Source organism: Balaenoptera musculus, chromosome 8, assembly GCF_009873245.2.
Source record: "Balaenoptera musculus isolate JJ_BM4_2016_0621 chromosome 8, mBalMus1.pri.v3, whole genome shotgun sequence".
Taxonomy (NCBI): Eukaryota; Metazoa; Chordata; class Mammalia; order Artiodactyla; family Balaenopteridae; genus Balaenoptera; species Balaenoptera musculus.
Genome location: NC_045792.1, coordinates 66,935,680 through 67,079,858, shown reverse-complemented (window position 1 = coordinate 67,079,858; position 144,179 = coordinate 66,935,680). Strand labels below are relative to the sequence as shown.

Below are 144,179 nucleotides of genomic sequence, written 5' to 3'. Positions count from 1 at the left end.
GGATGGAATAGAGTGGGACAAGTCTAGAGGCAGGGAAAGTAAGCAGGGGACTCTTCTAAGAGTCAAGGCAAAAGATAATAAGCACTTGAATTAAGGAAGTGGCCACGTCAAGGGCAACCTTGCCTTTCCCCCTGCCCTTCTTCCCCCTGATACAGATGATGCACACCTACCTCCCAACTCTAGCAGTCACCCCAGAATCAGACAGCTGCCTGCCTGCTCTAGGCTTGCTGCCAGTGGTCTGGCCCTGGCTCAGAGGATGGATGCCAGCACATGGAGGGGTCATGTGATGGGACAAAGAAGAACAGGCTTGGGAGTCAGAGGAGGAATTCAGATCCCATTGCCACTCTGTTACAGACTGAATTGTGTCTCCCCTCTTGCCAAATTCATATGTTCAAGCCCTAACCCCCAATGTGACTCTGTTTGGAGCTAGGACCCATAGGGAGGTAATTAAGGTTAAATGAAGTCATAACAGTGGGCCCTAATCCGATAAGATTGGTGACCTTATAAGAAGAGGAAGAGACACCAGAGATCTTTTCCTCTCCCCATGTGAGCGCTGGGAGGGCTCAGAAAGAAGGTGGCCATCTACAAGCGAGGAAGAGAGGGCTCACCAGACACCAACACTGCTGGCACCTTACTCTTGGACTTCCAGCCTCCAGAACTGTGAGGAAATAAATTTCTGTTGTTTAAGCCATGGTAGAGTGGTAGAATATGCCACCCCAGAATATATTACTTTGGCATAAGGATTATTTTGAGCTGAAGGCAGTCGAGAATAAGCGGATACGAGAAAAGAGCTCTGTGTTTCCCCTATTTGCCTAAAAATAGGACATAAATTTCCTCCCTATTCTACCAGGAAGGACAAAAGTTAATCATCAGAGACAACTTTAATCCCTTACCAGCCTAGAGATGGCACCAGAGGAATCTACATAAGCAAACTTCACTAACTAACCTTTATGTACCATTAGTTCCCTCTGTATTTGCCTTCCCACAATTTCTTGCTCCTAGAGACTCAAGGTTCTTTTCCTTTGTCTTGTGATCTCTCTAAAAATGTATTGTTCCTTTGCTAAAATGGTATGTAAGCCTAAATTCTAACCACGCTTTGAGTTACTGATCTCTGACTGCTCCCATATGTAAATAGGACAAACTTCTGTTTTTCTCTTGTTAATCTGTCTTTTGTCAGCCCAGTTCAAGGGGTCCCCAGGCACAGAACCTAAGAGGGTTGTAGGAAAAAGACTTTTTCCTCACCTATACCACCCAGTCTCTGATGCACTGCTGTGGCAGCCTGAGGTCATACACACTCTTCGCAGCTAAGTCTCTTAAACAAATCATTTAAGCTGACTGAGCCTCAGCTTCCTTATCTCTAAAATGAAAATGGTAAATTGATAATAATCTTAACTTTATAGGACTCATGAGGGCGAAATGAGTTGTACGATTAGCAAATGAAGTTATTTGAAAGCTCTTTGTAAATTGTGCACTAAAATAAAATAACAAATATTCCTTCCATGAGTGCCCTAGATTGATAAAAGATTAAAATATTTTCAATCATAGCACTAATTTAATTATTGTATTGAACCATAATATTTGTCTCCTGGATATATTTAAATGTGTATCATTAGCCAATAATCAAAAGCTAATTGATCACAGATGTGTAAAGGGCTTTCCATTCAAATTCAAGGATGGTAACCAACGCCAATAAAACCATTTGGGGAATTTCTATGTTTTCATTTAAGAAAGCACAGAATTCCAAATATATGAAGTACTCCAAATACAGCCTATGTAAGAGATTTCTTGAAATGTTTAACACCTGTGGACACATTCTGAAACAGGAGTCTTCAACATTCATTTTGTTTTACTAATATTTTTGTTACATGGAAATCGTCTATTAATAAGCATGGACAGAAAGATAATCACACAGAAAGTATATTTTTAATTTACATACATATTCCTTTTATCTTAGGGTCTTAAGAGTGTTTCTCAACTTTTTTTCATTATTGCCCCTAAGTAGCCTTTTAGACACTTTTCCCCTAATATCCCCAATGAAATTGTAATACCACCAATATTTTGTATATATGTATACTATTTATATGTATGTGCTTTATACATAAAGCATATAACCAAGCACCCATTTTCACTCCCTTGGGGTGATATTGCCCCTGTCAAGAATGCATGGCCTTAAGATGATTCATACAATAAAACATCTAATTGGTCTTCACAATAAAGCTGATGGAAAATGCATTCAATGTGAGACATGAACCCATTTCTCAAAGGGCATACCTGGACATAAGAAGGCAAACATGGCTGGAGGGGCCTGGTTTGAAACCAAGCTGTAGCTACCCCCGGAGCTGCATATGACTAGCCTTAGAGGGAACTGTCTACTGAGAACCTGTTTGCATGAGGAGGCCAGGAGACTTCTGGAAAAGAGCACAAGTTTGGTTTAGAGACAGTGAGCCAGTGGGAGAGGTGAACAGAGGCCTGAGCCCAGCATGGGGTCTGCCTTAGCTTGCCCATCATCCCAATGGGCTCATGCTGAATCCTAAAGCAAAGGAGCTGTAACATAAAAGAAATAAAAACTGAAATATCCTACATGCCCTCCCCCCCACCTCCCCCAGTCCCCATGGCATGCTGGGCAGCAAGGCACCTGCATCAGCAGTGCAGGGACAGCGTACGTACAACTGGTGGGAGGGCTCTCACGGCTACTGCAGGTGACTTGTAACTATTGTCATCATGCCAGTCTCAGCTCCCCTCCGCTCGTGGCCTGGGAGCCCTGGATCACACCCATATTACAATGGATGTTAATATGCCCGCCCAATAGCATTCAACATCTCAGCATATCATTCAAGGCTCTTCATGAGAGAGGTTGAGCCTCTTTTGGGCTCTGGTGTTGAAGTCAGTTAGACTCAGGTTTGATTAGGCAACTTCCCCAAGATCAGTAGCAGAACTGAATTCAAATCCACATCTTCTGACTCGTAGTTCCTTGCTATTCTATGATATCATGTTTTCTGTCTCTGATACTGCAGCAGACTTGAGGGTTGAGGAATAGTAGAGTCAACCTGTTTTAGGAAGACCTTTGAGGGGAGAATGGAGATATTCTGTGCTCATAGGATTGGTGTTAGGGAGTGAAAAGGTGGTAGCAGCGATTGTCCTTCTACATACCTAGAGGGCTGCCATCCTTTCCACAGATGAGGGGCCTGAAGCCTCCTCTGACCTCTACTGATCTGTATTCTCATCCTTCCCAACCCCAGTCCTACACACACATACACACACACACACACACACACACACAAACAATTCAGGTAAAATCCAAGAAAGAAAACACCTTTGAGCAAACATCAGTCATCAACTAGAATAAAGCTGAACTCACTTCCCAGCACAGGCATTAAGGGACCGGCTTCAATGAAAAGATCAGGCTTGTGATGAACCCAATAATGGCAGCTCCAAAAAAAACAGCCATCCTATTTTTCTCATTTTGGGAACGATGGATAATAACTTTTGAACTTCCCAAAGAATAAGAAAAACTGAATTTAAAGTAATCTCAATCTACATATTTTGGTAAAATAACTAAGTTCATTTATATTTGCTTTTTGTTGTGATGATCCTTTAACTCATCTTAGATTTTCGCATGCTTTGTCCTTTCCCATGGGTAGCATCCCCACGACCAGAATCTGCCTCCACTTGGTAGCAGCAATTAATTAAAAATTGACTTAAGCTCAGTGGCCAGTGAACTCAGCCTCAGTCCCACCAAGACCAAGGAAAGAAACACACTTAGGATAAGAAGCTTCTGACTGTAAAAGAGAAAGCATATTTCTTAACAAATGTCACAAAATAATGACCCAAGGGATAGAGCGCTTGTGCAAAGCTTGTGCTTGGGGACTTTGTAAGAAATGCTGACATCTCTGTAATGCCAGCTTAGGAATCAAAGCCCAGCAGTATTTCCTCCTGGAACAATTATGTACTTTCTATGTATGTTTAGGAGACAATTAAGAGAGAGCAGCAGAAGATACTGTCCCCAGGACCCTCAAAGGGTGAGGTGTGTAAACCGACATTTCAAGGTGGGAGAAATGCCCGGGTCAAGAAAAGTCTTATCTGGAGAGTGTGCCAGATGGGACCCCATCCCCGGTAGGTATGGACTGGTTTAGATATCCCTCTCCAAGAGAGTAGAAGTTTCTGTTTGTCCCCCTAGGCACCAGGATTGTTACTCTACATAGAGATTGGGTTGCTCTCCTAAATGACCCTTTTTATCAGTCATTGATTCAACAAGCATTTATTGGATGTCTACTCTCTGCCAGGTACTGAGATAATAATGGTCCAGCTAACATAGTTAGTGAGTCCAAGGCCTTGTGCCAACCACCTTACATGCATTACCCAGTTAATCCTCAGGATAATGCTAATTGGTTGCTGTTTTCCCTATTTTACAGTTGAAGTCCCTGAAGCCTGGTGAGTCTATGTAATTTGCTCAAGGTCACAGTGATAGTGGCAGAGAGGGGATTCGAACCCGGGCACCTGATTGGAGAGCCCATGTCCTTAACCACTTTGCTAGAATGAGAACAACTACTTGGGACTATTAAGGATACAAATTTACTAAGGCATGATTGTTCCCCATTCCCTCTGCTCCTTGCCAGGGAGCTCAGAGTCCCATCAGGAAGAGTCAAGGCAATAATATTTCAATACTGTCAGGTAAGAGCTATTGTAGTATGTATGTAGTATGTATGTTGTTCAAGATACACATGTGACACCAAATGCACAAGTAACAAAAGAAAAAAACTATCAACTGGACTTCATCAAAAATAAACTTTTGTGCTTCAAAAGACATCATCAAGAAAGTGAAAAGACAATCCATAGAATGGGAAAATTTTTTTGCAAATTATATATCTGTGACATATCTAGAATATGTTGATAACTCTTTATATTAAGAGTTCAAATAACACAATGATAAAAGTGATATATCAAATGATAAGAAGACAAATAACCCTATCAAAAAGTGTGCAAAGGAACCAAATAGACATTTCTCCAAAGAAGATGTATAACTGACTGAATAAACACATGAAATGATGCTTACCATCATTAGCCATCAAGGAAATGTAATCAAAACTGCAGTGAGATACACCTTCACACCCACTAGGATGGCTACAATAAAAAAGATAACAAGAGATGGTGAGGATGTAGAGAAATCAGAGCCCTCATATACCGCTACTTGGAACGTAAAATGACGCAGCTGCTTTAGAAAAACTGTTTGACAGTTTCTTCAAAGGTTAAACACAGAGTTACCACCTGACCCAATTTTTGGATACACAAAAACTTGTACAGAGCATCTAAACATTCATATTCATATGTTACCATTTAAGTAGCCAAAAGGTGGAAACAATGCAAATGTCCATCAAATATTGGATAAAACATGTTTATCCATAAAATAGAATACTGTTTGGCAATAAAAATAAATGAAGTACTGATATGTGCTACAATATGGATGAAATTTGATTACACATATTGTATTATCCCATTTATACCCATATCCAGAAGAGGCAAATCCATAAAGACAGAAAGTAGAATAGTGATTGCTAAAGTTAGAGACTGTTGGAGGAAATGGAGAGTGACTGAGAATCAGCACAGCGTTTCCTTTGTGGGCAATAAAAATGTTCTAAAATTAATTGTAGTGATGATTGCACAGCTCTGCGAATATACTAAAAACCATTGAATTACATACTTTAAATGGGTGAGTCGTATGGTATGTGAATTATATCTCAATCAAGCAGTTTTTTTAAAAAGATACACTGGTAACAAACAGAATGAAGCAATCAGCTGGGGTGATTGAAGCAAATGAAGCAAAACGTGCTGGGGTGCCGGGTGCCATGCTGGGTGAGCGGCGATACAGAAGTGAATTGAGGGGGGTGTTTCAAGATGGCAGAGGAGTAAGATGTGGAGATCACCTTTCTCCCCACAAATACATCAAAAATACATCTACACGTGGAACAACTCCTACAGAACACCTACTGAACGCTGGCAGAAGACCTCAGACTTCCCAAAAGGCAAGGAACTTCCCACGTACCTGGGTAGGGCAAAAGAAAAAAGAAAAAACAGAGACAAAAGAATAGGGATGGGACCTGCACCTCTGGGAGGGAGCTGTGAAGGAGGAAAACTTTCTACACACTGGGAAGCCTCTTCACTGGTGGAGACGGGGGCGGGGGGTGGCAGCGGGGAAGCTTCGGAGCCACGGAGGAGAGTGCAGCAACAGGGGCACAGAGGGCAATGCGGAGAGACTCCCGCACAGAGGATCGGTGCCGACCAGCACTCACCACCAGCCCGAGAGACTTGTCTGCTCACCCGCCGGGGCGGGCGGGGGCTGGGAGCTGAGGCTTGGGCTTCGGAGGTCAGATCCCAGGGAGAGGACTGGGGTTGGCTGCGTGAACACAGCCTGAAGGGGGCTAGTGTGCCACAGCTAGCCGGGAGGGAGTCCAGGAAAAAGTCTGGACCTGCCTAAGAGGCAAGAGACCATTGTTTCGGGGTGAGCAAGGAGAGGGGATTCAGAGCACTGCCTAAATGAGCTCCAGAGATGGGCACGATCTGTGGCTATCAGCACGGACCCCAGAGACGGGCATGAAACGCTAAGGCTGCTGCTGCAGCCACCAAGAAGCCTATGTGCAAGCACAGGTCACTATCCACACCGCCCCTCCTGGGAGCTGGTGCAGGCTGCCACTGCCATGATCCAGGGACAACCTCCCCGGGAGAACAAACGGTGCACCCCAGACTGTTGCAATGTGATGGTGGCCTCTGCCGCTGCAGGCTCGCCCCACATTCCATACCCCTCCCTCTCCCAGGCCTGAGTGAACCAGAGCCCCCTAATCAGCTGCTACTTTAAACCTGTCCTGTCTGGGCGGGGAACAGATGCCCTCAGGCGACCTACATGTAGAGGCAGGGCCAAATCCAAAGCTGAACCCCAGGAGCTGTGCGAACAAAGAAGAGAAAGGGAAATCTCTCCCAGCAGCCTCAGGAGCAGTGGATTAAATCTCCACAATCAACTTGATGTACCCTGCATCTCTGGAATACCTGAATAGACAATGAATCATCCCAAAATTGAGGCGGTGGACTTTAGGAGCAACGGTAGGCTTGGTGTTTGCTGTCTGCGACTGACTTGTTTCTGATTTCTATGTTTATCTTAGTATAGTTTTTAGCACTTGATAACATTGGTGGATTTGTTTATTGGTTTGGTTGTGCTCTTCTTTTTTTATTACTTAAAAAAAATTTTTTTTAATAATTATTTTTTAATTTTAATTATTTTATTTTATTACTTATTTATTTTTTCTTTCTTTTTTTCCTCCCTCTTCTTCTGAGTGGTGTGGCTGACAGGGTCTTGGTGCTCGGGCTGGGTGTCAGGCCTGAGCCTCTGAGGTGGGAAAACCAAGTTCAGGACATTGGACCATCAGAGACCTCCCGGCCCCACATAATATCAATTGGTGGGAGCTCTCCCAGAGATCTCCATCTCAATGCTAAGACCCAGCTCCACTCAACGGCCCACAAGCTCCAGGGCTGGCCACCCCATGCCAAACAACTAACAAGACAGGAACACAACCCCACCCATTAGCAGAGAGGCTGCCGAAAATCATACTAAGTTCACAGACACCCCAAAACACACCACCAGACACGATTCTGCTCATCAGAAAGACAAGATCCAGCCCCACCCACCAGTACACAGGCACCAGTCCCCTCCATCAGGAAGCCTACACAAGCCCCTGAATCAACCTTACCCACAGGGGGCAGACATCAAAAACAACAGGAACTATGAACCTGTAGCCCACGAACAGGAGACCCCAAACACAGTAAGTTAAGCAAAATGTGACAACAGAGAGATAAGCAGCAGATAAAGGAGTAAGGTAAAAACCCACCAGACCAAACAAATGAACAGGAATTGGGCGTCTACCTGAAAAAGAATTCAGAGTAATGATAGTAAAGATGATGCAAAGCCTTGGAAATAGAATGGAGAAAATACAACAAACGTTTAACAAGGACCTCAAAGAACTAAAGAGCAAACAAACAATGATGAACGACACAATAAATGAAATTAAAAATTCTCTAGAAGGAATCAATAGCAGAATAACTGAGGCAGAAGAACGGATAAGTGATCTGGAAGATAAAATAGTGGAAATAACTACTGCAGAGCAGAATAAAGAAAAAAGAATGAAAAGAATTGAGGACAGTCTCAGAGACCTCTGGGACAACATTAAACACACCAACATTCAAATTATAGGAGTCCCAGAAGAATTAGAGAAAAAGAGAGAGTCTGAGAAAATATTTGAAGAGATTATAGTTGAAAACTTCCTTAACATGGGAAAGGAAATAGTCAGTCAACTCCAGGAAGCACAGAGAGTCCCAGGCAGGAAAAACCCAAGGAGAAACACGCCGAGACACATAGTAATCAAATTGGCAAAAATTAATGACAAAGAAAAATTATTAAAAGCAACAAGGGAAAAATGACACATAACATGCAAGGGAACCCCCATAAGGTGAACAGCTGACTTCTCAGCAGAAACAGCAAGGCAGAGAGAGTGGCAGGACATATTTAAAGTGATGAAAGGGAAAAACCTACAACCAACATTACTCTACCCAGCAAGGATCTCATTCAGATTTGATGAAGAAATCAAAAGCCTTAAAGACAAGCAAAGGCTAAGAGAATTCAGCACCACCAAACTAGCTCTACAACAAATGCGAAAGGAACTTCTCTAAGTGGGAGACACAAGAGAAGAAAAGGACCTAAAAAACAAGTGCAAAACAATTAAGAAAATGGTAATAGGAACACACATATCGATAATTACCTTAAATGTGAATGGATTAAATGCTCCAACCAAAAGACACAGGCTGGCTGAATGGATACAAAAGCAAGACCTGTATATATGTTGTCTACAAGAGACCCACTTCAGACCTAGGGACACATACAGACTGAAAGTGAGGAGATGGAAAAAGATATTCCAGGCAAATGGAAATCAAAAGAAAGCTGGAGTAGCAATTCTCATATCAGATAAAATAGACTTTAAAATAAAGACTATTACAAGAGACAAAGAAGGACACTACATAATGATCAAGGGATCAATCCAAGAAGAAGATATAACAATTGTAAATATTTATGCACACAACATAGGAGCACCTCAATACATAAGACAAATGCTAACAGCCATAAAAGGGGAAATCAACAGTAACACAATCATAGTAGGGGACTTTAACACCCCACTTTCACCAGTGGACATACCATCCAAAATGAAAATAAATAAGGAAACACAAGCTTTAAATGACACATTAAACAAGAAGGATTTAATTGATATTTATAGGACATTCCATTCAAAAACAACAGAATACACTTTCTTCTCAAGTGCTCATGGAACATTCTCCAGGGTAGATCATATCTTGGGACACAAATCAAGCCTTGGTAAAGTAAAGAAAATTGAAATCGTATCAAGTATCTTTTCGACCACAATGCTATGAGGCTAGATATCAGTTACAGGAAAAAAACTGTACAAAATACAAACACATGGAGGCTAAACAATACACCACTAAATAACCAAGAGATCACTGAAGAAATCAAAGAGGAAATCAAAAAATACCTAGAAACAAATGACAAAACATGATGACCCAAAACCTATGGGATGCAGCAAAAGCAGTTCTAAGAGGGAAGTTTACAGCAATACAATCCTACCTCAAGAAACAAGAAAAATCTCAAATAAACAACCTAACCTTTCACCTAAAGCAATTAGAGAAAGAAGAACAAAAAACCAGCAAAGTTAGCAGAAGGAAAGAAATCATAAAGATCAGATCAGAAATAAATGAAGAACAAATGCAGGAAACAATAGCAAAGATCAATAAAACTAAAAGCTGGTTCTTTGAGAAGATAAACAAAATTGATAAACCACTAGCCAGACTCATCAAGAAAAAAAGGGAGAAGACTCAAATCAACAGAATTAGAAATGATAAAAGGAGAAGTAACAACCGACACTGCAGAAATACAAAGAATCTTGAGGGATTACTACAAGCAACTATATGCCAATAAAATGGACAACCTGGAAGAAATGGACAAATTCTTAAAAAAGCTCAGCCTTCCAAGACTGAACCAGGAAGAAATAGAAAATATAAACAGACCAATCACAAGCACTGAAATTGAAACTGTGATTTAAAAACTTCCAACGAACAAAAGTCCAGGACCAGATGGCTTCACAGGCGAATTCTATCAAACATTTAGAGAAGAGCTAACACCTATTCGTCTCACACTCTTCCAAAATATAGTAGATGGAGGAACACTCCCAAACTCATTCTACAAGGCCACCATACCAAAACCAGACAAAGATGTCCCCAAAAAAGAAAACTACAGACCAATATCACTGATGAACATAGATGCAAAAATCTTCAACAAAATACTAGCAAACAGAATCCAACAGCACATTAAAAGGATCATACACCATGATCAAGTGGGGTTTATCCCAGGAATGCAAGGGTTCTTCAATATATGCAAATCAATCAATGCGATACACCATATTAACAAACTGAAAGATAAAAGCCATATGATAATCTCAATAGATGCAGAAAAAGCTTTTGACAAAATTCAACACCCATTTATGATAAAACCTGTCCAGAAAGTAGGCATAGAGGGAACTTACCTAAACATAATAAAGGCCATATATGACAAACCCACAGCAAACATCATTCTCAATGGTAAAAAACTGAAACCATTAAAACCATTTAAACCATTTCCTCTAAAATCAGGAACAAGACAAGGATGCCCACTCTCACCACTATTATTCAACATAGTTATGGAAGTTATATCCACAGCAATCAGAGAAGAAAAAGAAATAAAAGGAATCCAAATCGGAAAAGAAGAAGTAACGTTATCACTGTTTGCAGATGACATGATAGTATATATAGAGAATCCTAAAGATGCTACCAGAAAACTAATAGAGCTAATCAATGAATTTGGTAAAGTAGCAGGATATAAAATTAATGCACAGAAATTTCTTGCATTCCTATACACTAATGATGAAAAGTCTGAATGAGAAATTAAGGGAACACTCCTATTTACCATTGCAAATAAAAGAATAAAATACCTAGGAATAAACCTACCTAAGGAGACAAAGGACCTGAATGCAGAAAACTACAAGACACTGATGAAAGAAATCAAAGATGACACAAACAGATGGAGAGATATACCATGTTCTTGGATTGGAAGAATCAACATTGTGAAAATGACTATACTACCCAAAGAAATCTACAGATTCAGTGCAATCCCTATCAAACTACCACTGGCATTTTTCACAGAACTAGAACAAAAAATTTCACAATTTGTATGGAAACACGAAAGACCCCAAATAGCCAAAGCAATCTTGAGAAAGAAAAACAGAGCTGGAGGAATCAGCTGCCCTGACTTCAGACTGTACTACAAAGCTACAGTAATCAAGACAGTATGGTACTGGCACAAAAACAGAAATATAGATCAATGGAACAAGATAGAAAGCCCAGAGATAAACCCACACACATATGCTCACCTTATCTTTATAGAGGAGGCAAGAATATACAATGGAGAAAAGACAGCCTCTTCAATAAGTGGTGCTGGGAAAACTGGACAGCTACATGAAAAAGAATGAAATTAGAACACTCCCTGACACCATACACAAAAATAAACTCAAAATGGATTAAAGACCTAAATGTAAGGCCAGACACTATCAAACTCTTAGAGGAAAACATAGGCAGAACACTGTATGACATAAATCACAGCAAGATCCTTTTTGACCCAGCTCCTAGAGAAATGGAAATAAAAACAAAAATAAACAAATGGGACCTAATGAAACTTAAAAGCTTTTGCACAGCAAAGGAAACCTTAAACAAGACGAAAAGACAACCCTCAGAATGGGAAAAAATATTTGCAAATGAAGCAACAGACAAAGGATTAATCTCCAAAATATATAAACAGCTCATGTAGCTCAATATCAAAACAACAAACAACCCAATCAAAAAATGGGCAGAACCCTGGTCTGGGAGGATCCCACATGCCGTGGAGAAATTAGGTCTGTGAGCCACAACTACTGAGCCTGCACGTCTGGAGCCTGTGCTCTGCAACAAGAGAGAGGCCGCGGTAGTGAGAGGCCCGCGCACCGCAATGAGGAGTGGACCCCACTTGCCACAACTAGAGAAAGCCCTCACACAGAAACGAAGACCCAACACAGCCAAAAAAATAATAAATTAAAAAAAAAAATGGGCAGAAGACCTAAATATACATCTCTCCAAAGAAGACATGCAGATGGCCAAGAGTCACATGAAAAGATGCTCAACATCACTAATTATTAGAGAAATGCAAATCAAAACTACAATGAGGTATCACCTCACATCAGTCAGAATGGCCATCATCAAAATATCTACAAACAATAAATGTTGGAAACGGTGTGGAGAAAAGGGAACCCTCTTGCACTCTTGGTGGGAATGTAAATTGATACAACCACTATGGAGAACAGTATGGAGGTTCTTTAAAAAACTAAAAATAGATCTACCATACGACCAGCAATCCCACTACTGGGCATATACCCTGAGAAAACCATAATTCAAAAAGAGTCATGTACCACAATGTTCATTGCAGCTCTATTTACAATAGCCAGGACATGGAAGCAACCTAAGTGTCCATCGACAGATGAATGGATAAAGAAGATGTGGCACATATATACAATGAAATATTACTCAGCCATAAAAGGAAACGAAATTGAGTTATTTGTAGTGAGGTGGATGGACCTAGAGTCTGTCATAAAGAGTGAAGTAAGTCAGAAAGAGAAAAACAAATACTGTATGCTAACACATATATATGGAATCTAAAAAAAAAGGTTCTGAATAACCTAGGGGCAGGACAGGAATAAAGACGCAGATATAGAGAATGGACTTGAGGACATGAGGAGGGGGCAGGGTAAGCTGGGACAAAGTGAGAGAGTGGCACTGACATATATAAACTACCAAATGTAAAATAGACAGCTAGTGGGAAGCAGCTGCATTGCAAGGGGAGATCAGCTGGGTGCTTTGTGACCACCTACAGGGGTGGGATAGGGAGTGTGGGAGGCAGACGCGAGAGGGAGGGGATATGGGGATATATGTATACATATAGCTGATTCACTTTGTTATACAGCAGAAACTAGCACACCATTGTAAAGCAATTATACACCAATAAAGATGTTAAAAAAAAAAAGATATGTTGAAATCCTCACCCCCAAGAATGCAATCATACTTGGAAATAGGGTCAGTGTAGATGTAATTAGTTAAGGTAAGGTCATACTGGAGAAGAGCAGACCCCCCTAATCCAACATGACTGGCATCCTCATAAAAAGAACGCCACGTGAAGATGAAGGCAGACATTGGGGTACTGTGTCTACAAGCCAAGGAACATCAAAGAAGAGGCATGGAACAGGATTCTTTCTCATACCCTCAGAAGGAACCAACCCTGCCAACACTGTGATCTCAGACTTCTAGCCTCCAAAACTGTGAGAGAATAAATTTCTGTTGTCTTAGCCACCCAGTGTGTGGTATTTTGTTATGGCAACCCTAGAAAACTGATACATCATCCAAGCACAGTTTATGGGAGACGATGCCTTGGCCAATGGGCTTTGCACATCCTGGACCACGAGGCGCAAGCATCATTCAGTCCCTATATGTACCTTAGTTTTGTTTCCAGGCTTATCAAGTTATAGATAATTATGATACTCACCCCCTCCCCATCCCAGGGAAAAGATTTTTCAGCACAAGTATGCCAGCCCATTGCCTCTCAGGGCCTGAGCTCTCCTGAACACTGACAAGGGAGAATCTCTGTCTCAGAGCAGAGAGCCAGACCCAACTGGCCTCACCTTAGGCTGGTGGTTTCCCAAGTATGCACAGAGTGTGCGAGGCAAGGGATGAACAAGATCTTCCATTGGGGGTGAAGGAAGGATATATTAGACATTATTTAGAATTTCTTTTAAATTAGAAATAAAGTTTAATGGTATTTAATGCCTGATTCGACAAGAAAACCCGTAAATAACTCATGAATAAATATTCATGTGTTGTGGATGTGTGCTTCAAAACAGTTGCAGTGATAGGGCTTGGTGGTCACTGCCTTACACATGGCCTTAGATAATATCACTGCCGTTTTTCTGATTCATAGATCATAAAAGACCTTAAGTGTCAGGCCAAGGGATGTGGTTTCTATCCTGTGGGCTGTGAAAGCCCTCGGAAGGTTTTAAGTGGGAAATACACAGTAGCAATTCTGGGGGGAGGTTAACGGCATAATAATTAGTGTGGATTCTGGAACCAGCTGAATAATTTACTAGCTGTAATACTTGCTACCAGTTTAACCTTGGGCAAGTTATTTAGCCTCTTTAAGTCTCTGTTTCCTCATCTGTAAAACGAGGATAATAAGAGTAACCACCTCTTTTTTTACATATATAAATTTATTTATTTTATTTATTTATTTTTGGCTGTGTTGGGTCTTTGTTGCTGTGCGTGGGCTTCTCTCCATTGCAGTGCACTGGCTTCTAATTGTGGTGGCTTCTCTTTGCAGAGCACGGGCTCTAGGCGCTCAGGCTTCAGTAGTTGTGGCACACAGGCTCAGTAGCTGTAGCTTGTGGGCTCTAGAGCGCAGGCTCAGTAGTTGTGGTGCACAGGCTTAGTTGCTCTGCGGCATGTGGGATTTTCCCAGACCAGGGATCGAACCTGTGTCCCCTGCATTGGCAGGTGGATTCTTAACCACTGCGCCACCAGGGCAGCCCAAGAGCAACCACCTCTTGATGTTGTAGTAAGGACTGCGAGAAAAAGAACATTCAGAGCACCTCCTGCAGGGCAACTGGCACACGGCAGCCATCAATAGTGGTATGATTCTATTTTAGGATATCACTCTCTTACATCTCAGTGTAAGATTCAGACCTCAAGTCGCTGTGTTCTAGAACTAGCTCTTCGAATAGAGGTGGAAGCTGCCTAAAAAGCAATATTTGACGATCCGTCCTGGTTTACTCAGTCCTGGGCATAATGGCTTTGAAGGCCTCTGATACCATGCAAAGGCATACCTGGAAGGTGTGAGCCATTATATGCATCATTTGTGCACAAGATTTAAATCCAGGTCACCACAGGCCAGTGTACCAAGCTGTCATTATTCTAATGTGGTAGGCTCTAAAACTAGTTTCTCCTGAAGTGCTTTATATTTTTTACTTCCAGATCGTTTTACTTGCCAGTTTAACATCACAGTCTTGCAGCTGTACCTGCCCCTACCACGAATCAGCATTAATTGGATTTGGAAATCCAAAAGAAAAATGACAGGTGGTGTTACGTTCTTAGCCACTCGGACTCTAACTGGTTTTAAAATTGCATTCCTCTCCCCCTTGGAAAATCCAAGTCATTTTCTCAGTTTAAGAAAGAGTATTTGCAGGTGCTGAATTTGTTCTTGTAGCTCCAAATCTGAGGGGTCCTCTGGCAGAATACATTCAAGAGCACCATCTCCTGGCCAAAGTTTAAAATGAAAAGAAAATGAAAGAATAAGCAGGTGCCTAAATGGTCTTGTGCCTTTAATCAGCAGCTTAACTACTTAACCATGAGAATGAGCTTCCCCGGGCTAATGAGAGTCGCCCAATTTGCAGAAACTGGGTGTTTATTTTTGTAGCACAATTTTCCAGCTGCCTGCATCCTGTGTCCTTTACAGTGTGTGGCATCTGCTTATGCTGTGTTGTTGGTGTATACAGTTTTGTTTAAAGGCTCCTCCTGGACGCTGAGAGGCAGAGCACAAGTTAGGTCACCCAGGTTTGAAAATTGGATTCAGGGATCCAGAAAACTTCCTGGGTTCAGACTATCAGGACCCAGGAATCAGATTCAAGTCTCTTTATATTTCTTTTTTTTTTTTTTAATTAATTATTATTTATTTAGTTTATTTATTTTTGGCTGTGTTGGGTCTTCGTTTCTGTGCGAGAGCTTTCTCCAGTTGCGGCAAGCGGGGGCCACTCTTCATCGCGGTGCATGGGCCTCTCACTGTCGCAGCCTCTCTTGTTGCGGAGCACAGGCTCCAGACGCGCAGGCTCAGCAGTTGTGGCTCACGGGCCTAGTTGGTCCACGGCATGTGGGATCTTCCCAGACCAGGGCTCGAACCTGTGTCCCCTGCATCGGCAGGCAGACTCTCAACCACTGCGCCACCAGGGAAGCCCCTCTTTATATTTCAATACTAGACCAAAAAAAAAAAAGTGATAAGACAGGTTGAACTTTGATGATACTGTGTAAAAGCAAGGAAAATCAATGAGAACTGAAGCAATGTGGTCCAGGCTCAGCACATCTACAGCTATCTATCATTTTGCTCTTTTAAAAAGTGCAAGTGTTTCTGCAATAACGAGATATATGTGTTCCTGTGGGAGACGACAAAAAGACACTTTCTGCAAATTGCAAACTAAAAATAATAAGACTTACGGGGGAAAGAGGATTGAGGCAGACAGTTTAAAACTTACACAACTTTGCAACTAGAACACTAACAAAAGCAATACAAAATCTTAATTTTAAAATATCAGCAGAGTTTAAAAAGAATGCTCAGCACTTAATAAATAAAACATTTTGCAGAAAACAAAGGACTTTGCCTTAAAAAGAAAAAAAAGAAAGAGAAGGTAATTTGATAGCAGGCAGTGTGGGAGAAGCGTAGTCTTCTGAGTCTCGGAAATAAGGGAACGATGCGCAGGATGGGGGCGCACTGAGCAGGAAGCACTCCTAGACCAAGGTGATGGCTCAGCTAAGGCGACAGGGAGACATGAGGCAGGGAGGATCATGCACCACCCCGCCTCCCTCCTCAGCTTGCTGCCGTCAGCCGTGGTCCTCAACTTTGCCTTCATCTTCTGACAGGCTAGGAGCATCTCCTATGAACCAGCACAACTTCCACGTTTCACTGACACCATGCCACCATTTATCAACTACATTTGAGCTAATTTATGTTACAATCACTCACAAACGCACAAGTGTTAGAGCTAACAGACTGAACGTGGGATGTTTCCCTGGAACACATCTGACAATAACCCCTGCTGAAAGAACGGATCTGTCAGCCCTCCTTCTTCCTCTGGCCTCTCTCCCTACAAACTCAGTGTTGGATTCACAAATGTCTCACCTCCTGCTAGCGAGGCACCATCAAGGCTCTGGGCTCCCAGGCTTCAATTATGTCTGTGGTGCTAACAGGTAGTTAACAATACAGTATATATTTGACAAGTTTATTTTGGTTACTAGTGAGGGAACCTAAACTCAAACTATCTTAAGAAAAGGATTACATTTTGGTAACCTAATCAAAAGTTCAGTTGTAGATATGGCTTCAGGCTCAGCTGTAGTCAGGGGCTCAAATTTGGTCCCTGTGTCTCTCACCTGCACTCTCCCCATTTTCCACTTTCCTTGGTGATAGTGTCCTTCTTTTCCAGACCCTCTCCCGCTGATGGCACCTGGATCTTCCAGAGTTATAATATTCATAGCTAGCAATGCCAGAGGAAAGAGAGCTTCTCTTTCCCAATAATTTTTGCAAAAATAATAATAGTAACAACAACAACAAACAAACAACAGAAACGGTCTCATTGGTGCGGCTTGATGCACTACTGCCCAACCTTGCCCTAGTCCAGCAGGGATGATCAGAGGATCAGGTTATGGGCTGACCCTTAGATTCAGGGGTTGAGTCGGCCCCAGCCAAACCACCTGTAATTGGAGAGGGAGCAGTCTTCAAATGAGAGACAGGTCCAGTGCATGGAAAGGAGGAACAGATCAACGCAGATACCCATCACCCACAGTGGTCCAAGCCAGGCACCCATCTAGTAGCTTGTGAGGTTTGGGGAATCTGGTTTCTGATGAACATGATATCTTAGACCAACTATTTATCTTGGATTTAAACAAAGGAACAGAAAAAGATGGATCCGGCCTGCTTGAATATTTTGTTTGGCTCAATAGTGCTGTTCTTTTGTTTTTGTAATTGGCTGCCAACATTTAGAACTTGCAAAATTTAGGGCTTCTCTTAAACTGGAGCCACACCATGCCCATTTTCCCACATGGAGACATAGGCTCCATTGAATAGGGGCTGCCTCTTTATTGAGGCAACCTCTCCTGTTCACAGAAGACCCCACTCCTCCTCCGTCCTCCCCCAGTTCACTTATTTTGTTATCCACCTGGCCCCTGTTGGCATTTGAATTTGCAATCTGCCAAGTGAGTTTAGCTCTGGCCACCCAGCCTCTCCAGTGGCAGTTGGCAAGAGTTCTCTAGTCAGGAAGGGCTGGGTCAGGTGCCCTCTGTCTTCCTCTGCTGTCCTGTCCTCATAGTGTTTCAAACGTGCCTGAAACTGAGTCATTGGTCAGGTGCTCTATTACTAGGACTTGCTGCCTTACCATTACACCTTCTAAAGTTAATGAGCAGGCAATTTACTGAGATATTTATTCCAGCTTATTTCCCCAGCTGAAGGCAAGTGAAAAGGTAAATTTTCCCTCCCTTATTCCTGGAAGAACAGACAAGCATTTGTGTCCAAAAGATCTAAGTGACCTTTGCCTTGTGGGAGAATTAACAGGCTTTTATTTTCAAGGACCTAGTCACCTAGAACCTAGAGCTGGATTGTTCCAGAGAAGAAAGTATCCCAAGGGTTGAAGAGAGAGAAAACTCGCAAACAAGAAGAGAATTACACTCTTTAAGACTCAGGCTAGAGGGAAGAAGCTGGGTTCATAAATGACCATGACCTTCACCTCACTTAATATCCCCAGGATGAGCAGGACTCAGTAATATTAGGATTCCTTCTATTGCAAATGACAGAAGACACAGCCAAACAGGCTTAAAGAGGAGAAAAAAGATGAGGTTGGGTAATTTATTTGTTTGTTACTCAAAAGTGCATGGGTAACTAACTTCAGGTGTGGGTTGATCCAGGGATATAAAATATATCACGAGAACTGTTTCTATTCACCTCTCAACATTGCATTTCCCTCTCTCTGTTGACTTCATTGTCAAGATCCATGTAATGTTCCCCCAGCAGCTGTCTCAAACAAACAAACTCTCACTGGCTTCTCAACAGAATATATGTCAATTACTGAGCCAGTTACTAAAGCCATGAGACATAGTACTCTAATTGGCCAGTCACATATTTCTTCCCTGAAACTGTGAGAATTGGGTACTATAACTGGAAGAAGTCAGGTATGGATGCTGAGTAGCAAAAAACTACTAAGGCTCCAAACAGAGATGGTTAAGAACACTGGGCACAAGGAACCAGGGCTTAGGTAGGAATCTTGGCAAAGATCTCTGTGTTTGGGCTTGTTATAACATACACGGAATCCGCTGCTTCTGAATGGATCCAACGAGACATGACCAAGAAGTAGCAAGAGCTGCACCCACCTGCAAAAGCCTTCTTTTGGGAATACCCCGTAAGCCCCCAGGGCTCTTGCATAATTGCTGGATAGGAAAGGTGTGCACATAGGCATGCACGTGTGCACACACATGCACACACACAGAGGCACAGACTTTGCTTTTCTCATTAATTCTGGCAGATAAAGGACTAAGCCAAATCTATTTGATTTGGACTGTGATGTTTCTAACACTTAAATAGCCCTAGTGGATTGTTTTCATCATATAAACATTGTCTCCAATCTACTGTCTTTTTCCTGTGGTCTCTGAGCAATTACAACTGTATTCCACTCCACTCTCCTCTTCTTTCATTGTCTCTAAGTCAACTCTTTCCAGGGTTCTTTCATCACCCAGTGCCACATTTCACTGCCCACACCTGTCTTGTTCTGTTGGCATTAAAGCTGCGTACTCTATGCAGTCCTGGCTTATCTACAAGCTAATCCTAAACTATACATACAGTCGAAGGAGATAGTTACATCCCTTCAAAATGCTTCTTCATTTATGTTAGAAAGAATTGGCCAGAGGACAGACAGCTGTGCATGACAGAACTGTGTATTAAACCACCTGCACCCCTAGCAGGGGCAGCATGGTTTGCAGGCACCAACCTGCATCGAGGAGTAGAAAAGCATGAATGGACTCAGCCTGAGCACAGGTATGTAGAAATACCTGGGGTGAGGGGCTTTGGAACCACCTGGAACTCCTTTGTGAGCAGATGGGACTCACAGCACTCAAGACGTGGGATTCTATGTTAATTCAGTGTATTTCACACTCTCAGGCAGGTGAAGCCAGGGGGGTTTAAAGTTACATAGGTGAGGTTAGCAGTGGCCAGCAAACGTATGGCCTCTGTGGTCCTCCACCCGCCCCTTTCCCCCTTTACAATCAAAGCCCCTCTGGCCCAGATTCTGCTGTCTTTGTGTTTCAGTAAGAACCCTCATCATTCATTTCACCTTATTGGCATTGTAGTCCAGCTCTTCTACGTTATACTATGTATAAAGTGAACATATGGCCTCTGTTGCCTGGCAACGAGAAAAAGCTGATGTATGAGGCTAAGTGAATAAGCAGAGATGATACTCATTCATTCATTCAACAAATATTTAGCCTAAGTTCTACCACCCAGTAAGTTTTGAACTCTTGCAGGTCTGATGCCCAAATCAAGCGTGGGAACGTGAACAGTGAGACTGAGTGAAAACACAGCAGTTCTTTGTGTTTCTGTTAGAGAAACACTGGTGGGAGACAGAGGACAAAGGAAGGAGACACAGGACTGGAGTGACCTCAGCTGGGGGCGGGGTTTCACAGTGTTGGGTGCTGCAGAGAGGTAGTCAGCAGGAGCAGGGGCTGTGTACATCATCAGAGGCATTTTTTATTTTATTTTATTGTTTTTATTGACGTATAGTTGATTTACAATCTTGTGCCAATCTTCTGTATGGCAAAGTGACTCAGTTATACACATATAGACATTCTTTTTTTATATTCTTTTCCATTACAGTTTATCACAGGATATTGACTCTAGTTCCCTGTGCTGTAGAGTAGGACCTTGTTGTTTATCCCTCCTATATGTAATAGTTTACATCTGCTAATGCCACACTCCCAGCCCTTCCCTCTCCCACCCCCCTCCTCCTTGGCAACCACGGGTCTGTTCTCTATGTCTGTGAGTCTGTTGCTGTTTCATGGATAGGTTCGTTTGTGCCATACTTTGGATTCCACATGTAAGTGGTATCACATGGTATTTGTCTTTCTCTTTCTGACTTACTTCACTTAATAATCTCTAGTTGCATCCATGTTGCTGCAGTCATCAAAGGCATTTTAGAAGAGGTTCTGCTTGCCATAGCTTCTGGCAGCATTGCTTCCTACAGTGGAAAGAAGAATGTTGTTGATGGGAATTCCCAAAGTTAGGCTAAAGTGGGGGTGAAGTAACTTTTCTAGGTGAAGAGGTGATCTTTTTTTTTTTTTTTTTTGATTTGTATGTGTGTGTTTTATTATGTATTAGTCTCTTAAATCAAATAGAAGACAAAAAGTGGAGCTACAAACCAAAGTTACAACAGTACTAGCTTTTCTCGTCGCCCGTCTGTCTACTTTTACCAGAGGTCTTTATTTCTTCATAAGGCTTTGAGCTACTGTCCAGGGTCCTTGACTCCAACCTGAAGAACTCCCTGTGGCAGGCGGGTCTGGTGGTTAAGAACTCTCTCAACTCTTGATTAACTGGGAATGTCTTGATTTCTCCCTCATTTTCGAAGGAAAGTTTTGCTAGATATAGGATTCTTGGTTGACGGTTTCTTTCCTTCAACACTTCAAGTACATTGAGTCATGCCATCTGGCCTCCGAGGCTCCTGATGAGAAATCTGCTCAATGACCTTCCTGGAAAACCTTCTCTCAGCTTCATAGACTTTCATAATGTACCATATCATGTCTTATGCAACAGAACATTTTGTATAGTATCGTGAAGTCAGTTAAGTTGTAACGTTATTTTGAGACCAGAATTTAAGGAAAAGGAATTGAACATTTCAAGTGTAGACATTATGAGGTCTCTAAAATTATTACACATTTTCAAACTAGAAATAAAAAGGCCACTGAAGTATCCTGCAGATTTTTATTTATAACAAAGTGAATACCAATATCTAATAACACACGTAAAGAAAAATTTCTTTGGGATCCTTTTTCCTAAGTGTAAAGGGGCCTTGAACTCAAAAAGTGAGAAAACCACTGTGGTGTATCCCCAGCGGTGATGGGTCCATTTCTTGCTCTGACCTCAGAGTGCACCATTGTGATGTACTTCACAAAGCCCTATGAAAGAGAAAGGTGGGCCCAGGTTTTTGGTCCTTCGAGCCCAGGAAGCTGCTTTTGGTGACCTGACGGCCTTGGACCTACAGTTAGCTTGTGTTTTCCTTGTTTCTGCCATTTTGTTGATTTTCGTTTCTCTTTTCTCTACTCTTTTTTATTTGTGTCATTGTTCTTTCTACAGTTAGCATAGTGAGTATTGTTGGTATAGTTAATACTTGATTAGCATAGTTAGTGTAGTTAGTACTAGTTAGCGCTGTTGGTACAGTTAGCGTAGTTAGCGTTGTTAGTAGAGACAGCATACTTAGCCCTGTTAGTACAGTTAGCATTGTTAGTTAGCGTAGTTAGCGTTGCTAGGTAGTGCTGTCAGTCAGTGTAGTTAGCAGATCACCATGATGCAGGGCCTCACAGCCAAATCTGCTGGCAAGGAGGCTCATATTGATGACTTCGAGATCCTCCACACCATTGGTGAAGGCACCTTCGGTAAAGTGAAGTTGGCCCGGCACATTCTGACCGGGACACAGGTGGCTGTGAAGGTCATAAAGAAAAGGCGTCAGAGCTTCTCAAGTGTCCAGGCACTTTTCCGGGAAGTGTGCAGTCTGAAGGCTCTGAATCACCCCAATATTGTAAAACTGCTGGGGGTGATTGACACAGAGGAGACATTTTTCGTGGTGATGGAGTACCTCAGTGGGGGGGACATGTACCGCTATTTGAAGATCCATGGCCGTATGACAGAGGCGGAGGCCCGAGGCCCGTTCCAGCAGCTGGTCTCCGCCCTGCAGCACTGCCACCGGAGGGGCATCGTGCACCGAGACCTGAAGCCACTGAGCCTCCTCTTTGATTCCAACATGAATATCAAACTTACAGACTTTGGCCTCAGCAACAAGTGTGATGACATTATCCAACTGGACACGATCTGCGGCACACACCCTTATGCTGCCCCGGAACTCTTCCTGGGGCAGAGCTACAGCGGCCCTGCGGTGGACGTGTGGAGCTTGGGAGTAGTGCTGTACACCATGGTAACTGGGTCCCAGCCCTTTGTGGGAAAAGACTTCCAGGAGCTGCGGAAGCAAATCCTACAAGGGCAATACCCCATCCCACCTTATCTGTCTTTGAAGATAAGGGATCTGTTACAAAAAATGATTGCCCTCAACCCCAGTGACAGAGGCACCTTACCTGACCTCATGAGGCATCCATGGGTCAACATGGGCCAGAAGGAGCCGCTCCAGCCACCCTGTGAAGAGGACCTGGAGGTGACAATGGTGAGGACTCCGGGCTTGACTTGCGACCAGATCCAGGACACTGGGACAGGCAGTGTGAGCTCCAAGAAACCCAAGGTGGAGGTCTCCATCATAACTCTGAAGCCCTTCTCTTGCGGGGACCTCTGTGGCAGTGAACTTGAGCCTTCTCCAAGCCCTGTGGTGTCCTCCCTGCAAACCAGGTGGCTCTACCACAGAAAAAATGTGCAGCTGCAGGAAGACCAGCAGGCAGGGCAGAAGACCGGTGAGTCTGCCTGTCCCCCACCCAGCCTGGAGGCAAGGACTGCCACCCCCAGCCCAGCCCCCCAGTGTGGCACTGGGACATCCACCTCCAGCAGCAGCAGGATTGGAGCCCCAGAGGGAAGCAGCTGCCCCCTGGGTGTGTCCAACACTGGAAGGTCCTCCCACGCTGGGCAGCCTGAGAGTGTGTCCTCATCCACTCTCTCTGGCCAGAGCCAGAAAAAGCAAGGGGTGGCTGGGAGAATCTGGAACTTTATTTTGAAACATCTTTGTTGCAAGCTGCCCAGCATGAGGCGTCATAATAAAGTGAGCCCATGTGAACCCCATGGATGACCGAGGCAGGAAGGTCAGGCCGCCGTGCTCCCTGGGGCCCGGTGCAGGGGAAGAGGAGTGTGTTCTCTGCACGGCCTTCAGAAGCATCGTATCCAAGACCCTGGCCAGCTCAGAGGATGGTCCGGAGCAGCCCGGGCGACCGAAAGCAAGGCCACCGTGGCTGCAGGTCTGCCCCTCAACCCCCACCTGGGTGAAACTTGAGAGACTGGACTGTCATTCCTGGGGCACGTCTCCCCTCCCCTACTCTTCTGTCTTCCGTGTTGGTGGGGGAGGGGGATAGTTCTTGTTCCAAGAACTCCTTGGTTCTTCCAATTCTAGTTAATAAACTTGATGCTCCAGAAAAAAAAAAAAAAAATATTTAGCCTAATATGTGCCAGGCATTGTGTTGGTTCCAAACCAAATTGTATATTTACCTTAAAACAAACCTAATAGTAGAACTGGCACATCTAGAAGATGCATTTTTCCTTCTGTATTATGCTTTTTACCTTCTGTATGAGATTTTACTATTGGAAGAACTAGTATTTACCATTAACATTAAAACACACACACACACACACACACCCAAAACCTTAGCAACTTCTGTCTAAACATCATAACACCCTGCAACCTTCCTGCTTTCAAATGTCATTCACTCTTTTTTTTTTTCAAATGTCATTCACTCTTAAAATCATGGTTGGATAAGCTGTCCCTCCAGTGAGTAATTACTGAGCGTGATCTGGGTCCAGACATATGCTAAAAAAAAAAGCAGTGTAAAAATAACTCTGTCCCAGGAGAGCTTATACCCCAGTTGGAAGGACGAGACATATACCTAAAATAACAACATTCCCCTAAAAGGGACACTCAGTAGGACTACCTTCTTGGCCCCCTTGTGCAGGGATGAGGCCTTGTGACTAGTTTGGTGTCACTTTCAGGACAAACATTTAATTGTCCTTGCAAGGCTCTCAGATTCTCTTTCCCTCTGGCACAATGACCGGCACCACTTGAGTTACGGCAGCTCCATCACTGTGGGTCTCTGAGTGTCTGCCATGAGCAGAGCCCTCTGCCAACCTGTGATGAATACGAATTGGGAACGAGAAATAAACCTGTTTTTGTTTGAAGCCATCATGTGTTGGAGGTTGTTTATTACCACAGCATAACCTGGGTTATTCTGACTGAAACACTAAAGGGACGAAATGGTCAAACTTCTAGAGCACTTTAGAGCATAAGGAAGGACATTAAAGAACTGAGACTAGCAAATGCAGTGATTCTTTTTAAAAGAGTGTTCCGAAACTACAGGCTGCCAAGCTTGGTGTTGACTCTCTACAAGAGTCTGGAAGGAATAAGTACTGTGAAGAGATTGGTCTGTGAGCACTTAGGAAAAAAGCAGAGACCATAAGGAGTCAATGTGGTTTAAAGACAATCACAACCAACTAATTTTCATTTGCTTTGCAGACAGATTTTATATCAGTCTGGGTCTTGGCAGGTAACAGTGTACACATATTAGGATGGTTTAAAAGAGAGTCTTATAAAGGGACTATACACAAAGATGAGCAGGATGTAGGAAAACCACAGGGAATAGTACAGTACCCTGGGCTAGAACAGTGGGGATGTTACCACCCAAGCCTGAAGGAGTGAGAGTGAGAGGGCAAACCTAGAAGCAGAGTGACTGTCTACAGGGCCACACCACTTGGCCAGCTCAAGTAATCTTGAATTAAGGGACCTGGAGAATAAATATCCCAACTCGTCCTTCTCTTTCCCTTCAATTTCTTGCCTCCATTGGCCAACCCCAACTGGAAATCCAACCAGAGGTCAAAGGAGCCATTGATGCAGTCCAGTGAAGTCAGCCTCCTGGGCACAGAACAGGCTAGAGAAGGGTGGAGTGCAGATCTGGAGGGGCAAATAGAAGATATCCAGCTGAGGAATATTAGGGAAATTAAATATACATAACGTATCTGGACTTGAATGAGGTATTTGACAAAGGTTGTTGGGAATTTCTTAAAGAAGCAATATTGGTCACACCCTCTTCTGTGTGCCCACAGCTCTGTGCACGTGTACCCCAGAGTGGATAGTGGTAACTGTAGTTTTATCTTCTCAGCATGCTTCCCCAGCTCACTTCTGGCAATAGCACCCTCATTCCCAAGGAAACTTACCCCCAGTCCTTGTGTTTTGGATGTGGTCAATTACCACATCTTGTTTACGCCTAATCCCCAACTCCAAAGGGTGGACACCTGAGTCAGTCAAACCAGAATCTTAAGAACATGCCGGCTGACACTAGCAAGAAAGATGCTATCTTACCTTCAGGTTACAGTGCTAGAAAGCTGCAAGTTTGGAGCAATGGACAGCCATCTTCTGTAGCTTGGCAGGAGACGTCACTTACAGTAAGAAAGTTTGTGATCATCACACAAAGAGAAGCAGAAAAAAAAATCTAAGATTAAAAAAAGACATACTATTGTCTGAGTTTCTGGATTAAACTGTTCCTGAGGTAAGTCACCACTAAATTTCTCACTTATATGATCTACTCCATTACCATTTCCACTTTTGCTAGTTTGAGCTGGATTTCTTTTGCTTACATCAGAGATCTCTGATTAATCTACCTGTTTTACAAAGCTTCCAACTTAACCTCAGTATTATCAATAGTTATTTATTAAAATACATTTTAACCCAAATAATAAAGGCTAGTATGTGATAATAGCAACTACTACTGTGGAGTGCTCCCTAAATGTTCATGGGATGAATGATCATCACCAAAGTAAAAAAGCCTTGTCAAAAGACAGGGCAGGACCCAGCTGAGGCTACGTAGTCCTGTGTCCCTCTCTAGGAATTTCAGTTCCTGCTTGCCCTACCTCCCCATATAACGTCTGCCACTGGTGGAGAAGCCACAGAAGGAAAAGAAGGTAATGGTCAGTTTCTTCCCTCTTCCTTGCTCCACTGCCTTCCACTTGTTCAAGCTGCCATGTTGGGCCTTCTTTCAGGTCACATACGGGAAGAGCAGGAGATCTGAGGAAAAGGGCAAGGTCCTCCATAGATAACGTTTTAACACAGGTTTGGGACACTCTGGGTGGGAGGTATCAACATCTTGGCTCCTTCTCCCATGGAGGACTTCTGTGGGTTTCTCAAAAACTCCCTTCAGTGGGGCTCTCTCACTGCACCATCCTCAGCTGTGAGTGATACAAACTCTGGCTAGCTGCTCACACCTGGCCCCTCCATCCCTGCTCCTTTGGTGCATTCCATGCAGCCTTTCTGTCCTGGCATGAGGTCTTCTGGGCTGGCTCCTTCAAGGTGACTAATGTCCCATGGAGAACATGCCCCTTTGCCCTGCTGTAAGCACGGCTCACCTTATTCACTCTGCAGCCCTCTCTCCCTCCTCTGACATCAGGGTCAACCCCAGCCAGGCTCATTCCTTGGCTTCTCCCGGCACTAGTCAGGCATTAGCTTCTGTACTGCATAGAAGCTTCCCTTACTTGGTTCAAATTGGAGAAAGGGAACAGCCCTCCTCTCCTCCATTAGTAAGGGAATGAAATCACACAGCACTCCAACAACTCTTTTCAAAGAAATTCTCACTCCCCAGTTCTCTTCCTCCAATCCCCTAGCTCCTCTTACAAATGGTCTAGACATTGATAGTGGTGGGCTAAGACTCACAAGCTGGCTTGGAGACTTCCAGTGAGCAAGGTCTTTCTGGATGGTGAAATTCCTTTCCTCAGAACCACACCACCCGACATGGCAGCTGCTAGCCTTGTATGACTATTGAGCACTTGAAGTATGGTTGGTCCAAAGTGGGATGAACTATGTCACCAAGACACCAGTTTTCAAAGACTTAGTATGAATAAAAGATTGTAAAATATCTCATTAATATGTTTATATTAATTCGATGTCGAAATAATATTTTTGGTGTATTGCATGAATTTACTATCTCATTAAAATTGATTTCACCACTTTGTCCTTTTTTAAAACGTGGCTACTGGAAATTTTTAATTACATATACAGCTCACGTTATATTTCTATTGGATAGCACTGCTTTAAAATGCATGGGCACATGGCTTTAGGGCCTGGTCCAAACTCTGAGATAGGAAAAGTCCCATTCAAGAGGCTGTTATGCGATGTTTGCAAATCCCTTAGACTGCTGCCTGGCACATATTAAGCACTCAGTAATTAGGACAGAGGAGAGAATGGAGGTGGAAGAAGAGATGTTATTTTTATAGTAGTAGCTGGTGTTTTTAATGATATTAATCTCCCTTTACTTATCTGAAAAATAAGAATAATAATTTAAGCTCTGCCGACTTTCCAAGGTTGCAACGCTCTTTGCGTGAAATAGTGTGTATGAAATAAAAGCTCTTTAAATTGTAAACAGCTGCATAAACAGTGGTTGCCACAGTGATAATAATCATGATGGTTGCCGTAATATCCTGGCTTATGCCAGGAGCGCCTCCGTAACTGGACCTCAGGAGCCCAGGCTGGGGTTGGGCTGGCCGCGGGCCCAGCCGCTCTTTCCATTGCATCAAAGCGAGCGCTGGGTCGCCGCCAGGTGGCAGTGGAAGCCCAGCTGCAGTCCCGCCGGGTCTCCTGGAGCGCGCCCCGCCCTGCCTGGGAAGACGCGGCGCTACTCCGAGGCACCCAGGGTGAAGCACCTTTTGCATCTCGAGCTTGATGGTGGGCACTGTGAGGACTACAAAAAAAGCTTCTAAGATGTGGTCCAGCCTTCAGGGGCTGCAGGTTAACGAAGGAAATCGACCTCCAAACAACCCGTCCAATAGTGGAGATCCCAGCAGGGTCAGAGGGAAGGACTGACTGTAGCTGTGACTTGGCCTGCGGGGGAATTAGGAGGAGCTTCCAGCGATGTGACATTTGAGCTTGGTTCTCATGAAGGAGGGCTTCTGTAGGTGGAGAAGTGGGGGTGGGAGGGACATTCCAGGCCGAGGCTCAGGCAAGTGCAAAGAGCACCTGGTGCATTTGGAAAAGGGGGAGGGAATTTGGAAATGAATGGTAAAGGGGTGGGTGCTACGGACATTTAGTGAGTGGAGGCCAGTGAGGTGAAATGTCCTGAACCATGCAGGACAGTCCTGTATTATGAAGACATGTCCTGCCTGAAATGGCAGTAGCAGCCCCATTGAGAAACTGAGAGTCTGGGTGGGGAAGGAAAGCTTGAGTGTGAGATGTAAGTGAAAAGATAAATTAGGGCCAAATCGTAAACGGCCTCATGGCTAGATGATGGGCTTTGGGCCCTCCTTCAGGTGACACAGAGCCACTGAATTCCTTCTCGTCTGCAGGGAACGGCTCCCACCATTTCTAAAAGCCAGCAGGCATCCCTGCAGGCCTCTGTGGGGAGGTGCTGTGATGGATGTGCTCACACGGTGCCCAGGTATGCTCCCTAGGCTACCCCCCTCCCCCACGGCTCTTGCCCAGATTCCCAGTCGTCCTGTTCCTGGCCCCAGAATGATGCCGTCCTCCCTTTGAAACTCCAGACTAAGTGTGGATACAAACAGGCAATTAAAAAACATTTGCCAAATTGAATTCACTTCCAAGACCTGGTACACCAGCTCAGTGAAAGTAAACCCTTGTTCCATGTTGCTCGTGTATATTTCAGTTGGCTAAAGTGGCACCACTGGATTGTCAGAATATTTGCTCTGAGCCTGTACAAGGGCTTTCATCCCAGGAGGAGGCCAGAGACCTTGCTCTGCCAGCTCGCCTGTAATGATGGTAAGAGCTAGCATTTATTAAGCAAGCTACTCTGAGTCAGGCGTTGTCCCAGTACGTTACATAAAATGGTCACAGTTCATCGTCACAGTGACTCATTTTGCACTCAGGTTAGAAAACTGAGGCTAGGAGAAGTAAATGAGTTGCCTAAGGTGCCCAAGTGGAGAACCAGGCCTTGAACCCAGAGCTTTCTGACTCTAAAGGCCTTTGCCCTTACCCCTACACCGGCCTGTTCCTCTCAGTCACAAGGGAATGGTGGTTTCTTGAAAGGGAGGAAAGGGCCCAAAGCCAGGTAACCCCCAGGCAGTGAAGACAGGCATGCTCTTTCAGCCGCCTGGCAGGACAGGTCTGCAGAGCACTACAGTGGGTTCCGTGCACGATGGTGCGAGGGCTCCATGCCCACTACTGTCCGGGCCCTCGCTCAGCTCAGAATAGGGCCAGGAGAGCTGCGGAGTGGAAGCAGGAAGGGGAGTAGAGCTTGGGCAGGCTGTTCTCTTCCAGGGCTGCCCAAAGTTGCCTCAGCCAATTCCTCGCTTTGGGCTGGCGCCTTGGCTGCACAGGGATATACTGATCTAGCCACGTTTACATGGGGAAGAGGAGCCATGTAGCACCTCATGGAGGCACTCCTCTCTCCCCAGGGCACCATAAAGGCCCACAGCTTACTGTCCCCAGAGCCAATGCACAAGCCAGATCCATCACTGGGTGTTTTTCTTTGCATCCTCCTGGGTGAGGGTCAAGTCTCTCACTATCAGAGGGCTATTATCCTGCCTGAAGAAACAAGAGAAAATTGCCATTGGGACTGGCCTGGGCAGGGCTGCTATGGCCTCCTTAAATCCCTTGGATTTGGGGCAAGGAATCAATAGAATAGTCTTTTCATCCATCCATCCAACCATCCATCCATTTATCATCTGCTATGTCCAGGCACTGTGCTTAGCCTCAGGGAGTGAAAAAGGAATAAGAATAGTCCAGTCCTTAGATTTTGGGGGTCCAGTATGGGGAGACTGAAAATATAAACTCAATGTCCCCAGTCCTCAGCAGCTTATGAATACAGATGGGGGCTCATGCATTCAAATAACTCACTCAGAGACTTTAATTCCCTACAAAGAGTCCCTGAAATATTTCTTGAAGTTTCCAAGGAGTGTTTGACCTATAATCATGAATCAACCCATCAGTTTAACCAACACTTAACCCCTACCCTATAGCTTGCCCTGGTTCTCTCTTGTCAATGTCCTGTGTCCTCACAGCTGCACAAGGGAGCCTTTCCACACCCAGAAATGACAGTGCCCTTTCCAGGAAAGCCATGGCTACTCCAACAGAGCCGCCACAAGACCATAGAATCTTCTATGCAAAGCAGAGGAAGGTCTTGCTTACTTTGGGTGGACTTGAGCTCCACTCCCAACCCTTTGTCCGGGAGCCCACGTGGAAGTCACGACCTGTGCAACCATACAAGGTAGGGCTGGGTGCCAAGGATGCTCCCCAAACCTCTAGGCCTCAGGGTGCCAGACTGATACTGGTCCATGCTGAGGAGAGAACAGCCTCTCCTTACATTTGCATCGTACTTCATCACCTGGGGGCCAACTAATGCTGCCAGAGCCCAGAGCTGCACAAGGTTTATGACTCACCTTCACCAGGACTCACATTTCAAGGGGCTTGGCAGAGAATAAATGCCTCTCTGCACAGCCTCAAATGTCCTCCTATCTCCCATCTTTCTCTCAGTCATCCAATTGTCCAATCTCACACTCAGTACTTCCCCCTAAACTACCCTCATGCATACCAGCTCTTGCCAGTAGAATCCAAGGGCTGTCCAGTCCACCAATTCTGACTCCCATTCTAGGCTCACTTAGAACACTCTTTTGCATAAGTAACTACAGTGCAATGGTGACACAAGCTATCATAGGTGCAAGCTCAGAGAAGGGGCATGTAAATCAGATGTGTGTCTTGGAGAAGGAACATCAGAATTGAGCGTTAAATAAGGAGTAGGGAAAGTGAAAGGGGAAATATAAGGAGAACAGATTCCAGACAGGAAGCACAGCATGAACAAAGTTACAGAGGCATCAGCTTGTTGTTGCTGGAGTGTAAAATGCAAGGCATGGAGGGAGAAGGGAAGCTGGAGGAGTCGACAGGAGCCGGATCAGAGATGGTTTTATAGACTACATTGAGGAGATTGTACTTTAAGGGAGCCATTGAAGGTGTCTAGCAGAGGAGTGAGATGATCAGCTGTGTGCTTTGGGAGATTGTTCTGATTACACACAATGAGTTTCAGGAGCGTCAGAGAGGAGGCGGTGACTCTACTGGGGGCTATTGGAGTGACTGGAGTAAGAGGAGATAAGGACCAGAGTAGAGCAGTGGTAATGGAGGAGAGGGAGGAAGAGGGGGAGGAGGAGGAGGGGGGGCGGGGGACTGAGGCAAGTGCACCAGTAGAGGAGCAAGGATGACTCCCAGGTGCTTGGCTTGGGCAACCACATGTACTGAGTGACCAGGACAGATAACACAGGAGACATGACTAAGATAACACAGGAGAAGGGAGAACTGGAAGGTGGGAAGATGACCAGCTCCTTTTTGAAAATGTCTATGTATGTCTATCCTCAAGGGGTGACAGGTGGTCTCTGGACATGTGGATCTGAAACTCAGGAGAGGTATCTGAGCTGAGGATACAGACTTGGAATCACTAGAGGGGAACTCATGCTTGTGGATGGGTCACTGCCAGGGAGCACTTGAAGGAGAGAAGAGTACTGAGGACAGAGCTTGTGTAAAGAGAAGGGGGAAAAAAAGGAAAGCAATGCCAATAAAGGAGACTGGGGACACCCAGGATACATCTGTGTTAGGGAAAGCCAAAGGAGGGGAGAGATCAAGGAGAATGGAGTGGCCAACTGTGCCAACTGGTACAGCAAGGTCAAAGGAGATAAGGACTTGCGGACAAGGATCCGTTGGATGTGACTAGCCTGAGCACAGCGTGCTGAAGTGTGGGTGGCAGGGAGGGAGCCGAGATAGAAAAGCAAGAAAGAACTGCTCTTTCAAGATTGGAAGTGACAGGAGAGAAACAAGAAGGCAGTAGTGTGAAAAGGAGCCAGTGGAGAGTCTCTGCCTCTTGATGGGGTACATCTGAGCAGGTGGCTAGGGAAGAGGAAAGGAAGCAGGGGGAGCGAGAGGTTAGAAAGAATCATGGAGAGGTAAGTGTCCTGGAACAGTCAAGGCAGGAAGGGCACCTGAGGACAGGGGTGGGCCTGGCCTTGACCTGAGACCCAGGGAAGGGCGGCAGCGCTGAGCAGTGAGTCTGTTAGTAGAAGGGTTTAGGCCTGAAGGTCTGTGATTTGGGGGAAAGGAGTCTGGACTGATGTGGGAACTTGCAGAGAGTGAAGAGAGCACTAAATGACCACAACAGGAAGTGGGCAAAGCAGCCCACCAGGGATGCTCAGAAGAGTCATGCTTTGTTTGTATTTTCCCCTGCAGCCTAGGTGCAAGAGAATTTGCCCCAGCAGAAAACAACAGCTTGAGCATTCGTGCTAATCCTTTCTTTTTTCTTTGGCTTTTCTCCAAAAGGCAAGTATCTTGCGAAACCTTCAGCTGTCTTTTTCTTGCCATAGATGCAGCATGTGCCAGGGCTTTGAGGGAAGGCCTAAATTGCCCAGAAATAATATTACTGCTGAAGTTTCTAAAAGGCCTCCCTCAGGCCTTCAGGTCCACTTCCTTAGGCCCCGGTCAGGCAACGCCTATTGGAATATTGGCTGCAGGGCTCCAGACCTTCCGAAGGCCGTTTTTCCTCACAGCCTGACTGGATCTGCCTGGGTGAGAAGGTGACGTAAGCAGGTATGTTTTGGATATGAGAGCTGTGTCTCTGCAGCAGGCAGAGGATATATTTCCAGGTTGAAGAATACTGTAGGAGAGTTTTGAGCTTGCTTCAAGCTCCCCAAACAGCAGAGGCCTGAGAAACGATGGCTGCAGCCCTAGGTACACCCAGGGCATCTTCCTCCGCCTCCCCTCTGTTGGCTGAAGTCCTCAGCAGAGGGCCATCATCAGCCAAGTGAGGCTGGTGCCCATTTCAGGGCTGGTCTTCCTGTTTCTCATTCACCGTGACTTTCTCTCTTTGAAGATCAGCCTCCTCCTAGGTCAGCCCTGGGTCAGGGAGAAGGCAGCAGGAGCACGAAGGAGAGGGTAAGGGACCACCAAGTAAGCTCGTCTGAGAAAGAACATTTAGAAACAGGACCCTCAACCCCAGAAGGAAGCTGACCTTCTGCCTCCACTGTCTGAATCTGTGCCCCTCCCAGCTGTCACAGTCACTATTGGTGCTCCTCACCCCACTCCACTCCTACGTCCACCCAGCCTGTTTCCTCCCCCCTCATTTCTGGATTCACTACACTTTCTTCAGTTCCTCAAAGCTCAGCTGCACCCTGTGCCCAGACACCTCAGGGCTCCGGCCCAGCAGGATTGCCACAGAGCCCAGGGCCTATTTCTCCTGTGCCACCCCGGGCACCCCAGCCCCAGGCCTGACCCTTTTATGGCAGCTATTGCCAGCCCAGCCCTGTCATGGCCTCATGGCTGCTACTTTCCCATGTGGGCTGACCTCTCAGTGCCTCCCATTTGCCTTGACACTGGCTTCTGGGCCCAGAAGCAGTGGGACAACTGACTAGCTGAGGCCCTCCTGCTGTGCATCCAATCATCTGCCCGGGTCACACTGAGGGCTGCTGTGCTCTCTGTGATGTCACCCCCACTGACTCTGGGTTCCTTGAGGATAGAGAAGGTGTCATAGCCACAGTTACATTGCCAACACATGTCTAAGAATCTGGCAGAGGGAACATTTGTGGGTGGACCCGTGGAAAGACGGACAGATGGGTGGATAAATGGGTCAATGCCCGCCGCAGTCCCTGCCGTGACTTTACCCCAGTGAGGCTCCATGACAGTCCAGTTCTCTCACTGCTTCCTGGTATTTCAAAGGATGAGTCCAGTTGGCTCCAGAATTTCTATTTAGAAGGAGCTTAGGAGTAGCAATCAGGTTGGGAAGATTGGCAAGGGGATTTGTCTTAAAGTTGCATTTCCATAGCAAGCACTTTTTTTGTGTGGTAGACATGGAGGTTTACCACCACAGTCCCCTTCGAGGGAGGACTTGCTGCTCAGCTGCAGGAAGCATGGTCAGCAGACAGCCTTTGATGCCAGCTCCTACAGGGTCTGCCTCAGCTGAAGAGTTGCCATGTCCAAAATCATGCCCTCACCGGGGCAGCCCCTATCTGGTGACTGAGGGAGGTGGGGTATCTAGGCTTAGCCATTTTGGCTTGATGCAAGACATCTAACAGGCAATGCTGACTCCTGGGCTCCCTGCTGGAGGGCTGAGGCTCTATCAGCCTCCAACACAGTTTGATTTCCACCTCTACCAATTTCACAGGTGTTAATCCCTAACAAACAGCTTGATCCCAGAACCCCAACCCAGAGTCTGTTCCCCAAAACCCAAACTGGCACATTTTTTTAAATTTAAAGATAAATACAAATACCAATATTTTCTAAACTTCTTGTATTCAAGCTTTTCATACATTTGAGAAAAATCATCCCTACTGAAGAATACTAAGTGGTGGTTCCAGGGTGTTAGTGGAGATGATGGAGAAGCTGAAGGTCCTCCAGTCCCTTTTCACCACACTGACATCTGGTAGAGCTTTCTGGTTTGGAAGCCCTGTGTGTACAGACAAACTCAGCAAGGAGTACGTCAGGGACAGGGAGCTGGGTGCCCCAGGTGGATCTAGGGGGAGAAAGGGAGCTGCAGATTTCTTCCTGGATATCAGGCACCTCCCTAATCAGATGGCCAGAAACAGTAGCAAGATCACCTGCTTCTCTCTCAGGAGGGACTTCCAGAGCCTTGGGGAGCCCAGGATTGAGGGTGGTCTTCCTAGGTGGAGGAAACACAGAGCAGAGTCTGGAGCTGCTGAGGTGCCTGGAAATTGAGAGTCAGGATATCAGAGAGGAGGGAGCTGCACAGGGAAGGAGCTCCTGCAACCTGCGTATGAACCCCCTTGGGTCTCTGACCAAATACTAACCTGTAGATGCACAGAGCAAGATACCACAGGTCTGTCAGAAAGGAATTATCCATTGGGGTCGGTATAAGCTAAATGAGGATTCTGAAGGTTGCACAGTGCTGAGATATTGGTGTTCCAACTAGCCAGAATAAAGTGACACCCCAGGCATTCAGTGGAGAGCTCAGAAGGGCCATATCTTAGAAGTAGGTTTGCTCTAGCCTTAGAATAAGGGCTACTCTAGTCCCACCCTAATAAAGCCTAAAACCAAGTCCCAGTTGGATCAAACTGATGTGCCAATACATTAACTACCTAAAAGAACAAAAAAACAACACTCTTTGCAGAAAGAAAACAAATCCAGACTGTCAATAATGTAATATCCACATGGCTCAGCAAGCAATAACAATCATTAGACCTGGAAAGGAGCAAGAAAATGCAACCCATAACCAAGAGTAGCAACAACAAAAACAAAATGGTCCAAAGAAACAGACTCTGAGAGGACACTGGAATTAACAGCCAAGGACTTTAAAACAGCTATTATAAATATATTCAAGATTAAAAAAAAACCAAAAAAACAGACAGAGGTAAGGCATCTCAGCAGAGAAATGGAAACTACTAAAAAAAAAAAAAGAACAGAATGGAAATTCTAGAACTAAAAATTATATTTAAAATGAAATTTTGGGATTTCCCTGGCAGTCCAGTGGTTAAGACTCTGCGCTTCCACTGCAGGGGGCGCAGGTTTGATCCGTGGTCAGGGAACTAAGATTCTACTTGCTGTGCAGCATGGCCAAGAAGAAAAAACAAAAAACAAAGGACAAAACAAAACAAAACAAAAATTTACTGGATGGGCTTAACAGCAAGTTGGACACTACAAAACAAAAATCAGTATATTTGAAAACAGGTGAAGAGAAACTATCCAAACTGAAACACAGAAAGAAAAAGGATTGAAAAACACAGCCTCAGTGACTTATGAGATACTCTCAAGCAGTCTAATATATGTATATATGGAGCCTCAGAGGGAAAGAAAGATCAGCACAGAAAAGATTTTGAAGAAATAATGGCCAACATTTTCTAAATTTGATAAAAACTGTAAACCCACAGATCCCAGAAGAAGCTCAGTAAAACACAAGCAGCATAAACATTAAAAAAAAAAACTAAACTAAAAATCCATCATAGTCAAATTGCTAAAAGAAAATAAAACTAAAGCACCCAGAGGAAAAAAGGCACATTACATATGGGGGCCAATGATAAGAATAATCACTGACTGCTCATGAGAAGCAATGGAGATCAAAAGACAACAGAATGGAGACGTTCAAGACGGCAGAAGAGTAACACGTGGAGATCACCTCCCTCCCCACAAATACATCAGAAAAACATCTACATGTGGAACAACTCCTACAGAACACCTACTGAATGCTGGCAGAAGACCTCAGACTTCCCAAAAGGCAGGAAACTCTCCATGTACCTGGGTAGAGCAAAAGAAAAAAGAAAAAACAGACAAAAGAATAGGGACAGGACCTGCACCAGTGGGAGGGAGCTGTGAAACAGGAAAAGTTTCCACACACTAGAAAGCCCCTTCACTGGTGGAGACGGGGGCGGGGGGGGGGCGGGTGAGGGGGAAGCTTTGGAGCCACGGAGGAGAGTGCAGCAACAGGGCTGCAGAGGGCAAAGTGGAGAGATTGCCGCACAGAGGATCGGTGCCAACCAGCACTCACCAGCCCAAGAGGCTTGTCTGCTCACCCACAGGGGCTGGGAGCTGAGGCTCTGGCTTCGGAGGTCAGATCCCAGGGAGAGGACTGGGGTTGGCTGCGTTAACACACGCACCACAGCTAGCCGGGAGGGAGTCCGGGAAAAAGTTTGGACCTGCCTAAGAGGCAAGAGACCATTGTTTCGGGGTGTGCGAGGAGAGGGGATTCAGAGCACCGCCTAAACGAGCTCCAGAGACGGGCGCAAGCCTCGGCTATCAGCGCGGACCCCAGAGACCGGCATGAAACGCTAAGGCTGCTGCTGCAGCCACCAAGAAGCCTGTGTGCAAGCACAGGTCACTATCCACACCTCCTTTCCTGGGAGCCTGTGCAGCCCGCCACTGCCAGGGTCCTGTGATCCAGGGACGACTTCCCCGGGAGAACACACGGTGCACCTCAGGCTGTTGCAATGTCATGCTGGCCTCTGCCACCACAGGCTCACCCCTCATTCCGTGCCCCTCCCTCCCCCTGGCCTGAGTGAACCAGAGCCCCCTAATCAGCTGCTACTTTAACCCCATCCTGTCTGAGCAAAGAAAAGATGCCCTCAGGTGACCTACATGCAGAGGCGGGGCTAAATCCAAAGCTGAACCCCAGGAGCTGTGCGAACAAAGAAGAGAAAAGGAAATCTCTCCCAGCAGCCTCAGGAGCAGTGGATTAAACCTTCACAATGAACTTGATGTACCCTGCATCTGTGGAATACCTGAATAGACAACGAATCATCCCAAACTTAGGTGGTGGACTCTGGCAGCAACGATATATATATATTTTTTTTCCTTTTTCTCTTTTTGTGAGTGTGTATGTGTATACTTCTTTGCGTGATTTTGTCTGTATACCTTTGCTTTTACCATTTGTCCTAGGGTTCTGTCTGTCCGTTTTTTGTTTTTGTTTTTGTATTTTGTTGTTGTTGTTTTTAGTATAGTTTTTACTGTTTGTTAACACTGGTGAATTTGTTTTTTGGTTTGGTTGCTCTCTTCTTTCTTTTCTTTTTCTATTACTTTTTAACTTTTAATAATTATTTTTTATTTTAACAACTTTATTTTTTCTTTCTTTCTTTCTTTTTTTCTCTCTTTTATTCTGAGCCATGTGGATGACAAGGTCTTGGTGCTCCGGCCAGGTGTCAGGCCTGTGCCTCTGAGGTGGGAGAGCCGAGTTCAGGACATTGGTCCACCAGAGACCTCCCAGCTCCATGTAATATCAAACGGTGAAAATCTCCCAGAGATATCCATCTCAACGCCAAGACCCAGCTCCACTCAACGACCAGCAAGCTACAGTGCTGAACACCCTATGCCAAACAACTAGCAAGACAGGAACGCTACCCCACCCACTAGCAGAAAAGCAGCCTAAAATCATACTAAGGTCACAGACACCCCAAAACACACCACTGGACACAGACCTGCCCACCAGAAAGACACGATGCAGCCTCATCCACCAGAACACAGGCACTAGTCCCCTCCACCACGAAGCCTACCCAACCCACTGAACCAACCTTAGCCATTGGGGGCAGACACCAAAAAAAAATAGGAACTACGAACCTGCAGCCTGTGAAAAGGATACCCCAAACACAGTAAGTTACGCAAAATGAGAAGACAGAGAAACACACAGCAGATGAAGGAGCAAGGTAAAAACGAACCAGACCGAACAAATGAAGAGGAAATAGGCAGTCTACCTGAAAAAGAATTCAGAGTAATGAGAGTAAAGATGATGCAAAATCTTGGAAATAGAATGAAGAAAATACAAGAAACGTTTAACAAGGACCTAGAAGAACTAAAGAGAAAACAAACAATGATGAACGACACAATAAATGAAATTAAAAATTCTCTAGAGGGAATCAATAGCAGAATAACTGAGGCAGAAGAACGGATAAGTGACCTGGAAGATAAAATAGTGGATATAACTACTGCAGAGCAGAATAAAGAAAAAAGAATGAAAAGAATTGAGGACAGTCTCAGAGACTACTGGGACAAGATTAAACGCACCAACATTCGATTAATAGGAGTCCCAGAAGAAGAAGAGGAAAAGAAAGGGACTGAGAAAATATTTGAAGAGATTATAGTTGAAAACTTCCCTAATATGGAAAAGGAAATAGTCAATCAAGTCCAGGAAGCGCAGAGAGTCCCATACAGGATAAATCCAAGGAGAAACAGGCCAAGACACATATTAATTAAACTATCAAAAATTAAATACAAAGAAAAAATATTAAAAGCAGCAAGGTAAAAACAACAAATAACATACAAGGGAATCCCCATAAGGTTAACAGCTGATCTTTCAGCAGAAACTCTGCAAGCCAGAAGGGAGTGGCAGGACATATTTAGAGCAATGAAAGGGAAAAACCTACAAACAAGATTACTCTACCCAGCAAGGATCGCATTCAGATTCGAGGGAGAAATTAAAATTTTACAGACAAGCAAAAGCTAAGAGAATTCAGCACCACCAAGCCAGCTTTACAACAAATGGTAAAGGAACTTCTCTAGGCAGGAAACACAAGAGAAGGAAAAGACCTACAATAGCAAACCCAAAACAATTAAGAAAATGGTAATAGGAACACACATATCGATAATTACCTTAAATGTAAATCGATTAAATGCTCTAACCAAAAGACATAGACTGGCTGAATGGATACAAAAACAAGACCCGTATATATGCTGTCTACAAGAGACCCCACTTCAGACCTAGGGACACATACAGACCGAAAGTGAGGGGATGGAAAAAGATATTCCATGCAAATGGAAATCAAAAGAGAGCTGGAGTAGCAATTCTCATATCAGACAAAATAGACTTTAAAATAAAGACTATTACAAGAGACAAAGAAGGACACTACATAATGATCCAGGGATCAATCCAAGAAGAAGGTATAACAATTGTATATATTTATGCACCCAACATAGGAGCACCTCAATACATAAGGCAAATGCTAACAGCCATAAAAGGGGAAATCAACAGTAACACGATCATAGTAGGGGACTTTAACACCTCACTTTCACCAACGGACAGATTATCCAGAATGAAAATAAATAAGGAAACACAAGCTTTAAATGATACATTAAACAAGATGGACTTAACTGATATTTATAGGACATTCCATTCAAAAACAACAGAATATACTTTCTTCTCAAGTGCTCATGGAACATTCTCCAGGATAGATCATATCTTGGGTCACAAATCAAGCCTCGGTAAATTTAAGAAAATTGAAATCGTATCAAGTATCTTTTCCGACCACAACGCTATGAGACTAGATATCGATTACAGGAAAAAATCTGTAAAAAATACAAACACATGGAGGCTAAACTATACACCACTAAATAACCAAGATATCACTGAAGAAATCAAAGAGGAAATCAAAAAATACCGAGAAACAAATGACAATGAAAACACGACGACCCAAAACCTATGGGATGCAGCAAAAGCAGTTCTAAGAGGGAAGTTTATAGCAATACAATCCTACCTCAAGAAACAAGAAAAATCTCAAATAAACAACCTAAACTTTCACCTAAAGCAATTAGAGAAAGAAGAACAAAAAACCCCCAAATTTAGCAGAAGAAAAGAGATCATAAAGATCAGATCAGAAATAAATGAAATGAAGGAAACAACAGCAAAGATCAATAAAACTAAAAGCTGGTTCTTTGAGAAGATAAACAAAATTGATAAACCATTAGCCAGATTCATCAAGAAAAAAAGGGAGAAGACTCAAATCAACAGAATTAGAAATGAAAAAGGAGAAGTAACAACTGACCCTGCAGAAATACAAACGATCATGAGAGATTACTACAAGCAACTCTATGCCAATAAAATGGACAACCTGGAAGAAATGGACAAATTCTTAGAAAAGCACAACCTTCTGAGACTGAACCAGGAAGAAATAGAAAATATAAACAGACGAATCACAAGCACTGAAATTGAAACTGTGATTAAAAATCTTCCAACAAACAAAAGCCCAGGACCAGATGGCTTCACAGGTGAAGCCACCAAACATTTAGAGAAGAGCTAACACCTATCCTTCTCAAACTCTTCCAAAATATAGCAGAGGGAGTAATACTCCCAAACTCATTCTACAAGGCCACCATCACCCTGATTCCAAAACCAAAGATGTCACAAAGAAAGAAAACTACAGGCCAATATCACTGATGAACATAGATGTAAAAATCCTCAACAAAATACTAGCAAACAGAATCTAACAGCACATTAAAAGGATCATACACCATGATCAATGGGGGTTTATCCCAGGAATGCAAGGATTCTTCAATATACGCAAATCAGTCAATGTGATACACCATATTAACAAATTGAAGAATAAAAACAATATGATCATCTCAATAGATGCAGAAAAAGCTTTCAACAAAATTCAACACCAATTTATGATAAAAACCCGCCAGAAAGTAGGCATAGAGGGAACTTATCTCAACATAATAAAGGCCATATATGACAAATCCACAGCCAACATCATCCTCAATGGTGAAAAACTGAAACCATTTCCACTAAGATCAGGAACAAGACAAGGTTGCCCACTCTCACCACTATTATTCAACATAGTTTTGGAAGTTTTAGCCACAGCAATCAGAGAAGAAAAAGAAATAAAAGGAATCTAAATCGGAAAAGAAGAAGTAAAGCTGTCACTGTTTGCAGATGACATGATACTATACATAGAGAATCCTAAAGATGCTACCAGAAAATTACTAGAGCTAATCAATGAATCTGGTAAAGTAGCAGGATACAAAATTAATGCACAGAAATCTCTTGCATTCTTATACACTAATGATGAAAAATATGAATGAGAAATTAAGGAAACACTCCCATTTACCACTGCAACAAAAAGAATAAAATACCTAGGAATAAACATACCTAAGGAGACAAAAGACCTGTATGCAGAAAACTATAAGACACTGATGAAAGAAATTAAAGATGATACAAACAGATGGAGAGATATACTATGTTCTTGGATTGGAAGAATCAACATTGTGAAAATGCCTATACTACCCAAAGCAATCTACAGATTCAATGCAATCCCTATCAAACTACCACTGGCATTTTTCACAGAACTAGAACAAAAAATTTCACAATGTGTATGGAAACACAAAAGACCCCAAATAGCCAAAGCAATCCTGAGAAAGAAAAACGGAGCAGGAGGAATCAGGCTCCCTGACTTCAGACTATACTACAAAGAAAGCTACAGTAATCAAGACAGTCTGGTACTGGCACAAAAACAGAAATATAGACCAATGGAACAGGACAGAAAGCCCAGAGATAAACCCACGCACATATGGTCACATTATTTTTGATAAAGGAGGCAAGAATATACAATGGAGAAAAGACAGCCTCTTCAATCAGTGGTGCTGGGAAAACTGGACAGCTACATGTAAAAGAATGAAATTAGAACACTCCCTAACACCATACAGGAAAATAAACTCCAAATGGATTAAAGACCTAAATGTAAGGCCAGACACTATAAAACTCTTAGAGGAAAACATAGGCAGAACACCTCTATGACATAAATCACAGCAAGATCCTTGTTGACCCATCTCCTAGAGAAAGGGAAATAAACAAATGGGACCTAATGAAACTTAAAAGCTTTTGCACAGCAAAGGAAACCATACAGAAGACGAAAAGACAATCCTCAGAATGGCAGAAAATATTTGCAAATGAAGCAACAGACAAAGGATTAATCTCCAAAATTTACAAGCAGCTCGAGCAGCTCAATATCAAAAAAACAAACAGCCCAATCCAAAAATGGGCAGAAGACCTAAATAGACATTTCCCCAAAGAATATATACAGATTGCCAACAAACACATGAAAGAATGCTCAACATCATTAATCATTGGAGAAATGCAAATCAAAACTGCAATGAGGTTAATACCTCACAGCAGTCAGAATGGCCATGATCAAACAATCTACAAACAATAAATGCTGGAAAAGGTGTGGAGAAAAGGGAACCCTCTTGCACTCTTGGTGGGAATGTAAATTGATACAGCCACTATGAAGAACAGTATGTAGGTTCCTTAAAAAACTAAAAATAGAACTACCATACAATCCAGCAATCCCACTACTGGGCATATACCCTGAGAAAACCATAATTCAAAAAGAGTCATGTACCACAATGTTCATTGCAGCTCTATTTACAGTAGCCAGGATATGGAAGCGACCTAAGAGTCCATCGACAGATGAATGGATAAAGAAGAAGTGGCACATATATACAATGGAATATTACTCAGCCATAAAAAGAAATGAAATGGAGGTATTTGTAATGAGGTGGATGGAGTTAGAGTCTGTTGTACAGAGTGAAGTAAGTCAGAAAGAGAAAAACAAATACTGTAAGCTAACACATATATATGGAATCTAAAAAAAAAAAAAATGGTTACGAAGAACCTAGGGGCAGGACGGGAATCAAGACGCAGACCTACTAGAGAATGGACTTGAGGACACGGGGAGGGGGAAGGGTAAGCTGGGACAAAGTGAGAGAGTGGCATGGACTTATATATACTACCAAATGTAAAATAGATAGCTAGTGGGAAGCAGCCGCATAGCACAGGGAGATCAGCTCGGTGCTTTGTGACCACCTAGAGGGGTGGGATAGGCAGGGTGGGAGGGAGAAACAAGAGGGAGGAGATATGGGGATATATGTATATGTATAGCTGATTCACTGTGTTATAAAGCAGAAACTAACACACCACTGTAAAGCAATTATACTCCAATAAAGATGTTTAAAAAAAAAAGACAACAGAATGATGTACTTAAAGTGCTAAAGAAAAAAATTGTCAACCTAGAATTCTTTTTCCAGAGAAAATATCCTATAAAATGAAGATGAAATATAGACATTTCCAGACAAAGGCAGAAGAATTCATCACCAGCAGACCTACACACACAACAAGGTATGTTAATGCTTTCAGGCCAAAGGGAAATGGCACCAGATGCAAATATGAATCTACATGAAGAAATGAAGAACTCCAGAAATGTTAAATACTTTTTCTTAAAAGTACTTTAGAAAATACAAAGTCTTGTTTTCATTACAAGAAAAACAGCTGACTGTTTAAAGCAAAAGTATTAACAATTTATTACAGTTTATAACATTTGGAAAAGTAAAAAAAAAAAGAAATAGAAAAATGTTTGGTAACAGTATCATGAAGAATGGTAAGGGGGTAACTGGAAATATACTGTTGTTAACGTTCTTATATGTTAAGTGGTGTAACATTAACTCCAAGTAGACTGTGATAAGTAGAGATATTAGCAAGCCAAACTCAGTAGTGTATACAAAAGACACTATACCAAAACTAAATTGGGTTTAATCCTAGAAAAGTCAGGTTGTTTTATAATTTAAAGTGGAATAATTCACTCTATGCAAATTAAAGGAGAAAAAAATAATCATAATGTTTTTCCTATTCTAGAATTGTCCTTTTCCACCCTGACAAGCTAACTGTGCAACTTTCAACCAGGCCACATAGAGATGCTTAAGTTTGACAAAAGATGGCAGATATATTGCACACATGCCATGTTTCTGTTTTCTGCACCCATGGCAGACATCACTAAATGATCATGCCTCGCATTCTCTTCTGCTGAGCCTCTCTTGGGTCTCAAATTTTTTCTCAATACAGATATTAGTTATCAACTGACTGGCAATAATACCTAAGATAAAGTCCGTTTATGATCTCTGGTTTGGACCAGAAGAATGAAATGTGGAATGGAGTTTTATCAGAACTCTGGGATCACTAAGGATGATAGGTTAGAAGACTAATCTTATTATTATAAATAATAACAGTAATGATTATGATGACAGTAATAATGAATCAATGCTATCAACTGCCTATCTCCAGATTTCTTATATAAGAAAAATTAGTAGCAATCTGGTTTTGGATATTTGCCATTGAAAGCATTCTTGATACAGACTTGATGCCTAAATTGAAATGTGAAAGATGGGTGAGAGCAGACAAAATTTTGCAGGTAGAGGCACGTCGTGATCAAGACAAGACAGAGATTAGAACTTTGGTAGAAGAGCAAGTGGTTGAGGCATGAGGAACAGGAGAAAATGTAGGAGATGAGAATGTTCAGATTGTAATGAGCTTTAGAAATCTGTGTTATGAAGTACAAACTTTATCCTGGGTACAGTGTACAAATGGGAAGTCACTTAGGGGTTTTACGTATGGAAACCAACATATCAGAACTGTGATTTAGAAAGATCATTCAGTTGTTGAAGGGAGCATGCTTTGGAGTGGAACCAGACTAGAGGCATGGAAATCAGTTAGGAAAATGTCATCATGATCCAGGTAAGAGAGATGTTGGTCTCTGGACCACAGCGGTAGCAATGAAGATGGAAGGAAGTTAACATATCCCCAATGTTAAGGGAATAGAATGGCAAAGATCTGGTGACTAATGCAAAAATTAGTATAAAGAGAGGGAAGAGCAAAGAATGATTCCCATTTTTAGTTTACCTGGGTGGATGATGGGGTCCATCTGATGGGACAGAGGAGGAGAGTTTGGGGGACAGGGAGAAAAATATAAGAGATAATTTCCATTTTTGGACAAACTTGTACAGTCTCTTCCAGAGCTGACTTCATCTTAAGGAACGGATGAAGGGCTCTTTATTGAGGTACTACAACTGTGACTCCACCGTCTGACAAACAACAGAACAATGTGTGTGTGTGTGTCTGCGCACGCGCACGCCTTTTTTGGGAATGGGATGTATAGATAGGCGAAGACAGACTAGGTAGAAAGAGTGGGGTTTTTTTTGTTTTTTGTTTTCAGGCAAAGAATTTGCCTTCTAGATGTTGGTGGGCGGACCAAATCTGCGAATTAGCAATCGGTTCCACAGTGATATAATACATATGGAAGAGCAAGGATGATTCCCACGTAATGATGGTGTGCCCATATCAGGGACTGACAAAGGAAGTAGTAGCCAACTTGAAAAAGTGAGAAAGGCAGTGAACATTTTTTCAGGGCCAATCAGTAGGCTTTATTCCACCACATTTGGGGTCCTGAACTGTGTTAGTGGAAGGTACCAGCATTGCTAAGATGTAGACGAGGAACTGTATCCAAACCGGACAGGAAACAGATGGCACACTGAGAAAAGTAACAGAGGTCAAGGAAGGGACTACAGAAGTATGAGCAGGGTTAAGGCAACAACGAGGAATGGTGAAGCACAGGGACTAGCAACAGTGGGGAGCTGCAGGCCAGGGGAGGAGACGATGGCTGGAACTCTGAGAAATGTGGAGCTGTAGGAGGGAGGCCACCCTGCAGCAGCAATGGCATTTGGTAGAGGAATGCAACCACTGCCAAACCAGAGCTCAGAGGGAATGGCTGAGGAGCAAACAGCCCTGACCTTTCTCTCCTCTTGTCCTCTACTCCTGTCAGTGCCTCTCACGGGCTGAATCCAACTGGAAGCCAGAAGGCAAGGGAACCCAAATGTGTCATCCACAGAGGTCAGCTTGATGTGGCAAAGAGCAGCATGGAGAAGAGAGTGGGTCTGCAGGGGCAAAGAAGAACATTCAGCAGAGGAACTTCCTTCTTGAGGGAAAAGCGTGGGGGTGGGGGGCCTCTAAAGTGAGGACTGTGAATCAGAATTAGAAACTCAAATGAAATAACCGGCAAGTTCTAACCAAGGAAAAAAGGTAAAAAGTAACTAGACTTATCTTGGAAAAAAAATAATTGAAGCCCAGGGTGGGGTGGGGGGAAGAGGGGAACCTGACAACTGGATGTGGAAACACTGTACATTCTCCTTTGAAAATGAGAAAGAGTGAGAAAGCTGCACAGAATGCCTGGCAAAGCAGACAACCAAATCTAGAGCTAAGAATCTGTGATTTAACAGTATACAAATACACGTACCCTGCAATTTCTAGTTGTAAGTGAAAACTTCCGGAAGATTTTTGATTCTGAGGAAGAAGCCTTGTTCAAAAAGGAAGATTTTAAATGTGTATGTGTGAGGGTGGGATGATTTCCAGAATTTGCTTCTGGATAGTTCAAGGCTTTTCCTAATTACAGGCCACCTATCAGGACTGAGGACTACAGAGCTAATGGAATGCGAAATGCTCCAGCAGCCAAGTTATATAAACAATTAGAAAAAATTGACAGTTTGCAGTTCAAATTTGTTTTATCTCTTTTAAATAAAAGCAAGAGGAGGGAAACTCCCCAAAGAATTCTTGGAACACAAATGAGGCCCAGGTCATGTGCTATAATCTCTCTACCTCAGCAAGAAGACAAACTATTGGGTTGACTACAGATCATTAGGGCAGATAAAGAGGGCCAGTTGTCTCAACATGTGGCTAATAAGAAGTCTGTGGGAATGGATGATTTGGGAACTGGCTACCTTTAAAGAATTCTTCTGCCCGCGGGTGAAGTGACTAAGTGGGACTTCTGTTCCCGTATGAGGAAATTTTGAAGGATCCTCATTTTATCCAGTGGGCAAGTCCTGTTGATTGCAGAAAAGCCACAGTGGAGAAGGGTGCTCAATTAAAGTGATAATAACATTAACACTGCAAGGTGTAAAGAGAACTGATTTCTTATACTTTTATTCAAAATGTTCAAAATTCGTATTCCTTAATGATTAAAAAAAGTGGTATCAGGGACTTTCCTGACGGTCCAGTGGTTGAGACTTCGCCTTCCAATGCAGGGGGTGCGGGTTTGATCCCTGGTTGGAGACTAGGATCCCACATGCCTCGGGGCCAAGAAACCAAAAACATAAAAGCAAGGGCAATATTGTGACAAATTCAATAAAGACTTTAAAAAATGAGGACTTCCCTGGTGGCACTGTGGTTAAGAATCCGCCTGCCAAAGAAGGGGACACAGGTTCTATCCCTGGTCGGGGAAGATCCCACATGCCACAGGGAAACTAAGCCCATGTGCCACAACTACTGAGCCTGTGCTCTAGAGCCCATGAGCCACAACTTCTGAGCCCACGTGCCACAACTACTGAGCCCGCACGCCTAGAGCCTGTGCTCCGCAACGAGAAGCCACTGCAATGAGAAGCCTGCGCACAACGAAGAGTAGCCCCCACTCGCCGCAACTAGAGAAAGCCCGCGCACAGCGACGAAGACCCAACACAGCCAAAAATAAATAAATAAATAAATTTATATTTTTAAAAAAAGACTTTAAAAAATGGCCCACATTAAAAAAATCTTTTAAAAAAAGTGATATCAGAAATGGGGAAATCACAGTATAAAATTGGAGAATATAAACTGCATTGCATTAGTATAACTAATTCCATAATTATTCCATAGTTTTATTCCTTAGGCATTTTTGGTGATTTTGAAGAAACAGTTACTGAACACTTACTATGTACCACACACTTTATATTCATTATATCATTTAATCCTTACAACCACGTTCCTGGGCAGGTATTTTACAAAAGTGGAAACTGAGTCTGAGAGGTTAAATGACTCATTCATAGTCACACAGCTGATAAGTGGCAGTTGATTCATGCCTAGTCTTAGAGCAAAACTAATGCTTTTTCTACTACACAATTCTGCTTCTCTGTCCTTACAGAAGTTTTGTTGTAATAGTTTTTTTTTAAATTTTAGAAGTGACTGTACTTGTGCTCCAGTTACCATGGAACAGTATGTTAGAAAAGTAGACATGGAGTATTCATTTACAAGAACAATTAGAATATCTGTGAGAATCCCTTTTGACACTAATCTTTAACTGCTTAGTTATTTTTATTATTATTATTATTAACATGGCTGTGCCACGTGGCTTGCGGGATCTTACTTCCCTGACCAGGGATTGAACCCAGGCCACGGTAGTGAAAGCACTGAGTCTTAACCACTGGACCGCCAGGGAATTCCGCTTAGTTACTTTTCAAAACAGCAAATCCTTCATGTGTGCGGACCTTATAGGAATTAAGCCTCCTAGAAGGAATATTAGTCCAATTCCCTGCAAGAAGAATGCCAGTAATCCTGGAAGACTCACTGCAGCTGGAAAGGGAGTTTTCAAATGGGAAATGCGGAAGACAAGAGCAGAGAGAGAACTGTCAAGAACTATGTGACAAAAGGCAGAGTAGCAATGGGACCAGAGTGGGCAAACAAGCAGTAGTGACTCTCAAACAGATGAGGCTAGGTTTTACTACGTTACCTGGGCTTTGTGAAGAAGTTCCAGAGCTGGAGTTTTAAAATGCCTCAAAGTCAACGTTTTCCCCTTGCATTTTTTCTGTGTTAAGAAAAAAAAGGTTTCTTTTCAGACAAAAGGGATTCCTCCTAGGATGCCCAACCTAGGGGATGGTTCTGTGTGTCTTTTTGAGATTATGCTAATAAGTGTGCCTAGTGCCAAGGAGGATCTTGGGATACTCCAGGATCCCAGTACTGACATTTCTTGAAGAATTTGTCCTTATGCTCTGTGATGACCTAGAATTTTATGGTCTGTTAAGCAGAGTATTGATGTATATGGATACAATATGCTTGCAGGTAAAGTGCATCTGACAATTCGAGAAGTAGGAGGGTGCTCATAACACGGTATAAGTTTGAACAATACTGAAATTATACAATGAGGAAATTGAGGGTTGAAGTGATGTCAGAGCAGGGCGGGCATTTCATATAGTGTACTGAACATTACCTCTTGTGTCAAAGGGAAAAAATTCAAAAATTGGCCTAGGCCTGCAAGATCATTCTGGTATACTGGGGAAGAAGGCAGATGATATAGCCAGGTCAAAAATGTGCCATCAGGCCATTCTACTGTGCTGCCAGATGTTACATGCACAGTCGACCCTTCCAGTGGCTTTCGCACCACTGAGCTAAGCAGATTCATAAAGCTTATCCAGAGATTTTCTAATCTAAAGCACACACGACTAGGAATCACCGCACACCAGGAATCAAGTTACCCTTCAATCTAGACAACTAGATTTCTTTGGATAAGTGTCTTCATAAAGAAAAACTCTAGAAGTAGTACAGACAGCAGAACTAGTACTTTATGATCTACTAAGAATTCAGAAGATTGTATTTAGCATGACTTTACATTAGTGGCTAGCAAAGAGCCAATCAATGCTTATCGAATAAAAGACTTAGTAAAGTTTGTCAATTGTGGAGTTCCTAACTTGGAGCATTTGCATTGTCTTTTGTTAGCATCTCTAGGTGAGGGAAAAAAATGAAATTATTGGTGTCAACTTTTATACTCCTTTTGGCAAATTCTTCTCGATTGTAAAATTTTGTATTATACAGGAAAAGGAAGCTTAGCAATTCTGGGGCTGATAGAAGGAAGGACAAACTTCATATTATCAATTAAGCTGAGACATTTATTGAGTAACTTCTATGTGCCAGGTTCCTTAAAGAAACAGGCCCTGCCCTATGGGAGAGCTCACAAGTGTATGAAGGAAACAAAGTAAACAGGTATTTTCAATCTAATGGGGTTAGATCCTGTTTTCATATAGCTTAAGGCAAACCCCCTAATCATTTCAGATTTTCTCAGGTAAAACTTTCTAAAATTAGCAATACTTTCAACTGCCTGCATGCTTTGGTAATTATGCGAGGTTCCCATGACACAGGCTCTAGAACCCAGTTTTAAGGACAGAAACACCTTCTCAGTCTACGAAGAGTTGAGCACTCTCTGTGACAGCTGACTCTCCATAAACTCACAATTAATTGATATATAATATGAGCACTATAATGGGAATTACAATGGGAAAGTAAGCTAGTTGGAGGACTGTGGTAACTTGGCTGCACAGAAAGGACATACACTCATGGTCAGTACCAGATAAAGACCGAGTAAGAAACTAGTAAGCACAGAAATGAATGTACTTACCGAGTTTACCAAAAACATAATAAAGACCTGGACAATTTCAAAGGCTATCATAGCATAGTAGGTGGTTGTTCTCTAACCATGAGACAAAAATGCCATCTCAAGATCTGGAGTTAAAAACCCAGAATGAATGGACTTTTTTTTTTTTTTTTTAAGGCTTTTGTTATTTTTCCAGATTCCACACACCCTCATTTGTTACTGTAAAATAAAAACTTTTGCTTTAGTTTACAAAAAACTCAGGCTCATTGCAGAAAACGTAGAAAATATAAGGGTCAAAAAGCTAGACCACCCATAATTATCACATAAGGCTAACTTCTTGAACATTTTGGCATTATTCCTGTGAGGCCAGACCATTTCCTATGTATTACTATGTGTTTTGTGTCATGTTTTATATACTGATTTTTAGTTTCAAGTGGGACTTTCCAGACCTTGTCCCAGGTCCTAGGAATGCACTCTACTTGGACCTTGCTGGTATCTCACGAAGACTGACTACTCAGACCAGCAGTTCTCCAACTTCAGCGTGCATAACAATCACTTGGAGGCCGTGTCAGAACAGGCTGCTGGGCCCCACCCAGTTTCTGATTCAGTAAGTCTGGGTGGGATCTGAAACTTGCATTTCTATTGAGTTCCCAGGTGATGCAAATGCTGATGCTGCTGGTCTGGGATCATACTTTGAGAATCACAGAAAACTGAAAAACAGAGAGACCAGCTGTTTAAACACTGGTGTGGCTTGTATTCTCAAAAATACTTAGTGTCACTATTTCAGGAGAATTTTTTCTCTTAAGTTGATTTCATTCAGGAAATAAGTGTAATAGGTCAGCTCACTGAAGTCCAAAATCTATTCATATTTAATAGAAATTGGTGTGCTTTGGCTAGGAGGACATTCTGAGTGTTTTTGACCACAGCCATTCCACATTCCATAGTGAATTCTGAGCATATAAAGGCCCTCGGTTGGCTCCCAATTGCCTCCCCAGCCTCATCTTCCCTTAGTCATCCTCCCCTTTGGCACCAAAATATTTCCTCATGGCTCCCCACACTTCCCTTTACACATGCCCTTCTCTGTACCTGGAACGCTTCCCTTTCCCACCATTCTTCCAATCAGACTTAAAACCACAATTCAAATACTGTATGTCTGTATGAGCTCTTCCCTGAAACACTAAGCAGTAATCACTCCTTTGTGCTTTTAGTATTTTGTTCTTTTCTTTATATGTTATATTAAAACTATGTTTACTTACCTATGTTAAGTCATACAACGCTAAAGGGTAGGTAGTGTGTCATACTCCGATCTGAACCACTGACAAGTTTAGAGTGTGTTGAGTGATACAGACAGATAAACAGATAATTGCAATATATAAAACATAGTGCCTAACCCAACAGCATATAAGAGAACCTCCCTAAATGGTCCAGAAGCACGTGTTCCTATAGTGAAAGACAGTATAGTGTGATGGACAAGTGTAGCAGGCTTTTGAGCTGGACTTACCTGAGTTCAAACCTTGGCTCTGCCACTAGCAGTGTAACATGGATAAATTACTAATGTTACACACCTTAGTTACCACACCTATAAAACACGGGTAACAGAGGTGCCCTTCTCAAAGGGTTGCTGTAAGGCACAAATGGGTTAATACATGTAAAATGCTTAGAGTAGTGCCTGGCACATAGTGAGTGCTCAACAAGTGTTCACTAATGTTATTTCTACAGTGTAAAAGGTGCGAGCTGGTTTTCCTCTCAACAACCAGAAATCAACAACCCAGTTCGGAAAAATGACAAACCTGTGAAAGATGTAACATAAAGCAGAGAAGTAGGTATTATATGTCAAAAAATTAAGTACTGATGAAATAAATATATATTCTCCTGGGATGACTATTTTAAATAAAATCCATTCATCTGTATGTTTAGGTTCAGGTGTGTTTGTTAAAAAATAAAACAAAAAAAGCAGCTCTAATACTAGGTAGAGTCATATGAGATTATCTTTGTAGTTCAAAGACCATCAAGTATTAGCATTTTTACATGTTTCAACCTAACACTTTCTAGTTAAACTTTGCTCTCAAAAACTGAAGATAAGCTTTCCACAGATATATGTGAGAGAGAAAGAAAGAGAGAAAGAGAAAGAGAATTAGGTTTTCTGTATAACAGCAGAAAATAAAGGAATTCTGCCTCCAAAGCATCTTTGGAGGACACCTAATTCAACCCCATAAAAAAACAAAGTCAAATGTCTAGGAGAGAATCTCAAAGTAAATATTTTGAAGAGAATAATGAGGTATGCTTATATATTTTAATGAATTCAGAAAAATCTTCACTGCCTCTCTTCATCTTTTTTAAAAATTTCTTGGCCGCACCACGCAGCATGTGGGATCTTAGTTCCCTGACCAGGGATCGAACCCACACCCCCTGCATCCCTGCACTGGAAGTGCGGAGTCTTAACCACTGGACTGCCAAGGAAGTCCCTTCCTCTCTTCATCTTGTATAAAAGTATAGGTATTGTATGTGATCTGTGACAAAGGAAGGGAGGGAGGGAGGGAGGGAAAGAAAGGGAGAAAGAAAACGACAATTATAGCCTTATTTGCCCACCATAAAGATATTAAACTCATATTTATCACTTTACATTTTTCTATATAAATGTATTTTTATAGCAATCAACTTGCAAAGGAGCACGTCAAACTTAATGTTACTCAAATTTTTCTTTAATAAAGAAAAATCAAAGGAATAATTTAACAAATATGCTCAAATGACAAAGATGATTTGTTTAGGAATCTTAAGGGTAGCAGAGATGTAAGCTAAGAGAGTACCATCATAAAAAAAAAGGCATTCATTCATTCTATGACTTGAAAATGTCTCAAGATAAAAATACTAATTCAATAAGAAAATATTTCATATTTCTTTTATCACAGAGACTGTAAATTTAATTAACTCATTTCTATATCAAGTTATGCAGTATACCTTCCTTTCTCTAGCTCCTCATGCAAAAGATTAGGGAGTTTTTCTCAAAATAGAGCAAGTCAGTGCTAATATTTTCAAGTCACAGCTTGGAGTCAGCCTAGAAGAGCTTGGCTAGGAAGGACATCTATATTCACCTGTACCCCAGCCTGATATCAGCTCTCTCCTTTTTTAGTTACCCTCTATTACTAATGAATGATTCCTTATACTTACTCAATAGACAAATTACAACAAATGTATTTATAAATTAATATAATATCATTCAAGGTGGAGGAGAGGAGCTGGAGCCTAATGACACCCTGGCACTTTTTAGAAAAACCACCTCATTCCAGCTAATAAATAAAAATAATACTTTAACAAAAAGTATTCATCCTGCCTATATGCTTCCCCTAAAATGCTGTGTAAGAGACTTAGAATTCAATAAAATTAGGATATAAAAAGTAATGAGTACACCTTTAAAAAGGTAAGAAGTATAAATGAGAACTGTTTCCTGTAATCCTAACCACATTACCTCATGAGTAATTTTCAGGACAATTATTGTAAAAATACAATAAATACTATAATGGAAATATAGGGATTCATTTATTACTTTTTGGTTTACAAACAAAGGCACCCAATAATGCTTCTATTTATTTCTTATAAAAGACTATCGATTTACATTTAAAACAAAAAGCAAAAAACCCTGAAACAGTTCCTACAGACAAGCACAAAAAAGGGAGAGAAGATTTTTCCTCCCTGCTTCCAAGCTTTATTACGCAGATTCAGAAAATATTTATTTTATACCATCCTTAAGTCAAAGAATGTATTGCCATGCTTCTCCGTGTTGAGTTTTTGAACATATTAACGTTGCCAAGTCAAGTTTAAATATAGTTATAATGACTTCACGACTGACAAATGCATATGCCAGAATTATAAGAATCAAGGGTGAATAGGGGGAAAAAACCCAATGTTTAAAAAACAGCTTTATCAAATGAGTTAAATGAAATATTAATTTAACAGGCTATCCTGTTAAAATCTGAGTTTGTGTGTAAAACACAATCAGAAAGAACTAAAAACCATGTCTAGCAAATGACATAAACACAAATGATTTCCAAAATCTTTGTTTGAGTTAAGCTTAAAGTCAAGTTGGTGAGGATTAACAACCTATATACTTTTTAAACTAATTTTAGAACTTTTAAGTTCCAGAATGACATATTAATTTATTCATTAGCTTTCTTTTGACAAAAGAATTCTAAACACACAAAATTAATGCAGTGGCCTCAGCACCCTCCCAGTTATCATTTCTTTAAGTTAGATTACAGGAACAATGACAGAGTTCAGAGACATACACCTTCCATGTACTTCACACGCCTGCTGAAGTTGTACCTGATTCTTTTGCAAGACACAAAGACAATTCATCTGATTCTAAGTATATTCAGCAGATGTGTAAAAATCATACAAATGTTAGCATGTTTTCAACACATTATGGAAATGTATTTGGAGAGATGGAGTACTCAATGTATAGGACATCTATAGTTAACTTTGTGGGCCACTTCAAATCAAAGGCATCATCATTTATTCCATTTTTAGACACTGCCATGGTCTCTCACACCTTACACAAGGTATGGTCCTAGACCAGAGACTTTAGTATCATTGCAAAGAATACATATGTATTTATATTTATATACATATTTCTTTTAAAATAATGTTTTAAAAGGTTTACTACAGAAAATCTGGCTTCAACATGGAAGCATTTTCCTTTTCAAGATTATACACCTGCACGGAAGAAGGTGGTTTCCTTTACATTTAGTTTTTTTCACAATAACAAAATAAACTTCTTATACATTGCATTTAAATTGATGAAGAAAATTAAGATGTAAAGTTCTATGTAACTTTTTGTATTGTGAACTGACTTCATTAAACATATTCAAGATACATTGTTAATGATTTAAATATAGTACAACTTGATCAGCTAAATTAGAACATGTTATGCTGATATGTTAAAGCAAATGTGTTATAACAGTAAGGAGAGTTACCTACTATTAAGATTTAAAGGGAATTATAATGTATCATTAAAATATACATCGATTTTCTTGCTATTACTTGTTTCTATAATGAATTCCTTTCTAAAAGCTAAAACCACACGCAGAAAAAAATAAATGATATTTTTAAACTCATTCAACAGTTTGCTACTTTATGTGGTATGTAAATAAAGTTCTTTAATTTTATACACATTATTTTATGTATTATTTAGTTTTTCTGGAAGAAATTCAGCTCTCAAGGTCAAAAATTAGTATGTGTTTACACACATATGAAAACATTTTCTTAATGCTATGACTACCTGCAAATACATTCCTCCATAGTAATGTACTTTTAGTTTTCATTGGTAAGACAGTATAAGCCTTTTAAAGTCCTATTAATAAAATTTAAAAAGGGCAGAGAGCACAAGTATGGTGAATTCCTCCCTGCACCCACACCTGCTTGTCAAAGTCTCAAGTAATCATCCAGCTTCAAAATATGAACAAAATGTCACAGAACTGATTTTCATTTGGTCATAATGTGGTCAAGAAAAATGTATTCCTATTCTTTTTGATACTAACAGTCTTACTGAATTTTCATTTTCCTTCTAAAAACACATAGCATATGTTGACATGGATTCTCAAACTCATTTAGATCCAGTAGGGCCTCTATAATAATATATAGCCTTCTGATTATGAAAGCAACTGACTGCTTATAGAAAAATGACATGCATCAGACCTCTAATCAGAGAAAGAAAAATAAGAACGTGTCTCTCATGTCTGAGACCACTCAATAACTTACAGGATGAGGTGAAAATAGTTTGGCTGTAATTTTAACAAAACTAAAACCCACTTGAACTGATGAAAAAAATCAAACACTAAAGAATCAAATATCTACCACTTAGCTAGTATTCCTGTCCAAATAAATGCTTTCCACTGCACTAAATATTATAATTAGAAAATCACTGTATGTTAAGGCATATTTTAATTAATATGTTCCAGAATTGCACAGTTATACTGGTCAGTGTTCCTATTTCCCCACTCCTACCCTCACCCAACCCCTTTTCCCCAGGGATCAAAATGTTAAGTCATGGTTTTGGTGGCTATTATAGATTTGAGTTGGCATACCACAGTGTGTTCACTAGGTTTTTATGAGCATACGTTAAAATGTTACATAAAATGTACCATAATTTACTCCACACTCTGAGTTAAGATGGTTTAATGTCTTGACAAAAGGTGAAATGACTTAAGTACATTTTACATTTTGTGCATTTAGACCACCATATGCATAGATGTTCTAATGCTAAATTCTTGTCTTCAGTATCTCATAGTGCTGGATGCTCGGAAGTAAGACAGAAACTTGTAACACAGACTAACCACAAAGTACCAGATGTTTCTTGCCATTTGTGATCTTGCGATAAAAATGCGCCAAATCAGGATCATGAGGATAGTATTGAAACCATAACGTATGTTCCTCAACCTGAAAAGCAAATCAAGAAATGTACTGGATACTATTTTCTAGAATAGAATATTGTTGGATAGCAGATAATTCATGCTCAGTTTTAATCTAATCAAAGTTCAAATCCATACTAAGCTGCAACTTATTTAAAAACTAACTAGAAGGGACTTCCCTGGTGGTACAGTGGTTAAGAATCCACCTGCCAATGCAGGGGACATGGGTTCAAGCCCTGGTCCGGGAAGATCCCACATGCCGCAGAGCAACTAAGCCCATGCGCCACAACTACTGAGCCTGCGCTCTATAGAGCCCGTGAGCCACAACTACTGAGCCTGTGTGCCACAACTACTGAAGCCCGTGTGCCTAGAGCCAGTGCTCCGCAGCAAGAGAAGCCACTGCAATGAGAAGCCTGCGCACCGCAATGAAGAGTAGCCCCCACTCTCCACAACTAGAGAAAGCCCGCTCGCAGCAACTAAGAACCAACGCAGCCAAAAGTAAATAAATAAATCTATTTAAAAAAAAAAAAAACAACAAACTAACCAGAAGTCCTTAAATTAGAAAGTTAGCAAACATCAAACAAACCTGATGGTGCACATTCTGGACAAGAGTCCATCAAACAATGCATTACCTCTATTAACAATGAATAACACAAAGTTTTTTTATAACAGTACATTTGGGATGCAAATTTATTTATTTAACAAGTATTATTTAGCATCCTTCCATATGCCCTATACTGTGCTAGTCAGCAAGTACATTAGTAGGTAAAACAGACATATCCCTTGCACTTCAGAGCTTCCTATCTAATCTAAAAAGGTAGATTCATCATATACATCATCCTACAGACAAAATAAACATTTTTTGGACATCTTTAGCTGCTTAAAAGTTGTCAGACAAGTGAATTTACTCCTTCAGTCCCAGGATCAAAAGCCAACTGGACAAGTCCTCATTCGTGAATGAAACATGGCACTTGCTCTATATAGGAAGACCCTCCCATTCTCAAAGAGCAACATGCTCATTATCTTGCTCATGTTTCAAAACATTTTTGATGTTTTTTAATGGTGTTAGAAAGGAATATAAATCCTTTACATATGCAATACTGTTACATAAATTCCATTAACTTCAACAGGCAGTGAAAGATATAGGTCTACAGTTGATCCTTGAACAACATGGGGGTTAGGGCATCGACCCTCCAACAATCCAAGTATAACTTCACAGTCAGCCCTTCTTACCCGTGTTTCTGCATCAGTGAATTGAACCAACTTCACATTGTGCAGTAATATAGTATGTATTTATAGAAAAAATCTACATGTATCAATAAATGGACCCACGCAGTTCAAACCCATGTTGTTCAAGGGTTAACCGTACAACACACGAACAATGGGTGTAGACAAAAGAGCTTTGAATTAGGAGTCAAAGATCAGTATTCTAGTTTGCCCTGCCACTTAATACAATATGACCTTGTCAAACACAACTTTCCTAAGTCTCCATTTCCTCATCTATACAACTAGCTGCCCTATAAATTCTCAAAGAGTTGAAAGCACAAGAATAATAATAATGTGAAACTTTTGAAAACTGTTATAAAACTTGTATTAAAAAATTACTATGAATAAAAGAGATTACTTTTAAAACCAACTGCATCTCTGAATAATGGATTAATAGTAATTTTTCCTTTTCTATTTTCTGAGGTTTTTTTTTAACAATTAGTATGTATTACTTTTACAAGAGACTAAGGGAATAATTACAACTATTTTATAAACAAGGAAAAAAGTTCTATAGTGAATAATGTATTATTATACCTCTTTTCCTCTTCTAAAGATGTATTTAAATAGGGTAAAAGAAACGTTACATTACCTCCAGTTTAAAATATATTTTTATTTTCTCCTAATATCTTTACTTCTTCACTAGCAATAAGGGAAGATAAAAGTGATATTTAAAACTAAATTCCACCTGACTTTATTACTAATGGACAGTATAAGCTGATGAAAACAGTAAGGTTCAACAATCATAGGCTAAATTAATACTACCATAGTTACAGCCCAAAGGCAACCACTTTTCTTAAATATTGATACAATATATTATTAGCAGTGTCTCAATTTATCAGCTTAGAAAAAACTGTAATATTTCATAAGGAAGACAAGATGAAATCAAACCCATATAAAACGTACTTGTTCAGATGTTTTCTAGCTGCAGGGAGGCCAGACATTTCTTCATTCAATACGTATTTCTTAGTTCCCATACAGTAGTTCTCTATATATTCTGCCCAATGTAACTGTCGTACATCAATATTAAAAGTCTACATAAACAAAAAAATTATTGGTTACTTTCTTAGATAATTTTTTTCACAACCAGTCAAAAATTCACACTTTTTCTAAAGGCTAATTCCACATGACATGATTACAAAACATTTACTGTATTAGTTTTTTAAATGTTACTGCTATTCACAAAAAAGTTCTTATTCCTATTTCATATCGTCCATTAAAAAAAGACACATTTGAGAAGATAATCTGAAAACTCATGTCAGCTTTTAAAGAGTACATGAAGAAGAAAGAAGCCTGCATCATTAAAAATAAATAAATAAACCGACAAAATCCCATTGTCCAAATAGACCTAAGAATTCCTTTTATACATGTATCAATACACCTATTTCCAGTTTCCTTCTGTCTATACTATCTCTTCTTTTTGAACATCCTGCATACCACACAGATTAATTTTCCTAGAGAAACAGCATTGACATCAAGAGATAGAATATGTTACAAAAGCTGGCTTAGGAGTTTAGACAACTGTAAGTAGGCCATCTGATGAAAAGGGTAGATAAATCTGGAAAAGAAAGCCTTACAAAAATGCTATTTCATGACAAAATAAGAGGGCTATACACTGCTCAGTGCTCCTCCACACACAATCAGGTAATTTTTTTGGTGTAACAGATTATTCACAATTTAATTTACCATCATTTCTGAAAATAGCAAGTTCTAGACCAAAAATAAAAAAGCTATCATAAATAAATCACTGAAGTACCAGTGCACTGAAATGGAGACTTGACTTAAGATATGAGATATTATGAGAAGGTCATACATATGTGCAACTGGATTCCCATAGGAAGAGTGAAAAAGCATAGAATAGAAGCAGTATCTGAAAAGACAATGGCTGGAAATTTTCCAAAAATGGTGAGACACCAAGCCAAAGATTCAAAACACACATATACCACATATACACACATATATCTATGCATATCAGAGTAAAACTGCTGAAAGTCAAGGAAAAAATTTTTTTAAAAACCAGAGAAGGCACTGTGGATTACCTCCAAAGAAACATTAGTCTGACCAACTGACTTCTGAAAAGGAGCAATGGAAGCCGAAAGACTATGAGAAGATGTCTTCCAAGTGCTCAAAGAAAGCTGCTAACATAGAATTCTATACCAGTATAAATATCTTTGAAAAATAAAAATATTCCCAGAAGAATAAAAACTGATACAAGCTGACATCAATAGAAGACACACACTAGAAGAAGTATACTAATGGGTACTCTTTAGGCAGAATGAAAATGCTTCCAGATTGAAGTCTGGAATCATTAGAGGAGGATGGAGGAAGAAATAAGAGCAGTAAAAGGACAATTATGCCAGTAAATCTATATGAATACTAACTGACTAGACTACAATAGGAATGATTGTGAGGCACATAACATAAATATAGAATTAAAAAACATAACAACATAGCAGATAGGTGTTACCCTTTGCATTATCCAAGAAAAGGTAGAAGTATCAATATTATATTAGACCTTGCTAAATTAAGAGAGGATAGTAAAGCAGCCGCAAATTAGACTGGCTTTTCAACACCAAGAAAATAAGACAAATATAAAAAGAAAGTTGTCTTTAATGTGTTGACATCATGTAACATAATCACAAACTGAGAATTCACTACCAACATACCTACTACACAATCATATTCTTGTATTCTGGATATATTTCAAGCAGAAAAAAAATGACCCTAAAGAGAAGATCTGATAGCAAAGACACTAATAAATATATAGTTAAATCTAAGTAAAACTGAACAAAATAATCATTTCTAATTATGAGGTTTAAGTAGAGAACTAAAGTAACATATAACCATATAAGTTAATGAGGATGGTAATCAGAGCTAAAACATTTTATGGTCCTAAATATCAGTAAGGAAGAGGCTATAGAAATTACTCAATTTAGACTTTGTTAAGTATGCATGTTCAAATATCTAAGGTAACCTTAAAAAGAGAATACAGAGTTTTAGTTTCAAATTAACAAAGAGCAAAATGTGGAATGGCAAAAAGTAAAAGAGTATACAAAAACAATTTCTGAGAGAAGGTTTTCCTTAAAACTTAAAGAAAACAGAGTGTTTGGGGGGAAAATGCATAAAGAAGTCAAAATTCTCTTCGAATCTGACATTAAAGAGAAAAAGAGAATCAACATGTCAATCATGCTTTGAAAATACCTCTGCTACTCTCATACTTACATTATAAATTCTAGGATAAAGCAACTTTATCACCACCAATTATGACTGAAGCTTTAATGGGAGACTATAAATAGATCAACTTTCTTACTGTATAATAGTTGGGGAAAATACTCAATTATTTCTCGGGTTGCTAATTAGCATACTCTAATTAGTATGCTACTTGTTTTCTAATATAAGACAGAAAATACTTGCCTTTTTATCTTCCGGGTTTAGTTGATTCATTAACATATTGACATTGTCAGTATTCCAAACCCAAGAATTACTTGTGAAATATTCAAGAAACACCATAGCTTTGTGAAGACGAGTTATTGTCTTCATCATCCTGTATTATAAGAAAAATTGAGATTCATAATTTGCATAGATAGGGAAAAATCTCATCACCACCCAGGGTACCAGTTTCTATTTTGAGACATTAACAATAAAATTGTAACACGTAATTCAATAAGTGTACCAAACCACCAGGAAATAAGAATATTTCTGCATCTTAGAAGAACATTTTATAAATCCAAAATGAATTTAATACAGCAGCACTAAGTTTAAGCAGCAGTTAATTGAATTTAAGCAGCAGTAAATGAATTTAATACTGCCTAAAGAGAGTTCTGCTGATATACGAAATTAATTTTCAAAGGAAATACAATACTTCAAGGTCAAATTTTCTACATACAATACTAAGCAAATAAATGGATTCAATTAGTATTCCTTTCCTTTTTGTTCCTTAAGCCACATTTTAGTTCAGCTGCATTTTACTAAGATTATCTGTGAATTCATAACATACTGTTCCATTATAATCTCAACTCTTCAGCATCATGGAAGCAAAGTATACAGAAATATTCATTTGCCATTTAGTCAACTCTCTCTATATATTTTAAATAACTTTCTCTTGAACACTAACGGGTACCGTGATTGTCTGGACGTGCCATGAAATCAATGACTCATGTTGACAGCTTTCTGAAATAGATATTCAAGAGATTCACTCACCTTCCCAAGTCCCCAATATCCATCCTTATGGAAATAAGGGAGTTCGATACTTTTTTTGTTTCTTTTTAGAAGGGTGAAGGGCTTTAATCTCTAAATTTGTCATTTTATATATCATGGCTCACTATAAGTCATTGATATCATAACATTAACCAGAAAAGCAACATCTATACAATAATAATTACCTATGCTAAGTAGAGAAACGGAAGAAAGAACTTTTTGAAACAAAACACACACCAAAAATTCCTAACCTCTGGTAAACAGAAAAATTACATGTGAAGTAATGCTTAAAAAGAATTCTATTTATAGTCCCACAGTAAGGATTAGCATTATATGCAGTTTAGAAGTCCCAAAATTAGGGGCTTCAGAAATGGGGGAAATAGGAGAAAATTAGAACATTAGAAATGGGGAGGGAAATCAAAACAGTAACATTAGCTAAGAAATTCTGATGACATATTCAATACATTTAGAAAGAAACCCTAAATCCAGAATACTGAAAGAAAATGAGGCAACATGGACTATGTTAAGAAAAACTGTACTTCATGCAAGGAAGCAATTCCAAAATAAGACCTCCATTAAGCACAAAAAGAATTATTTAGCATCAAAGGCTAAATTTGGACAGGAATAGTTCAAATAGATAGAAAGCACTTGAAGGGAAAAAAAACAAGACATGCTGCTTTTAGAAAAGAGATTAGGCAATTTTTTTCTAAAAAACAACATAAAGATTTAACAGATTTGTAATTAATACCCACTATCACAGCCAGTATAGTACACTTGAATCACACATATACACATATTTGGTTAATGTGATTTTCCAACATACATCTTACTAAAAAGTTTTTCTTCCTAACTCCTTTTTCACTGACAATTCTCACCTAGTCTTATTTGCAGATTCATTCAAGTGACAGAATTACCCTAAAACCAATCACTGATTCAGCCATAATTACAATAAAAAATTGGAGGGGGAGAAGGAAATTTGAAAGGTCATATATGTGTGAAGTTCACAGAATACTTATCAAGCAATAAAACTCTGGATTGAATACTATGGGGGATAAAAAGAAACTTAAAACTTTGCACCACCAATCTTTGGTTAAACATGCTGTAAGAGCAGATGCCTGGGACTACACTGCCATGTATGTTCTGAGTATTTATTCTTTATTACAGCAACCTGTAAAAACTAATCACAATCTTTTAGAGGAGGGCAAGATCTTAATGGTCATCTAGTCCAGGGTTTCTCAACCTCCGCACTATAGACATTTTAGGGCAGATAATGCTTTGTGGTAGGGGCTGTCCCGTGCACTGTAAGATGCTCGGCAGCATCCCTGGTCTCTACCCACTAGATGCTAGTAGCACCCATCCCCCAGTTGTGATAACGAAAAACATCTCCAAAAATTGTCCGATGTCCCTTGAGGGAGGCAAAATTGTCCTCCACTGAGAATCACAAAGATAAAAAATATCAGATTCAGAGAAGTTAAGCTGGAGAAAGTTAAGCTAAATAATCAAAAAAAACAAGACAATGGAAACATTTTTTTTAAATACCATTTTAAGAGTGATGAAATATCTACTACATTTCAAGAGCTAGAGTAAATAATTTATACTGCTTCTACATGTGATAATATCATGCATCCTAGTCCCCAGTGACTATTAACCAGGAATCCATATGATGTGTATACTTTTTAAATTATGTCAAGATATACAGTAAGTCAGATTTTTATCTAGCTGGTACTCAGAATAATGTAAATGAGTAAACTGGACACCACGAATGACATGACTGACATTAGTTTAATGCAGAAGTAGGCATTATATTAAGGCCCCAATATAAGGTATAGAGGCCAGTACCTTGCTCAGTAAATATCTGAACAAATTAAATAATATAAATTACATATTTATATTTGTAAATATGTAATTTATATTATATATAAATATAATCTATTTATATTTAACATTTATAATATTGCCTAAATAAAAAACCTTTATGTCTCTTGTTGCTTTTACAGTATAGGTTCCCAAAGCATTCCTGCTTTGATACTTAGGAAGCCTTGTACAGGACAAACCTCAGGTAAGAAGATTCTTTATTTTATGTTTCCTATTTGTAGCAAATTTTAATTTCCAAAGGTGGCTGCAAATATTATCTCCCATCTTACATGTTCACCTTAATTATCGCCCCATTAAGAGGTGAAGGTAACTTATACAAAAAGAATGAGGTGGAAGTGACACTGTGTGACTTCCATGGGGAGGTAAGAAAAAGTGATGTAGCTTTCTGCCTTGCTCACTGGAATACTCACCCTTGAAGCCTTCAGAGGTCATGTATGCTGTCCAACTCTCCCTGAGGCTGCCAGGCTGTGAGGAAGCCCAAATTAGTCCATGTGTAGAGACCACATTGAGAGGCTCTGAGACTATATGAAGAGAGAAAGATGCCTGGCCACCCAGCTGCTCTGTACCCTTTCTCTCCTTTACCACTCCTACAGTGTACCTGCTCCAGCCCCTATGACTGCAACCACTTGAAAGATCCTGAGAAAAAACCACCCCAACAAAGGCTTCTAGAATTTCTGACCCACAGAAATCATGAGCAATAAATGAAATGATTACTGTTTTAAGATACTAAGTTTGATGTCAATTAGATCTCAATTTTTTAAGAAAAGAAAGATACTAAATTTGAAAGATTTGCTATGCAGCACAAATAATGGGAACTGAAAGATTTGTTATGCAGCACAAATAATGGGAACAGATATCAGTACTGGGAGTGAGGGACTGCTATAATAAAAATCTAAAACATGCAGTACTGACTTTAGGATTAGGGGGCAGACAGAAACTGGAAGGCCCTTGAAACCACTGGTAAAACCTGGAAGGACCAAGAATGTTAGTGGAAAAAATAAAAGGGCTCTAAGGAAACTGTTGGTGAGAGTTTCAAGGTAAGTGAGGAAAATAATGTTGGAAGTTAACAAAACTGTCACCCGTGGTCACATGGAAAATAGAAAATGTATCTAATAAACTCGATGATCTAGCTAAGATGTCCTCAAAGAGGACAAAGATGATCTTAAAAAATGAACTATCTGTTTGGGTGCAATTTGGAAGGAATGTAAAATTCCAGCCAGGAATTCTTTAAGAAACATCTTCTGGGGATAGATCAAATCCAGAATGTAAACATAAGATTCTTTGTTAGGACCTCAGAAAGATTTAAGGTAGTATACTTCATAGAACCTTTCAGACAAACAAAAGTTTCACTCTAGATGTTAAAGACATGTCTTACATAAGCACTATTGTTTAAGAGGCAGGATGTAAGAGTCTAAGGATCTAAGATCCAAGGGTGCTATCCCACAGCAACCTCATAAGGAACCCAAGATAGAGAAAGGTATGTCTCAAAAAGATATGTGGACTTTCGTCTAACGGAGTGGATTGTTTTAAAATAGATACATGGGAAACCCACACAGTTTTAAAAGGAATCCTATGAGTTTACACTTAAAAGGAAAGAGACAGTACCAAATGAAAAGAGGCCTATGGATCAAGGGCCAGCAAACCAGAGCTTAGGGGCCAAATCCACCTGTTTTGTAAATAAAGTCTGACTGGAACACAGTCATGCTTATTCATTTACATATTGCCTAAGGCTGAAGAATTGAGTAGTTACAAGGTGGAAGCTACATTTAACAGCAGAGTTAAGTAGTTACAACAGAATCCATATGGCTCACAAAGACTAAAATATTTACTATATGGCCCTTTACAGAAAGTTTGCCAATCCCTGCCCTGAAGATTCCCAACTTTTTACAGGCAGGAAGTAGTGTACGAAGGCTATTTAGTTGCAAACACAGGCCATTTTTTATGGGAAAAGAAGGATGACTCAGAGGGGAGCGCCAAAAGCCTCAGAAAACCACCAGAGAGTGGGAATGAGCCCTAAGAAACCATCAAACGGGACCCTGCTGGAATGCAGAACTGTCATGGACCAGTGATTGCTGCGTGCCTCTCTTTTTCTCTCTTTCGAACAAGACTGTCTAAAGTATTTCCTATGCTTGTCTCACTATTATATGTTGGGTGGACGGGCAGCAGGTAACCTGTCACTTTAGTTCACAGGTTTTCAGATTAATACTTGAGGAACTATACCTGAAAAAACACTCCTAAAGAGCTTCATCCACAATTTACCAGATTTCGCTGACCACACTGGCTTCAAGCTGATGTCAGAGACGTTTTGGGGGGAAAAGGCAAGAGCATTTTCCATGTGGGAGGAATATGAATGTCTGCAACAGAAGCCTGACTATAGCAGACTGCACTTTCCAAAAATGGCTGCAACAATACCTTTCACCTCACCCGTTCATTTACAAGATGATCTTGACTATTCTCTATATCCCTTCTTCTTCAATCTTGGAGGATCTGTGACTCGCCTGTGACTAAAAGAATGAGGTGGAAGTAGTGCTGCATGATTTCCTTAGGTAGGTCAGAAAATGCACATAGCTTCCACCTTGCCTGCTGAAGCACTTTTCCTTGAAGCCTTCAGTTGTCATGTACGTAGTCCAATTCCCCTAAGGTTACCACTGGTCCTTGCAAAAAGACTCTATGAAGAGATCCTGACACAATATGAAGAGACAGTGATACCAGCTGTTCCACTGCACGCCCCCCTTTCAGCTCCATCTGACCACAATCACATGAAAGACCTCTAAGACAAAGTTGCCCAGTGGATTCCTTCCTGAATTCCAGATCCTGAAAGAAATAAAATGACTACTGCTGTTTTAAGCCACTAAGTTTGAGATGATTTGTTATGTAGCAACATCTACTATAAATTATTTAATAAACTTTGGCTCTTCATTCATTTTTTAAGTTTACTAAGTCCCACTTTCTGTGTAAGGCACTGTGATGTATTTAACTTATTTTACTTTTTTGACCTAGTTTTGATTGTTCTGCTCTAATTTGCAACAACTTTATTAATATCAAGACGGCATCACTGCCATCACTCACAAATTTACATCTGCTTTTTAGCCACGAAAGAATGTTGCCAATGACAAATACTGCACTTTGCAGATCATTCTAGGAAAACTTGAAGATAGTTTTAATATATTTTGGATCTTCTTTCCACTGAGTATTTCTTTACCTATTCTAAAGTTGTTCAACACCTCTCTTGTATTTCAATATTTAACATACAGGGTTAGAAACATAATGGACAACTGAATCCACAGAAAATTCCCTACATGTAACTCAGATCCTGATACACTATAACTGGAAGATACCTCACTTTTATTTTTTTAAGTTGATGGAAGTTCTGGAATCAGCATCTTTTTTACACATAAATACTCAAATCCTGAACTCTCTAATCAAAGGCTCCACTATAATGCCAATGTAGTTAAAAAATAAATATTTTTATAGTACATTTCACTATAATTGTGGTAAAGACAGTAGGATTACTTATTTAAGTTTGTGGGGTTTCAATAAAAAAGAAAAGAAAGAAAGGCCATAACAACTATAATAGAAAGTTTTCCATTTGTTAACTTTTGTTTTAAATTCTCAACCTGAAAAATTAGTCAGAAACGGTAATTACCATATTATAAGCTGAATAGGAAGCTGAGATAGCTCAAGCAGTTAATTTTCTAGAAGCATCCTAGGTTTTTTCATATAAAACTGCACAATCCACTTAAAGCAAAACATTTAACCCTTAATCCCCTATAAAACTCACCTCTAAGTTTTTAACGGGGAGAGAAGGGCTCAATTTCAGCTTATAATAACAATGACAACCTTGACGCTGGACATTTCCTATATTATGGGATTCTGGAGGATCAATGGCCCAATAAGATGAGATCCACAGTTAGTCTCCCCAAATATCCTTAATTTCTAAGAAATGTCCTAGCATCCTGACTGTGATTGTGATTAATCAGGTTAGTAATTCTAAAGGTAAAGCTCATGCTAGTGACTTTTTGTCTCTCCAGCAAGCTTCCACCACCTTACCAATACATAGTGTATATACTGCTATTCTTCTTACCACGGTTTCTGACCTGTCAACCTGAGTGCAAGATCGAGCAATAATGCAGGTACTGTATGTCTGACACCCTTCCAATAATGAAGCAATAAGTTGTTGGAATACAACTTAATATTGGGGCGCCTGAATACTTGGTTTAAAGGATTCATCTTGAAGGAATGATTTAGATAATATCCTGTAGGAAAAATAAGCGTCAAAGCATTTTGAATGTTATTTGTTATTCAGAAAAAATACCTGAAGTTAGACCTAGAATTCAGCACATGACAATAATTTATCATCCAAACTTTAGAACAGAGTGAATTATAACACCACCTTTGCTTTTCTGACAAATTCTTAAATTCAAGAGTCTTCTCATTCACAAAAGGCCATTAAGCCTTATCATAAACATAAACAAATACAGAGTTAATATGCATTTTAGAGTAAGCATGGGTTGCTTAACAGTCAGAGGAACAGATAAGACAGAGCTAGTCACCATTACCTTGGGCTTCTTCCAGTCATCCTGAGGTAGATATCATACAGGAATGCTGGGGCCTTATGGCTTACAGCAATCCAGTAATGATATAAAAGGTGATTGGAGGTTAGATTTACATTGGGCCGTCTGAAGGCCTGTTCGAGAGGATTCCTCTTGAAAGTGGAAATTACATGGTATTCTGAGGAAGAAAAGTTGTGTAACAGCTTTGATAATAACCATGTAATGAAGTTTTGAAAAAAAAAAAAACACATGTTTTTACAAAGCAAAATATTTTACCAAAGATGTAAGAGTTTGCTCATTTAAAAAACAAACTTTTCTATTTTCTATAGTAGCTAAGAGAATATGGGTATTAGACTGCTGAACTCAAATGGTTTTAGAACTGCCACTATTTATGAATTTTTATTAGATGAATGAATTTTTGCTAAAATTCACTCTTAAAAATCCTTTTAATGTTTTACCTATATCAGTTTACAATGTCACTTTCTATATTTCATCTCTCACGATAGCTTCTTTCTTTCTGTTCCTCTTTCCAGATTCTTATTACTGTACTTACTTAAAAAAGAAAAGGGAAATCATCATCCTTTGCTTGTGAATAAGTTGCTCAAATTAACATATATCAACAAGCTTAAAACAACCCCAAATTAAGTTCTGTTGTAATTTATTTAGGTTATGCAATATCAAAATAATCTATTATCATGTATGTTAATACTTCAATGGAAATGTATACTGGAATATTCACTAAAATAAAGCTCAACTTGATTTTTGCTAAACTTCATAACACAATGAAAGACTACAAAAAACCTAACTCATTAAAGTGTTTTAAAATTCTTAAAAGAATACAAATAATTATCATAAAATTAAAAGCACCCTAGATTTTTTTTTCTTATATGCTCTAACAGTCAATCTTTCAATTGAAATAAAAATGCCATAAAAAACCCTAGGATGAAAGACAAAGATTTACTTTAAAATCAAATCGCTCCACAAGGGTAACAAAAATTGTTCAATTAGAGGTAAAATAAGACCTAGTACTAAATCAACACTGTAAATACATTTTACTTTAAATTTGAAAACATAAACCAACAACTTAAAAATGATTCAATTTAAGTAGGCCTTTAAGTTATACTATTCCTATTCTAAAACAAGTAACATAGCATACACACTACCTGCTATGAATCTGTGAATTTAAACAGATTAATAAATGTAATAGAAAATATTCTGGCAACATGTATTCTACTTGCTAATTCCTTCAGTTATTACTCTTAGGACAACTAGCTATCTCCTACAACATACCAACTCTTGTAGTTGGAAGTGATACTGCCTGTGAACAGGGAACATCAGGATTGAGAGTACCCACGAGGGAGGAAAAAAGCATTATTTCCATACCACGAGTATTTATCGGCGTTGCTGCAGATGGCAGCAGAGAAATAGTAAGGGTCAGACGAGGGTAGGATGAGGAGGGAATATACAGCAGGATATTTTAAAATTTATGAAACATTATTAAGGACCAAAAGGCAGTACTAGTAGATGTTCTAACATGGCAATTAAAATAAGAATAAATTGGTAACTGGTGGCTCTAATGCCTCATAGGTTATTCTAACGTAAAAACTCAGTGAACATTTTAAGTTCTTTAAAATTTATTCTAACATTCAAAAACACAGGTAAAATCATACCAACTTCACCCCAGTGGAAAGGATTAGTGCTGCCTGTTGTACAATTATACACCATGATGTTTCTTGGTCTGCAAAGACAAAGATCAAAGCAATGAAACATAAAAAGAGGCTAAACTTAACCAATCTAAATCTTACATGATACTTAAGTAGGAAGAAATGAGGATGATGGGTGCCTTTTCTACAGTGAATATTTAAAATATTATCTTTAAAGGATTAATTTTTGTGTCTGAATGACTATTTACACTACCCTTTTTCCCTATCCTACCAAAAAATTATTTATAAAAAATAATATAGACTTCATATTTTCTTCTTTGTATTAGCAGGAGTGTCTGTTTTTCATGCGAGGAAAAAGAACAACAAACAACCTCAGCTCTTCCTATCTCCTTCCCATTTACAGAGGCTCTAGCTGAAAAAAATTATGAATTGAGTTCCCTTTCACCAGAAACAATATATTCATATAATCATATCCCTCCTTTTTAAGATATAAAATACTGACTTCAAAAATAAGGGCAGTTTATTATTTAGAAAAAAAGTTATTGAGAAGCTTAGGTGTTTAGGTTTAGGTGTTACCTGTAAATGCTACTACTCCCTTTTAAAAGGAGGCCCATGAGTTGATTAAAGTGCTCTAGTGTGCATGTTTGATATATGTAAGCCATTCTCTGTGAATTTTAGCTCTTTATATATGCCAAGTTTATACCAAGTTCTAGTTTGGATTAAAAAAAAAAAATCATGTTTTGTGTTATTTTTTTTTTTAATTTCTAATGACCTTGTCCATCCTGTGGGTAGTACACAAGAATTTATGTTAATTCTTAATAAATGCTGATGGAACCACTTCATCGCCTACTTAAACCAACTCTTGCAGTTGAAAGTGATAATGCCTATATAATATTGGTATGGGTTAATAAAACTGATAAATATCAGTTATGAGGGATTATTTAACATTAGTTTTCCCATCTCAGTTACTATATATTTAACAAGCGACATTGTCATCTCATATACCTATTAACTCCGGAATACCAGGCTGCCGCAAGACTCATGTTGACAACTACATCTACAGGAACAAGATCTGCAAGGGCATTGTTGGAGGCACGCATTGTTCGAAGAATTCCTTTCCCTGCCTTTGTTGAAATTAAAAACAACACCTTAAGAAATATAAGCCAAAGCACATATACACAATATACAGATACACAGAAAACAGAAAAAAGTACAGAATAGTCAATAAAACAAAAGGCTTACTTACCGCAATAAAGAGACCACTTGGTCCATTAAAGTTATCAATCCATCCCTAATACCAAAAATTAAAAAAAGGGAGGGAGCTTAGAAATATTATGAAACTAGAGATTTATCATTTGAAATCTACAACTCCACATATATACTTGGTAGTTTTCTTCTAAAAACTAAAAAACAGACTAGATTCAGGCCAGAATATTTCTCCCCATCTTAAATAGAAGCAGTCTTCCTCTGAGATTGCAAATGACTAAGTAAAATCTTTTTCAAAGGCTACCTACTCTTCCATTAACTCTCTGCAAAGAGAATTTTTTAAAAAGGAGTTTATATCTGTCAAATATTTTAGCTAAATGGTGACGGTTTAAGTTTGATTTTGTGCTATTTACTAAGGCAGTAGCCTGAGATTGAGGGAAATGGTAAATCCTCCTCAAAATTACTGAATAAAACAGAAGAAAACAGAATAATGCCAAAGCAACAGAAGAGATACTATCATTTACTACCATTACAGAGACCTAAGTTTTTCCTAAATCAATTTATCTCTTATGTTTTCTCTTATTTCAGGGATTCACAAATACCGTAATGCCTTGCTTTTCTACAGCAGATCCCAGAAATCTCTTATCTTCCTTAGCTTGTAATCTATACAGGGAGGAGTCAACCTCTTGGAAGGCCTGCCTCTTTTTGGTACTAAAAAGCAAATGAAATAAAATAAGATCTGAATATTCTCATCTCTATTTCCTTCACCTCTGCAAGGGAAACTAATCTGCAAATAATTTTAAAAGCCAACAAATGTTGACGTGTCAGAGTCCAATCCCTCATCAATCATGAAGAAAACTCATGGTCTCCTTTGACTCCAGACAACACCATAGCCTTCGATTTAATTTTCAATTAACATTTTAAAAACTGATCTGCATATCTATACATACAGTATTACATTAGAAATAAAAGTACCAATAAGAGTGTCTCTTTCTACAAACGGAAACAACTTTGCCATAGTAAGCCATGTTCCGTAAACAAAACCTGCTCATAAAAAATTGCCAACTCTTTTTGTACAGAATTATGCCTTAAAATTCCCAATTCCAATTATTTACAAAGGTTTCTAACAACTTACTGGAAAAGGTTCTTTCCAACTGGCACCAACAATTGATGGCCTTACAATCGCCACATTTAGCTTTGCTCCTTCTTGTTGTACAACATATTCTGCCAATGCTTTTGTGTATATGTATGTATTAGGTCTGTCTCCTATCAATTTTGGTGTGATATCATTTACTAGGCCATCATCCATCCACCTGGTAAACAAAGAAATTGCATGCAAAAATATTTTCGGATGTTTTACTATAAAATGAAAAACCACTTTGCATATTTCAAACATATCTGTTGCTCTGACTCAAGTGATTTGACAACAACTTTTACTAAAAAAATGGAAATTAGCTTTACTTTCATTAAATATCAACCAGAACTCCATATCTCTTATATCCAGTTTCTATATCCACAAAGGTCTGAAAAACAAGAGTTCTTTCATAAATCATATGGTAGGTAGCAAAAGTGAATCAGAACTGATTTATGGTCTTTTTTTTTTTTTTTTTAAATCATTTAGTTGTAAGTATTCATATACTTCATATGTGTTTGATGAGGGGTGCTACCCCGAATCCAGTTGAAGTTATTTCATATTACACAATACATAGATTATATTTCCTTTCTAAAGTCTAAATAAATTCCAAAATACATCTGGCCCCAAGGGTTTCAGATTAGGAATTATAGATTTGTATATAATCACCATAACAGCATAACATGTAAATTATATACATTTTAAATGAACATACATTTACAATCAACATAAAAGGTCTAGTAATCTAAATATTTAAGGTGAAGCACTAAAAATTGTTATGCTCTCACTAGCAACACTAACAAATACTGGGGTAAATGATAAAAATAAATTCAACCACGCTATAAAAATTCAATTAGCAACCTACTATGAAGTCACAAAATTCTTCCAATTCTCTCAGTGTCTCTGAAGAAAAGTTCTACTATGATAATCTGTAAGAGGAGGGTGATACGCTAGGTGATCTCTATAGTCTTTTCCAGTCTAAATTTCTAATTCCAATATATTATGTACTTGTTTTCAGATAGTTTTTCTTCCTGTCTATAATACAATGCATACTTGTATGCATACTAAGTATTCTATCAGTGCACAAATGATACCCATACCAACTGATAAGGATGCATAAAATGGAGACTATCAAGATAAACTTTCTTCTGTATGTGGAAGTACTTTTTGCGTGTAGAAGGAAAAGAACACTAACAAAATTGAAGGGAGGTTGCTAGTCAACTTAGGAAAAATTCCATAGTGGAGATGAACTTTGACAAATGGAAGAGAGAGTTGCTATATTAAAAAAAAACAAAACTGGCTAAACCGAGGAAAGACTTTAGAGTCAGTAAGCCTCATCACTGGAGTGAGTTTACAGAGCCAATCTATGAGTTATCCTAAAATTATCTGTTGGCCAGTTGGTCAGATTTCTTTGTAAGCGAAGAAAGGAAATAATAGAATTAGAAGGTTATAGGCTCTTTCTCAGCAACTTCGATGTCTGGATATACAAACTGCTAACAAGAGAAAAAGTAAAAAGATTTATTAACTTCCACACCCAGCTTTTCCCAGAGATATTAAACACTTCTGCCTACTGACCTGAGGAAAATGAGGTAGATATTTGGGACCATCTAAGAAACGAATTAGAAAACAGAAACCAGGGAATTACCGTAAGAATGTCTCAGTAAGCTCCCATACTTATTAGTTTTCTTACAAATCTGTCCACTTCCTCATATTTCCAGGAAAGCCTTAAAGAAGTGGACTTATGTGTTTATTTTAGAAGAAAACTTGGAGAAGGAGCTATCAACATTCTGTAGCACCCTTGGGAAGAAAAGAATTCGACTGAGAAAACAGGGGATGGTAACTGAAGAGCTGAACGTGAATAGGATTCCTTGGAAGAAAAGAGACCTAAGAGCAAACAGAATAAAGGAGGAAAAAGCTCACAGGAATATTATATGAGGATTAACAAATATGTGAAGATACGGATACTGGAATTTTCTATAATTATCGTCTATAAAAGAAAAGACCCTTTATTTATTCTTGCTCTGATCCTGTTTGTTTGTTTCACTCGATGAGAAAGTACAGGCTGAAGCAAATGAAATCTTGGCCATGCCTATTTGTATCCATCAAATGCAAACATTTCTCAAGTAATCATTGATGACAGGATCCCAGTCCTCAGAAAGATGATAAACAACAACACTAGGAGTATCAATTAAAGGACCATGACTCCTCCGATTCCCTAATAATTCAAGGCCCCTCTGTAGATATACAGTTGACACTTGAAAAACATGGGGTCGGGGCGTTGACCCCTGCGCAGTCAAAAATCCACATATAACTCTACAGTCAGCCCTCTGTATCATGGTTCTGCATCAAAAGATTCAACCAACTGCAGATTGTGTAGTGCTAGAGTACTTATTTATTGAAAAAAATCTGCGTATAAGTGAACCCACATAGTTCAAACCTGTGTTGTTCAAGGGTCAACTGTACTCTATTGGGCAAAATAAAAGGATAATCTTTAATAAACTAGGAACTTGCTATTGAATAGGCAGTCATTAGTCTCCACGGATATCAGGCACTTCTTAGCAGCTAAGATTGATTCCTTGGAAAACGGAGACTCTAATACCATGGATGAGTTGTTCAGAGGCTTTCCTCCAACCATCACACCTGGTCAAAAGTGAAAGCTCTACACTGACTTTACACATTGACTTTACGGAGAGTCATTTAGGTACAAATCTATACAATAAAAAGAACATAGTAGATACATAATAATTTGTTGAATAAGGAAGAGATAAATGTATACATAAGTGTGGGTGGAGATTTAGAGAGAAAGAGAGAGAAACTGAAACAGACCAAGAGATACATGTAAATAGATAAACTTGGATCCAAAGTTTGGGGTCAAAGCTAATGTATATAAATTTCAAACAAACGTACTCTAAAGAATCAATCAGCTTCTTGGGATCCACAGGGGGTGGATAGACTACTTCATCAATATGCTTTCGATTGCAGTAGGCATATGCCGTTGATACATGCATGAACACTTCCAGATTCTTCATCTGTTGTGCAAGTAGAATAAGCTGTCGTGTAGCAATCACATTTAACTGAACAGCATCTCTGTAAAAGAAAAAGTGACAATAAAAAATTGGGAAGCTGTGTCATTTTTTCACCTGTTAAAAAAATCTTATTTCCATTTTAGAGCATCAGAGACAGAAAGGGACAAAGAGTTTTTTGTTTCTTTACAACTGACCCCTTAGCTCAGATTTTGTGTGTTATTTCAACATGAAGTACAACCATTCTACCAGTTGTGTTTACAATTCTTCTGATTATAAAATAAACTTCATATTAGGATTGTAAAAATAAAAGCACAAATTAAAATTCTTAAATTACCCAGAAATAGACACAGATAATTTCAGTCTTTGGCTTTTATGCATACATTTTTGAACTCATTTTAGACTTCTTTTGCCTCTTGATTTTTGCAAGCATACTGTTTTATGAAATGGCTATACCACCAGGAGAAGTAAGAATCATTAAGTAATTTTAAAATGCTATGGTAGAGTCATCAATAAGGGTAAAACAGTCAAAGAAAACTCAAAAACATTAAATTATATTAATATATAATGAAGTAAAAGTATGTTTACTTCTCTCTTTGTAGCAATTAACCCAAACACCTTTTTAAGACTACCTTACAAAATTCAAAGGGGTGTTATAATACACTTGTTACGAGAGGCAAATGCAAGACCCCAAGATGATCTATATATTCCCTTCTTGAAATTTATTTGAGGTAAATAATTTCACAAATGCAAAAGTATATATGCAGAAAAATAATCGATGAAGCATCATCTAGTAATAGCAAAAGCCTAGAGAGCCCAAATATTCACTATGAAATGGTTTAATAAAGTAGGTATCTTATCACAATGAAAGAATACAGCCATTAAAATAATTGACAACTATAAAAACATGGAAAATCTGTGTGAATAATATTTTTTAAATATATAGATTATGAAGTGAAACAGGATTAAAAACAAGACTCTGGAATAAGACCTGGGTTCAAATCCTGGTTTAGTTTGCCTGTCAGCTAGGATTAGGTGACCTTGTAAAGTCATTCAAGCACTCAGGCCTCAATTTCTTCATCTGTAAAGGAGAATATGTAATGGAGACTAACTACTAAGATTTGTATAAAGTTAAATTAAACAAAATAGCTTGCAAGTATTCATCAGTATTATTCTTAACATAGTCCCAAAATAAGCATTCAATAAATATTACTTAAGGGGTGGATTGTTTTTGCTTTCTATTATACTTTTGTTTATAACTTACTTGAGGGGAAAAAAAGTTGAAATACCCAAAACCAGTAATACTGTGAAAAAACTGGCAAAGTAATACACTGTTGGTGACACTATAAACTGATACAACTGATCTGAAAGAGACTAGGACAAAGTACCAGGAATTATAGAAATGACAGAGTTATTAATCTAGTTAACCCACTGAAATTAACTGAGAGGAAAAACTTGTTCTAACCGTAATTTTTCAAACAGAAAGAAATTAAGATTCCCTAAATTTGTTTTTTGGGTTTTTTGGTTGTGTTTTTGCTTTTGTTTTTTAATTGAAGTATACTTGATTTACAACGTTGTGTTAGCTTCTGGTGTACAGCAAAGTGATTCAGTTATACATATATATTCTTCTTCATATTCTTTTCCATTATGGTTTCTTACAGGATATTAAATATAGTTCCCGGTGTATACATTAGGACCTTGTTGTTTATCCATTCTATCTATAATAGTTTGCATCTTCTAGTCCCTAACTCCCAATCCAACCCTCCCCCCCCCCTCCCCCTTGGCAACCACAAGTCTGTTCTCTATGTCTGTGAGTCAGTTTGTTTTGTAGATAAGTTCATTTGTGTCATATTTTAGATTCTGCATATAAGTGATATCATATGGTATTTGTCTTTCTCTTTCTGACTTACTTCATGTAATATGATAATCTCTAGGTCCATCCATGTAGTTGCAAATGGCGTTATTTCATTCTTTTTCATGGTTGAGTAATATTTCAGTGTGTGTGTGTGTACACACACACACACACCCCACATCTTCTCTAGCCATTCATCTGCTGATGGACATTTAGGTTGTTTCCATGTCTTGGCTATTGTAAACAGTGCTGCTATGAACACAGGGTTGCATATATCTTTTTGAATTATAGTTCTGTCCAGATATATGTGCCCAGGAGTGGGATTGCTGGACCATATGGCAACTCTATTTTTAGTTTTTTGAGGAACCTGCATAGTGTTCTCCATAGAAATTGGCTGCACCAATTTACATTCCCACCAACAGTGTAGGAGGGTTCCCTTTTCTCCACACCCTCAGAAAAATTCCCAATATTTGCTATACTAAGTGAACATGACATAAATTACAGTATAGTAACATGATGTAATATCATCACATCATGAAAATTATAACTATAAAGAAGTTAGAAATATGGAAATTGTTTCAATAAGTAAAACTACAAATTCTATGTTTACGTTTTATGGAAAACAACATATTTTCAAAGAGAGACCACAAGAAAATTTTTTTAAAAAATAAAAATAGTTTTGAGTACTTTCCGAAATTCTTACATTTTCAGTATTTAAGAAGGAAAAAATCCAACTGTTCTTTTAAAAGGTCAGGATATGTCACAGATAGAATCTGGTCTACTTGACTGTAAAGTAGTTCTTTGATGCGTATCACATTTGCAAAACAGTGGGAATGGGAGGGTACTGTTTTGGAAAAGGTATACAGAGAATATCCTGTTACAGGTTTCTGAGGACAGAACAACAAGTTCTGGGTCACTAGGAATAAGAAATAGTTCATGAGAGGAAAAACTCTTGGGACTTATTTTTTCTTTTAATTTAATATTATCTGAGAACCTATGAAAACATACTGAAAGGAAAAAAAAATTTTTTAATGGACTAATTGGGTTGGGGTCTTAAAAACATGAGTGTATCTTTTTCCTTCCTTATCTCAACTGAGGGAGGAAAATCTGTTCAAATAGATATCCAGCAAAAAAGACGTTTCACAGAGAGGATACTGTCCACTAGACTATAAGGCAATGTGCCATTTTCTTTTGCATTTGCAAAACAATAGTGGTAGGGAGAGTGATGTTTTGGGAGCAGAACACAAAGGATATTTTGTTACAGGTTCCTGAGGATGGTGACAGAATTTCTGGGTCACTGAAAATAAGGAATAACTTGAGAGAGGAAGCACTCCTGAGCTTTGCCTACTCACCTCTTCCCATCCATCCGCACCTGACAGCGCAAACCTGAAGGCATTTTGTGCCCATGTAAATAACTCTTAGGATCTCTGCCAGGCTAGTATCCTCACTCTGTTTCACTACCATCCAATTTGTACACCTTGAACTTTAGGCTGAGACCCTGACATGTTAGATCTGAAAGCATTTAGTAGTACCAAACAAAAATAAAGTTCTCACTATGTTTTGGTTATGGGGATTCAACGCATCTTATATAACACTGGCTTTTGCGGGGGAGAGCAAAAATGAACAAATCTTTGTAATTATGGTCCATCACTAATGTAGACATAGAAACCACTTTAATAAAGGAAAAAACTCAACTTGAACTGCCAATAAATTTTCTTATTCACCTGTCTTCTATTGACATATTGGGTTGTTCAAAATCTATGCTGATAACACTTACAAGACCTTAAACCAGAGATCATGCTTTGCTTGACAGACACCTGTGAGCTTATTTAAAATGCAGATTGCTGGACCTCATCTTCAGACACTTTTTAATGTGTCTAAATCACATCTTATATAAGTTCCCCAGGCCATTCTGATCTCTCCCTCATCCACTCCCTTCCCCCACCTCTGAGAAAATACTACCTACATGAGATCTCATCACTATATTGCTGCTGATTTTATTTTAACTTAATGAAGATATAGAAACAGATGTCTATTAAGGGGACAATTAATCAATCAGGGTAGGGGACCCAGTCATTTGTAATTTAAATCACACCCTAGGCTCTTATTAAAAATGAGGATTCCTGGGTATTATCTCAAAACTAGAGGGTCTGAATTTGGCAAATACAGTCCAAGATTATGCATTTTTAACACATTTTCCAGTAATCCTTAAGATTCATAATACATTCTAAAGTTTGAGAATCCATGCCCTTAGGCTCAACAGTTTTCTTGATCTTTTCTAAATCATCGATCTTTACTTCCACTCCTTTCCGAACACCTACTCTCATGTTCATACCCTGGGCCCTCTCACCCAAAATTGCTCTATCTCTAAAATCTCATACTATGAATTTTCCCCAGACCACACTATCTGTCCTCCCATTTCTGCCCTTAAGCCTGTTTTCTGTCCTCATCATGGTCTCTAGTCTCCTGACACTTCTTTACTCTCAAGTCCAATGGCCCTGTTCTACCTTCACTTTCCTTACTAAGAGATACCATACCTATGGTCAATTATTTAAGTAACTCCCTTTATTATCCTCAATATCACCCTCTCCTCATCTTTTGTCAGTATTTCTTTATAATTCCTAATCTTGATATCCATTTTTTCCCACTTCAAGATTTATAGACCACCATATCTGAAAATAAATGAGCTCTGCCACCTCTCAACTCTCACAACACTTTAATGTATGCTCTTCAGTAACTCTACATTTTCTATCCTATTTTATGGTTATTTAAGTATATTCCATCTCCTCTAATAGACAATATGGACTTTGCAAATAGGATCTGTGTACAATTTATTTTGATTTCCCCCAAAATACAGAGTATAATGTTGGGAGTAAAATCTGGATTTTCTTGTCCTGGCAGTAAAGGCTCTGAACCATTTTTTATTTGTGGGCTAACTTAAAAACTGGTTATAAAGAATAATTGTTCTGTAAGTAGTTATTATATGTCAACCTACAGTATTTTAGAATGTTGTAGTATCACCACTTAGACATCAATATCCATTAAAATTGCTCCACAGAAGACAATAATTTCAATTAATGACTAGGATTAGGTCAGTAAATATGCATGCCCTGACAAGGAAGAGAAGAACAATAAATTTTCTTGTTCACCTGTCTACCTCCTTCCACTATGGTATCTCTAGTGAAAGAAGAAAGAATAATAATAAAAAGATTTCCCTTTTGTTAATCGTAACCTTGCTTACCCTGAGGGGAAGAGAAAGAGGAGAGAACATTCCCCAAAAGTATTACACTTTGGTCCTCCTCGTAAGGTTACTTGGATGAGTTTCACCCTAATGAATGTTGCCTGTCTGCAAAACAATTTCCCCTTTAAAAGCATCTGATTTTCCCTTTGAGGACTATACCATAATTATCAAGTATCTATATACCTTTTTCCTTGAAAACAGTTTCATAAGGCTATGTGAACTCTTTCTTTTGGTTATGAAAGAAATGAAAGCTAGAACTACAGGGAAAAATACCAGTTAGATGGACTATTTCATATTAAAAACCTACCTGTAATCACACTATCCAAATATAATAACTGGCTGATATTAAAAGATATGTATATAAATACACATCTATGTACACACATATTTTATGAAAATGAGATTATACTATAGTTCTAATAAGATTCTTTTGTCACTTTTGAATCCTGAACACATAATTGCTGCATAAAAAGAACTAAAATGTAAATAAATTATTACCACCAGATAATAAAGGATAAAGTCAAGATTAGAACTAAGGTATGTAATTCCAAAGCTCACGCCCTCTCCATTATACAGTGCTGCCTCAGCTTCCTCAAGTATAAAATGGATTTGACCATGATATTACATTGGGTAACATTAAGCATGGAATGAAATAATGAGCGAGAAAACACCCTGAAACTATAAAGCATTGTTAGAGGAATCTAAGGGACTATTATAGTATCCTCACCTGCAATATAGGCAAAACTCACTGTAATGCTTTGGCACTGAACTGTCATGTTATACAATGTCGATTAAGGTTTATACTTCTATACATAGACAATATGGGGGATAATCTCAAAACCCTTTACAATCAGAATTGAACTTAAAAACATTTTAAGAAGCCCTTCAAGCAATTATGAAACCTAAAGAAGTGTGCACCATTTTAATTGCTATAAGACCATACAATTAGATTAACATTATAAAACTGTATATAACATCAAAAAATGCTCTGAATTAAGCACCATTATTTGAAATGCGTATTTGTTAGATTTTTAAAAACATAGTGACCATTTAAAATGCTATTTTTTTCTTGAAATAGGGCATCTTGAAGGAAGTCCAAACCGTTTTTAAAGTAAACCTATATCCAATGTACCCTACCCTTAACACTGATACCAAAGTTTTAAAACAAAAACAAAGTATGACTTCAATGTATAAGCCATTTCATCTTACTCTGCAAAACCTGAGCCTAACTTTTTAAAATTTTCAGATGAATATGTGTGAAGTAGACAAAGCTGCTGGGGTATACACTTCTGAAAGAATGGAGGGCAGAGGAAATAAACACTATTAGTTGTTAAGACTAATACTCCTACCCAAGGTAAACTTCTCTTTCTTCTACTCCACACTTCCCATCTCTTGCCTCCTCCCTGCCCCATATATAAGTTCATGGCAACTTCTTCTAATAAACATATACTAGCTATCCGATGTTTTAAACTGTTGAGAAAGAAAATTCTTTTAATGCTCTGTAGGACACGGAATGCTACAATTAACAGGGAGCAAACACTTTCAAAACACTTTCAAATGACTTGACTAAAAAGTAGAATTCAAATTAGATCTTTTAACTATGCCGCAGTTCAAATATCACATAAGGACCTTTACTTACCTCAAATTTTCATTAAACCTTACTGTAGCTGCACAGTGGAATATAATATTGGTAGACTCTATGATGATCTCTTTATCTTCTTCACTAAGAGCCAGTTTAGGTTGGGTGAGTTCACTGTTGACTGCTATAATTTTCTCCCTAAAATCTGGATTTTCATCTCTCAATCTGTCAAAAAGCTATCAAAGGGGAAAAACATTTTAGGGCAGTATTTTTCAATTTTCTAAAACCCATCATCACCACCTTTTCCTCCCCCAAGGATCACTATTTTTTAAATTTCAACTACGTGAATCCTAAGGTTGCTTAAATTGCTATCATTCTGTATGAAAAACACTCTATGGGGTCCACATTATTATCCCCATTTTATAGATGAGGAAGCTGAGACACAGAGAGGTTAAGTAACTTGCCAAAGGACACAGGGCTGGTAGCTTGCAGAATTAAATTTTAACTGTCCATGCTTTTGTTGATTAGATTATATTATCTCTCAGAATAGACATAAGCAGTACAGACATCAGAACAATGTTTAAAATGATCATTCAGGGACTTCCTGGTGGCGCAGTGGTTAAGAATCCGCCTGCCAATGCAGGGCACACGGGTTCGATCCCTGGTCTGGGAAGATCCCACATGCCGCGGAGTAACTAAGCCTGTGCATCACAACCACTGAGCCTGTACTCTAGAGTCCGCGAGCCACAACTACTGAGCCCACGCACCACAACTATTGAAGCCTGCGCACCTAGAGCCCATGCTCTGCAACAAGAGAAGCCACCGCAATGAGAAGTCCGTGCACCTCAATGAAGAGTAGCCCCCGCTCTCCACAACTAGAGAAAGCCTGCATGCAGCAACAAAGACCCAACTCAGACAAAAATAAATAAATTACATTTTAAAATAAATAAATAAAAATAAAATGATCATTCAGATTTCTAAAATCCAAACCTTAATTTATCACTTCATTTCATTTTGGTTTTAGTCTCTTTTAGTAGATTAAAATACCATTAATCATACTCTACCTAAAATCTTAGAAAAATTTTAAAGGGAAAAACAAAGTATGTTAAAGGAAAAAAAAGTTGGTAAGCAAATGTGAATATGAAGCTGGATAAACTTGAGATATACATATAGGATTCTAACTTGAAAATAGAAAATTCAATATTCCTTAAGTATACTCAAAGGAATAAATTTAACTAGAGAATCAGATCCCAAAATAGTTACAGTATAAAGGTACATTCAATTGTGAGTCAAATTTAATTTTTTATCCCAGATTTTATAGAGGAACACTGATGTCACCTCCAGATCACTGTTCTATTACACCCTGACTCTCCACTCCATTGAAAGTCCATATTTGTAGTTTAAGCAGAGATTCTGAAATCTGGGGAAAAAAGTCTATAAAACATATATGGTACTCGCTTTCACCTTCCCAGGTGACTTTTAGTGAGTAACAGTCTTCCCCTCCACCACTGCTAGCTAGTGACTTCAATATTATTGTTTTCTTATGTTAATTAATAAAATATTTACTAAGCATTTCAGATGAACTAAGTACCTTCTAGACACTGAGAAAACAAGAATTATGACCTTTGCCTCAAGCTATTTAGAGTCTAATAGGAAAAATTAGACAAGTAAACAGACAGTTAAAATATAATGTTATAAGTAATAAAATAGGGATAATATAAGTGTTATGAGACTGTACAGGAGCAACATCTAGCCCTGCTAGTTGGGAAGGACCTGAGATTATAAAGTAGAAGAATAGTGTTGCAGGTAGAGAAAGTAGCATGTATAACCACCTAGAAGTAATAGAGCACTAATGTTTGGGAAATATAAAAAACTCAGTAAGACTTGGCCAATGACTGGACGAGGGATAAGGAATATAAACTCCACGTGGACAGGGACTAGGGTCTATTTTGCTCAGAACAAAGGCCCCAGATAACAGAGTGCCTGGCAAGACAGTGACATGATAAACATCTGTTAAGTGAATAAATTCATTAGGTGGAAAACACTGGGAGAGAAAGAAGTGCAGCTATGGAGATACGAGTTCAGTTTTGTGAACGTTGAGTGTAAAGTGTCAATGAGAACACCCCAGAAGACTGGTCTAGTAGAGATAACTGGCTCTGTGGGTCCTGAGTTCAGGGAAGAAAGAGCCAGACTACTGATATAGATTTTATTAACCACACAGGTAGCCCTGGGAGAATATCACCCAGGTAGCAGCAGTGATGAGCTCCCAAGGTCCAGACTATATGAAGCTTTTTCCAAATCTAACTTAAAATACAACCTTTCACCTCACATAAAACAGAAGGTGCTGAGTAATTACCTAACTGGACCTAGTAGGAAGAGATCAAGGCCAAGGACAGAATTCTGAAGAATATTTAAGGGGTTAGCAGAGAAAAGGAGCCTGAAAATGACCAGAAAAGTACTTTTAACACACTGAATTCAGACTTTTTTATTCTCCCAGATTGCCAATGACCTTTAATTCCCCTTCATATCAGATATCTCCACCACTACCATCAATATGTGATCACGCTGTTTTACAAGTTACATCTCAAATGTGATGCTCTTCCCTTCTTTAGCTACCATCTCTTTATTCAATACCATCTTTTCCAAAGTTTTATTTATTTATTTATTTATTTATGGATGTGTTGGGTCTTCGTTTCTGTGCAAGGGCTTTCTCTAGTTGCGGCAAGCGGGGGCCACTCTTCATCGCGGTGCACGGGCCTCTCACTATCGCGGCCTCTCTTGTTGCGGAGCACAGGCTCCAGACGCACAGGCTCAGTAATTGTGGCTCACGGGCCTAGTTGCTCCGTGGCATGTGGGATCTTCCCAGACCAGGGCTCGAACCCGTGTCCCCTGCATTGGCAGGCAGATTCTCAACCACTGCACCACCAGGGAAGCCCCTCCAAAGTTTTTAACCCACTGGTACCCCAATTAGTTCCGACTTTACTAAGTCCACTAATGCCCTCTTTAATGTATTTTATTCCCTTTCCAGAATTTATTTCATGGTCAACTATTTTCACTCCTTGCCAGCAATGAGGTTTACCTTCCCAGAGACATTCCTGTAAATCAGTGGTTCTCAAGTTGGGGCAATTTTAGCCCCCAGGGAACATTTGGTGATGTCTGAAGACATTTTTCTTTGTCAAAACTGGGATGGTGAGGAGAGGGAGCTGCTGGCATTTAGTGGGTAGAGGCCAGGAATGCTGACCACCCTACAATGCATAGGACAGCTCCCCATAACAAAGAATTATCTGGCCCAAAATGTGAATAGTGCTGAAGTTGAGAAATTCTGCTATAAGACAATGTCCCACCACAGTATATGCTCTATGCCTATGCTTTTATTCCTGTTTCAAAATCACAGAAGGCTCTACCTAAAAGTTTCTTAACAACTTTAAGTATACATATTCACTGCTACTTGATATAAAAAGAACTCATTTTATTGATTCACCAGAAATGCTATACATAAGTGGGAATGAATGGCCCTAGGAGTAAGTGGTGGGATGTGCCGGGGGGAATTAAAAGCATAAGATAAAATGACAAAATTTTAGAGTATTTTAGTCAAGTATTTTTTAGACAAATACTTGGGGACAAGGCATTTTTATATTGAAAATAATGGCCATATGTTTAGACTAAACTATAAAAGTTCAATGAAATTTCAGGCTTTCAGTAAAAGATAATCATTTTCTTTACAAATTAGACTTACTGGTGCAGAAAAATTTTAGAAGCATTACCCTGGAGACCCCAGAGAAGATGCCCAACTCTTTCACATTTAACTTAGGTCCTCAATTCCAACCAAGACATCAGCTTCAATAATTGCTCCTATCCAATCTCTCTTAACACCTCTACACTCTCTTCCTTCCCTCCTCCCTCTTAAAAACTCTCTAGACTGTAGGCTCCATTAAGGCAGGGACTCTTATTTATTCCTGAATTCAACCCCTTACATCAAGTCAAGTGCCCAGCACTGAGTAGGCACAATAAATGTTTTCTTAAAAATAAAAAATGAATAAGAATAAATAACCTCTCACTAGGGGGAGGGAGGGTGTTGGGAAGGGAATTACAATATACCAATTACAAGTGGTTCATGATAAAATGCCAAGATGAGTAAACAAAGGGCAGAGATGGCAGCAAAACACACATGGAGGCATTATTACTTAAAATAGGCCTTGTGGTCTTATAGCCCCCTTGGTGACTCCCTTCTCACAGGTTTTAAGGGAAGCAAAGAATTCCAAAAGGATTTGGCAAAAAATCAGAAAGAGGAAAAAGAAGAGACACTAACGTACACTATCTGAATAGTTAAGAAGTTTAGGGATAACTTCTAAATTTTGTAGAAAGGATTTTACATCCTACAGTTAAATAAAAATAAAAGCAACATGTTAAGTATCTGCTGCATGATGTCAAAGAAAAGCTACTGTGACATGACAATTAGTTCTTATCCAAAGAACTATCACAAAGGTATACGAAGTTCATTCAAAGTAAAAAGTCTGGTTAGTTGCTATGTAAGGATTTGCTAATTTTTTTGTTTTTTCCAACAGGACTATAAGAATTTAGATAGACAAATGAGCATCATTCTCTTCCAAAAAAAAAAAAAATAATGCTATCACTGACATTTCTTTGGAGGTATATGCCTATAGAGTCTGAGCCCTTGCAAAACTGAGCTCACAGCTTTCTAATCACTTTTGTTTCTGACTCCAATTTCATTCTCTGAATCTTTACTGCCAAGCTTGGGTTCAAATTAATTTTGGATGTCTGCAAAAGTCAACTCTCTCCTTAAAGCATGAACATTTGCCCCTATTCAGTATATCCATTAGAATGTGTCTGTAGGCTGTCCCCACATGGTCTAAGCAACACTGTACACTCTTAATCAGCACCAGTTCTCAAAGTGTGGAAGATCCTAGGAGTCCCTGAGACTCCTACTTAGGGAGTGCACAAAGTCAAAACTACTTTCATAATAAAAGTAAAACATTATTTGCATTTTTCACTTTCATTCTCTCACAAGTATGGAGAGGAATTTTCCAAAGCTACATGTGTAATGACATCATCACTCTCGATGGCTAATGGAATGTGTGCTTGTATGTATATTCTTTTACTTTAAAAATTTCTCAATTTTAAATGGGACCTAACGAAACTTAAAAGCTTTTGCACAGCAAAGGAAACCATAAACAAAACAAAAAGACAACCTTCAGAATGGGAGAAAATATTTGCAAATGAAGCAACTGACAAAGGATTAATCTCCAATATTTACAAACAGCTCATGCAACTCAATATCAAAAAAACAAACAACCCAATCCAAAAATGGGCAGAAGACCTAAATAGACATTTCTCCAAAGAAGATACACAGATTGCCAACAAACACATGAAAGGATGCTCAACATCACTAATCATTAGAGAAATGCAAATCAAAACTACAATGAGGTATCACCTCACACCAGTCAGAATGGCCATCATCAAACAATCTACAAACAATAAATGCTGGAGAGGGTGTGGAGAAAAGGGAAGTCTCTTGCACTGTTGGTGGGAATGTAAATTGATACAGCCACTATGGAGAACAGTATGGAGGTTCCTTAAAAAACTAAAAATAGAACTACCATACGGCCCAGCAATCCCACTACTGGACATATACCCTGAGAAAACCATAATTCAAAAAGGGTCATGTACCACAATGTTCATTGCAGTTCTATTTACAATAGCCAGGACATGGAAGCAACCTAAGTGTCCATCGACAGATGAATGGATAAAGAATTGGCACACATATACAATGGAATATTACTCAGCCATAAAAAGAAACAAAATTGAGTTATTTGTAGTGAGGTGGATGGACCTAGAGACTGTCATACAGAGTGAAGTAAGTCAGAAAGAGAAAAATAAATACTGTATGCTAACATGTATATATGGAATCTAAAAAAAAAAAATAGTTCTGAAGAACCTAGGGGCAGGACAGGAATAAAGACGCAGACGTAGAGAATGGACTTGAGGACACAGGGAGGGGGAAGGGTAAGCTGGGACGAAGTGAGACAGTGGCATGGACTTATATATACTAACAAATGTAAAACAGATAACTAGTGGGAAGCAGCCCATAGCACAGGGAGATGAGCTCGGTGCTTTGTGACCACCTAGAGAGGTGGGATAGGGAGGGTGGGAGGGAGACGCAGGAGGGAGGAGATACGGGGATATATGTATATGTATAGCTGATTCACTTTGTTATAAAGCATTAACTAGCACACCATTGTAAAGCAATTATACTCCAATAAAGATGTTAAAAAAAAGAAAAAAAAAGAAAAGAGGAAACTAGAAGAGGAATACAGCATAAAGCTTACTTTGATAAATCTATACACAGAAAAGGATGGGTGAAGAGTTGAACTGGGGAAGCAAAGATCATAACTACAGTGTGAATACCTGACTGGAAAATTGTTCTTGTTAACTCTCAGCACTCGATGAATGATCTAGCAATCCAGTATAAAATAAATCAATATTAATATTAATATTGCACTACAATTATCATAACTACTAAATCACTATCATTGCTATTACTGCTTCTATCATGTTTTGAGTTTTTACTATGGCCCAGGCTTTGTGCAAAATGTTTTAAATAGCAGTATCTTATTTGAATCAATCATTCAACATGTATTTAACACGTGGTCTGTGTAAGGTATTGTTAAAGTCTCAAAACTTTATAAAGAGGTGTTACGGACTGAAAAAAAAAAAATTCTCAATTTTAATCTCTACTACGATAAACATCAATAAGATACTTGAAATAAAACCTCACAAAAACAAAATCTCTTTGAAGTCCTCAATAATTTTTAAGAGTGTAAAGGGGTCCAGAGATCAAAAGTTTGAGAATCACTGCCTTAAATAAACAGAATCTTTCAACCTATTTGGATGATATGAAAAAATATAGCCATAAGGTAATAATATCAGTCTGCAATACACTGCAGTCAATATACATTATCAAATAATTTGCTCAAGAGTTTTAAAAGTCACTTGGAAAAAAGCTATAAATTATATCACGTTTTTTAAAAAGTCCTTATACTAGGCTACCAAATAGTTTTAATTTTAAAATGATATTGAATACAGTTTAGTCAATCTTCCCAGTTCTCAGGAAAAACTGAAAATGACCTTTGTACCTACCACACTTTAAGATGGCAAATTCTTCAAGCATAGTTATTATGTAGCTAGATTTTATGGTAGTAAATACTGAAATATTAACTCACATCTTTTTTTTCATTGTCTCTAAAGAATTTAGAAACAATAATGAAAATGACTACAACTTGTCTTTTTTTTTTTTTTTTTTTTTTTTGGACATGCCACATGGCAACCGGGATCTTAGTTCCCCGACTAGGGATCAAACCCATGCCCCCTCCAGTGGAAGCAAAGAGTCTTAACCAATGGATCACCAGGGAAGTCCCTTGTCTTTTTTTTTAATTGAGATAACTAACACTGGTTTATAACATCATATAAGTTCCACGATTAGGACATTATATTTTGACTCCTATATACACTACTGCGTGCTCACCAACAAAAGTTTAGTTTCCATCTGTCACCATACAGTTGACCCCCTTTACCCATTTCACCCTACCCCCAACCCCTTCCTCTCTGGTAATCACTATTCTGTTCTCTGTTTTCATGTCTAACCCACATCTTACTTTTAAAAATAAGTACGTAGAAAGTTCATGTGATAATTCCTTAATCTAAGAGTTTAAAAATACTAGCTACATTTTTCTCATGTGTAAGTATAAATATTTGTTTGAAGCCCTCTTCCTCAAGTCAAACAAGCAAAAATTTAAAAGAATAATTAACAATTTTAATTGTATTTTAAAAGGCAGAAACCTCACTTGGGGAGAGGAAAAGTGTTAGTAGGAATACTCCAGCACTTAGTATTTACTTTACATGCCTTATACAGAGTCCAGTAAAGCAGACAACACAGCTTGCTCTGACACTCTTCCAACCTGCCAAGCAGTTCTCAGAGCCTCTGCCCGTGCTGTTCCCTCTACCTTTAACACTCTTCCTCCACGTACCACATGGATTCTTCCTCACTTCATCATTCAGGTCTGTGACCAAACGTCACCTCAGAGAGAACTTTTTCTGACCATCGTATCTAAAGCAGCACCTCCATCACTTTCCATCCCCCTTTTCTGCTTTACTTTTGAACAGCACGTGCCACTATTCAACATGTTATATAGTTGTTAACTTGTCTCCCTAACTAGAATGTAAATTCCAAATGCTGGGATTTTGTTTTCTTCACTGCCGTATCTCTAGTAACCTGAACAGCTTCTAGTATATAGCAGGACTCACATCTTTGTGGAAGGGAGGGAAAATGGGAAGAACACAAGTGCACAAGAGTTTGGGGCAATGGGAAGAACGTTACTAGAGTATAACTAACCCTTGTGAGCTATACTGTCAACTGAGTAGCCCTCAAAGAAGTAGATTTGTTTTAAAAAGTAATTCAGAGAAAAGAAGTTTTTCTAGTTGAAGTAAAGATTATTTAAAGTTTTCATATGGGGACAAACTCAATAAACAGTGGGACAAAGGTAAATATTATTTTTATTCTTTAATGCCCTATTAATAGTTTCAAACAATTTATTTTTAAAAGGAAAAACAAATATTAATTTACACCTCACTGTTAAAACCCTGTGGGTCTAGGATTACCTCTTAATGGGGAGGAGGGGGAATAGAAACAAGAAAAACATGGATGCTTCACAAAAGAGAGGTTTATCTTTCTGAACCAAAATTATATTTGAATGGAAATCATTCTCAAACAACATAACATCTTAGTAAAGAAAACATTCTAAATATAGTTTAACCTTTTCTTAATTTATCCTTAGTCACTGTAGTGAATATTGGTGATTGTATTTTATTATAACGCTGTAATGTTAAGAAAATTAAAAGTTTTATTTAAACCCTCCCACACTTCTGTACAGGTCTTATTGTGTATCTTCTCTTTTTCTCTTAATTGTTTTTCTGTTATCATACTTTATCACTCCTAGGAGATAAGCTTCCCACTACTGCCCTAACCCATAAACTGACTCTTATTCCTTCTGATGTTAACCTCTGTTATTCGCTGCCCTTCACACACTTCTCTTTTGCTTTTGTCATCTTCTCTTTTAATTTCTGTAAACTTGGGCACCAAGTTTTTTGCCATTGGCTTCAGGAAATTAAGCTATTTTTACTCAGTGTGTACCAGCTACAACATTTACAACTAGTAAGGTATCCAACTCTCAAGATTACTTTTCCCATTTTATCACAAAGCGTTCCATCATCTTTGTCTTACTTTCTTATCTATTGGGGAAGTAATGCTATAAAGTAGAAAGGGATTTGTTATCAAGTCATCTGCATTATATCTGACATCTATTAGCTACACAACTTCAGACAAAATAACCACCTCTGAGATTCACTGTCTATATTTGTAAAATGGGACATATCAACATCTGTCCCTACCAGAGCATGAGCTCTGGGTTCAACCGTCAGAGTTCACAGACATTGGCTCTAACACTAACTATATGACCTTGTAGAATGGGAATAAGACCAGTACTTACCTTGAAGAGTTCCTGTGATAATTAAATACATATAAGGTGCTTTGCACACAGTGCCTGGCACAACTTAAGCACTCAATAAATGTCAGCCACTATTAACTATGGATTTCTACTGAAAGATCAAAACAGGCTGGAATACAAATCATGTCTAATAAATTATTTATTAACTCTAGAGAATTGTTAATCTATAATTAATCAACATATCTTTTGATACTTTTCAGCAATTCTTTCACTGCTCAGAGTAACTCAGAGGTTTCTAGTTTTGGTCTTTTTTGTTTTTTTAATATGTAAGTCACAGCTGCCCTAGAAGGTTAAAAGGTACCAGATACCTACCTAGTAACTAAAAAATTACGTAGCTACTATACCAAACTTACTAACAATGAATGTCAGATAAATTCTAAAGCTTGTGACTATGAAATAATTTTACTCCAGCTTATTTCCATTTTTTCTTAGCCATATTTTACTAAAGGTTCAAATGTACGACATACTCTTGTATTCTATATAAACCCTCTGTCATCATGTTCTTATTTGTCAAATGGGAATATGTGACTTTGCTACTTCCTAATACTTTTGTGGGGAGCAATTAGTGCTTACAAATCTTTAACTGTTATCAAAGCACTGTGTCTCACAGCATACTAGGAGTTAAAAACTAACTCATTATTATTATTCCGAAACTATTTAAACACCTAGTAATTACAAATAACCTGCCTCAAATATTCTAAAAACATATTAAACCTTTACCATAAAGGTAATTTAGAACTTGTTATATAATTTTGTTCATCATAGAAGAAAGCTTTTTTCTCCTACTGATCACAAGTCATATTCAGTTTACTGCCATTCTTATAGGATTTTTTTTTACCAATTTTTTTCAGGATACTTAAGAAATATACTCTGTTGATGATTACAATAATTACATGCACAAACACACACTTTTTTCTCTCTTCCAAATGATCATTTTCCATACTTACCTTGCCACTAATGACTTCTTCTACTCGCTCCTGGGGTGTCTGTCCAGCTTTCTGCCTCACCAAAACATACACTGAATTCACCTTAGGACACGACCTCAGCAACTTTTCCAGAAGTACCTTCCCTAGGAAACCAGTAGCTCCAGTGAGGAGGACATTCTTGCCTTCATAGTATTCTGGGATTGAAACCATTCTGATCCTAAGGAAAATATGACAAATAAGCATCACTTCAAAGATTTATGTTCATTGTTACATACTGAAAATCTCTTGGTATTCAAATAAGTATTTTAAAGGACAGGCAAAAATCAAAGTTCAACGTTAACACAAAAGGGGACATTAACGTTTGGCTCATTGTAGTATGGTGGAAAGTACAATGAACTGCAACACTGGCTTCTAATCCCTGTTTTCACCTGGACCACCTCGGACAAGTCACTCACCTTCTCTGGGCCTGGGTTTCTTTAGTACAGTTTGTACCAAGTGACCTCTAAAAATTCCTTCAGCAATAAGAATCCAAATCTCCACTTAAACCTCAGTTAAACCCCAAACATGAATAAGTGGTGTTTCTCTGTCTCCAAAAGTATTTATAACACCAAATACAGGTCAGCAGCAAGACTCAATTGCCTAGCTTGTATAACAGGGTGAGGTGTCATATTCACCTATCATCACCAGTTGAAACAAGAGGTAACACCAAGTCCTTTCTTTTACACGTCTGTAGTGACAATGTATTCAAAAGGTACTTAAATCTCCCTTTTAAAAAAGTCATAGTAAGAAATATATAGACTGACTTATCCTCCCTACCCAAATTCCACTGAAACAGCAGAAAAGAGAGTATACTAATAGAATGAACACACAAAAGAACCATGATGAGTGGAAAAAACAAGATGCAGAAGGACTCATGCAGTATGTCACTATTCAAGGCTCAAACACATTCAAAATGATGCTATTTATTGTTCAGAAATGCATACACATGATAATATTAATAAATGCATTAGAGAGAGTATAATACAATCAGAGAAGAGAATAAGAAGCTTCAATTGTATTTATGTTTTATTTAAGCTAAGAAGTAGATACCTGTATTTTATATCTAAATTTTTCACAATTATAAAAAATTAAATTCATAACAATCTGAAAACCCATTAACAAGCAGAAAGAAAAGAAGGAAGGAAGGTAGGAAGGAAGGCAAGAAAAAAGAATTTCCACAAGAAATAGATGAGACTAAATTGATAGAGAAGCCATAGCATAAGAAATAACAACCTAATAAGCAAAACAAACATAGGAAAGGACCATAAGAAGGCAAGAGCTGTCCCAACCCCCTAAATAGAAAACACCAAGTTCAGGATCAAGAAGCTGAATAAAAGCTTAGGGAAATTAAGGTAACTAAAGGTTGCTCACAGAACAGCAGAGCCACTCCTGACAGTCTTACTTCCTGTATAAACTTTGGCTCCCAGGCTTAGTATCCAGATCTGCTGAGAACATCCAGCATGGGTACTAGGGACAAAAGCGAAGTAGGGCTGAGTTTGAGGTTGCTCTGTACATCCACAAATGGAGGTGGGGCACTGGGAGAAAGGAAACAGAAACAACCAAAAGAAAAAACGTCTTCAGGGCACTTGTGCCCCAGAAATAAATTTTAGGTCCTCAGATTATCTGGCTGCTGCTGGCCCTTAAAACAAACTCATATAGAGCTCTCAGTAATTCCACTTGGAGAAAAGCTCTCTTGGAAAATCAGGCTTCAGAAAACTGAGAGGAAGGCAGTATCAGCTACCAAAACCAATCATACTAGTCCTTCAGAAATATGGATAACTATGGATCATCAGATATTTAAGAAATACCTACAAAATTAAGAAGGACTAAAATGAAAAGCAACAGAACCAACCACGAAGAAACCTAAGGTAATGAAAAATTTACAGGAAATTTAAATTCTAATAAATACTCTCCAAGTCATTCAAAAGAATATTGCATCCATCGAGTAAACTACTACGAAAAAGGAACAGAGAATAAGAAACCACTGGAGACGGAGCTCTGCCCACCACAGCAAGAGCCAGCTCTACCCACCACCAGTCCCTCCTATCAGGAAACTGGCACAAGCCTCTTAGATAGTCTCATCCACCAGAGGGCAGACAGCAGAAGCAAGAAGAACTACAATCCTGCAGCATGTGGAACAAAAACCATATTCACAGAAAAATAGACAAGATGAAAAGGCAGAGGGCTATGTACCAGATGAAGGAACAAGATAAAACCCCAGAAAAACAACTAAATGAAGTGGAGATAGGCAACCTTCCAGAAAAAGAATTCAGAATAATGATAGTGAAGATGAGCCAGGATCTCGCAAAAAGAATGGAGGCAAAGATCGAGAAGATGCAAGAAATGTTTAACAAAGACCTAGAAGAATTAAAGAACAAACAAACAGAGATGAACAACACAATAACTGAAATGAAAAATACACTAGAAGGAATCAATAGCAGAATAACTGAGGCAGAAGAACAGATAAGTGACCTGGAAGACAGAATGGTGGAATTCACTGCTGTGGAACAGACTAAAGAAAAAAGAATGAAAAGAAATGAAGACAGCCTAAGAGACCTCTGGGACATCAAACACAACAATATTCGCATTATAGGGGTCCCAGAAGGAGAAGAGAGAGAGAAAGGACCTGAGAAAATATTTGAAGAGATTATAGGCAAAAACTTCCCTAATATGGGAAAGGAAATAGCCACCAATGTCCAGGAAGCACAGAGAGTCCCATACAGGATAAACCCAAGGAGAAACACACTGAGATACATAGTAATCAAACTGGCAAAAATTAAAGACAAAGAAAAATTATTCAAAGCAGCAAGGGAAAAACGACAAATAACATACAAGGGAACTCCCATAAGGTTAACAGCTGATTTCCCAGCAGAAACTCTACAAGCCAGAAGGGAGTCACATGACATACTTAAAGTGATGAAAGGGAAGAACCTACAACCAAGATTACTCTACCTGGCAAGGATCTCATTCAGATTCGATGCAGAAATCAAAAGCTTTACAGACAAGCAAAAGCTAAGAGAATTCAGCACCATCAAACCAGCTCTACGACAAATGCTAAAGGAACTTCTCTAAGTGGGAAACACAAGAGAAGAAAATGACCTACAAAAACAAACCCAAAACAATTAAGAAAATGGTAATAGGAACGTACATATTGATAATTACCTTAAATGTGAATGAATTAAATGCTCCAACCAAAAGACACAGACTGGCTGAATGGATACAAAAACAAGACCCATATATATGCTGTCTACAAGAGACCGACTTCAGACCTAGGAACACATACAGACTGAAAGTGAGGGGATGGAAAAAAGATATTCCATGCAAATGGAAATCAAAAGAAAGCTGGAGTGGCAAAACTCATATCAGATAAAATAGACTTTAAAATAAAGAACGTTACAAGAGAAGAGGAAGGGCACTACATAATGATCAAGGCATCAATCCAAGAAGATATAACAATTGTAAATATATATGCACCCAACATAGGAGCACCTCAATACATAAGGCAACTGTTAACAGCTCTAAAAGAGGAAATCGACAGTAACACAATAATAGTGGGGGACTTTAACACCTCACTTACATCAACAGACAGATCATCCAAACAGAAAATTAATACGGGAACACAAGCTTTAAATGACACAACAGACCAGACAGAATTAATTGATATCTATAGAACATTCCATCCAAAAACAGCAGATTACACTTTCTTCTCAAGTGCACATGGAACATTCTCCAGGATAGATCACATCTGGGGTCACAAATCAAGCCTCAATAAATTTAGAAAATTCAAATCATATCAAGCATCTTTTGTGACCACACGCTATGGGATTAGAAAGCAATTACAGGGGAAAAAAAGTAAAGAACACAAACACATGGATTGATTTGCATATATTGAAGAATCCTTGCATCCCTGGGATAAATCCCACTTCATCATGGTGTATGATCCTTTTAATGTGTTGTTGCATTCTGTTTGCTAGTATTTTGTTGAGGACTTTTGCATCTATATTCATCAGTGATATTGTTCTGTAATTTTCTTTTTTGTAGTATCTTTGTCTGGTTTTGGTATCAGGGTGATGGTGCCCTCATAGAATGAGTTTGGGCATGTTCCTTCCTCTGCAATTTTCTGGAAGAGTTTGAGAAGGATGGGTGTTAGCTCTTCTCTAAATGTTTGATAGAATTCACCTGTGAAGCCATCTGGTCCTGGACTTTGGTTTGTTGGAAGATTTTTAATCAGTTTCAATTTCAGTGCTTGTGATTGGTCTGTTTGTATTTTGACAAAACAATATGTTACAAAATAACCAAGAGATCACTGAAGAAATCAAAGAGGAAATCAAAAAATACCTAGAGACAAAAGACAATGAAAACACGATTCAAAACCTATGGGATGCAGCAGAAGCAGTTCTAAGAGGGAAGTTTATAGCAACACAAACCTACCTCAAGAAACAAGAAAAAGCTCAAATAAACAATCTAACCTTATGACTAAAGGAACTAGAGAAAGAAGAACAAACAAAACCCAAAGTTAGCAGAAGGAAAGAAATTATAAAGATTGGAGAAGAAATAAATGAAATAGAAACAAAGAAGACAATAACAAAGATCAACAAAACTAAAAGCTGGTTCTTTGAGAAGATAAACAAAATTGATAAACCATTAGCCAGACTCATCAAGAAAAAGGAGGAGAGGACTCAAATCAATAAAATTAGAAATGAAAAAGGATAAGTTACAACAGACACTGCAGAAGTACAAAGCATCCTAAGATACTACTACAAGCAACTCTATGCCAATAAAATGGACAACCTGGAAGAAATGGACAAATTCTTAGAAAGGTATAACCTTCCAAGACTGAACCAGGAAGAAATAGCAAATATGAACAGACCAATCACAAGCACTGAAATTGAAACTGTGATTAAAAATCTTCCAACAAACAAAAGTCTAGGACCAGATGGCTTCACAGGTGAATTCTACCAAACATTTAGAGAAGAGCTACCACCTATCCTTCTCAAACACTTCCAAAAAATTGCAGAGGAAGGAACACTCCCAAACTCATTCTATGAGGCCACAATCACCCTGATACCAAAACCAGACAAAGATACTACAAAAAAAGAAAATTACAGACCAATATCACTGATGAATATAGATGCAAAAATCCTCAACAAAATATTAGCAAACAGAATGCAACAAAACATTAAAAGGATCATACACCATGATGAAGTGGGATTTATCCCAGGGAGGCAAGGATTCTTCAATATATGCAAATCAATCAATGTCATACACCATATTAACAAACTGAGGAATAAATACCATATGATCATCTCAACAGATGCAGAAAAAGTTTTTGACAAAATTCAGCACCTATTTATGATAAAAACTCTGCAGAAAGTAGGCATAGAGGGAACCTACCTCAACATAATACAGGCTATATACGACAAACCCACAGCAAACATCATTCTCAATGGTGAAAAACTGAAAGCATTTCCTCTAAGATCAGGAACAAGACAAGGATGTCCACTCTCACCACTATTATTCAACACAGTCTTGGAAGTCCTAGCCATGGCAATCAGAGAAGAAAAAGAAATAAAAGGAATACAAATTGGAAAAGAAGAAGTAAAACTGTCACTGTTTGCAGATGACATGATACTATACATACAGAATCCTAAAGATGACACCAGAAAACTACTAGAGCTAATCAATGAATTTGGTCAAGTTGCAGGATACAAAATTAATGCATAGAAATCTCTTGCATTCCTATACACTAATGATGAAAAATCTGAAAGAGAAATTAAGGAAACACTCCCATTCACCACTGCAACAAAAAGAATAAAATACCTTGGAATAAACCTACCTAGGGAGACAGAAGACCTGGATGCAGAAAACAATATGACACTGATGAAAGAAATTAATGATACAAACAGATGGAGAGATATACCATGTTCTTGGATTGGAAGAATCAATATTGTGAAAATGACTATACTACCCAAAGCAATCTACAGATTCAATGCATTCCCTATCAAATTACCAATGGCATTTTTTACACAACTGGAACAAAAAATCTTAAAATTTGTATGGAGACACAAAAGACCCCAAATAGCCAAAGCAATCTTGAGAGAAAAAAACGGAGCTGGAGGAATCAGACTCCCTGACTTCAGACTATACTACAAAGCTACAGTAATCAAGACAATATGGTACTGGCACAAAAAGAGAAATAATCAATGGAACAGGATAGAAACCCAGAGATAAACCCACGCACCTATGGTCAATTAATCTATGACAAAGGAGGCAAGGATATACAATGGAGAAAAGACAGTCTCTTCAATAAGAGGTGCTGGGAAAACTGGACAGCTACATGTAAAAGAATGAAATTAGAACACTCCCTAACACCATACACAAAAATAAACTCAAAATGGATTAGAGACCTAAATGTAAGGCCAGAAACTATAAAACTCTTAGAGGAAAACATAGGAAGAACACTCTTTGACATAAATCACAGCAAGACGTTTTTTGATCCACCTCTTAGAGTAATGGAAATAAAAACAAAAATAAACAAACGGGACTAATGAAACTTAAAAGCTTTTACAAAGCAAAGGAAACTACAAACAAGATGAAAAGACAACCCTCAGAATGGGAGAAAATATTTGCAAACGAATCAACGGACAAAGGATTAATCTCCAAAATATATAAACAGCTCATACAGCTCAATATTAAAAAAACAAACAACCCAACCCAAAAATGGGCAGAAGACCTAAATAGACATTTCTCCAAAGAAGACATACAGATGGCCAAGAAGCACATGAAAAGCAGCTCTACATCACTAATTATTAGAGAAATGCAAATCAAAACTACAATGAGGTATCACCTCACACCAGTTAGAATGGGCATCATCAGAAAATCTACAAACAACAAATGCTGGAGAGGGTGTGGAGAAAAGGGAACCCTCTTGCACTGTTGGTGGGGATGTAAATTGATACAGCCACTATGGAGAACAGTATGAAGGTTCCTTAAAAAACTAAAAATAGAATTACCATATGACCCAGCAATACCACTACTGGGCATATACTCAGGGAAAACCATAATTCAAAAAGACACATGCACATCAATGTTCACTGCAGCACTATTTACTATAGCCAGGTCATGGAAGCAACCTAAATGCCCATCGACAGATGAATAGATAAAGAAGATGTGGCACATATATACAATGGAATATTACTCAGCCATAAAAAGAAATGAAATGGAGGTATTTGTAATGAGGTGGATGGAGTTAGAGTCTGTCATACAGAGTGAAGTAAGTCAGAAAGAGAAAAACAAATACAGTATGCTAACACATATATACGGAATCTAAGGAAAAAAAAAAAAAAAAGGCCATGAAGAACCTAGTGGCAAGACGGGAATAAAGACACAGACCTACTAGAGAATGGACTTGAGGATATGGGGAGGGGGTGGGGTGAGATGTGACAGGGTGAGAGAGTGTCATGGACATATATACACTACCAAATGTAAAATAGATAGCTAGTGGGAAGCAGCCGCATAGCACAGGGAGATCAGCTCGGTGCTTTGTGACCACCTAGAGGGGTGGGATGGGGAGGGTGGGAGGGAGGGAGATGCGAGAGGGAAGAGATATGGGAACATATTGTATATGTATAACTGATTAACTTTGTTATAAAGCAGAAGCTAACACACCATTGTAAGGCAATTATACTTCAATAAAGATGTTTAAAAAAAAAAAAAAAGAAAGCATTGGAAATCAGAAATGCAAATGTATGTAGAAAATTCAATCAATACATAAGTAAACTATTAGAAATACCAAGTGAATTTAAGAACTAGATACAAGGTTTATACAGAAAAAAAAACAAATGTATTTCTATACACCACCAACACACAAGAAATAAAGTTAAAAAAAAAAACTATACCACTTATAATACCATCCAAAACACAAAAAAATTATGGAAAATATCAAGTATCAATTGATGAGGATGCAGAGAAACTGGAACTCATGCACATTGCTGATGGGAATGAAAAGTGATTCAGCTGCTGTGGGAAAGTTTGGCAGTTCCTCAAAAAGTTAAACAAAAAATTATCGTATGCCCCTGAAATTCTGCTCCTAGGTATACACCCCAAAAAACCTGCAGATAGGTACTCAAAAAGTACACGTACACGCTTGTTTATAGCAGCAGTGTTTACAACAGTGAAATAGTACAAACAGCCCAAAAGTCCATCAACAAATGAATGGATCAACAAATCATGGTATATATAGTGGAATATTATTCAGTCATAATAAGGAATGAAGTACTGACACGTACTACAATGGGGGATGAACCTCAAAAACATACTAAGTTTAAAAAATCAGATATAGAAGATCACATACTATAGGATTTCATTTATATGAAATATCCAGAATAGATAAATCCATAGAGACAATGCAGACTGGTGGTTGGCAGGAGCTGAAGAGTGGAGAGAGTGGGCAGTGGAGGAAAACTGCTTCAGGAGCTTTACTTTGGAGTGAAGGAATTCTGGAACTAGACAGAGGTGGCAGCTGCACAACACTGTGAATGTAGCAAATGTCATTGAATTTTTCACTTTAAAGTGATTAATTTTATATTATGTGAATTTCACCTCAACGAATTTTTTTTTTTTTTTTTTGGCTGAGTTGGGTCTTCGTTGCGGTGCGCGGGCTTCTCATTGCGGTGGCTTCTCTTGTTGCGGAGCACAGGCTCTAGGCACATGGGTTTCAGTAGCTGTGGCTCACAGATTCTAGAGCACAGGCTCAGTAGTTGTGGTGCACAGGCTTAGTTGCTCCATGGCATGTGGCATCTTCCCGGGCCAGGGCTCGAACCCGTGTCCCCTGCATTGGCAGGCGGATTCTTAACCACTGCACCACCAGGGAAGCCCCTGAATTATTTTTTTTGAGAGCACCAGAAATTAGAAATAAATGTAAAAGATATTAATGGAAAACTACAAAACACTGAGAGAAATCAAACAATACTTAAATAAATGGAGAGATGTACTACATTCCTTAGATTCAATACAATCCCAATCAAAATTTAAGCTGTTTTTGTTTATGTATGGAAACTAAGACTCTAAAATGTTACAGAAATGCAAAGGGCCAAGAGTAGCCAAGACAAGCACTAAGAACAACAAAGCTGGAGACCTTATATTACCATGTATTAAGATGTATTATAAAGCTACAGAAATGTAGTGTTGGGACAAGAAGAGAAGAGTACAATCAATTGGATATCCATATAGCAAAAAATGAATCTTGACTTCTATACCACACCACACACAAAAATGAATTCCAGACAGACTATACACCCAAACGTGAAAGGTAAAATAGTTATGATTCTAAAGATGACACAGAACATTTCCATGATCATGGGGTAGGCAAACATGTATTAAATAGGACACAAGAAGTGCTACTAACCAAAAAGGAAAAATACTGATAAACTGGAAGACACTAAAACTGAGTTCATCCCACAACACTATTAACAGAGAGAAAAGGCAAAGCAGGTAAAAGATATTTGCAGTAGTACGTATAAATGACAACTGATTACTACCCAGAATATATGAAGAACTACAAATCAATAAGGAGAAGTGAAAAAAACAATACAAAAATGGGAAAGGCTTGAACAGAAAAGGAAGCATAAAGGAGAGTATCCAAATGGCATTATAAAAAAATATCCAAATGGCCAATTAGCACATAAAAAAGGGCTGAGGACTTCCCTGGTGGCGTAGTGGTTAAGAATCCACCTGCCAATGCAGGGGACACGGGTTCGATCCCTGGTCTGGGAAGATCCCACATGCCACGGAGCAACTATGCCTGTGTGCCACAACTACTGAGCCCGCGAACCTAGAGCCTGTGCTCCATAACAAGAGAAGCCACCGCAATGAGAAGCCCGCGCATGCAATGAAGAGCAGCCCCCGCTCCCCGCAACTGGAGAAAGCCTGCACACAGCAACAAAGACCCAATACAACCAAAAATAAATAAATAAAAATACAATTAAAAAAAAAAAAAAAAAGGGCTGAACTTCATTAGTTATCAAACCTCAATGTGATCCTGGTACACTGTCCCCAGAATGGCTAAAATGAAAAAGACAGACAACACATAGTATTGGTAAAGTTGCAGAGAGAGAAAAATGGAACTCTCATCTACTGCTGGAGGAAGTGCAGATTGTTATAACACTTAGTAAAAGTGGTACTACCTAATAAAGCTAAACAATCACATATCATATGATGTAGCAGTTCCATTCCTGATTATATACCCAACAGAAATGAGTACATCTGTTTACCAAAAGACTCATAAACAATGTTTATATGTTTGTAGCAGCACTACTCCTACTGACCCAAAATTTTAAAAACCCAATGTCTGTCAATAGTATATTACATAAATTATAGTATATTCATACAATGGAATATTAAAAAACAATGAGAATGAAGGAATTATCCTATACACCACATGGATGGGGCTCACAAAAAGAACACTGAGCCAAAGAGGCCAGACACAAAAGGTGTATACTGTATGATATCATGCATATAAAGTTCAAAAACAGGCAAAAATCATCTACAGTTAAAAGTCAGAACAATGGTTATATTCCAGGGGAGGAATAGGTAGTGAACAAAAAGGGTGTGAGGGAGGCTTCTGGGATACTGGTTATGTTCTATTTCTTGATCTGAGTGGCTCATTTTTTAAAACTCGTCAAGTTGTACACAGGATTTATGGACTTTCTGAAGGTATGTTACATGTCAATAAAAAGTTTACTGTAAAAAATAAAAGTAAATATTGGGTGACCATATATGTCCTGGTTTTTCTGGAATAAGCCTGGTTTTACACATTATTCCAGCTTAACTTTGATTAGAGCCCCCTCTTCTCAAAAGTGTTCCAGTTTTCACAGTATGGTTACTCTACTTATAACCTGTTTCAGGTCTAATAAGACTATGTCAAGACTTCGTTGACCCCCAAACCTAATTAAAACTATAGAGCATTAAAGTTAAAATGTTGTCATAGGGGAGAAATGAAGAATAATTCTGCATCAATACACCTAACAAATCTGGTAAGTATTAATGACAATTACATACTAAATATATATTAAACACAGTGTCCTGGACACATGACCTAGAACAAGTTATTTAATTCTCTGAGCTTCATTTTCTTCATATGTAAAAATCTATTCAAGAAATATTTATTAAGCACCTACCAGATACAAGGAACCAGAAAGTTTTCCATAGGTGTACACATGCATTTAAGACAGAAAAAGATACTAAGCAGTTTGCCCTTTAATAATTGAGGATTTATAGCCTGAATATGTGATTGGCTCAACCCTAAAAAAAACACAACTACGTACTTTCTTCCTCACCTACCAGGACACCCTCCCTATAAAAATCTGTTAACACCAAACAACAGAAAATTTTTACCGAACTTAATACTCTCTCCTTAACAGTATAAAGATTATTTGCTAAGAGAGTTGTAGAATGAAACTACTTCTTACCAGTTTCAGGTAACTAGCTTAAAGCTAATTGCATGTGATTTTATCCTTAAGGTTCTCTTCATGGAAGAAAGAACAGATTCCCACAGCTCCCCAACTTTATCACAACGCAACCAAAAACTTTACAAGCACCAAGTATTTTTAAACTCTGTCTCCAGGTATTCTTGATTCCCCCACCCACCAATATACTTTACCCTATTAACTTACTGGCAAAGCAAGTACAATTGAGCACTCCTTTTAAAGAAAGTCTAGACTTATCACATCTTCCACATAGTCCTGCTAGTATGGCCAAAAGCTACAGGAAAAGCAGAAGCCAGGAAAGAAATGCTGCCAATCCTTCCAGAGCATGCTGTTTAGATTCCTACTGTGTGATTCTACTTACATAGGAAAATATCTAAAGCTCCTATCAACTGTTAAAAAGTAGCTGCAGCACTGCAATAATGAGAAAAGCAGCAATATTATTCCATGTGCCAGGGCAGAGAAGCTGTGAAACATGATTCATATTTATTTTCACTGTTCTTGAGATGCCTTAGGATACACCACCTAGCAGTGGCAGCTGGGTATTTTCTTCAAAAAGTACCTTATCCTATGGTTCAAAAGTTATAGAGGCAGAAATCTTTCAGAAGACCAGCAAAATGGTGGGTACCAAATATCACAATTACTTTCCAGGCTTTCTTGCTAAAGTGGGTTTTCCTAGTGGGTTTTATATTATGCACATAAACTTACATTAAGAGAACATATTACAAAGCACCTTCACTTACTAGTGGCTGAGGTCCAGGCTCTGTCACTTTGAAGCCATGAGATCCTAAGATAAAACTACTACTCTTAACCTGTTTCCTTATCTATAAAAAGAGAACATGCAGGTTCATGGGCAAAAAGAGCCTGGAATGGACGCAAATGGAGAAACCACAGATAATTCTAAGATAGCACTCACTCAATCAATATAAACTGCACCCTTGTAACATAATTGTAGTCTCTTAATAGATGTCTAAAATTAATGGAAAGCCAGTCATGTTGTCTCACTACTTTCAGAAACCTAGTTAAGATAAATAATTAGAGACAAGTTCCTTCTCTCATTTTCAACTTTTTAAAAAAGTTCTTTATACTGTGTATAAAGTGGATGACTGGTGAGAGTCTGCTGGGTGGTACGGGGAGCACTACTCGGTGTTCCGTGGTGACCTAGATGGGAGGAAAATCCAAAAAAAAGCGGACATGTGTAAAAAACTAAAAATATAAACTTAAATTTTTAAAAAAGAGTTCTTTAAATAGACAAAGCAATCAAAGTGAGAGATTGGGGTATTACAGTAACATGAAAACCACAAAAATCTGCCAAAAAAAAAAAAAAAAAGCAGCTCTTTAGTGCCAAGAAATGGGAATTCCTTTGCCTATATTAGCGTTAAAAACAACTCAAATTAATTAAGACTTTTAATATACTGTCAAGTAGTTGTTTCAGAAACTTGCTAAGCAGAAAGACAAATGTGAACAAGTACATGGAGATTAGGCTACAGTGAGAGGAACGAGGTGGGTCCATGGGCTTGAAGCAAAGTTTTACAGAAGACTCATCAGTGATGAGAAAAATAAATAATAAAAGGAAGACAGGAAAAGGAGAGATTAAGCACAAAAAACTATATCTCTCATGCTTTCCGATACAATTTCCTACAAGTCTTCTTAATAATTTTTCTTGCCTAAGGTCACTCAGCACCTATATATAGACAGAGGCAAATTTAAACCAGTATCTTCTAACTAAATTCCACATTTATAGAGAGTATAAAAAGTTTCCACTTGTCCTACAGTGAGGTAAAGGCATCAACTCATAGGTAAGGAGTGAGTGCACAGCACTGGAAGAGAAGTTTAGGAAAGTGAAGAGGCTGGAATAGATGGTCTTCCTTTCCATTTCTAAAGTTGTATGATTCACTATAAGAGGAAATGGACAGTATCTTTACTACAGGGTCTCCTTGGCATGTAACAGACAAGAATGTGCTCCACAGAAGATTTTAGCATATGAAATAAAGCAAATTCTGGCTGAAAAATCCTTAAAACTCCACACCATTTCACAGTAAAAGTTGATGGGCCAATTCAGCAACACAGTTTAGAAATGAGACTATTAACTGGTTCAAGTAGACTCTTAAACAATTAAAGCTCAAAAGCAATTAGACTTTACCAGTATTCCCCTGAAGGCCATTTCCAGAGGCACCCAACAAAGAGAATGAGAAAGGAAAAGGTCTGTTGTCAAACTTAGAACTCGACTCACAAGACCACCGAAGCGGACTTAACTATTGCCACTATCAGTTTGAATAAAAAGACATCATTCTCAGGTTAAGAAATAAACACTTATCGAAGGTTAGTGGATTCATTTCCAACTCTACTCTACCCGACCCACTGAAAGACCTTTCCTAAACAGAACTATTTATTGGAAGACTAGAAACAAAAAACTCAGGGCAGTAGAGGTAATAAGATAAGGTAAAGAGACGAAGCTCTGAGAGCTTCTTAAGGTCTTGCTTAAGATTAATAACAAAATTCAAACATGTTTCTATAAATATCTATACCAATATATGCAAATATCTATACCAATATATATACTATGTATCACACTTAACTACCTTTGAAAAACAGTGAGTTCTGTGTAAGGGAGTATGGGATCAGAATTTGCACCCCAAAGCTTATCATTAATAGCACATGGGTTACTTTGAGCTGAAGGAACTGAGATTCAACAGATGCAGAAAGAATTCTTCTCAGAGCTTTCCTCATCTGATTAAAAGCAGAAACTTCCAAGAAATGAGGGCTGACATAATGAGGACTCTCTGGGTGAGTTTTATGGCCAGGAAGAAGATGGAATGTTAGCAACCGATACCTTCTATTAGTTTTCCCACATATTTACCTTCCTACAATTTATTGCCCCTAGAAGCCCAAACTCCTTTTCCTTTGTCTAGTCACTTCTCCATAATTTATAACCCTTTGTTAATATGGTATATAAGCTCTCAAGTCTAACCATCTTTTTTTGGGTTTTCACTTTTCTGTGAAGCCTTTATGCACATTTTAAAAATATACGTATGCCTTTTCTATTAATGTCTTTTGTCAGTTTAATTTGCAGGCATCAGTCCTAGAACATAAAAGGATAGAAGAAAAGTCTTCCTCCCTTACATAAGCTATTAAGAAATTAAGTCTCTAGTGAAGCCATTTTCAGTACTCTTGAATCTGGCCCTGTTATAAACTGCTTCCTGATAAATAAGGTAGGCCCCCTTTGTGGAAACAAGCCTTTCAGATAACCCAATGCCATGATGTAGTGGGGACCTTTGGGCTCTGAGTCTAGCAGGGCTGGGCTGGAATCCAGGCTCATCCATTTATCTTGGGGGTGAGCTTACTTATCTGTTTGTTTCTGTAGTTTCCTCATCTCTAAAACATATAGACAGCATATACACCACCACCCCTTCACTTCATAGCATTTGTGTAAGGATTAAGGCTGGGCACATAATTACATTTCCTTATTCATCTTCCCCCTACTTCATTGGCAGTGATTTCTCTGTGGTCCCTCAGCAGTCAGTCTGATCTGTAATATTTCAGTCTAAAAAACTTTAATTATCTTTTTTTTATGGAAATGATCATTTACTTATGAGTGTAATTTTTAGACTAGGAAAAAATTTTTATTACCAAAGTAAAACTAATAGCTACTTTATCTCTGGACTATATACTGTTACAGTCACATGCACATATACCCTTTTTTTAATTCTGGGAAGGAAATTAATGATTTTAGGAGAAGTAGGTTTAAACCAAACCTCTGAGGACTAAAAAAGGAAAGAGGTGGTTCAACTTATACTGATATGAAACACAGCATTCATGATTAATTTTAAAAGCCAAGATGTAATACTCTATATGATATACCACCTTTTATGGAAAAGGAATGAAAAAATGAATGCATATGTTTATAAATACACAGATTTTTCTGGCAAAAAAGCCAAAAAACTGGTAATAATGGTTTCCTCTGGGAGGGAGAACTGGATAACTAGGGAAGAGAAATGACGGGCATTTGCTTTTCACTGTATATCCTTTTGCACAATTTAAAATTATGTACGAAGTGCATGTGTTATGTATTTTTTTTTTTTTTTTTTTAAATTTTATTTATTTATTCATGGCTGTGTTGGGTCTTCGTTTCTGTGCGAGGGCTTTCTCTAGTTGTGGCAAGCGGGGGCCACTCTTCATCGCGGTGCGCGGGCCTCTCACTATTGCGGCCTCTCTTGTTGCGGAGCACAGGCTCCAGACGCGCAGGCTCAGTAATTGTGGCTCACGGGCCTAGTTGCTCCGTGGCATGTGGGATCTTCCCAGACCAGGGCTCGAACCCGTGTCCCCTGCATTGGCAGGCAGATTCTCAACCACTGCGCCACCAGGGAAGCCCCGTGTTATGTATTTTTAACTACTGGTGCAGAAAGAAACATACAGGTAGAGCCAGTAAATAGAAAAATCAGAAGGTACCAAAAAAATATTTGAAAGTGTATATTTTCCCATCAATTAGCCAGTCTATACTATCTTTTGTCCTCTAACAATTTACAAACTTACTTTCATCTATGAGAAAAAAAGTATGAAAAATCTTTTCTAAAGTGAAAAATAAAAGACGAGCATTGTGTTAAGAAAAAAAGTGTAATATCTTTCTTCTGCTAATCTTTATTACTTGAGTTATTATTTCATTTCTTTATTAGATGGCAAACCTACTAGATTAAAAACCAGATGATGTTTTAACTATGAAACTGTTGTTTAACAAGACTTTAGCAGGCTGGATTTCCTAAATGGAATGTGAGAAATTCTTCCCCCGTCTGGATAATGTTGATCTTTGAATCAGATACCACTCTCTCCCATCTCCTGAGAGGACCCCTATGTTCACCATGTTCACCAAGGAGTCAAGTACACAGAATTACCAAACACAGTTCTGCAGTGAAGTTCTGCAGTGAGACTGGCTCTACCTATATGTTTCTTTCTGCACCAGTATTTATTGAACATACAGTAAAAACTGACAAAAGGTAATTGTAAGAACTCTTAGTTCCATGTTTTAGCTGCTATAAATTTATTTAGGGAAACTAAGCACTGAATATGAAAATCTCTAGACAATGTCTAAACATTCATTCAAGCTTCCTATAAATTTCCACCTACAGCTACACCTTAAACCAGGATCTACTTAGTTGTCTTCCTCTTAAAAAGTGGCTCCTCTGTGCCTCTAGCATGTAAACAAACCCAAAGTAAATAACCTACCAATGGAGACAGTGGGGAGAGCAAAGAGACAAAGAATAAGCTATTTCATCTATATTTTTATTGGGAGTCACTGATTGACTCCCAATCAGGGGCAATTCTGTGTTTAACACAGACACAGCCAATGCTGTTTTGTCTCATAATCCTACTACACCTCTAAGCTGGAGGACCACTTGGCAGGAGTACTGGAGGAAATTCAAGCAGCAGTAGATAGAATGCTAAATGGTCTTTTAATATCCCTTAGATTCCATGGCTGAAAAAGTTAAAAAAAAAAAAAAAAAAAGAATTTCAAATATCCTTAAAAGAGGGGGAATTAATTCCAAAATATTCTAAACCAAGAGTTGGCAAAGGTTTCTGTAAAGGGTCAAGTAGTAAATATTTTCAGCTTGTGGGCCATACAATCTTAGTAGCAACTACTCCATTCTGCCATTTGGGGCACAAAATCAGCCATGAACAGTAAGTAAACAAATGGGCATGGCTCTGTTTCAATAAAACTTTATTCACAAAGACAGGAAAACAGTTTGCAGGTCACAGTTTGCCAACCCCTGCTCTAAATAAAGATTCTGAATATTCCACATTCAGAAAAATGAACTACTGGGGCTTCCCTGGTGGTGCAGTGGTTGAGAATCTGCCTGCCAATGCAGGGGACACGGGTTCAAGCCCTGGTCTGGGAAGATCCCACATGCCGTGGAGCGACTAGGCCCGTGAGCCACAACTACTGAGCCTGCGCGTCTGGAGCCTGTGCTCCGCAACAAGAGGCCACGATAGTGAGGCCCGCGCACCACGATGAAGGGTGGCCCCCTTGCCGCAACTGGAGAGAGCCCTCGCACAGAAACGAAGACCCAACACAGCCATAAATAAATAAATAAATAAATAGATAGATAAATAAATAAATAAAAAGAAAAATGAACTACTAAGAAAGGCATCAATGAGAAACCAGCACAGTCTAAATATCCATTGCCTATGATTTCACTATTACTAGAGTTACTATGCATATCACTCTAAAATGGACAGTAAATAACTGTTTGATATAATATTTTCAAAAAAAATAATTTTGATATAATATTTTCAATAAAAATAATAATAATAAAAAATAATAATAATATAATATTTTCAAAAAAAATAATAAAAGCCTGACAGGCTTCAGAAACACAGATATGCCAGAGACTAAACACAACACAAAGACATGACCTATTGCCTTTTTCAAGGTGTACTTAAAAATCTGTATTTTTAAAAGGAAAGCCCATTAAGATAAGATGTTCAGGGGTGAAGCTTGGGCAATATTATTTTGGAGAAAAGGCTACAAGTGAAGAAGAGCACAGAATATAATCCTGTCGCAGACTCAGAAACCCTAGACCGCTACCATGTTCAAAAAAATCTTGATATAATAATCAAAAAATAACACATAATTTAAAGAGGTAAAGAGTTAACCCAACACTGTTGCAAGATACAAAGCTTTGTTTAGATACTGTGTACAGGTCTAAAACTACATAGATTATTCTTTTTTACATAAAAGTCTAACATTACTTATAATTTTATGTAGCCAAAGGTTATACATGGCTAAGGGAACGGGAATGGAAGCAGAAAAGAGACTAAGCACATGGTAAATATCACACAGAATTATGAAAATTCCCCAAAAAGCTGCACTGAGCTACAATGATCATAGGGGATTCCATATACATACTTTGCTTCCTCATTATTTTTCCTTTTCGTTTGCTTTTCCACTAAAAGGGAAATAGAAATTAGGCATCTGTAACTGATGGGAATTAATAACTCTCTAATCCAGAAGTTCATGAACAGGCTTGGGGGCTGGCGGGGAAATCCAAGAACATGTTAAAGTTTCATGCAAAATATTGTTTTGAGTGTGTTTATGTGTGTGTGTACAAGTGTGCACTCCTGTGCATATATCTGTACATTTTTTCTAGGGGAAAAATCCACTGCTCTTATCAGATTCTCAAAAGGGTCAATGAGCGTAAAGAGTAAAAAACTACTATCAAATTTTATGTATGTATGCTAGAGAGAAAGGGGACCTAAACTGCAGAGAATAGAGCTTCATGATCACTGATTAAAAACCCCATTCACATCTAATCTGGAGTAAAAATGTGTAAATGGTTAAAACATAATTATATCAATCTCCCTTGAAGCCTGTTATGGATTGAACTGTGTTCCCCCTAAAAAGATATGTTGAAATCCTAATCCCTAGGACTTCAGAGTGTGACCTTATTTGGAAACGGGGTTGTCAAAGGTGTAATTAGTTAAGGGAAATGATATAACACTGGAGCAGAATGGGTCTCTAATCCAACATCACTGGTGTCCTTATAAGTGGAGAGGCATGTAAAGACACAGAGATACACAGGGAGAACTCCACCTGACAACAAAAGCAGAGACTGGAGTTACACAGCTACAAGCCAAGGAATATCAAAATTGCTAAGAAAAAACTAGGAAGAGGCAAGGAAGAATTCCCTTACAGGTTTCGGACAGAGCATGGATTTTGGACGTCTAACCTCCAGAACTGTGAGACAATAAATATCTGTTGTTTTAAGCCACCCAGTTTGTAGTACTTTGTTACAGCAGCCCTAGGAAACTAATAGAAGGCCAAATATCATAGTAACTAAAATTAAGGTACAGAGCAAAAGGCCTTCTAAAGATGATCATATGCTCTCATGACATAATAAACATATCATGGACACTTTCCAACAAACATGACAATTTCAATTACCAAAATACATTCTACTAAATAGTTAAGGATGGAATGGCTTTTGCAAATGGGCACAGGAAAGAAAGATAGAAAAAAGTTTTATATATCAAAGGTAAAGACCAAAATAAAGTTAATGTTCAGATCCCAGAACAAACCATTGGGGTATATCACTGACTGTACATCTGTACACTGACAAATCTCAGTATATAGTAGCAGATTCAGGGAAAGTACTGTTCTGATTATCTATTGCTATGTAACAAAATTACTCTAAAACAACATCTTAAAACAACAATAATCATTTTTATTCTCTCTCATAGTTTCTGAGAGTTAGGAATTTGAGAAGGGCTCGAATAAGCAGTTTTAGCTGAACAGTTCTAGCTCCTATCTTAGAGCCTCTTCACGTGGTCTGTCCACATGAGGCAGTCTGGGCTTCCTTACTGCATGGCAATCTCAGGCTATACTGCTGAAAAGCTGTTGAAGACTTCAGGACCAGTATTTTGGTGAGCTGGACACAAGCTCACCTTTTCTGACCTCACCTTATTGCTCACAAGTGATTCACAGGAACACCCAAATTCAAGGGAAGGTAACATAAACTCCACCTCAGGATGAGAGAATGGTCAAGGTCACAAGAACATGTGAGAAGGGACACATTGTTACAACTACTTTTGGAAAATACAATCTGCCACAAAGAATATGGTAAAGTAACTGCTCATTACTCTTGAGAGGGTCAACCATTTGAAACTGTCCCATAGGTTAAAAGAAACTGATGACTAAAAGAAATTCTTGAGCTTGTCTTACAGAACAACAGCTAAGGGAACAGCTTATTAAAACCCCCCTGCTTGTAATATGCTTTCACTGATCAAGCTCATCTTAATTATTTCTTTTGGCTCCTTAACCACCCCCTATAGATAACACCTCTGTGTCCCTACAGTATTGGGGGCTTATGCTGTTTTCCAGAAACTTGGAGTCAGCTCTTATCCAGTTCAAGCTGGCTAAGATTTTTGGTTGGGACCACTGACCCTAAAACTGGGCCTGCAGAGGTGTCCAATAAATGACCTTTTGATGTCAGAGGACTCAAAACTCCACCCTCAGATCATGCTAAGTGCCTCCATTTTTGGACATGTATCTCAAGAAGAAGCATGTAACTCAGATATGCCTGCAAAGAACACCAATTACCTCACCTTTTCCCTACCTCCAATCACCTTTCCCCATGCCTAATACCACCCTGCTTCTTTATCCCATAAATATTTCAAACCCCTTGCCTTCAGGGAGGCAGATCTGAGATCTGCTCTGTCTCCTATCTCCTCACTTGGCTGTCTCCTGAATAAACACTTTCTCTGCTGCAAACCTCGGTGTCTCAGCGTTTGGCATGCTGCACATCAGGCAAACAAACCTGGTTCAGTAACACATTTGATCCATGTTCAAGTTACCCAAAATACCTTAAAAAAAAATATGGCCCCATGGGCCTCATACTTTTAAGTACAGATGATCCTTGAACAACACAGGTTTAAACTACATGGGTGCACTTATGCACAGATTTTTTTCAACAAATGCATATTACAGCATTATACAACCTGCAGTTGGTTGAACCTGAGGAGGCAGAACCACAGATACAGAGAGCCAACTGCAAAATTACACACAGATTTTTTTGACTTCTCGGAAGACTGGCATCCATAACCTTCACTGCTGCTCCAGGGTCAACTGATTTTGCCCACCAAATAATCTCACTCACTGAATAAAAATTTCACTTTCCCATATTCACTTAATTGTGAACTTCTAACCAGTAGATTTTTACTTGGAGTTGACATACTTGTAGCCAAAAACAAGCCAACTCATTTCAGTTAGACTATTAAGAGGCCTCATATTATAGGTAAGCATATATTTTCTTTTAAAATTTTTGATAGACTCTCATCTGGAGGCATGTCGGGAACCCCTGGTCTAGCGTCTTTTTACTATATTTTAATAACTCTAGAATCTTTATTTAGTGTTTTGATTAAGACTCAACGTAAAAGAAAACCTCTGCAAGTGAGCTGTAAACAACAAAAAAAGGACTAAAAAATGCAAACTCAAAATGTACAAGTTGATAAGAATAGTGGGTTCCTTTTTCTTTTCAAAAATTAAGGCTTACAAAGCATTTTTCAACAAACAAAAGAATAACTCTAGCATCTTAGTTTTCAATAAAAGATGCTAGTGTCCAACCCTGTTGTAAGCACCCATTGAAGTGAATATAATGGCCACTCTGTTTGCCTACACAGACATTGATATGCCAATATTTAACTCTCTATATCCAATCTTCCCCAATGTCTGCGACACATCTTGGTAAGGAATCTCAGTAGGTTCATTAGTTCTTAGGGCACTACACAACTATTTTGTATACTTATGTTGCTCTGTAAGCATGGCACTTTGGCAAGTTAAAATGCCTCTAAAACCTCATTATCCTGGAAAATATTACACGTTAAGAAAAATCAGACTCAGAATTCCTTTGAGTGATGTAAAACTCAAACACAAAAACATCCTTAAAAGTCAAGTTCTACTTCATCAGAGAGGAAATGTCAATTCTACAGCATTAAAATTATCTACTAACAAGAAAACTTAAATTTTTTAGCAATACCCATTTTCCTTTGTTTCTGTCCTCAAGGCCTGTACCAGTAGGGTAATTTCTCTACTGTAAAGCCTACAGAAGAAGGGCTGTGCTCTTGTTAACACAGTTTGGTAATAAACAGTTCCACTGCTTGCAAAAACATGTATCCAATTCCATTCTGGGAGAAAACAATCTTAAAAGAGTAACATCCAAAAGTCATACATGATTTTCTTTAGATCAACTATTGTGCTACAGACTCCTTACCTTAATAAAAATGTTTTCATGTTAAATATTGTAATTTTTATCTTAACACTTTGACTCAAAAAAGTGAAATACAATATACAAAGGCATACTAGTATTTTAAGTGTATTAGCAAAGATAAGGCTTCTTAAACTTCTCCAACACAACACAGAAATCAAAATATCCCATTTTGCTTAAAAACTCATTAAAGTTGTGCATCTGATTCCATAATATACCTAAGAATTAATATAAAAATATTTCACTCTTTTCCTCTCTGGCTGCTTGAAGATCAGCAACCATCATAAATGACACAGTAGCTCTCCAGACCAGGAAGTTCATGACCAACCAACTACTTTATCAGAAACAAATGGTCATCGACATCCTTCACCCTGGGAAGGCAAAAGTAGCTAAGAGAGATATTCAGGAAAAACTAGCCAAAATGTACAAGACCACACCAGATGTCATCTTTGGATTTGGATTCAGAATCCATTTTGGCGGTGGCAAGACAACTGGCTTTGGCAGGATTTACGATTCCTTGGACTACAGAAAGAAAAATGAACCCTAACATAGATGTGCAAGACATGGCCTGCATAAGAAAAAGACTTCAAGAAAACAGCAAAAGGAACGAAGAACAGAATGAAGAAAGTCAAGAGGACTGCAAAGGCCAACGTTGGTGCTGGGAAAAAGTGAGCTGGAGATTGGACAACAGAAGGAGTAAAGACTCTGCAGTGACTGTATCTGTGGTGACTGTGCAGATTTTTCATGAGACGATTAATAAACTAAGAACTTTTATGTGAAAATATATACACATTTCAAATTACTCAGAAGAACTGATTTTAACATGAAAATGTTCCATGTATACCCTGAACATTACATGTAGACGTACACATACAAGTTTACCCAAAAAATTGACTCAGGCAGATTACTAATCATGTCTCTTGTGTGGTCTGATTTAAAACTACCAAAGCCTATTCATGAAGATTAGTAACTTTAAGAACAAGTTGTTAGAGTCAGGTATTTCACTGGTTACAGAAGTAGACTTTGTTTAAAAGCTGTTTATACTCAGTCTGATTATTATAGCAAATAACCTGCAACTCTTAACTACGGAAAAGTGCTTTGAAGCTCCTGCTGCATGCTGTATTTCCTCTCTGTTTCTCTTGTGTCACTTTCTTATGAAGCCTTCTGAATCTGTTCCCAAGGCTGAAACCTAAAAACAGGCTCTAGTCCGCCAAGGCAGCATTTTCCAAATTGTGGTAAATGGGGCTGGGAAGCTGTACACTTTATCCCCAACCAGGAGAGCTATAAAGTGCATTAGCATATCAAAGACCTACAAAATGTACTGAGGTAAAGAAACTCCTAGACCTCTTTTTTTTTAATTTTTGAATTTTATTTTATTTATTATTTTTATACAGCAGGTTCTTATTAGTTATCCATTTTATACACATCAGTGTATACATGTCAATCCCAATCGCCCAATTCATCACACCACCACCCCCACCCCCCGCCACTTTCCCCCCTTGGTGTCCATACGTTTGTTCTCTACATCTGTGTCTCAATTTCTGCCCTGCAAACCGGTTCATCTGACCTCTTTTTAAGGCTGGTCTTTCACCAATTTCCCAGCACCGCTAGGGAAACAATGCTCCTGAAAAGCTCATTATTACCACATCAGCCTTCTAAGGTAATGACTATACAAACACGGACCAAACCTCCCATGGTCTACAAATGATTTAGAAAGCATGACCTTCCATTGATCCACAAGGCTACTTATGAATAAACTATAAAGCCAGGTATTAAGCGTTGCAAATATGAGTGTGTTATTAGAATGTACCGAAAACTTCAGTTTGTATACAATTAATAACTCTGCATGCTGCAACTCACAATGCTGCAAAGCTTCTACCAAATATGCACACTCAAAACCGGGAATTCTGTAATTTTCAAGAGGAACAATCAATCACTGTCAGTGAAACTGGTCATGGTTTTCAATTATCATTATTCTTACTTCTAATTAAGTTGAGCTTCATTATTAACATTTTAGTTGTTTTACTAAACCAGCAGAATGTGTTATATAATTCCATCACTAGAATTTGAGACCTACAGTTTTCTAACTAGTCTAGACTTTAAGATAAGTATATTTTTTGCAATTCAAATAGGAACCATCCATTTCCCTAACTGCTGAAGAAAGTCCCTCTCCCCACCAAAATGCTTATACCTTGACAATTTAGTTATTATTCCACTAGAAAGTGGGAATTATTGAGCTAAAGAATGACCCAGCTAAAGGGCCGGGATTAAAAGAGCTGGAGGGTCACTGTTCTAAAGGTCTTTACCCCAGCTACAGGGGCAGGTCTTCTCCCTGGTCACCAGGTCCACACCAACCAAATGTGGCATGAGGACTTGGACTCAGAGCCCTTCGTGGAAGTAATTCAAACTTCTCTGAACTTGAATGTCAATGATCCCTCCAGTCTCTAGTTTCTAGTAGGAAGCTTCCAGGAATCTCTTTAAACAACTGAATCCCATAACAAAGTCTCTTCTCAAAAATCTTCCTGGTCTAGCTTTAAAACCTTGCCAGGTTCTTATGTACAGCTTGCAACAAACAAAATGCTGTCAAGCACAGAAAGGTATAGAAAACAGGAGGGAAGTGTTTGATGACTTTGTGGATTCTTAGAATCTTTTTCCAGCTCTGAAACTGACTTAACGCGTCTAAGAAGCCCAGGGAATTCTTAGTCAATTTATCAACTGAGAATCAAAGTCACAATGCTAAAAACTCTAAGTATCAAGATATTTCCTTCTCCAGAAACTGAGATCCAGAACGAAAAGACAGCCAAGATAAATAAGAGCAACAGACTACACTGCTGGGACTGCCACTAACCACCTGACCTTGGGCAAGTCAATTAACTGCTCTGATCATTCATAAAATTCACTGAAGGGGAGGCTAAATCACTGATGGATAAATCCTCTTCTAGCTCTCAAAGTCTATGTATTACTGTGTATTAGAATAAGTTATTTCCTAGTAATACATTAGATACTCAGAAAATTATTAACTCCAATGGGTCACAAGGTTATCATTTTAAAGCCATACACCTAATATTCACTGATCTTCAAACAACCTATGCTCTGCTCTGCAGAGTCAAATGTCCCATTTAGCAGCTAACTGATCTGTTCCTATCTCCTAAGGATTCTGCTTATGCTAATAACCATTATTATGATTATATTTTAGGTACAATCCACAAATTTTTAAAACCCCATACTTCTCACCTCACACCAGTCAGAATGGCCATCATCCAAAAAAAATCTACAAACAATAAATGCTGAAGAGGGTGTGGAGAAAAGGGAACCCTCTTGCACTCTTGGTGGGAATGTAAACTGATACAGCCACTATGAAGAACAGTATGGAGGTTCATTAAAAAACTAAAAACAGAACTACCATATGACCCAGCAATCCCACTCCTGGGCATATACCCTGAGAAAACCATAATTCAAAAAGAGTCATGTACCACAATGTTCACTGCGGCACTATTTACAATAGCCAGGACATGGAAGCAACCTAAGTGTCCATCGACAGATGAATGGATAAAGAAGATGCGGCACATATATACAATGGAATATTACTCAGCCATAAAGAGAAACGAAATTGAGTTATTTGTAGTGAGGTGGATGGACCTAGAGTCTGTCATACAGAATGAAGTAAGTCAAAAAGAGAAAAACAAATACCATATGCTAACACACATATATGGAATCTTAAAAAAAAAAAAAAAATGGTTCTGATGAACCCAGGGGCAGGACAGGAATAAAGACGCAGATGTAGAGAATGGACTTGAGGACACGAGGAGGGGGAAGGGTAAGCTGGGACAAAGTGAGAGAGTAGCACTGACATATATACACTACCAAATGTAAAATAGATAGCTAGTGGGAAGCAGGTGCATCGCAAGGGGAGATCAGCTCAGTGCTTTGTGACCACCTACAGGGGTGGGATAGGGAGGGTGGGAGGCAGACGCAAGAGGGAGGGGATATGGGGATATATGTATACATATAGCTGATTCATTTTGTTATACAGCAGAAACTAACACACCATTGTAAAGCAATTATACTCCAATAAAGATGTTAAAAAAAAAACAAACCCATACTTCTAAGAAATATATCTAGGACCATCCTTCAAAGTAGATGGACGATAAACACTTATGATCTCAGGACTCTACTGAGAATCAATCCTCTGTCAGACCAATACATGTTTCTAAGCCTCTGTGTATCATATCTAGGAGTTGTTTTAACACAAATGTGAACCTCAAAATACTTTTAACAGATCCTTTCCTCCACAGATCTTAACTATTTAAGGTCAAGAGAGGTCAAAGAAGTTTTTTCCTTTACCTCTGAAAAAGTGGTATTTATGTATTTATTCATTCTTAAGTCATATTCTACTTCATCTTAATTCAGGATGGATAGCAGCCATTATATAAAGTTCCATACACTTATTCCAAAATCTTTGGAAAAATCATTCCTACATATTCAAACTGGCTACAGGTTGTTTTCCTCCAAGAATCCAATTAAGAATTGGTCTTTTAAAAAATTAGGCATTTGCATAATGAATTTTATAATTTCACTCAATAACGAAAAACACTTGTTTGACTCAAAATTCCTGCAATGACCATTGCTAAGAATGCAGGTGTCGAAGGATCACTGATAGTTGAGAAAATTCTGCAAAGTTCTTCAGAAGTTGGTTATGATGCTATGCTTGGAGATTTTGTGAATATGGTGGAAAAAGGAATCACGGATCCAACTAAGGGTGTAAGAAGTGCATTACTGGATGCTGCTGGAGTGGCCTCTCTGTTAACTACAGCAGAAGTCATAGTCACAGAAATTCCTAAAGAAGAGAAGGATCCTGGAATGGGCGGGATGGGTGGAATGGGAGGTGGTATGGGAGGTGGCATGTCCTAATTCCTAGAAGAGTGCTTTACCATCATTAATGAGCTGTGAGAGGAAGCTCAAGGCAGCGTTCCTCACCAATAACTTTGAGAGGTCAGTTGAAGGAGATGACTGAAGAAAAGGCTGGTTGATGTTTAAGAAAATCACTATAACCATCAGTTACTGGTTTCAGTTGACAACATAGAATGGTTTACTGCTGTCACTGTCCATGCCTACAGACAATATATTTTGTAGTTTTGAATAAAGACATTTGTACATTCCTGGTAAATGAGTACAAGAGCCATGTACCAATGTACTGCTTTCAACTTAAAACACTAAGGCATTTTTACTACTATTCTGTTAAAATCAGGATTTTAGTGATTGCCATCAACAAATGAGAAGTTAAGAAGCAGCCTTTTTGTGGAGAGTAAGAATAATTGTGTACAGAGTAGAGCAATATCCAATTATGTGACAACCTTTGTGTAATAAAAATTGTTTAAAGTTAAAAAAAAAACACTTGTTTGTAAAAGGTGAAGAGCACAAAGTAATAAATATAAGTTGGATTTTAGCAGTATGCTATCTGCCTATACATTAAAGAATGGATTATTAAACCAGAATCTATAAACCTTCAAAGATATCTGAATGGGTTTTGAAAGTCTTATTACTAGCCTCCTGAAATTATTCGAAAAACTAAGTGTATATGTATATTTTTTCTGAGGAGGAGAGACAGCACAAAGCTTTGAGATGCTCAAAGAAGTTTATGACCTTTGACTAAGACTCTGCATTACGGGATATATTTTAAGATTTTAATTCTCAGTTAATAGTTCAAAGTTTTTAAGTCAATACTCCAAAATAATAAGATATAGTGGTAAGAATTCCTTACATTCAAGAAGGATTTCTCATGTGACTGCCATGCCAACATTTTTGGCAAAAATTCCACAAAGGACAAGAATGATCTAGACTAGATTTCTCAAAGTAATCTTAAAACTGTCAAACGGTTAAAACTTAAACACACACACACACACACATACATACACACACTCCACCAATGTCATTTCCCTTTTAGAATCTCTAATACTGACATATGATCTTACGTTGCTACATTCTGTTTTATATATGTATATTCAGTCTCTCCAACTACTTATCCCTGTCCTACAGTAGATTATTATATCTAATTTCTCTTGCTCAGAACAGTATAATATACAAGTCTCAAATATATTTATATGAAGAAATTTCCACTTCACTTAGATTAGCATGTCTATTGTTGCACTTACCATGCTGTATGGTAAAAATGGGTAAAAATGTCTAGGGACTTGCTTCAAAATTAAAAAGGGGGAGGGGAGTGGGTGGAGATACAGATGAAACAAGATTGACCACAAGTTGAAAAATGTTAAAGCTAGTGATATGCATATTACTGTATTTTTATGTTTGTAATTTTCCGTAATACAAAGTTTAAAGACATCTGCCTCGCCTATTAGAACAGAGAGCTTCTTAAAGACGGGTCCAGGAGCTTTCCTCTTTGTACATCTGCCCAGTAGAGAGCAGATACTTACTTTGCTGAACATATTTCATTCTTTATGTGAAAGGTAGCAGTACTATCCTTCAATGAAACTTCAACAACTCTTTGATGGTATTTTATTTAAACAATTCTTTTATTAACCAGATAAAACATATTCATTCATTCATTCATTCACTACTTACTGGTTACCTACTTTTCTCAGATATCCTGTCTTCACAAATGGAGGATATAAAAAGTAATTCATACTCTCTAATAAATTAAGAATCTGACAACACCCTCAAGGATCCATGGAAAAAAGGGCAGGGAGGGAAGACAGGGAGATGAAGAGAAAGAAAAAAAAGTAAAAAGCAACAAATACAGTATTTTAAGAAAGGTCTCTAAGGCATCCACATTTTTAATTAGAAAGAAGGCATACAGTTTCTTTAAGCTAGACAGGTCTAAAAGTTCCCCTCCCCACTCTACTCTACAGATGAGGAAACTAAAGCTCAGAGAGGGGAAGTGACTTGCCTCAAGTTACACATCAAGTTGCTAACAAAACTAAAATTAAAATTCAGATCTGCTCATTCACAGTGCAATGTGAATTTTCTACATAAAAAATTTTCTCCTACACCATAATATTCACTACCTAAAGAGAATGACTATTTTATTATTAATATACACTTCAATTCTGTATTCTACCATACTAAAAAAAAAGCAATACGCTAAGTAAAGGGAGGAGGCTGGGAAGAAAATGCAAACAAACTGCTAAGACAGATATACATGAATACTATATGCACATACCACACTTCCTTAATTCTGAGACACATTTGACTTTAAGACATAGTATCCATTTTGTAAACATTTTTAAAAAAATATAGACACTGTAAAATCTTCATTTCAAAAAATATTAAAATGTGAAAACACACACTTCTAAAGCAATAAAATATAACGCACCCTATAAGACACAAAAATCACTATCATTTAATACCCCGTGTCACAGGCACAAACACACAGAGCAAGAGTCCCATCTTCTAAAGTAACGAATAGTTACTAAATACCTAAGGCTATGTGGCATTTTTTTCAGTTGTATGTATTAATAAACAAGTCCTTCTTGCCATACATCTCATATGCATGAGCTCTGGAGTCAGAGAAAGCAAATTTGAATCTCCAGCTCTGCCACTTAGCTCTCTGGCCTTTGGAAAGTTACTAATTTCTCTGAATCTCATTCTCTTCATAAAATAAGATATCCACCTTAGAGAACTGCCTGAGAATTAAATGTAATAATTTATTTAAGGAACACAGTACAGTGCCTAGATGAAATATTAAGTTTCCTTCCACAATTCCTATGGACCAAATGAAATTAAAACTAAAAACTACGTCCCATTCTTGATTTATAAGATTGGAATAAATCTGTACTAGCCCTAGGGCAAATACTACTAATTTGCTTTGGAATAATTATTTGATAAGAAAAGCTTATTTTCTTGAAATTTATCTCTTTTCTTCTTCAAATTGGGAACTGAAAACAATGACGAATTTTAAGTGTTTAAGTTAAATTTGTTATATGTAAACTCAGCACTTTCATGTTGCCTTACTGAACTGAGACTCTAAGCCCAATACAAACCCACTGAAGAGAGGAACTATAAACCTACGTGTGGGAGGAGAGAAGGGTATAACGCCAAAAAGACACAGTTAAAATGACTCAATGTACGACTGGTTTGGTTTTTTTAACCTTAAATTCATTTATTAAACAATGTTCAGAAAAGCCAAGACCATATCTCCATGATTCACGGTGCTTTAGTAACCTGATCCCTCAGATTAAGCAAATGTAGTTTCAGGTTGTTTCCAACAATAACAAGTCATTGCCAAGATGGGATTGTGCCTAGCAAAGTGGCTCATATGCAGTAGACACTGAAATAAGACCATCTTCTCTCCTACCCCAAACATAGTACAGACTAGACCACCCACATATTCCCTCTCTATTAGTTCATTTTAGTTGAATGATTTTTCCCCACTAATGATAAAAATAACAATGCTTTTTTTTAAACTTGGAAAAATACAAAAAGTACCAGCATTTTTAAACTACCCATGATTTTACCAGCCAATAACTAAAATATTACAAAGGGACATACCAACATCTTTCCTATGAATTTGACCATAATTGTGCTCATACCAAACTTTAAATCTGTATAGAGCACTTGCCACTAAACACAATTAACTACCAGCCTGTATGTTAGTATCTTCATTTTGGCTTTCTTGAGACCAAATTCACACTATGTTTTTCGTTACTTAACTCAATGGTTTCTTCTCGATCTTTGTTCTTCTGAGTCTCTCAGCTACATATTTTGCTGCTGATCACTTCCTCTTTCTTAAAACTCTACTAAGTTTCCCTAAACAGTATATTCCTCAGTGTCTACAAAAGTCTCTCCAATTAATCTTTTTCTATTTCTTCACTGGTTCTCTTCTGTTAACTCCTGACAATCTCTAAAACATGGCTCAGGCCTGACCTTGAATTTGCTTGTCAACCTTGAATCCCTAGCACTTAATAACACAATGCCTGGCATGAAGCAGATGCTCAATGCACGTTTACTTACTGACTTTGCCAACCCTGACCTGCCACTTACTAGTTGTGTTACCTTGGTTAAATTAAATCTCTCTGAACCTCAGTTCTCTCACCTATAAAGTAGGGATAATCAAAGGAAGATGATGCTTGGAAAGCTCAAAACAGTTTCTGGCACAAAGTAGCACCCAATAAATTTTGCTATTATTATCAACATAATCTAGTACAGGAATCAAAAATATTTACTATTATATACAGTTGAACACCAAATCTACCTCTCAACAACCCAATTTACTTTCACCATATTCCTCTTATCATAACTATCAAAAAACATTTTTGTACTCTTCACTACTTATCTCCAATCCATCATCAACTATTCTAATTTTTCTCTCCTAGCCACCATACAAAACCATCATTTATCAACTAAGCTATAACAACAAACTTAGTTGATTTCTACACCTTTACATCTTCATTCATGGGCTTCCCTGGTGGCGCAGTGGTTAAGAATCCACCTGCCAATGCAGGGGACACGGGTTCAAAACCTGGTCCGGGAAGATCCCACATGCTGTGGAGCAACTACGCCCGTATGCCACAACTACTGAGCCTGCGCTCTAGAGCCCGCATGCCACAACTGTTGAAGCCTGCACACCTACAGCCAGTGCTCCACAACAAGAGAAGCCACCGCAATGAGAAGCCCAAGCATCACAAAGAAGAGTAACCCCAGCGCACCGCAACTAGAGAAAGTCTGCGCGCAGCAACGAAGACCCAACTCAGCCAAAAATAAATAAATAAAATAAATAAATTTATTTAAAAAAAATCTTCATTCAAATCTTCAATCCTCCTTAAAAACCATTTTTAATTTGTCACTCTTGTCCACAGTTGCTTATAACATGTCCATACTACTGGAATGCCATCCTCTTATCTTGCAAAAACCCATGTCCCAACTCCTAGTTCAAAAGATGGCTCAACACTCACCTCTTCCAGGAAACTTTCCCTGATTAACTCCACACCACTCAGATTACTTCTCTGCTCCAAGTCGCCTCAGCACCTCAGCACTTAGGTACTCTGTTATACTAAGAGTAAAATGTGATCAGTGACTAGCATTACCAAGAAATTACTTCCACAAAACTATTTCTACATCCTAAAGAATGGTCCATTACCCATAATGCTTTGTTGATTTGGTTAATAAGGAAACATCCTATATGACAAATGCCCTCTTTGGGTTTTGTCCTTAACACTGTACTATTTCATGTTGGTAAAGAAGCACTTAACTCTTCACAATCCTTTTGCCCTATCCTCAGGCAGAAATTATACCTCAGTTGTATCACCTCCTCCTGTTTAAATCCAATGGAAATGTAGTAATGGACCATTTTCTTTTCTACTATCTTTTCTCTGCCCCCAACCTCTGCCCATACCCCACAAATAAAACTTCCAAAGCTTTAAACAGAAAGGTAGTAGCAGTGACACCATGTTTTTCTTTCCTCTAAGTGAAAAGAACTTTGAACCTATTTAGCTATAAAACTCTTCCCAAGGCTGAAAAATTTCCCAACAAGCATGATGCATAATCAAATTCTACATCAAAATGCTTGATTCTTATAGAGTAACAGAATTGTACTTATGTTCACTCTTACTTGTGTTACTATAAGAGATCTTGCATCATTTTTATGCTATATTACACATGACTGTTGAGAAACTCCCCTGTATTGCAGTTTTCGGAAAGTATCCTCTGATGTTGTCTTTAAACAAACACATTCTACCTTTTTTTGATATAAGAATTAAGCGATTCCTCACTGCCATCCAATCAAAAGCAAACAATATTTGTGCCATGGCTTGTGAGAAGATGAGTTCGTGCGCTGCTGAGGCAAAACAATGAGATGAACTGTCACACGGGTGGGAGAAGGGTTGGGGAGGAAGGAGGAGGGTCGGGGAGGGAGGACAATCAACCTCAGCAGTGAGAGTTAACAAGTCTGAGAGTTTGGCCATCGATGAGTAGTGAATGAACCTATGGATGTGGCTGACTGACTCCTACCTGACAAAACCGACAGTTATTCTTGCTGACTTACTCATAAAAGATCCACACCCTTCAGTTACCATACATAAACCTACCTCGTTTGCTCCTTGTATACTTTCTCCTAACTGGCCACCTAACGCCTTCTAGTCAAACAGCCTCCATCTACACCTCACCTAAAACCTTTGCCTCTCGGTCACCTTCCGGCTTTAGTAAGTGCCTCTTACTCCAGATTCACGTGTCCCAAGCCTGTCCTCCCTTCACTCCCAGCTGATTTCCCCCCAGTCTCAATCAATGCCTACTTCCAAGAGGCCAACCACACGCCCGGCTCCACACCTTCTCCCCGGGCACCCTTTTCTGAGCATCACCCTATTCCCATCACTTTCTTCGTCCCCAGACCCAGAATCCTTCCATCACAGGCCTCCTTTCACTGCCACCCTCAGGCGCACAAACCTGCTCCTCCGTTAACTACCCCGTCCCACCTTCGCCACCTCTACGCGGTCTCTCCGCCCCAGGCGGCGCCCCCAGGCTCCGCGTCTGCAAACCAGGCCCCTCCCTATGGCACCGCTCTCAGTCCCGGCTCTCCAGAGGGCGGTGGCCCCGCCAAGCCTCGCATAGACCATCCGGGCAGAAGCGGGTGCCCCCCGCTCTACGCAGCGGTGGGCGGGGGCGGGGCAGCGGGTGTAGCCCCCGCCTCGGCCAGGCCTGCCTCCCCGGCTCCCAGAGCCGCGGCCCCGGCCAGGCGAGGAGGGACCCACAGCCCGCCTCTCCCGCCCGGCGTCCCCGCCTCTCACCTAGACGCAGAGGCTCGGGCCTCGCTTTCCTCCCGGCAGTCCAGCGAGGGCTCTGTCGGCGTCGCCGTCGCGCTCCCTTCACTCGCTCTTCCACCGCCCGCGACCGGCCGCTGAAGAGTGGACGGGTGGTGGCACGCCCATTGGCTGCGGCCCGCGCTCGCGTCAGCCGACCCCGACCCGGACCTCGGAATGTGACTGGCTGACGCGGCGCCTCTTTTCCACGTCTTGTCCTGATTGGCTCTCTCGCGCCCCCTTACTAGGAGGACCGCTCACCCTCCTCCTGGCTTCGGCCTCCCACCCCCTCAACCCCGTTTCTATCCGGGCGGGAGGAGGACGGGAGCGGGCGCGGGTGGGACGCGAACGGCCAATGGGAGGGCGGAGAGAGGGCCGGGAGGTGGGCTCTGTGCCCGGCCAGCTCGCGGGGAAAGTTCATCCAATGGGCGCGCACCCCACATCCCGAGCTCACGAGCGCCCCCGCCGGCAGCTCGTGTTCCAGCGGGTCGCGTCCAGGGCCACGCCCGGGCTGCCCGTCGTTTAGGAGCGACGCCCACTGGAAAGGTGGGGAGGATGCGGCGAGGCAGCCGCGGGTGACCACTGGCAGCCATTGTGGTGTGCTCCCCCACTGTCTTCGTGAGGCCTGACGCGCCTCTTGGCGGGGCTGGTTTGGGTCGGTGAGAGCGGAGCCGTGGCTCTGTGGTCCCCTGGCGCCTCCGCGGGGTGCCCTATAGAGAGGGAGCCGAGCGTGCGTCTCGTCCAGCCCCGCGGGACTGTGGGTCAAATATTTCCACTTAACACTGCTTCCAGAGTAATTTCATACAAAATTTATCCATGGTGAGAGAAATTAGAATAATGGTTATCTCGCGGGGGGAGGAGGGGAAATGGAAAGGGCACAAGGGAACCTCACGGAAGCTCGGAGCGTTCTGTCTCTTGATCTGGGTGGTAGTTACCGAGGTGGTGTCTGCCTAGGTACAACTTCACCGAGTCGTACACTTAAGATTAGTTCACTCAACGCACTTTATGTATAATATCTCAATTTTTTAAATGATAAAAGGATTGTGAGAAAAACTCTAATATTACCATAACCTTAGGCTCCAGGGGCACCCACGGTATAAACAATCCCACTAGGATTTAGCTAGCTATCATTCAAAAACTAGAAAGCAGAGGAAGAAAAAAAGGACTGTGAGAATTTAAAGTGAGTTAAAGCTCCTGGCACGGTGAATAACATTCACAGGTTGGTACTTTAAGGATGAGCTAAGATGGTTCAGAATGATTTTTCTCTGAGGATTTAGAGCTTGTGTCAGTGCCTGACACTGTTACTAGAACTAAAGCACCCGTGGTGCTGCACCCAATTGGAAACTACAAAAGTTTACGGAGCTGCCTACTTTACTTTCTTTTGTAGACCGTGGCTTCTGCCTTGGAGGAGCTCGCAGTCCAGTACCAAGTGCAGTCACCCTCTGTATCTGTGGGGAATTGGTTCCAGGACACACTCTCCCCACCCCACCCCACCCCCACAAATACCAAAATCCACAGATATTCATGTTCCTTATGTAAGATGGTGAAGAATCTTTGTTTCTGAACTTGGCATATAAAGTTAGGTAAGATAGTATTTTCCACAGAGCACAGGATATAATAAGGACACAGACATAAACAGATAATTCCACTATAATGCAGGATGAGGGAATACATATAAACAGGATCTTACCCAGCCTAGGGAATTTAGGGGCATCTTCTTAGAAGATGCAAAATTAAGTTAACCACTGCTAACATAACCACTGTGCACATCCTCCCACATTCTTTAAATCATCTCTAGGTAACTTATAATACCTAATACAATGTAAATGCTATGTAAGTAGTTGTAAATACAATGTAAATGCTGGGTAAATAGTTGCTGACAAATAGCAAATTCAACCTTTTGCTTTTTGGAACTTTTCTAGAATTTTTTTTCTGAATATTTTCAATCCACAGTTATTTGAATTCACAGATGTGGAACCTACGGTTACTGAGGCTACCGGTACAGTCATTCCTGGCGGAGGGCACAGAACACAAAACTAATACAACTGCCTACCCTCAGGGATGAGTCATTTCCCTAGGCTAGGCAAGATGTGTGTGTGTCTAAAACCCAGTCCATTAGCAAAATTCTGAAATATCCAGGGTCAGATGAAACACTTCTTAGCTATAGGTCAGTAATATTCTTCCCAAAATAGCCATAAGAACTATGGGCCAAATGCTAGCCTGTGGAAGGGCGTCAGCAACAAAACAAGTTAAAGATTACAGGATTCGTGTTTATTAATTCAGTCATTAAGTTGTTCATTTCAGATAAATACCTTTGTTTAAAGTACTTGTCCCTGAACTAGGCACATAAATTTAGGTAAGACAGTATTTCCCACAGAGCATAGGGTGTAACAGGGAGACAGACCTAAACAGATAATTCCAGTATAATGCAGGATGAGAGAATGTATATAAAAAGGATCTAACCCAGCCTAGGGAATTTAGGGGCATCTTAGAAGACACAGAGCTAAGTTAACCACTGCTAAGTTTTATCACCATACCATAAGCAATTAGGCACTATTTCTGGAGAGTACTTTCATTACAAATTTTTAAATTTTTGTGCAAAGCTTGATTTTTTTAAAATAGTTATATGTAAATATAACAATATAATAGCTATATATAAATATATAAATTAATACTTAGTAATGAGAAAAACGTGAAGAAATTAAGTAATTGCTTAATGAATACATTATGACTTTCAAAAATAACTTTAGGGTTGCAGGCTTAAAGGCATTCATTTGATTCAAGTCGATGTGTATGTAACATGTCTCTCCAGCAGAGACCCCCCCACAGATGGGCAGCATGCATTCTGGAAGAGGACTTAAAATTAAAACAACGGTTTACTATCCAAGATGGCACAGTCTCATGGGCATGTTGTGTGGCTCATGTCCCTTGTAGTGCACCACCATTTTTAAGTGAATTCCAAGTCATATATCTATAAAAAGTGACTAATAGTCTTCACAAAAGGTAATGAAGGATTTTGCCCAGAGTGTAACACTTAAAATATAGTAATACCAAAAAAAAGTAATAATTCATTCAAATGCTTTTCCCATCTCTTTTCAACAAGAGCCCCCAAAATTGGGCTACCATATATTGGAATCTACTACATTGTAATTTTATTCACATATGGAATACCGGTATATACTTTTGATTCTTGCTACAGAAACATAGTTCTGTAAATGAACGTAAATTATACCAAGCCAAAAATGTATTACTATAGTTTACAGCCTAAGGATACCATATATTACTGAGAAAATAAATAGGAATAGACACCAAAAACACATATGTTACTCATAAACTAGTTATAGCTATTTATGCATTCCCTCAGACTTCCATAACTTCTTTAAAAACAGAAGTCAAGTAAGGTCAAGCATTAATTTTTTTATGCAAACAGTACCTCTTCCTGCTCTGAGGAAATACTTTTCTCATGGCATGTATCATTTTCTAACTCATATGATATATTGTTCTGTCAGTGTCTCATTAAACATAGTTCTGTTGAGGTTCTTCACTCCATCTTTACAACAACCCTATGCAAATGTTCATCTATTCATCTGAATTTTGTAGAAGAGAAAATTGAGGTTCAATGAGACAAGTAATTTTCCCAAAGTCACACAGCTGTTAGGTGGCCGAAGTGGGATTGAAATCTAGGTCTATTTGATGGCAAATTCCATAATCTTTTTACTATGCCACATTTGCCTCCTCCAAAACAAGATCTGGTCACTTTGCCTTCTCATACATCTTTGTGTTCCCCACAATGAGTAGCACAGAATCTTACGTATGTCTCTCATGGAACTCATGGTGTTAATTAATTATTTTCACCATGCTTTATCTTTACAGATTTCATGACAAAGGAGAGCGTGAACTATTTAAAAGAAACTACTTCTTTTGACAAAACTAAAGGGAACACAACTTCGTAGTTGCAGTGAAGAACCCATTACAGCTATCTAGAGTGCATCAGAGATGCTCACTTTCGTAGCATAGACTGAGCACAGCATAGAAAGGGTTTCAGGCAGCTTTTCTCAAGAGAGCCAAATTTCTAGTGAGCACAGTTACTCTCTGCAGTTCATTTGGTGATCTCTACCTTGCCCTGTATTCAATTATGACGTCCAGAATTGGTCTGCTTTAAACATATTTTTAAAGCTTGTTATTAAAAAGCAAACAAAAAAATTCTACCAGGTTTCTAACATTTCTGCTAATACATCAATTGTCAGTCTGAATGAGTACACACAGGTTTCTGTGGCTTCACTTCCTCATCTCTAAAAGGAGGGTGAAATTTAATGCCCAGTATCTGTTCTGAGTGTTTTAGAGATCTGTGAAATAAGTTTGGTTTTCACGTGGAGGCGAATCATCTGACCCTCAGTTATTCAACAGCTTTAATCTACGTGGAACAAAAATGGAGCTGCTATGTTCTTGGCTCTTCTAAAATATTCCTTGTGTCCTGACCACTGACTTTCTGGTTCTTGAAGAGTGGCAGAATATGCCACCCCAAAATATGCCACTTTAGCATAAGGATTATTTTGAGCTAAAGTCACTTAAGAAACAGCAGATGCAAGAAGAGCCTTCTAAGCTCCCATTTTCTTCCTGAAAACAGGAGATAAAAGCTCCCATGTGAAGGATGCTCTTCTTATACCAGAAGAAAAGAAACATTCTTCAGTGGCAAATCAAAGCAGAGTATCCTGTATACATAGACTTTGTTAAAATATTTGTATCTTCCTTTAGCCTCCCCATATAATTTACTTTTTCACAATTGCCTTTATTTGTTCAACCTAGTATAAAAGCCTGTAGATTTTGCCATTTCTTTGAGTCTTCATTTAACATAAATGTGTATACAATTCTACTGTTAATCTGTTTTATGCCAATTTAATTCTCAGGCCCAGCCAAAAAACCTTAAGAAGATAGAGGTAAAATTTTGCCTCCCCTACGGTTTCTGGTTGTGAGGTTGGGATTTCAATGGTTGGGACACTGAGAGATCCTGGGACAGCTGACAAAAAGCCAGCAGAAGGTAAGAATTCTTACACATCAATCCCTTAGATCTCTGCCTGCATGGCCCAACCAAAGCAAGAATAATGAAAGTCTCTCCTCATCTTTTTCCCTTTCTAAATGTAGCTTGGCAGGAGAAAAAGTTTGTAAAAATTAGTTCTTTGAGTTGTGACCTTTGTATTTGGTTCTGGGTACCCATTGGTTATAATCCACAGCCTCCTAGTCTTTGTTTCTTTGTCTCTGTCTTTATTGGTGTTTGTCATAAGGAGGAAAATCATAAAATGAGCTGCTCCATTCATCTTGTTTCACATCTTCACAGCTTGGCTTTGTGACCAGGTAAAATATTCTCTCTGGTCTCCAGCAGCTGGACTGTACAGTACAAGTATTGGCTTGAGTCAGGTAACCAGCCAAACAGGCTGGAAATCAAGACACAAAATGACAAGCAGCATTCTCTTTGTCCAACCTTGCCACCTCTCAGAGAAGTGTGTCCTAAGCGAGATTCCAGTTTGTCTTGAGAGATTCCAGTCCCTAAGGAGCCTTTGTTGTCTTACCTTCGTTGCCTTCATAGTGCCAGGGAGCCCTTATCCTAATGTCACCCACCCGATGCCACAAATTAGCTGGTCTATAGCTGGAGACATTTCAAGTTCCTGTAGGAAACAAGAGACACCAGTTTCACAAACACTATTCTTACTGCCTGTGACAGTAAAGCTCTTTGCATTCTTAGGCTAACTCTGGGAGTGAACTTTCTGGATCTTGGGAGGGCTGCATCTTTTGTACTCTCTTTGGGGATGCCTCTCATGTCTGTGGCTAAGCCATAAAAGGCTTATTGGTTTTGAGTCATAATTAAAATAGGTATGCTCTTGAATATTTGGACTTTTAGATCTAAAAGGAGTTTTTAGAGAGCTCTCACCCTATACAATTATCCTATTGTTACCTATGGGAAGGTCAAATTGAAAGGAAAAAATAAATAAGACAAAGATAACTCTTGTATAAGTTAGTAAATTTTGTGTTTCTATATTTATACCTAACTCACGGCTAAGGTTTAAAATGAAAACTGTAAGATCTCTTTTGTATATGTCTCTATATGTCTATGTATATATGTAATATTTTTCTACCTCTGGATGATATTGCCAAAATTACTCTGTGAAGGAGTTCTATTTAATTGGTTTAAAAAAATAAATGCTTATATAAAGTATTCCTAAAACTCTCAGAAATATAGAAACTAACCCAAATGTTTCTTAGGTTCACAGGATCTGGGATAAAAGCTTGTTTAAGTCATGTCTTCAGAGTTGTCAACATTAAATGTAATGAAGACATAGCACTTATTCTATTTGGGTTTACTAGTCAAATGAATTTATGTTACCTCTACTAGATGTTTAAGATTGTAAAATTTTAAACTCAATTTAAAATCAGGATGTATAGTAAAAATAAATTGCTTGATGTATGTCAAACACAGCAGTACATTAAAAAAGTTAGAGAAAGTCATGTTTTAACTTCTAGGTTCTTTGCTTCTGTGATTTTTTGTGTGTGTGATGTTTATTTATTTATTTATTTGGCTGTGCCAGGTCTTAGTTGTGGCACGAGGGATCTTCGTTGCGGCACGTGGGATCTTCGTTGCAGCATGAGGGCTCTTTTAGTTGCAGCATGTGGGATCTAGTTCCCTGACCAGAGATCGAACCCGGCCCCCCTGCATTGGGAGTGTGGAGTCTTAACCACTGAACCACCAGGGAAGTCCCGCTTCTGTGGTTTTTTTTTTTTTAATATTTTATTTTATTTTATTTATTTTTGGCTGTGTTGGGTCTTCGTTGCTGCACACGGGCTTTCTCTAGTTGCGGCGAGTGGGGGCTACTCTTTGTTGCAGAGCACGGGCTCTAGGCCCGCAGGCTTCAGTAGTTGTAGCACGCAGGCTCAATAGTTGTGGCACATGGCCTTAGTTGCTCCGTGGCATGTGGGATCTTCCTGTACCAGGGCTCGAACCCGTGTCCCCTGCACTGGCAGGCGGATTCTTAACCACTGCACCACGAGGAAAGTCTCCCAGACACTCCCCTAGTTTTGAACATAATGTGCTTAAACATTTTTTGTTGATTAGGTCGTATTTGCCATATGGTAAAACATTCATAAGCTACGAAGGGATATACAGTGAAAAGAAAATTGTCTTCCCATATCTGTTCTCCAACCACTCAGTACCCCTCCCTGTCAACCAAGATTAGCAATTTCTTGTATACTCTTCCATAAATAGTCTATGTATATGCAAGCATACCATAAGCAGATAATACAGACTACATACAGTCTTTTTTCATTCAAAACTGTTTAAGATTATTCTCTGTCAGCCCACATAGTGCTACCAAGTTATTTTTTCCTTATTCTTTTTAATGAACGCATGCAACTCTTTGTATGACTGTACTGTAATTTATTAAGCCCTCCTCTATTAGCGAACATTTAGGATGTCTCCAATCTTTGGCCATTATATAATATACTGCAGTGAATATCTTTGTACATATGGAACACGTGTAAATACATTATAGAATTAGTTCCTAGAATTGGAATTCCTGAGTTAAAAGATTTTTTTCAGTGTTAAAACTTAAAAATATTGGGACTTCCCTGGTGGTGCAGTGGTCAAGACTCCAAGCTCGCAGTGCAGGGGACCCAGGTTTGATCCCTGGTCAGGGAACTAGATCCCACACGCATGCCGTAACTAAGAGTTCACATGCCACAACTAAGGAACAGGCGAGCCATGACTAAGGAGCCCGCCTGCTGCAACCAAGACCTGGTGCAACCAAAAAAAACAAAACAAAAGCAAAACAAACAAACAAAAAATAACCTTAAAAATATTTAACACCATTACACAGTTCAAAATTCATAAGATTCAAAGGGTATATGTGAAAAGTTTAACTTTCATTTCTGTCCTCAGCCTTTTAGTTCTATTCCCTGAGTCAACCAGTGTTATCAGTTTCATATCTATTCTTTTTTTTTTTTAACATCTTTATTGGAGTATAATTGCTTTACAGTGGTGTGTTAGTTTCTGCTTTATAAAAAAGTGAATCAGCTATACACATACATATATCCCCATATCTCCTCCCTCTTGCGTCTCCCTCCCACCCTTGCTATCCCATCCCTCTAGGTTGTCACAAAGCACCGAGCTGATCTGTCTGTGCTATGCGGCTGCTTCCCACTAGCTATTTATTTTACATTTGGTAGTATTTCTGTGATTTTTAAAAAATATTTGCCTGATTTATCTACAAGAAAAATAATTTAAGATTATCCTGGCTTTGTTTCATTAACAACATTAACATAACAAAGTGTTACATCTACTTAAAAATAGTTTCCAAAATATTTTTTGAAACTTGAGGCCTTAAAGTTATGTTAAATTATGGCTATTCATTGAATATCTAGATCATTTCTAAGTGAGATAATACACTAAAACATTAATTGCTAAACATAAGTTTATCTACTTTTGGCTTCTTAATTTTTACAAAGAGAAAAAAGATATTTGGTGGTCTGTTAACTACACATATTTTTGCCACATTAAAAAATTGTACATATGTCTCTAAAAATTATAAATTTTTATAATAATGTACAGGTATATCTCATTTTATTACACTTCACAGATATTGCATTGTGTGTGGGAGGGGTGTATTTTTATTTTTGACCACCGCACAGCATGCAGGATCCTAGTTCCCCAACCAGGGATTGAACCCCTGCCCCCTGCAGTGGAAGCACAGAGTCTTAACCCCTGGACCACCAGGGAAGTCCCAATATTGTGTTTTTTACAAACTGAAAGTTTGTGGCAACCCCACATTGAACAAGTCTATCAGCACCTCTTTTCTTTTCCTTTTTTTTTTCTTTTTTGACATTCCCAGCTATAGCAAATTTTAATCAATATATCAGTCTTTTTCATAATACTTTGTTATCAGCGCCACTTTTCCAACAGGATTTGCTTACTTAGTGTTTCTTTGTCACATTTTGGTAATTCTCACAATATTTCAAACCCTCCACCAGTAAAAAGGTTATGACTTGCTGAAGACTCAGGTGATGGTTAGCATTTTTTAGCAATAAAGTATTCTTAATTAAGGCGTGTCCATTGTTTTAGACATAATGCTATTGCACACTTAACAGTCTACAGTATAGTGTAAACATAACTTTTATATGCATTGTGAACTCAAAAAATTTGTGGACTTGCTTTATTGTGTTATTTACTTTATTGTATTGGTCTGAAACTGAATCTACAATATCATTGAGGTATGCCTGTATTCATAAATTTGCAAATCTACTAAGAATGCTAATATATGACAGTTTACAATTGCCTGCCTACAATTTATAATCAATATGTAAAAATAAAACTACTAAAAACAATAACAGCAAAGGAAAACAACTTTGTAAGCGAAGTATAGGTGGAGAATGAGGTGTATTCTTATTATGAAGAGCATATAAGGAATGTAGGGTGTGTTTCTGTTAAAAAATTTAAAAAGTAATTTTTGTCCTAAAGTAAAATGACTAAATGTTCCAGATTGAGAAAGAGAAAAGGAATAGGACAAAATCAAAATGGATATAGAAAATTACAGAAGGTTTGTAGAACAGAAATTTTTTGTTGCAAGGTCAAAGCTGGCTAAAATTAAATGCATTTACTTATAAGACTTCTTTAAATGAGCGCAATAATGTACTGATACAAAACTAGAGTTTAATTTTCTCTCTGTTAACATGACAAAGTTTATTAGATTGTCTGCTTTTTTTTAATTTTTAATTTTTTTGTACAGTTTTTAAAGGTTATGCTCCATTTGGTCTGCTTTTAATAAGAGATTATAAAAGGTTTTTTTCTTTACCTTTCATATAATCTGTCAAGGAAACAAAGATTTTGTGTCTTATCAAAATAATTTCCTATGCTTCGCATTGTCTTTATCAGGTCTTTGATTACTTACAAAAACTGAGTCTTCAGTATTAAAGAAGCTGAGTGGTTTTTATTTTACAATTATGTAATTTTTTTATTTACCTTTAAAATCTTTCAGTTGTCAACCTTAATTAGATGGGTAACTAAGTATCTGTTTTTCTGTGACCTGTGATACTTACTTAATCAAGTGTTTTAAACCTTTTGACAATTTTGCTAAACTTCCCCAAATCAAATTCAAAATGAAGACTTTTTGACCTTGGACTAACTTTGGGATTTTCCAGATGGCCCCTGGAAGATCTCAAAAGATTTGTTTTCTCTCCTTTAAAAAAGAGAGAGAGAGAGAGAGAGAGATTAAACTAATTAGCTTATTTGATGTATTAAATTACATAGAAAACATTGTCAAATTGCTGATTAACTTTGTTTAGGTTATATTTGTATGGGCATATGTTACTAATATTTCAAAAATTTTACAAAGTTCCTAGAAATTTGTCAGTGCCCTTATTATCTGTATAAGCAATCATAAACCCAATTATTATTTTGAAACATTGCATGTCACAGAAATAACCAACTGTCCCTTATAATTGTATCATTTCTTTAAATAGTGAACTCTTACCAGATCTTTAACCATGGCTATTTTGAAGTGTTTTGTCATTCACAGACAGTTATTGTTTCACTCTTGATTCTTCTTGGAAAGCTTTTACAATCATCTACAAGGGAAAATGCTTCATCTTCAAGGAGATTCATGAAAAGGACCCTGAGAAATACTCTAGAATATAGGTTTCTGATAACTCTAAGATCATACCACTAAACTGGATAACTATTTCTAGAATTCTAATGGAAAAACTGTTTGATTCATAAAACTGCTAACTCAAGATCAAGCAAACAAAAAGTAATTACATGGGACTGAATGAACCAATGAGGATAATTATAACTTTATAACTTGTTTAAAGCATTGTTGGTTTTCCAGATTTAAGAAGACCCCATTTCTCTTTTTCTTAAGCCGTCTATTAACTTACAGCAATTATACCTTTGTAAACAAAAATTAAAACATTGATCTTTTTCTCTCTTCGTATTCCCTGAGAATTTGGAAATTCTTAAGAAATATTCTTATTCATGAGAATACAGTTATTTACACAGATTCAATAAGAATTTCTTCTCTTTATAACACAACACAATTGGAAACATTGGTTATATTATCAAGACTTTGATTGTAATGTCATATTTGACAGTGATGTACATATACTCAATTAACTAGACAGATTTAAGAAACTAAAGTTGACTTTATGAAGTCAGTGCTTATAAAGTCCCTTGAAATACCACCCTGATGCCTTGCTTACAGGGTTCCCAGCCCTACAGCTGAGTAAGGAAGGTCACTTCCTGGCAGGCCCAAGAACCTTCAGATATATTGGGTACCTCAGGAAGAGAGGAATTCACCCAAATGTATGGGTGCTGTAGGCAAAGTCTGTTGGTGAATTCTTGACATGGCTTCTTATCCTTGAAAGACTTTTAAAGGTTCAATCTAAGATTCCTTATTAAAAGTTCTAACAAAGCAGAATTATAAAGAACCTATATGATAAATCATTCTTGCTGCACTTATGTAAATAATCATGCCAAGTTTAACAAGACTAAACGTACTTTACAAAAAAAGTCTTACTGTAATTATATTTAGTAAAAATGGGGTTGACTCTAGAGAGAAAATTATGTTTCAGTGAAAAACTATAACACACTCTTGTGATTACTAGATTCTAGCTGTGTTCACTGTCTTTGAGGTTTTGTTATCTACTTATAAACTGGTCTGGATCCTGAATTCTTTTAACTTCCTAAAATATATGGCTACAACTCTCCAAGTTATCATTTCCAATTTTTCTCCCACTCTTCTGACTTGAAATCACTAAGAACTAAAACTGCCCTTTTCCCCAAGCCCTACAAGCTAAAGCTAGATGACTTGATATAAACTTCAGAAAAATCACCACAATAAAACATATATAAACAACCTTCATGCCTGCTGCTGTGTGGGCCACTCAGAAAATTCACCAGAATACCCAATGCCATAACAAGAGACATTCAAACTTCAAACCAGGAAATTTGTCAAATGACAAACTGCTATCCTCATTCCACCATCTAAAGATGCTTCTAAGCTTAAATCTAGAAATCTTCTTACCTGCTGTCCTCTGGACTCAGAAACTAGATTTCTAACTATTAATATTTGTTTTTCTTTTGTTTCCATTAAAAAATACCCCTCACTAAATGCCTGATTGTTCACATCATATAGAGATCTAACTTAGATGAGCTACTGCTCTCACCTGCACCACTGCCTCCTGAACTAAGACACAACTGTTCAAATAAACTGACCTATTCTCAAGACTAATTCGAGGAGAAACAGAATAATCTGCCAGCTCAGATTCTGCACTATGAATCTTTGGGGTGAAGTTTCAGAGGGGAGGAATAAACAGTGGCAGAATATACCACCCCAAAATATGCTACTGTGACATAGGGATCATTTTGAACTAAAGGCACTTGAAAGAATAGCAGATGCCAAAACGGCCTTCTAATCTCCCCATTTCTTCCTGAAAACAGGAGATAAAATCTCCCATGTGAAAGATACCCTTCCTATACCAGGAGAAAGAAACTTTCTTCAGTGGGGAATCAAAACTGAGAGAATCCTGTATAAACAGAACTGTTAATTCTTATCTTCCTTTAACCTCCCCATATAATTTAGTTACTTTCCCACAATTTCCTCTCTTTGTTCAACCTAATGTAAAAGCCTGTAGGTTTTGCCATTTCTCTGCATCTTCATTTTCTTATCAGAGCCCCGTGTCATGTAAAACATGTAAATTTGTATACATTTCTCCTGTCTTATGGTCTTATGTCAGTTTACTTCTCAGGCCCAGCTGAAAACCCCTAAGAAGGTAGAGGTAAAATTTTGCCTTCCCTACATTCTCAAGTGTCTCCTCCAGACCCTGTTTATTGCTAACAGTGTTCTGGTGTTACCTGACTCACAGGTATTGGGAGGAAGAGGAACAGTATTTGTAACATTTCTTTAAATACCATCTGCTGTCTTTTTTCCAAGTGTCACTGTGGAAAGAAGTAACCATCTTGCTGGTCAGTTTCTTCCCACAACTGATTTTGTGGTCATTTGCCCTTCTTTTGTGGGTGGCATTGTCATTGTTTGGAGCTCACTTTGGGGGCAGTAGTAACTCAGTAGGACCCTGAGACCTGGAGATTATTCTTTTTTTCTTTTTCTTTCTTTTTCAGGGATTTACTCTCTTTGCACATGAGTCAGAACCGAGCTGCTGCAGATGCCCAGAAGTGGGAATCACTAGTTCAGCATCTGTATTAGAACATCACAGCGTGTCCAAGATGTAAGCCACAGACTGACTCCCCTATGTCCTGCTCTCTGGGTGGTGCTTTTTGAGAACTGTGCCTGAAGTCTCCGAGACCAGTATCAGCTCACCCTTGAGCTTCTAGGGAAAGGCCGCTTCCCAGAAACAGTTGAAACAAAGCACCTGAACTGGGAGAACCTCAGACAGCAAACCACACCTATGTGTAAAACAAAACTCAGTGTATACACAGGTATGACTCTTAAGGAAATAAAACTTATGTTTAACTCAGTTCCTAATCACTTATTCTCCAGATCAGAGAACAGTGCACAGATTAGGTTCTCCATAAAAAAGCCATTTAACCACTCTGTTATGATATTTATTAGAGCAGCCAATTGTAGGTTTTTTCTAATAAATTAGTCAGTGGTTGGCTTGAGAAGAATAGAGCAGTGATTAAGAGTCCTGACTCTGGCACTGAACACCTGGGTGTAGAATCCAAGCACTACCACTTACTATGTGTGTGACCCTGGGCAAGTTACTTACCCTCTATGCCTCAGTTCCCTGGGGGTAAAATGGAAATGACAGTAATAGCACTTACCTCATAGGGGTGCTATCAAGCTGAATGAGTTAATATTTTTAAGCTTTTTATCACAGTTTCCGGCACATGGTAAGCCCTATCTAAAGGCTTACCTTCACGATTGTTAAATCCTAAGGGGGGAAAAAATAGAATGAAAGACTTCTCAGAACCAATAATAATGTCTTCTGTTTTTTAAAGATATACTAATATGCCAAGCACTTTATAGATATTATTTCCGAACCCCACAACAGGTAGGTATTATTGTCTCCATTTTACAGGGAAGAAGTGGAAGACTGGGAAATTTAATTTCATTGCCTAAGAACACATAACTGAGTAGTGGAGCTGGGAATTCTAACCAGGTGTGCCTAATTCCAAAGCCTGTGCCCTTCCACTGTGCAACATTGTCTCCTAAAATTTATCTGATCATTCATTGTTTTCATGACTCCACTCTAAATGCTCTGCATTTATTTATATCCACACTATTTCAGAACTGGTCTAAGACTTACTTGGCCCATCCCCTCTGTCTTTCACAAGTAGGAAAACTGAGTTCTTAACAAACAAGTGGCTTTCCCAAGACTAATTACTTAATGACTGTTAAGTAGCCATTGAATACCAACTAAGTATTTGCTGGTAGGGAAAGGAATGAAGTTATGTATATTGCTTACCACAGTGCCTTTCACATGCAATCAGCACTAGCTATTTTTATCATTGTTCATTTATTCATTAATTCATTTAGCAAGCATTTGTTAGGTATTTCTGACAAGTCGAACACCTGGGAATACAAAAATTAACAAGATATGATTCCTTTTGAACGTCACACTAGTCTTTCAGTACAGGAGCCATTAACCACATGTGGCTATTGAGCACCTGAAATGTGGCCAGTCTGGAGTGGAATATGTTATAAGTATAAAAAACACACAGAATTTTGAAGACTTAGTACCAAAAAATAAAATACCTCATTAATAAATGTTACATTTGTTACATGTTGAAATGATAGTATTTGGGATGTATCAGGTTAAATTAAACTATTTAAATTCTTTTCATCTGTTTCTCTTTACACTTTTTAATGTGGCTACTAGAAAAATTACATTATATTATATTATATAATATATTTATTATATTATATTGTATTATATTTCTATTGGACAGCATTGGTCAAGATAGCAAAAAAGATGAACACAATAGAATGTAAGTCCAATGAGAAGAGTCACTAGAACGTCTGTGGGAGCACAGAGGAGAAACTGCCCAAGAGTCAAGAAAGTCTTCACAGAGGAGGTAATATTTGACTTGAATTCCGAAGGATAAGTAAGAATATTGTCAGGTGAGTATTTTCCAGGCAGAAGATGAGCATGTAGAATGTCACATAAACATGAGAGACTAACCCACACATTTTCAGTTTGGGGATGGAAGAATGAGAAAGGAAGAGAGGAGATTTAGATGGCCATAACTTGGGCAATGGTAGTGGGAATCCATAAGACAGGGCCACAAAAGATATCTCAGAAGTAGAACTGACGGGACCTGGTAATTCATGTCAGGGAAGCAACAAAAAGAGAGGGATCAAGAGAGATGCCCAGTTGTATTTGTACATGGCTATGTAGTGACATCTCCTTCTGTTCATTCACAAAATATTTATTGAAGGCTTACTTATGTGCCAAGTAGTAGGTAGTAGTGCTTAATGGGCTCCTGGGACAATGTCTTAACGTTATGTGATTATAGGGATCAGAAAAGAAAGTATTAAATCCACATTTAATTACTGGCCCACTAACGAAACTTTTATTTCTGTGGAATAATCTTATTTTCAGGGAAATTAAATGGTCAAAGGTCTTGTGCTAAGGTGAGAGTGGCAGTTCCTCCTCTAATGAGATAGAGCAGGAATCTGATCCCTGAGGGGACAGATCAATCCACAGACTGGCAGGTATGAAGTCTGATAATATAAAGTTTAAGAAAGGACGTGAAGAAACAGGAACTCTTTCATAAACTGCTTGCAGATTAGTACGTTGCATTTAGAAAAGCAATTTGGCAGTTTGCAGTAAAACTGGAAATGTACATTTCATAGAATTTGGCCATTGGATTTCTGTATCCCTGAGCACTTTTCTCTAAAGCAAGGCTCTAGTACCCCAGGCATGTGTGGGAAGAAAATGTGAGAACTTCTATAGATGTGTTTTTTTTTTTTTTTATAGATGTGTTTTTAAAATATGTATATATACAGAAATGAAAAAGAAATTGAGCTTTACTAAAATTTATTATAAGGATTGAAGCTTGCGCCTTTATTCAATCTGTATGTCAGATATCATATGGATGCTGACAACTCCCAAATTTAAACATCCAGGCTTATCCTGTCCCCTGAACTTTGCCTACTAAGTATCTTCACTTGGAAACATGTGAGTACGTTGAAAAGATGGAGAGACTAGGCAGTTAATTGATCATTCATTGATAAAACAAATGAATCAAGAGATAGTGGTATATGCTTATTCTTTAGGTTTATCAAGGTAAATGACAGAATTCCATCTTGAGGTGCTAGAAGCAAATCTTTCTTCAGTACCATTCCCTGGAGGTGCTGTTCTCTTCCCTCTGACAATGAGAGTGGACCCTCCACGTTACCGGCACTGGTGCAAGAACAGCATGACAATGGAGTAGGGTGTGGGATGGTTGAGGAGCAGGGAGAATAGGGGCTGACCAAAGGCTGAAACATGAGGCAAGAAATTAGTCTACAAAGAACCTAAAAGAAAGTTCTATGGAAAAGGGTGAGGCATTATGTCAGGGAGTGGGAGAATTAGGGTCTGAAGATGTATTGGGATGGAGTTTATCCTTTCTCA

At 38.9% G+C, this 144,179-nt stretch overlaps 1 protein-coding gene and 1 pseudogene across 4 annotated transcripts; one reads left to right on the top strand and one right to left on the bottom strand.

Annotated features, from left to right (window-relative positions):
* Window positions 1–53,449: 53,449 nt before the first annotated feature.
* Window positions 53,450–127,870, bottom strand: FAR1 (fatty acyl-CoA reductase 1). 4 transcript variants are annotated; one of them, XM_036860416.1, is made up of 14 exons: window positions 127,554–127,870; window positions 125,727–125,824; window positions 93,564–93,759; window positions 83,096–83,271; window positions 76,248–76,427; window positions 73,344–73,521; window positions 72,249–72,293; window positions 72,008–72,126; window positions 71,009–71,076; window positions 69,345–69,516; window positions 62,128–62,257; window positions 59,620–59,747; window positions 57,376–57,478; window positions 53,450–53,556 (listed from the first exon to the last, which is right to left on the bottom strand). In XM_036860416.1, the coding sequence occupies exons 3-14, from the start codon at window positions 93,750–93,752 to the stop codon at window positions 53,485–53,487; spliced, it is 1,560 nt and encodes a 519-aa protein (XP_036716311.1). In that variant the 5' UTR covers window positions 93,753–93,759; window positions 125,727–125,824; window positions 127,554–127,870; the 3' UTR covers window positions 53,450–53,484. The 4 variants fall into 4 exon arrangements, with proteins under 4 accessions (XP_036716311.1, XP_036716312.1, XP_036716314.1 ...); XM_036860417.1 differs by lacking the exon at window positions 125,727–125,824; XM_036860419.1 differs by lacking the exon at window positions 53,450–53,556 and having other exon boundaries at window positions 54,567–57,478; window positions 127,554–127,868.
* LOC118899541 lies at window positions 115,210–116,490 on the top strand (annotated as a pseudogene).
* Window positions 127,871–144,179: the final 16,309 nt, after the last annotated feature.

Coding starts and splice junctions, on each gene's coding strand:
- FAR1 (XM_036860416.1), bottom strand. CDS start 93,752: ATGGTTTCAATCCCAGAATACTATGAAGGCAAGAATGTCCTCCTCACT. Junction 62,258..69,344: donor ATGACTGGAAGAAGCCCAAG/GTAATGGTGACT, acceptor CTTATAATACAG/GATGATGAAGACAATAACTC. Junction 57,479..59,619: donor GCTAGAAAACATCTGAACAA/GTACGTTTTATA, acceptor TTTGCTTTTCAG/GTTGAGGAACATACGTTATG.